The 144,179-nt window shown below is 38.4% G+C and overlaps 1 protein-coding gene across 1 annotated transcript; it reads right to left on the minus strand.

The window, feature by feature from the left end:
* Positions 1-103,577: 103,577 nt before the first annotated feature.
* Positions 103,578-104,981, minus strand: LOC149184262 (glucan endo-1,3-beta-glucosidase-like). The gene is made up of 2 exons (XM_089418873.1): positions 104,842-104,981; positions 103,578-104,709 (listed from the first exon to the last, which is right to left on the minus strand). The coding sequence occupies exons 1-2, from the start codon at positions 104,915-104,917 to the stop codon at positions 103,739-103,741; spliced, it is 1,047 nt and encodes a 348-aa protein (XP_089274999.1). The 5' UTR covers positions 104,918-104,981; the 3' UTR covers positions 103,578-103,738.
* Between the last annotated feature and the right edge of the window lie 39,198 nt (positions 104,982-144,179).

A 144,179-nucleotide genomic window follows, 5' to 3' on the forward strand; every position in this document is an offset into this window, starting at 1 on the left:
AGGATGATCAAGGTAATGAGTCACCCGTTTCATTCATCAATGTTGGTTTGCAAGGACCTGAGTTAAATTATCTCGCCATTGGTAAACAAGCTTATGCATTGTACAAGGAGATGAAACATTTTAGGCCATACCTTCTAAAAAATCATGTAATTCTCTTTGTGCCTGACCCAATGGCCATATTGGTGCATGTTCAACAATATGTAGGTGCATTAAGAGTTAACTAGATGAAAATATTGCAAGAATATGATCTTGAATTCAAGAAAGGTCACAAGATAAAAGGCCATGTTTTATGCCATCTTGCAGCAGAAGCAGTTAAATCAAAATAAGAGGAGTCTTATAGGTGGAAGCAGGAAATTGTGATGTACAATATCGAACAAGCTACCCCTACTAAAACACCCACCTCTTGGTAAGAATATGTTTTACAATATATTGAGCATGGTACCATTTTCTCACACTTGTCGGCACGACAAAATAGGGTTGTTCAACTTAAAGCTTTATAATATCAATTGGTACATGGAGTGTTGTTTAGGAAGCAACATATTGGGGTCGTACTCAAATTTCTAGCAGCACTTGATTCAGATAGAGTATTATGAGACCTCCACGATGAACAACTAGTGGACATTACCAAGGTGACACTATTGTGCACAAAGTCATGTGGGCCAGTTACCAGTGACCCACACCTTTCAAGCATGTTGATTCTTCTGCCCACAAGTGTCCAGTTTGTCATAAATGTTCTAGTTGTGATAGAAAGTTAGCTGCCCCATTGCATCCCATTGTTGTAGAATAGAAATTTCAACAATGAGGATTGGATACCATCAGTGAAATATTTCCACACTCATCGAAGCAAGACCAATATATTAAAATTTCTACAAACTATTTCACTCTGTGGACAGAAGCAGATCCTCTCAAACAAGTGAATAAATAGGAGGTCATCAATTTTCTCAAACAAAATATCATCACCAAATCCAACATTCCTACATCACTTGTTTTTTATTATAGCTCATTTCTCATGATTAAACTTTATTATTTTTCATTAGAGAATGGAATTGTATTGAAAAATTCATTTAACTATTGTCCATGGGGTAACGATATTGCTAAGTCAACCAACAAAAATATAATCCTCGTTATCAAGAAAATTGTTCTCTTTGAGCTTAAGGATTTGTAACTCTCTAAATTGCATAGAAGAGGAAGGAGTTTCTTCAATTAACTGAACTAGGGATAGAGAGGGAATAGATACATTTGTAGGTAGGAAAAATTCTTTCCCATAGACCAAATTAAAAGGAGAAGTGCGAATGGATGCCTTCTGAGTTATTCGATATGCCCATAGAGAAAATATTAAAGACTTATGCTAGTTCTTCCTATTTTGGTCAACAATTCATTTAATAATACTTTTGAGATTTTTGTTTGTAGATTTAGCTAACCCATTTCCCTGTGGATAATAGTTAGCAGAGTATTTAAGCTTAAAACCTCTTTTAAAAGAAAAAATTTGTCATAGCATTGCCTGAAAAATAAAATGCATTATCAAACATCATGGCAGATGGCAGAACAAAGCTGGTAATGATAAATTGATCAATGAATTCAATGATGTTTTCAAAATTGGCTACCTTGAGTGGAATTGCATCCACCCATTTTGTAAAGTAATCAGTTGCTGTAAGGATATGTTTATGATGTTTAGAAGAATGGGGAATGATCTCACCTATTATGTCCAATCCCCATTGCTCAAATGGTTGTTCAATATTGACTGGTTGTAATGGTAATGCAGGTATTCTTCGTCTCCCAATAGCTCTCTGACAAACTTTGCATCTCTTTATAAAACTGTGTGTATCCTTGAATAATTTTGGCGAGTAATAGCCAGCATGCAGGATTTTATGTGTGGTGGTATCTCCTCCAAAATGTCCACTAGCTGGTCCATCATGGAGTTCCTGCAACACCTTTTCTTCCTCAGGTTTTTCAAGACATCTAAATAAAACATAATCACAATTTATTCTAAAAAACACATCATTGATGATTTGATATTTTCTAGATTTTAGCCTTAAGGCCCTTCTCTTATTATAATTTAATTACGTTGGGGTATATCCATTTCTTAAGTAAAATATGATATCAACATAAATTGACTAAGTGTCATTAAGGCTTACCTCATAGACTTGTACATCATCACTTGAGTCTTGTAGTGTTGATAAATTAGACGCTCCTACTAACATCTTGCAAAAACCTTGACACTTTTCAATTTTTGCTGGTCGATTTCAATGTCATATTCTTGCAGATCTATCACCCAAATTTCTCTCTTCTCACCTACATCCCTTTGTATAAACATATTTCTCACTGTTGAGAATGACACTATTACTTTGGTGTGGGTTTTGAGGAGAAAAGGTCTGAAGTGTTAAAGAAAGAGATTGGGGCTTCAACTTTTTCTTCATTGACTTCTGTCAATATGGCTACATATGATTTCTCGAAAGTGAAAGTATAAAGAATGAAATGATTTGAAAAATTCCGAGTTGCTAAAGAGGGAGCATTAATTATTGCTTGTTTAATCAAATCAAAAGATTCATGTTCTATGTATCCCCTTTTAAAAAGATATTTTTTCTTTATCATAGATTGAAGAGGAAAAACAATTCATGAGAAGTCAAGGACAAATTTTTTAACAAAATTTATCTGACCTAGGAAAGATTGCATTGATTTTTTGTTATGAGGTAAAGGAATTTCGTATATTTCTCTTATTCTATCAAGGTCAATGTGAATCCCTACCTTGATTACAATGAATCCAATGAGTTTTCCTTCACTTAACATGAAGAAAGATTTCTTAGGATTAAGAGAAATTCCATACCTTTGACAACTCTCAAAGATTTGTTTTAAATCTCTTAGATGATTACTCCGCTTTTCGAAATATATAGTTATATTGTCTAAGTATATTACTACTGATTTGTTTACTAAACCTTTGAAGGTTATGTCCAAGACTCTTTGGAAAGTAGCACCAGCATTAATTAGTCCAAATGACATCTTCTGATAAGCATAAGTGCCCCATTTTGTCCTGAATGTAGTTTTCAGCAGGTCATCTAGATGTACTAGGATCTGATTATAACTTGAGAATCGATCCAAGAAATACAAAAGTTATGAGCCTACAACTGATTGCAATATCAGTTCCATAGGAGGCAATGGAAATTTCTCCTTTTGACATGCTTTGCTAAGATTTTGGAAGTCTATACATATTCGAATATCGTCATTCTTCTTTCTGACTGGGACAATATTGGAGACCCACCTGGAATGTCTGACAGGGAAAATAATCTTGTCTTTCAGCAGTTTGTTCAATTCAGACTTAATCTGATTTTCTAAATTAGGATGGATTTTTCTTAATTTCTACTGAATAAGTTTTTCTTCAGACGTCATGGGGATAGTGTGTTGAATAATAGAAGTGTCATACGTTTTAAGATCTTCATAGTTCCATGCGAAGACATTATTATATTTCTTCAACAAATGTATAAAGGTTGATTTCTCATCTGACATAAGTCTGAGGCCTAGATTAATATTTTAAGGTTTAAGGTCAGTTCCAAGGTTAATCAATTCAAAAGTCTAATGTTTTGCATTTCCAACTAACGTGCAACAGTCATAAAACAATATCATTACTAAGTTTTAATACTTCTGCATCATCAAACAATATGTGGTAGATGTCCCCAAACTCTACAAACCTCACACCATAATACCCTATCTTGCACCAATGGATTCATAACTCTCATAGGCATGTATGTTGTGACAGTTCGACACGTGTTCCTATCTTGTCCCTATTGTCTTCATATGGTGCTCTAGAATTCTTTGTGCTTCTCTTTGCCTTTTTCTAGGTTCTACAATTGTATTGTAAATTTTGCTAGCTATGACTACACTTGAGCCATTCTTTCGTTGCTTTCACTATCTGCAGGGGATGTCTCTAGCTTCATGGTAGTCTCGAGTGCTTTAGATTTCATAGAAATATCATGTTGAGTTAGTGGAATACATATATGTAGTAACAAACCTACAATAAACCATTCTTGATGTTGCACATTAGGAATTAGAAATGATAAACATGGTTAAGATAATAACCTCCATAAATCTCTATTGTGTGGTACTCTTTATATGAAAATAATAAGTCTTCCCACAAAGGACACATTTGTGAGGATAAAGTCATCCTCCATGTGGCCTTTATTTGTCAGCCCACTGCAGAGTCCAATGCTTCAACCCCACCCACCAAAATAGCTATTAGTATGTCCTTGTGTGAAAATTCCACCAAATGTCTATGTTGTGTTGAAGAATCTAGGACAAAGTAGTATAGTGTGATTCTTCGTTACTTGATAACAATTTGTGGATTATTTTTACTTTGCCTTACTAGATTCTTCTTCTTCTTCTTCTTCTTAGTGCATATGTGTGTACTTCATCAAACTGCTACCAAAACATAAAAACAGGAACACAAGATGTTGGCTCTCTGCCATAGCCAAAACCTCTTGCTATAGAGGAGAGACCTTTGAGGAGACCCTTTTCCTATGATGATTCCTTTCTTCTCTTCACCAATCAATGACCTTGTATGACTGTAATGGAAGGGCTATTATGACTATAGGGACAACCTCTTTACCTTTTCACATGTGATTGTTTTCTTTGTGATTTAGACCTCTTCCTTCTTCGCTTGAGAGGGCTCCTTCTATGCTTGAGTGAGGGGCCTTATAGGCTTACTTAGATTTCCTAACCAATTATGTTATGTGATTGTGATGATAGTGATGCAATGACCACAATAAGAGGCTCTGTTTCTCGCACATGTGACTATTTTCTACCCTAGAAAACAATCGTCCCAACTTTGGCTTAGACTCCTCCATGTACGCTGCACTAGAGGCTCCCTTTCTTGTCACTTGATCACCCTTTTTCTTCCTTGTTTTCTGTGCTAATTTCAGAGCTATGCATGTGTTCTATTTCAGTGATGTAATGACACTAATATATAGGTGTCTACTCCTTCAATTAGGCTGACTTGAGGCTGACTAGATAACTTGAGGCCAACTTGACTTTTATTCTTCAGATTTCTTCTTTTTAGGATGTTGTTGCTTGGAGGATGCTTGTGACTTTCCTTGGAGGATGCTTGTGACTTTCCTTGGAGGTATTCTCTTGACCATAATACATACAAATACATGGTGTAACATGCACTTAAGGCCTTGAAAATTTCATTTTGAATATTTGACTCACCTATAGTGCTTTAACTAATGCTAGACCTATTTCAATGAGAAAGAAACTCATTGACATATATTATAAAAATAATATTTATTTTCTTGAATAAGTAAAAATATCAAAAGTACATTTATGAAGACCAAGCCTACTTACATTTCCTTCAACACTCACTCTTATATAGGGATGTATTCATACAACATTGCACAGTGTTTGTCTATTATCAATATTTGAAGAATTCACATAAGAGAAACCAGATTTGTGATCCATTTTTTATAGCATCATATCCATCAGCATTGTCATAGTGCAAGGCCTTGACTAACAAGTCCATCTCTCTATGATACCATGAGCTACAATGATGTCGAGACTAATGATTTATAGACACCTTCATCATTGTCTCTAAAGGTACATACCCACCCGGGTGTTAACTGAGTATAACCTTCTAGGACTATTCTTATGTTGGGTTCCTAACCCTCAAAGAATATGAGTCCCATTTCCTACTCTTGTCTTTGATTCCATACACATCCTTAAAGTGTATCAGATGCCAGATGATTACCCAATCATCCCATTCTTTCTAGCCAACTGAAGACATGAATGTTGTGTCTATATTGTGTCTACATTTCCATTCATGGCCTTCATCTAGACATATGGTTGTTAGTCCCGATCTAGTGTATGACCCATGAGATGGAAAAGCACAAATATCACTCCTTTGTAATTAGGGGTGGTTTAGAAACTCCATCTTGTTTATGGATTTTTCAGATCTCCCTCTTGACTAGGGTCTCCTTCATTCATCAGAAACTCCTCCTTCGTGGTTCCTTCAACTGCTTGATCTCCTTCCTTTGTTCATGTCAAGAAGTCTTTGTTCGAACTTCTTCTAGGTAGCGCACAATCCATTGATCAATTTCCTTCCTGGTTTGTCATGTCATTGTTTCCTTCGTGGAATGTGACTTTCTTGTCATTCATAAGGTTTTCCTGTCATCTTGGCTATTCCTTTGTCATCTTGGCTACTCCTTTGTCATCTTGTCTGTGCTTCAAAATACTCTTTTCATGGATGCTTCGTTTTGCTTATTTACATGATTTGACCTAGTATCCCATCATGACTTCATCTTGATATTGCTTCAACTGTTCTTTTTATTTTCCTGGATGGTTTCTTAATCATGACATCTTCGTAGAGTAGAATCAGTTATCCTCATTTTTAATATCTCCATGGCCTTCATAGGTGTCAAGGGTCCTTTCTTTCTTTTTTAGAGTTGTCCAACCTTGTTTTGGGAGATATCTTCAAATTATTTCGTCAGATAGTGATTCTCGGTGATCATGTTGTTCTTCACATGCTTGATCTCTTTCTTCATTTGATTCTTTCTTAGCTAGATAGGTCAGCCAACTTATGCTTCTTGTGAGAGTATTTCTTCCTTTCTTTATTCTTGGACTTTTCAGCATTTCTTCTTGATTCTTAGCCATCAACATTATACTCCTTATGTGAGCATATCCTTTTATTTAGCTTCATTGCGTTGTAGTACATGCCTTCGAGCATGTCCTTGGTGAAAGAGATTCTTTCATACTTGAACATGTTATAGAACTATTCCAATGACTCAACAATATATAAATGATAAGATGACTAAACCTTGATGCATACATACCTCATCTTGATTCTCCTTTGATCATCTTTGCTTGATTTGGTTGTCCTTGGTGAGGCCCTTCTTTCTTCATCTTAGCTTGCTTTCATATCATCCTTTTCTTGAATCCCATGAATGGGATTCCCAATGATACATCTACTTTGGTTCATGAACCTTCTTTTGAACATTCCATCATAGGATCTTAAAGACCCTTGCCTTGCAAGTGTTTCCTTTCCTTTGATGATAGAGGTCTTCTAAGATTCTTAATCATGATCAATCTTGTTTTATCATGGATGAGATCCTATACTAGGTATGCTCCTTCTATATAAATATCTTGAGCTATATTTACCATGCTCCTATACTCTAGAATATCTTTTGACCCATGCATTTTTATTGTTATCATAAATACTACATGTGTGTGACTATCTAGAACTCTATGTACATCATGCTTATATATTCTATAGCATGTTTCTAACCATGTAATTTTATTATACTCCTACATGCTCCTATCCTACTCAAAATCTTGAAAGAAGAAAAGAGTTTGACCTAGTCATAGTATGGATTTGAAGGATTTTCCTTATTTTGCTTATTTTCTTCTTCTTTCACCTCTTGAGTCATGTGATCTTCTTCCATCTTTATTTTGTTGTTGTTGTCCTTCTTAAGCTTAGGACAATTCCTTTTGTATTGTCCATGTTATTGACATCTAAAACATTGAATTTTTGACATGTCTTTGTTGTTTTTTCTTCGTGGACAAAATTTGCCAAATTTACCCTTTCTCTTGGCCATGATAGAAAATTCTTGCTCATTTTATCCCACATCTTCTTTTTCTTTAAGTCTGGTTTCCTTTTTCCTACATAGAGACCAAATTTCACTCAGAGTGGTTTCTTCTTTCTTGGCGTATATGCTTGATGTAAAGTTGCCCCAATCCTCAGGTAGATAATTGAGTACTACAGTTGTCATCTCTCTATCAGACATGAATTCCCCAAGCTCTTGAATTTGATCTATAATCTCATAGATTTTCATGAAGTAGGGAACTATTCTTTCCTTTTTTATCTTCATTTTGTACAATTCAATCCTCAAATATATTACTTCTCTGGTTGTGGATACTGAGAATAGCTCTACTAGGTTATTATAAATTTCTTTTGATGTCTCAAATTTTGAGACATAGGGAATGTGAGAGTCTTTGATTAATTATATCAGAATCCTTTGAGCTCTTGTCTCATCATTTTTGTACTTGTATAAGGCTTGATTTTTTTCCTTAGCAGGGATAGTGATATTCCCTTTGACAAGTTTTAGGAGTTCATTCTCCTTGAGAAATAGATCAGTCCTCTTCTTCCATGCAACAAAGTTATTGGTACCTACCAATTTATTGCTTTCCTTGCAAAAAGAAATCGATGTATATTTAGAATAGGACATGTACTTACTTGATAGATTTTTTAGATGTGATGGATTTTCTTCCTCCTTGAGGGCTTGATGGCTTGCCTTCCTTGGATTTTGATGTTCTTCAAGTTGTCTTCTCCAGGTGGACTTGATTGATGATGAGATTTTCTTGAAGACTTGTAGCTTGATGTAGGTTCTCCCTCAACCTAATCTTATTTGTAGGTGCCTTTATGTAAGGCTCTTCTTCTAACTTTGTAGACCTCCTTGATGAATGATGGATTGTATACCCTTCGTGTACTTGAAGTGATTGAGATTTATAGGCCTGATGCTTCAACTTTGTAGATGCTTCTCCCTTGATGAGTATTCTTGAGATGCCCTTTTCTTGATGTGTCACCTTAGCTCTAATACCATGTTGAAGAATCTAGGGCAAAGTAGTGTAGTTTGATTCTTCGTTACTTGATAACAATTTGTGTAGTATTTTTACTTTTCCTTATTAGCTTATTATTCTTCTTCTACTTATAAGTTCATATGTGTGTACTTCATCAAACTTCTACCAAAACATGAAAACACGAACACAAGGTGTTGGCTCTCTGCCAGGGCCAAAACCTCTCTTCTCTTGAGAGGAAAACCCTTTAGTGAATTTCTCTTATTGAAGCATCTATTGATCAATGCCAAACCCTAGACCCTTGACTTGAATATTCTCCAAGTACAAGTCAAGCCCTTTCTCCTTTCTATTCTTTTTTCCCAGGAACAGAGGCTTCCTTCTTCTAGCACTTTGTTCCTTGGAAATTCGTCCTCCTTCTTCCGATAGTTCGTTCTTCTTTCAAATTGTTAGAAAGCTTTGCTACACATGCTCTAGATGAGATACCTTTGATGAGACACTTTTCCTATGATGATTCCTTTCTCCTCTTCACTAATCAATGAACTTGTATGACTATAATGGTAGGGATGTTATGACAGCAGGGACAACCTCTTTACCTTCACATCCATGACTATCTTCTTTGTGATTTAGACCTCTTCCTTCTTCGCTTGAGAGGGATCCTTCTACGCAGCCTTGAGTGAGAGGCCATATAGGCCTGCTTAGATTTCCCGACCAATGATGTTATGTGACTGTGATGATATTTCTACAATGACCATGGGAAGAGGCTTTGTTTCTCGCATGTGTGACTATTTGCTACCCTAGAAAATAATCCTCTCAACTTCAACATAGACTTCTCCTTATATGCTGCACTAGAGGCTCCCTTTCTTGTCACTTGACAACCAATTTTCCTCCTTAGTTTCTGTTCTAATTTGAAAGCTATGCATGCTTTCTATTTGAGTGGTGGAATGACCCTAATATATATGTGTCTTCTCCTTCTTTTAGGTTGACTTGGGGCTGACTAGATAACTTGAGGCCGACTTGAATTTTATGCTTCAGATTTCTTCTTTTTAAGATGTCATTGCTTGGATGATTCTTGTGACTTTTCTTGGAGGTATTCTCTTGGCCATAATACATACATCTACAAGGTGTAACATGCCACTAAGCCCTTCAACATTTCCTTTTGACTATTTGACTCTCCTATAGCACTCTAACTAGTCCTAGACCTATTTCAATGAGCAAGAAAATCATTGAAATATATTATAAAAATAATATTTCTTTTCTTGAATAAGTAAAAATATCAAAAATACATTTAGGAAGACCGAACCTAGTTACATTTCCTTCAACATGTTTCACGAGTGCATGGTTGATTGTGGCTATCACCATACGGGTCTTAATAATTATGTCTGTAACTAGAGGATGTTAGGAAGGCAGGTTAGGCCTTCATCTAGGTGGATGAGGACCTAGTGTAGGATTACAACTAGAATTTTTTCTATCATATGTAGACCCATGACCCACCCCTTAGTGTAGGTTTTAACCCCGTACATAAATTACCTGCATACGAATTATAAAACACAGAAAATAAACAATGCGAGAGCATAACACATAAAACACATATACACAACGATTTTCCCCTGGATCCAAAAACTCGGACTACCAACTTGATTTTTCATTATTTTCATTTCAATTTTACAATACATATTTATACATGCCGAAGCATCCAATACCATGGACCGAAAAACCATCGCGTCCAAAACCATGGACCGAAAACCATCGTGTCCAAAAACATGTGCAAAAATAATGCACAAAACCATAGGTGGGTCCGCCCAACCTAACATAGTGTCAAAACCAAAATTTTCCGGGGTGCTGCCCTGAACCCCATAAACTGGGGTTACCTACACCCCTAAAACCCCCCAATTAACTACGTGAGCTAGTTGTGGAAAGAATATAACACAACCGAACATTCTCACATTTTTTGTTTTCTTTCCATAGGGGGCCACATCAAAGATTAGTCATTTATCCAGCCCTACAACACCCATTGTTTCTCTACACCAAGAGAACTTCTCAGAGCTCACAGATTTTGTCAATGCATCTGTAGTATTCTTCAAAGTGTCCACCTTTACCAGCAACACCTTTTTTTCTTCTAATATATCACTCACAAAGTGATACAAAACATCAATGTGCTTTGTCTTTGAATGATATGCAAGGTTCTTTGCCAAGAAAATTGCACTTTGGCTGTCACAATCTATCCTTATATCTCCCTGTACTAACCCCATACTTGAACACAATCTCTGCAACCAAACTGCTTCCTTGCTTGCATGACTGGCTGCCATGTATTCTGCCTCTATAGTTTATACACTTGCCACTACAGATTGTTTCTTACTCATCCAACTAACTGCACCTCCAAATAGGTTAAACACATACCCACTTGTAGATCTTCTTGGATCCAGATCTCCAGCCCAGTGTGCATCCACAAAGCCATGAATATCCAACACTCTGTCCAATCCTGGTCTTCCTTGGTAGCAGAAACCATAATCACTAGTGCCACGCAAATACCTGAAAACCCACTTCACTGTTGTCCAGTTCTCCTTCCCTCGTTTTGACATAAACCTGCTCAATACTCCCACTGCATGTGCAATATCTAGTCTAGTATAGACCATTGCATACATCAGGCTATCGACTGCACTTGCATATGGAGCACATGACATGTCCTCTTCCTCTTCTTGTGTCTTGGGACACTGCTCAACAAATAACCTCACACCTACAGGAATAAGAACCTTCACTAGTTTACTATCCTACATACTAAACCTCTGTAGTATTGTTTCGACATACTTCCTCTAATTTAATGAGAGCTTCCTCTTTGCTTGATATCTTTTAATTTTCATGCCTAAAATATAGTTTACAGCACCAAGATCTTTCATGTCGAATTTGGAGGACAATTGGCTCTTCAAATCCTGGATAATTTCTTTGTCATTTCCAACCAGCAACATATCATCCACATACAAGACCAAATAAATAACATTGTCACCAATTAATTTAAAATACACACAGTGATCTACTTTGCTTATAGTGAAGCCAAGTAACCATATAAATGTATCAAATTTCTGATACCACATCCTTGGTGACTATTTTAACACATACAGAGACTTCTTTAACTTACATACCAGTTCTTTCTTACCCTTCACCGCAAAGCCTTTAGGTTGCTTCATGTAGATATCCTCTTCCAGATCCCCGTGAAGAAATGATGTCCTCACATCCATTTGTTCTACCTCAAAATCAAAAGCAGCAACAACAGATAAAAGTAATCTAATAGAAGTTACCTTGGCAACAGGAGAAGAAATATTACCAAAATCAATTCTCGGCACCTGGGAATAACTGTTTGCTACCAACCTAGCTTTGTATTTCTCCACTTTTCCTTCTGTATTTGTCTTCTTTTTTAACACCCATTTGATGCCAATGGGTTTCCTTCCAGCCAACAACTCCACCAGATCCCAAGCCTCATTTTTGTGCAAAGATGCCATTTCATCAACCATGGCCTCTTTCCAGAGTTTTCCATCCTCTGAATCCACTGCTTCCTTCACATTTCTGGGATCATCATCAGTAACAAACAAAGAAAAATTTGAACAGAAAGCAGATGGACTATACCTTTCTGGTTGCCTTCTTTCTCAAACTGATCTTCTCATAGCCGGAGTTTGTGGCTCTTCATCTTCTTATTCCTCCTCTGCTGTAGAGTCTGATTCTTCCTCCTTTAGCTCAAACTCTATCTTCTCAGGTTCCTTTGGTTGGATTTCATGTTTAATAACATCTTTTACCTCTCTGAACACCACATCTCGGTTGTACACATCCTACCTTGATACTGGGTTCCAAAGATTATAACCCTTTAAATCATCCTTATACCCAATAAAGATGCACTTTTCAGATTTACTATCCAACTTGGTTCGTTTCTCCTTTGGAACATGTACATATGAATCACATCCAAATACCCTTAGATGTGAAAGAGAGGTTTTCTTACCAATCCATACCTCTTGAGGAGTCTTATCCTCCAACGCTGATGAAGGTGACCTATTGACTAGGTAACATGCAATATCCACCGCCTCTGCCTAGAATTCCTGTCCTAACCTGGCACCATTGAGCATGATTCTTGCCCTTTCCATCAACATCTTGTTCATTCTTTCTACAACTCCATTTTGCAGAGGTGTATATGGAGTAGCCTTTTGCCGTGATATACCACAGTTCTTACAGAATTATTCAAATTCCTTGCTGCAAAACTCTCCACCATTATCTGTCCTCAACACCTTTATCTTCTTCTCTATCTAATTTTCCACGAGAGCCTTAAATTATTTAAACTTGTCAAAGACTTCAGATTTCTTCTTAAGGAAATATATCCATGTATTCCTTGAGAAGTCATCTATAAATGATACATAGTACACATACTTACTTAGTGATGGAACCTTCACAAGTCCAAACACATCACTGTGCACAAACTCTAATATCTGTTTCGCCCTCTTACTACTAGAGGGGAAACTCAACCAATTCTGCTTCCCATACACACAATTTTCACAGAAATCAAAATCCAGAGAGCTATTACTCATACCTTCTACCATACCTTTACCATGAAGTATTTGAAGGCCCTTCTCTCCAATATGTCTAAGCCTTTGAATCCACAGCATGCTCTTCTCTCTAAAGACCACTAGATTTTCTGCTCCACTTTCAGGAACCACAGAACTATTGCACCCATCAATAACAGTGCTACCTTGTAGCTTGTACAGAGTTCCAATTCGAACTCCTTGCATAAATACCAATGCTTCCTGAACCATTTTGTAGGTATCCTTCTCAAACACTATTTTTACACCTGCATCATCCAGCTTGCTTACAGAAATCAGGTTTTTGGCTAATGTAGGAACATGCAGAACACCCGGAAGTGTTCTAACCCTTCCACCTTGCAACTTCAAGTTTACTTTTCCACGACCAATGATTCTAGCCTTCCTATCACCCCCAAAGAAGACATCACCACCATCATATTTCTCATACTCGCAGAACCACTCTCTATGGGGAGTGAAGTGAAAGGATGCAGCTGAGTTAATCAACCATGCCTCATGATCTACATGTGTACTTGAAGAAGCCAAGTACACATCCCCACCTTCATCTGAGGTGGTTTTCGCCTCTGTAGAGGGAGCATCATCAGATCCCTTTCCTTTGTCAGGAGCTTTAGATTTACAGTCCCTTTTGTAGTGCCCTTCCTTTCCGCATTTCCAGCACACCACCTTTATATGTTTTCCTGGAGATTTAGATCTCCCTTTAGATTTAGATCTCCCACTCGATGACTTATTTTTGTTTCTGTTCTGGGACCGTCCTCATACAAACAAGGCATCACCATTCTGGCTCTCCATATTTTTCCGTCTCATCTCCTCCATCAGCAACGCTGAGACTATTTCATCAAACTGCAAGGTAGTTGCATTGCTACCTATTGCAATAACCAAACTATCCCACAAATCTGGTAGAGAACACAACAAACTGATGCACTTATCTTGATCTGAAATTTTAATATCAATAGATAATAACTGACTTACCACAGTATTAAATGCGTTCAGATGTTCTATCACTGAGTCTCCATCTTTCATCCTCAGGCTATATAGCTTTTTCTGCAGGAACAGTTTATTCACTAGAGACTTAGATTGGTACAAAGTCCCTAACTTGTCCCACAAAGCCTTCGACATAGCTTCCCCTTATACATTCAGCAATACTAAATCTGAGACACATAATCGTATTGTGCTCTTTGCCTTCCGATCCAACTTCTTCCATTCTTCATCGGACACTCCCGTTGGTTTAGTACTTGGATTTACCGTGATCCACTGATCTATATTCACCAATAGATCCTCCATCTTGAGTTTCCACAACTCAAAACTTTGACCATTAAATTTCTCGATCTCTATTTTTCCACTGCTCGCCATCTTCTTTCACCAATAGAATCGATCTCGCAGGTCTCCCACTGAACAGGGTCTACCATCGGCTCGAGCGAGAGCCCTCAACAACAAAGGCATCCCCTTGAAGCCAAAATAGGTCTGATACCAAATGTAGGTTTTAACCCCGTATAGAAATTACCTGCATACAAATTCTAAAACACAGAAAATAAACAATGTGAGAGCATAACACATAAAACACATATACATAGAGATTTTCCCCTGGATCCCAAAACCGGGACTACCAGCTTGATTTTCATTATTTTCCTTTCAATGTTACAATACATATTTATACATGCCGAAGTGTCCAATACCATGGACCGAAAAACCATCGCGTCCAAAAACATGTGCAAAAATCATGCACAGAATCATAGGTGGGTCCGCTCGGACCCCATAAAGTGGGGTTTACCTGCACCCCTCAAACCCCCCAGTTAACTACGTGAGCTAGTTGTGGAAAGAATATAACACAACCCAACACTTATAATTATCTCATGTCAAATTTGTTGACATGGATCCTGAGTTGAAACTCCACCCATACTATCCTGGAGAAATATTGAGGTACCTAGCTATTATTATAGGGATGTTTATCAACAACTATAAACCACTTATCCATCTAATTTTCTTTAAATGGTTGGTAGTTGTGTTAGTCCATAAAAATGCCTTTTTTCTTGCTAGTAAATGTTGGTTGTTTCTTAGGTCAACAAATAAAGACAAAAAATCATTTTTAGCAATGTTGAGGTCTCTGATTTGGCCTTTATTTAGACCAATTCTATAGTGTTTGTATACTTAGGTGTTGTAATCATAAATATAATCTAATTGGATTTGGGCATTGGAGATGGATGATACAATTATATTTAATGAACTTGCAAGAGACAATCATGATGTCTCTTTGGATTTCTATATATCTTATATCAATGACCTCAATGTAGTCAAGGATGCATCAATTTCACAAATTTGGATTTCTTGGTTTATGTTTCAAGTTTTTTGGTTCTAAATTTTGGGATAGCGATGTTTGGTTTGGGTTCTATTTAGGTTCCATATTAACCAATCTCCCTACAAATCAATACAATTATTATGTTTAGAGTATTATTTTGGCTACTTTTTCCAACTTTAAAACAAATCTTAAAAAAATATAAGCAAAAAAAATTAAGAAAAAAAAACATTTGAACGCTTACTTGGACTCCAAAGATGAGGTATGGTGTTTATTTGGTGCTCAAGGTTCTTTGAGAATCAATAAATTCTTCAATAACTCCAAAAAACACATTGTGTTGTCCCAATATTGTAAAACAATGGGGCCATATGTACATAAATAAAAAATATCACTAGAAACATGTGTGCATTCTTAAGAACACATCCATGTTCCTAGGGTGAATTCACATTCGTAAGGACATGTGCACATTATTAAGTTGTGACAAGTTAGCACCCTAGTTGGTGTCCTAATTGGAAACTCGGATCTTGTTGATCCTTGAAGCCCAAGACTACACATGCATTTGTGGGAACATGCACAAATTCTTGTGGGTGTGTGATCCCGAGGACCCTATTTCTACTTTTGAGGCCATCATGTTCTTGTGAGTTCCCATCGATAAGACAAGATATCTCACCAATTCCAACACAATAAATACCCACATTCAATCAAAATTCAAGGTATAGCTCAAACCAAGCCAACTTAGAGCTCAACATAATTGATTAATGTTCCTTAGGTTTCTTTATAAATGGGAATTCTCAACTTAAGTGAGCTACATTCACATTAGGAGCTAGTTTTAATGAAGCTGAAAAATATTATCTTCTAGGCTATAGGTGAACATTTTTGAATAAAAGTGTAGTGTTATGCTATCAATATTTTTTCTAAGATTTCCCATAACTGAAGCAATAGCATGTTTGAAATTTCCATTTAGAAATATTTTTATGATTGAACAGTTTTATGAACTTCCTAACTTGGAGAGAGCGCCAACCCGGGAAAATAGAAAAGACATTCCCAAAGGATTGGAGTGGGCTCACATTTCTTAATGCAATCCCCTTTTTTGTCCGCTTTAAAGGGCACCAAAAATTTTCTCGATGACCAATCAAATAAAAAAATTACTTTTTTTGTTTCGTTTCTTATGTGATTTTGTTTGCTTGTTCAATTGTTTATAAATTTTGTCTCTATCAATAACTTAAAAAATCCAATCAAACAAGGAAAAAGACATTTTCATAAAACAAAATAGGATGTAGCATATTAATTATGAAGTTATAAATTATAATTATTTTTTTACGAATTTTATCATTCCGTATAACTTTATATATACTTATTATATCCCTAATATTTACATTTAAATAAAATAATAAAAATATGGAAAGTTATAATAAAATAATTTCCTTATTGTTCCTGGGAGGGTCAAGTTATTACACATGCATTTGATAGTGAGCTGATTTTCAATTAATCAAGCTTTGACTAAAAATTTAAATGCCAATATCAGTTTGATTTTACAAAATGAAATTTCTTTATTTTAAAAATATTTATATTTTTTTATTTACAATTTAATTGATTAACTTTGTCTCGGTCTTATTATGCAATCATAACTGACGTAAAACCATTATTTCATTGGCACATTGAACCTATGTTTTTCAAAAGAATTTTCAAAATATGTACTGTGTGGAAGTCTAATACCAGGATTTCTTTATTAACTCTCTGACACAGATCGATTGTCACCAATTAGTATCATGTTAGTCGACCTAAGGCAGTGACTATTAGTATCAGTGCAAGTAAATTTATGGGAGAAAGTACCATATTCAAACCAAAATCTTGAACTCATTTTCTTTCTAAATGAAATTTTTTTCCTTCCATATTTTTATCACATGAATGAGACAACCATCTATTTAATGCACAATTTCGAATGGTGTTTATTCTTGTTAGATCACTATGATTAAACACATGAATTAAAATTATAGGAAGGATTAAACACATGAATTAAAATTATAGGAAAGATAACCAAGCTTAAGAATCAGATTTCGTAGCAACATCGTTTGATAATTCACTGCCCTCTGCAATCCATCTATAGAAATTTCCATGAATTTCTAACTTAGCTTCTACTCCTAGAAATGTACAATGCATGGCCATAAGCATGCTTGAAGGTTCATGGAAGTTGCACTAGATAAATTTATTCCACATATAGTTGTGAAAGTATCATGTGCTTGCAAATAGAAATACATGTTGACTAAATTACGATAAAGATGGGTTAAGTTATATAGGGATGAAACTCAATTTAATTCTAATCGTATTAACCACCCTCAAATATCATAAATAATTTGAAATTCTTATTTATAATATTATTACATCTTTTATATGATATTAAAATTAAATATTTATGTCTATATATTTAAATTTAATAAATATATAATAAAAATAAGTCCAAAAATAAAATGATCAAGTATGTATTTTATCAAATATAATTAAAAAAATATAACATTTAAATTTATATTAATTAATAAATATATAATAACAAAATCTAGGATTTCTATATATTAATCTATTTTAATAAAATTTAAATAAGAAAACAATTTTTCAATTAAGAATAATATTTAGAAATATCAAATATTCTCCTTTGTTACTCCTCAATACCTATATTGCAGCTATTTGGTGATCAATACTTCAGATTGACTTAGAGACTAGCACCAACACTGTTAAAAGGAAAAACGCACCTGCACATATTTTTTTTTGGGCTGCAATCTTATACAAGTGTCACCAATGCCAAGTTAACATTCTTCTCTATATGAGATTACAAGAAAGTGCAAGTGCACATTTTTCTACCTAAGTTGATACCTGATGATACCAAAGAAAAAATCCTATAGCGAGATTATAGCTACGTAACCCAAAGCCAAATCCCAGAACAAACGAGGAACCAAATATTTTAAATAACATGTAACTGGTCTATGTGTTGATATAGCTTTTTTATTCTTCTTTTCTTCTAAGGAGAACAAAAATAAGTTACCACGAACGAGGAACTGGATGTCTTAAATAACATGTAACTAGTCTATGTGTTGCTATAGCTTTTGTCTGCTTCTTTTCTTCTGAGACCAAAAAGAAGTTGCTTAAGCTTTTAGTTATAACAATAAGTGTGTAGTGTGATGTGACAACACACTTTCAAATTATTGATATCACTACTAATGTGAACTGCTGAAGTTGACTGCACAAGGAAAAGATCTACTCAAAGAACTACTCAAGGGGAAGCAAAAGGAAATATATTAAATATTTTAAAAGTTTAGTTAAATGTTTGAAATTTTTTATTTTAAAAATAAAAAACAAATTGAATACGTATTTTATCAAATATAATTAAAAAAACAAATAACATTTAAATTTATATTAATTATAAATATATAATAACAAAATCTAGGATTTCTATATATTAATCTATTATTTTAATAAAATCTAAATAAGAAAACAAATTTTCAATTAATAATAATATTTATAAATATCAAACCTTCTCTTTGTTTACCTCCTCAACACTTAGAATGCAACTATATGGTGATCATTACTTAAGATTGACCTAGAGACTAGCATCAACACCCTTAAATGGAACGATGTACCTGCACAGATTTTCTTTGTGGCCTACAATGTCATATAAGTGTCATCCATGTCATGTTAGCATTCTTTTCTATATGATATTATGAGAAAGTATAAGTGCACATTTTTCTACCTAAGTTGATACCGGATGATACCAAAGAAAAAATCTTATAAAAGGTATTATAGCTATGTAACCCAAAGCCAAATCCCAGAACGAACGAGGAACCAAATGTCTTAAATAACATATAAGTGTCATCCATGTCATGTTAGCATTCTTTTCTATATGATATTATGAGAAAGTATAAGTGCACATTTTTCTACCTAAGTTGATACTGGATGATACCAAAGAAAAAATCTTATAAAAGATATTATAGCTATGTAACCCAAAGCCAAATCCCAGAACGAACGAGGAACCAAATGTCTTAAATAACATGTAACTAGTGTATGTGTTGATATAGATTTTGTATTCTTCTTTTCTTCTAAGGAGAACAAAAATAAGCTACCATGAACTAGGAACCATATGTATTAAATAACATGTAACTATTTTAAGCTACTTAAGCCTTTCTTTATAAAAATAACTGTGTAGTTTGATGTGACAACACACTTTCGAATTATTGATATCACTGTTAATATGAACTGGTTAAGTTGATTGCGTAAGGAAAATATATACTCAAGGGGAAGCAAAAGGAAATATATTAAATATTTTAAAAGTTTACTTAAACGTTTGAAATTTTTTAATTTTTTATTTATAGGAAAAAAAATCCCTTTATAAACGATAAATATGTAGCATATTTATCATAAATATCTCACATCTGATGTCTATTTCTTTAGCAAACTTAAGAGGAGGACACATGGAGTCTTTCTGACATTGCACGCCACACAAACAAATCTACATTTAACGTTTGAGCAGGATTGTTATTTATAACCTATATGATTATTATTTATAACTTATTTTAGTGTCTTATGCATTGGATGGTTATCAACAACCTTTTTCAACATTTAGCAAAGAACCTGAGGTAGCGGATGACAACTAGAAAACGGCTGGTCGAATTGAATGTCTCAAGGCTCAGAATGGATTTCCTTTGGAGTCTTAAATCAAATCATCAAAAAAATAATATGGATTTCACATATTACTATATTGAGATCATCAAAGCCCAATAAAATAAAATAATAAGGTTACAAAGAGTTAAAACTGTAACATTTAAAATTTTTAAGATATAGAGTTTCATCAATTGGACCCCGCTTTTTCTATTACTAATAAATTAAAGAAACAAAACCATAAATGGGGAATTTAATTACTCATACATATTAACCCATAACAAAAATACCAACTCCAAATATTTTTCAAATTTAGCCTTCCGAAATATTTTCTTAATCCTCTGTAATTTAATGATTACAGTTTCATTCGGTCCATATATAATGTGTGGATATGAAAATTTTCAAAATTACTCATGTTATTTTTCATGTGGATATGTAAATTTTTAAAGTTAGTATTTTTTTTTGCACCAATAATTTGTATAATAAAGTACTAGTGTTTATATTATTATAATATGTGATTTGTGTTTAGATAATTAAGATTTAGAAATATATTATATTTAAACACTATTTTTATACAAAAAAATTATGTTTTTTATATATTATCACAATTTATGACACAATCATGCTACCACTTGTCATTGATATTGACAAGAGTACTTTTCTTCATCTTAATCGTGTATTTCATTGCATTCACTTATTCATTGCTCTTATCAATATTTACCTAGGCTCCAATCGTATTCAATACTAATTTTTTCCTCTCTCTCTCTCTCTCTATATATATATATATAGTAATTAAGTAATTAAACTAAACTAATAACAACCATAATATAAACATATAAATTTGATAATAATAATTTCCATAATAATTTTAAAGAAAACATATCTATAAAATTAAGGGTACAAGTTTTAACATCACATTAAAGTCATAAAAAATTGGAAAATAACAAACAAGAATTAATTGTTTATTCTCAATTTATTCATGATATATTTTTAAATTATTCGCATATAATAGCATTAATTCTCAACCAAAAAATCTAACTTGATGACAAGTTGAAGTGCTTCATAATTTAGCTTCGATCAAATCTCGTAAGATACCACTATGACTAAATGTTGAAATGTTTATTTCTTTATTATTCTAGCCTAATTTAACTATATTAAATCTAAGGAAAAATATTCATAGCTTTAGGAATTGTGCAATCAATATTATGACATCACACACACACACACAAACATCGAGTGCAAGAATATTTAACTATTTTTTAACTAAGCGAAAGGAACAAGCTACTATTTCCAAGGTTTCATTATGTAAGGTGGCCAAGGATTGAAATTCATGATAAACAAGAAGAGGAAAAAAAATCATCTTAAGAATTATTGTGGCCCAGTCCAAGATCCCTGAATGATATCCTCTTCATTCATGATAATTTATCACAACATGATTGAGATTTTAATGAGGATATTATTGTATTGAATTTAAGCCTTGAAAATAATATTTTATCATGGGTATCATCCTTAAAATGAGGGGAAGTTTTTTGCGAGTTTCAGTCAACATTATGATGCCTCCACATAGATGTTGTTGTTATTGGGAAATCTAGTGTCTATGCAGAGCTGCTAGTCCCAATAATACGGGTAGCTATCTTAGAAACAAACAAATTAAAGTCACTTGTTTTTCCTTTACGAGAGAGAGATGGGAAAGAAGCAGAGAGTACCAACCTCAGTCTTCCGCTTGGCTCCTTGGTTGTTCCCTTTCCCCTTTGACAGAATCTCGCCACTGCTTCCTTACTTGTCCAGCTTCAAAGAGCACCTATAGATTCACAACAGCATAATACCATCAAAGCATAGAGATTTTTCACTGTAAAAAATATAGGATCAGATATATATTGACCATACAAATGCATATAACAACACAATATTCAGAGATACACAAGAATATGGAGGAAAACTCAAATAGCTTTATTAGTAAAAGTCAAAGAATAGAGAATTACAACCACTTGGTCTGACCCAGTGCCATCCTCTAAGCTTGAAAGCCCTCTTCACCTCACGCAAAGCAAGATCACCCAATAATGTCTTCAAAGAGAAACGAGCAACACCTCTTTGAAAATTACCAAATTCCAACCTTTGGATCTCTTGGATGAGGGATCCATTTATAGATATTTGCAGGATGTTGAGTTAGCTTTTGGGATTTTGATTAGTGTCATCTCTCTGATAGTTCCTGGTTCCACATGGATATTTTAGATCTCTTACTCATCCCTGGGCGAACTCAGAGAGGCAAGTGTCAAATGATCAATTTCTAGAAGATTCTCTGGGTTTCCACCTAGCAAACTGCTTGTGCCATTTGTCTGCTCTCGATCATCGCACCCTATGAAAGGGCTTTCCAGTATGCATCACACTTTTTGCATGTGGCAGGTGAGATGCATCGCACCTTTAGCACCGGGCAGTCTATATGGTCCTAATTTGACCAGTTCTGAGTATATTTTCATGCAATACTTCTGGGAGGTGATGTGATCAGCTGACCTTGCTCCTTTAGGGTATGAATCAACACTTTTAGGGACTTAGAAGCCCTTGGTTTATGGACATATGTGATTGGGGTTGCAGTGCCCAAATATGTCTATAACAGTTGCCCCCTAAAGCATGAGGTCGTAAATCCTTTGATGTCGGGTGAAATGCTTTATAGTGAGGATCTGAGGTTTTTCGCACTCTTAGGTGACCTGTAATAAGATACAATACAATACATTATCTTCATAATATTTTCATGCTATGGCTGAGGCAGGCATTCCCATGCTCAACTTGATAAATTCATTTTCATGTACATAGGGTAGACAATCGTCTGTGTGTAGACTAATGATTCTGGTAGAGCCATCATCCCTTAGTTTGGATGATTATTTGTGCAACAATGATGTACATTTGATGTCTTTGTTTTCCTGAACATATCGCAGCCCGGATGGATGAAACTAGATCCGAGGTCTTCAAAACTCGTTCAATCTTCGCCCGAAGTACAAGTCGATCCATGTGAATAGGTGTCCTAATGTCGAACATGGAAAGACATCACCTGATTACCAGCCAATGATGTAAGTTGTTAACAAATGCGAGAGGAATCACCGATAATGATGATGACCCTCAAGGTATTGGAGTACAATTCACGTGGTGCAAATACATGAGTTGATGTTGAACACCATGCAAAATCTTTCGTTCGAAGGCCATTAGTGTAAACCTGTCGTCGAAAGTGAGAAACATGCCATTGAGGCATGCAAGCTTTAAAGTACTAGAAGGTTTGTCCCTGGGTCGGCTTCTTGGATAATGAGCTGATGTCGACAAGAAGTGACTCGTCATAGGAGAGCATTAATGGATCCCACATCTATGACATGGAACAGAGCAAATGATTTTGTAGAGGTGAAAACGATCTGATGATACAAGGTTCAGGGTGGTAGTCATGAAAGAATGAAGCATGAAGGTATTGTAGCAGACGAGACACAAGCTGGGTAGGTGAATTCTCTGAGCGACTTCTCTTGAACATATCGGCGACACTCAAATGGATTGGCAGCGTTAACCCCAAAAGTGGATGGTATGGTGGACCAATGGTGATATGACGGGTGAACGGAATAACCCAACCCGACTCAATCATGGTGATGGAGTGAAAGTGTCATGTTCAAGAGTGACCTGGTACCAATAAAGTTTCTTCAAGTTTTCTTCCCAATTTTCCCCAGTCATTTCTGATCAGTACCTATTTATTTTTGTCAAGCTTGAGGAGGATAACATATGCTTGTTCTATAATTTTCCCTTCGGGCAAACCCGTCGCTATGTTTTAACGAGCCTAGCGACAGTGAAACTCGTTCTTGTCTGAATGGACAAGTTTGTCGCTATTGTTTTAACGAGTTTAACGACAAGGATAACTCGGTTCTTTTCAATTTTAGAGAGTCTAAAAAGAGATTGAAAGAAGACTCCAATATTCCTTTTTCGTAACATAATCCCTTATGTCCGAAAAAGTATAAAACAATGCGAAAGGGATGACTTTTCAATAGTTTTAACGAGTCGAACAGGACAAACGCTCGATCTTTTTGTGTAAAAATCCCTCAGGTCCAAAAAGATTAAAATCTAGAGGAGGGATGGCACTTCTAATCACTTTAATGAGCTGGAGAGGCCAATTTCTCAGCAATCTTTTCATATTTTACGAGTCAGATGAAAAGAGCTTAAAGGAGACTCGTTTTTTGAGGAACGAGTGATGTTTTCAGATAGCAGTTGGTTCTAGGTAAGATTTGGAACTTTCCAATCACGGTAGTGTAAAAAGGTGGCTAATAGGATCACTCGTTGTATCTGTTCCTCAAAAGGGGTAAACAATCAAATGGAGGTGAATGATCAGCAACAACGGAGTGGAGGTGATGGTAAGAACACGACCAAGGCTCAAAAGCTAAAGATAATGCATTCACAATGGTTATTTACAGGAGGTGGGTTCATTTTTTAATGAGCTTAAACTCTAGTGGAACATATGCTCATTGCTAGGTTTAATTTTTAACAAGCTTGAACTTTGTGTAAAACTGCTCGTCTGAGTCGTATAATAAGGATGTCTCATCGATAGGTTCATTTTTTAGGGAGCTTCCACCATTTGAAATTATGCTCCGGCTCCTTTCATTATGTAAGCTAGGAACGACCAATCCTACAAGTTTAAAGGGTTAAGAACCTACAAACTAAGAAAATAAGTGGTCGCTTTTCACTTTCACGCAAAAACTTTGCATGCCCCTAGGTATAGCGAAGTAAAGTTTCCCTAGGTTACCCCTTAATTTGCAAAAAAAACACTTGTTTTATTGGGAAAGGCCTACCTTTCCAGGTTACCCTTCAATTTTCAGACAAAACATTTGTTCTATCGAGAAAGGCCTACCTTTTAACAGAGGTATATTATTCCGGTCTAATCCCATTTTCATAAACGGACGGGTGTGTCAGACCTGTCATATATCCTCTCTGGAAACCTACCCTATACCTGAAGTTTTCCTGCCGAAGCAGGCCAGGGTGCATGCCCCCTGGGTTTCAGTCACAACCACCGAATCACTCGCGCTCATCAGGTGGACGGACTAGAGATTGACGATATATTCCTTGTGCAAAAAGACTTGTTAGGGATGGCATTTGACTATTAGCTATGTGTGAACCGGGGAATGAAAGCTGATCTACGAGCTGGACCACTGTGCCTTCATGCGGAAAACACATTACTCGAAAGATTGAGGAGACGATGGCTCCCATGCTATAAATGTAGTCACGCCCAAGGAATAGATTGTAATATAAAGGTCCTTGGACTACCATTACATTCAGATAAATGGTTTTCCTTCCCAATGTTTTAGGCAAATTTGGAAGGATCGCTAATGGCCGACTGGTTCCTTTATCGAAGCCTGTCAGATATTGCATCTCAAGCAAAAGCGATGGCGAACCAAGCACTTTCCAAGCAATTGAGGAAAGGATACTCACAGAAGCCCCTTCATCTATAATGGTACCAATCATGACCATTTTGTAAGTTTGCACTATGATTCGAAATGGCACATTAGATGGTAAACGGGGTCTACCTAGTAGATTCCAATCGAAGGAAACGACTAGGTTGCTTGGAGGCAGGACCGAATAAACGGCCGGATACAACTTCGACAGATTTCCTTCCTGCGGTAAAGGAGTGGGAAGATTTCCTCCATGTTCATCAAAGTCTGTGTTTATGAAAAGAATTTGAATGGTGTCGTTCTCATTCTCTTCGGTGACTGTACCATCTGAAGGTAAACATTCTGAAGTCAAGATGGGGTCGAATGCCATCTCGACCTATTGACTTTGGTCTGATGTGGACTCAGAGGGTCTATCTTCAATTATAGGTGCTTCGACAGACTCCGATGGTGGGCCAGTCGAGTTTTCAACTAGCAACGGATACGGCAAGAGTTTCTTGTACCCAAGAGGGAGTCACTGTGGTGATACAGGACGATTATCCAAGACTCTTTTAGCTTCGTCCAGGAAGGGACAACGGTGGAGGGCATGATCGCCTTCACACAGTGTGCAAGGAAATTTAGATTTTCCTTTTTTTCCGATGACTTCGCTTTCACTAGTTGACGGTGTACTTTCAACATGATCGTCAAAGGTTGACGACACCAGATTGTGAAAACGGGGGATGCAAGGAAAATCTCGGTGATAGTGGTCTCCTTTCCAGATGACACATAGAGATTTAGGTTTGGAAGGTGCAGTGTGTGGATTTTCACCAAACGATGCATGGTTGCCCCTTTTTGCCATTGGCTCCTTCTTCTTCTTCTCAGTTACTTGGTTTTTGGTTTTACTATCTTTACCAAGCGAAGAGGAAGAAGGAGAGGGAGAGACAAATGAAGTAGAAGGTTGGGGGGAAACTCTGGTATCATCTAGTTGCTAATTCGATTGTTTAGGAATTACGGTGCTTTGAACGACAGAGGTCGAGAAAAACCATACCGGCAGGCCAATTTTCAGTCTTGGAAGGGACAATGTGGCCATATGAGGTGCACCAACATCTCCCCAAGAGGAGAAAGGACTAGGACTTCCCCCAAGGGGAAATCCTTGGTTGGTGGACTCCATTTTCTCAACCTAAGACCAACGAGGGAACAATGAAGTTATTCTGATTAAAATAAATTTTAGACGCTTTGACACAACTTGCTTTTTCAATTTTTAAGAGTTGATAAAAAGCTAAAGATGACTCTAGTCCCCTTTAATTTTTAATGAGCTTGAAGTGACAAGTGCTCAGATGGACCTTTTCCTTTAAGGAGTCTGAAAAGGAACGAAAGAGACTACTCTGGAAATCTAGACAGAGGGATTACCAAACCAATCGCAAAACTGCAGAATACTTTTTACGGTACAGTAGTCAATCTTCCTGAATGCTGTGTTCAGTGCATTGTGATCGATAAGGCGGCAGACACGGCTTCCTAAGGATAAAGGATATAGCCTATTGTGGTCTCCCAATATATACTCGACGGTACGTGGCAGCACAAGTCCGTACTGGCACTTATCGTCTCAAAGAGGAGGAATCACCCAACCTACGATGAAAGAGACATTTACCAGGCTTTACGATGCCGAAATACGTCTCTAGCCTAGACTTCTAGATGTTGTGTGTTAGGTTCCCAAGCGTTTTTATGTTCATTAAATTTATTTTACAATTGATCTTTCTTAAGAAAGTTGCCTTTTAGGTTCACCGTGTGATGTAGATATACAATTCCTAAAATGCAATCTAAGATGATAAACAGTTGTTTAATCTTCTTTTTGCAATGAAAATCCTAGCTACTAAGGAAAGAGAAATGAAATCTTTTCAACATAGAGCAGAGAGCACACACTAGGTGCATTGTCCTAAATCAAAATCAACAAGCAGTCTAAATGCAAATGCACGTGCATGTATTTTTTTTCCTCTTTCTTAATGTGTGAATGACAAAAAGAAAGCTAAATACAAATCTGAATTATCTCTTCTTTCAAAGTGACAGTACTAACGATTTTCTTTTCAAAAAACGAAAAAGAGACAAGACGACACTTTACGATTTTGAATTGAAAACTGCTTTTGACACTTGGAATACTTATAAATTCAAATCAAATACAAGAGTAACAGTGTAATCAACTATCAAAAAGAGAAGCATTCTTTTCCTTGACTGAAAACGACACTTGCGACACTTCCAGATCAAGAGATGACAGTTCAATCAAGCTACTATTTTGTAAAAGAGGACTGTAAATGGCGCACAATACATAAAAACATTCACAATTCTTTGTACAATAGATGTTGGATGATTCAAAGAAGGGGGTTTCAACAGTGGTCTACTGATCACAGACAGCAAAACTCCTGAATAAAATTGAAGAAAACGAAGAAAAAAGCAAAATCTGGAGGCAGATGTAGTCTTGTCTGATCATCGCACCTGTAACACAGGGAAACAGGGATGCATTCCACCTACTGCACACGGGAGGTGCGATGCATCCAGATTTCCTAAAGGAGAGGGTGTGATGGTCAGGGAACAAGACTTTAACTTGGTTTTTGATCACAGTTTACAGTTTAGTCCAGGGATTTAGGCCGAGAAAATGATAGTCAATAACTGCAAAGTATAGGGCTTATCTAATGAGGTTACTCAAGCTACCTATAGGGCACTTAGGATGTTTGCAAGTCAATTGTTCAGCTCATAAACAAACCCAGAGATTGATTGAAGCAGCGTTGATCTACTTTTCACTTGCATAGCAAATGCAGTTCGAAGGCTAGTTGGCTTAACCTCAGGCTCCGTCTGTGGTTTATGAATCAAACAAATAGAGACAAGTAATCAAACTAATCTCTCCCCAGTGGAGTCGCCATTTTCTTATCGGGAAATCTAGTGTCTATGCAGAGCTGCTAGTCCCACTAAGACGAGTAGCTATCTTATAAACAAACAGATTAAAGTCACTTGTTTTTCCTTTATGAGAGAGGGATGGGAAAGAAGCAGAGAGTACCAACCTCAGTCTTCCGCTTGGCTCTTTTCTTGTTCCCTTTCCCCTTTGACAGAATCTCGCCACTGCTTCCTTACTTGTCCAGCTTCAAAGAGCACCTGTAGATTCACAGTAGAATAATACCATCAAAGCATAGAGATATTTCACTGTAAACAATATAGGATCAGATATATATTGACCATACAAATGCATATAACAACACAATATTCAGAGATACACAAGAATATGGAGGAAAACTCAAATAGCTTTATTAGTAAAAGTCACAAAAGAGAGAATTACAACCACTTGGTCTGACCCAGTGCCATCCTCTAAGCTTGAAAGCCCTCTTCACCTCACATAAAGCAAGATCACCCAACAATGTCTTCAAAGAGAAACCAGTAGCACCTCTTTGCAAATTACCAAATTCCAACCTTTGGATCTCTTGGATGAGGGATCCATTTATAGATATTTGCAGGGGGTTGAGTCAGCTTCTGGGATTTTGATTAGCGTCATCGCTCCGATAGTTCCTCGTTCCACATGGAGATTTTAGATCTCTTACTCATCCCTGGGCGAACTCAGAGAGGCAAGTGTCAAATGAGCAGTTTCTAGAAGATTCTCTGGGTTTCCACCTAGCAAAGTGCTTGTGCCATTTGTCTGCTCTCGCTCATCGCACCCTATGAAAGGGCTTTCCAGTATGCATCACACTTTTTGCATGTGGCAAGCGAGATGCATCGCACCTTTAGCACTGGGCAGATTTGTATGGTCCTGCTTTGACCAGTTCTGAGTAGATGTTCATGGAAAACTTCTAGGAGGTGATGTAATCAGCTGACCTTGCTCCTTTAGGGTATGAAACAACACTTTTAGGGACTTAGAAGCCCTTGGTTTATGGACATATGTGATTGGGGTTGCAGTGCCCAAATATGTCTATAACAGTTGTATCCTCCCTACAAAGCACACCGATATTTTCGTGCAAAATATAGGTGTTTAGGTCAACTTTGCTTTTCCTCTAGAGCCTGTGCATATGAGATCTCAGCGGATTAGTATATTCATTTCATTTAACAACCATATAATCGAAGTTATGGAAATCATTCGAAGCCATTAAAGGCCATCTTACTTGGGAAGGTGAATTTTGTAAACAAGTGTGTAGTGTTAAATATTTCTTATTCTGCTTTAATGGCTACATAATCACATAATGAAGATGACTTAATATACAACTAGACTTAGTTTCCATGGACTGGTTGAATTTTGTTAGCATCATTCTAGGAAGTTTATCAAATAAAGTGCAACTTCCATGCACCCATTTTGGCGTAGCTAATTTATACCTTCTTATTTTAAACTTGGATGAGATTTCTCACTATCTAACATTGAAGAAAAATATGGCATAATCATTGAGTCGAGTCATGAGTCATAGAGCATAATTTTTTCATGACATGTGTCTACATTTGAACATGATTGATAGTCACAGAAATCTACCATGATATATTTTACAAAGTGAATCGACCATATATAGCATCTGTAGCATCTATGGCCCTTGTTCAAATGTGGGACTTGGTTCATACCTTTCAAATTTCAATAATTAAAACAAGAAGCAGGAAACACTATCTATGCGGCCTTGTTTCGTGATATAAAAACATATCATTACTACATATTTAATATCTCAATTGCAAAAGCCTTATTATATATTTAATATTTTCAATAAAATTACAATTCTGTGATAAAATTGATAATTATACCCATTTCCTTTTGATTCAGATCAAGGAAATTATATTACTTCATGAAACACAAAATTACAATATAGATTATATATATGTAATAAATATTTGAAAATACACAAAATTATAGTTTTATTTGACAATATTAAATATATAATAAATGTTTTTAAAATTGAGATAGTCTCTCCTAATCTGCTAATGGGGAAACTAAACTAGTAGCGTCGGGTCAAAACTTTTATATTTCCTTTACTATTCCTAATTTGTTCATCCGATAACATTAAACATAGATACAAAGCTATAAGAATAGAACTACATAGACTACTAGACATCGTCATGTTAAAAGGAAAAATATTGCTCAATTCCTGAGCTTTGAGTGCTCTCATGTCATTGGTGTGTGCATATGATCAGGGTTCCAAGGATCTCCACTAGTGTTGGATGATAAGGGGTCAATGACAAAAATGTTCTTGATCAACAAATTTACTTTCCCATTTATATCTTCCATTTTATCCAAAAAAAATTCCATGCAAATAATAATCTTCTACTATGTATCAGCTCAATTACTAAAAACCCTCTCCATGAGGGTTTTAACATGCCAGTAAAAGTTTAACACTAGTACAAAATGAGCGATTAGTAACTAAACAAATAAAAATGTTAGTCACACCAACTATTTCAAGTGAATTACTTCTAAAATTAAACAATTTTAAATGATCCAACTAATAACAACTAACATAAATGACTAATTTAGTCTAGGAATAAAATAAAGGACTAGATAATAAGTGACCCAACTAAAAACGACTAACTTAAATGACTAATTTAGTCCAGGACTAAAATATATGACTAGATAATAAGTGACAAAATTAAAAATTATTGACATAAATGACTACTATAGTTCAAGAATAAAAATATGACCAACTAATAATTACAACAAGTATATGATTTAGCCATTTATGTTAGTCTTTTTTAATTGTGTCACTCAGGAAATGGAACATTGCAATTTTGGTATTGAAGTGTTACATTTCACTAAATTTTAACACTGCAGATGAATTCCGAGATAAACGAGGTCTCTAAATCTGTATGCAGTGTTAAAATTTAGAGACAAATGGATGGCATCCACAATAAACATGTTAGTGTTGACTGACACACCTTACTCAACAGATTTGATCTAGCCATTTGATAATGTAAAACTAGCCAAATACCCATCAACATTAATAATAAATTGTTTAGCTAAACCTTATTTTCCCTGTGAAAATACTAAAGAGTTACTTTTCCACATCTGTGAATACATGTTAAAAAGAATTATAACCAACTTAATCACAAATTAATTATAAATTTATTGTTACATGTTACTCTTATTTGATATAAAAGTGCATGTTTAAAAATCTCTTCAATGAAATGAATGTTTGAAAATGTAATCATAAAGGAATTATGTAAATTATATTATTCACTTAAAATAAAGGTGAAAATATTCTAGAAAACATACAAGCATTATAAATCTTAAAAATATCTTAAAAGACGAATTAATCTATTTTTCCATTTTCTTATTTTACAAAAGAATATCTTTTTTCTTATTTTCCAAGAAAAATAAAAAAATTCTCTTCAAATTCACAACTTCATACCTATTTAAAAAGATAAAGACTCTTCAATATCTTAACACAAATCAAAGTGGTGGAGGGAAAAATCAAAGAAAAGCTTAAAAAAAGAGGAAGTATCTTACCATAAAAAAAATTCAAATGTATTTTTCTCTCACCCCATACAATTCAATTATTGGAAACCAACATCGAGTGGGAAATAAACCAAAGAGAGAGAGGGGGGGAGGGGGGGGGGGGGAGGGGAGGGGGGAATATATGCCATCAAAATTCCATGTGGTTTCACAAGTGTTCGAGGGGCTTTGGAGCCATTTTCTCTCAGTCTTTGGTTTCTAAACTAAAATGCCATTGAATTTGCTAGGGTTTTGGGGGATTTTGTTTCATGGTTGTCCTATAAGTTTAGTAGCGAAGTTTGGTAGCCATGACATCAATAATTTGGTGGCAATTTTGTAGAAAAACAATGGATTGGCGGATTTGTGCCTATCACTTCCTAAAGCTCTGGTGCAAGGGGTTTGAAGGGCTTAGCCTAACTTCTAGTACAGGGCATCAAAGAAGATTCTTTGATGAAATGTGAAAGGAAGATGTGGTGCCTGATTGGTTTACGATAGTGACTCTCATCCAAACTTGCACCCATTTAGGAGCTCTTCAATTGTTGGGTGTGAAGCCTTATTATCTTCTATATTCAAAGGTATTTCCACATTGGACCCCAGCTCAAAATGGGGCGGCAACGCCGCCCTTAAAATATTCGCTGCAGGGGGGCTCCAAGTGGGGGGCGTCTACGACCTTTGGGGAGCCCCCCCTGGTGGGGGGTTTCGGGGGCAGCGCCCCCGAACCTGAGAATAGATGTAAAATTTCCTTGTAAAAGTATAGTAATTTCTAGTCAATCTAGGTCGTTCATTGGGCGAAGATCTGACGATAGAAGTTATGTTTAATTTAGGGTTCTTTTCCCTAGAAGGCAACCCCTCATTATATATGAGGGAATTGTATTGCGTCTATGTAGATTTGTATTCTGAGTGAGAAAGAGAGAGGAGATTGAGAGCGAAGAGGGTGTTACAGCGGATCTCCTGTAGGTTGTATCTCTTCAATTTGCTGGATAATATAAAAGGAAGGATTGGTTGTTTCTCCATAGTGTAGCCCAAACTGGGTGAACCACGTATATCTGTGTCTCCCTTGTCTTATGCATTTTCTGTGTTTATAATTCTGCAATATTTTATGTGTTCTATTGCTCCGTAATATATAATTTTCTAACAATTAGTATCAAAGCCGAAGGTCTTTTTGTGGCTGACAAACTTGTAGGAGAGAAGGATTCCTGGTTCGACTAGGAGCAATGGCAGAAGATGGCAAGTTTAGGGTCGAAAAATTTAACGACCAAAACTTCTCACTGTGGAAGATGCAGATGGAAGATTATTTGTATCAAAAAGATCTATACCTACCATTGGGCGGAAAAACAAAGATGCCGATGGGTATGACAGATGAAGAATTGGACCTTCTTGATAGAAAGGCACTCGGAATTGTACAGTTGTGCCTAGCAGCATCGGTCGCCTTCAACATTTCGAAGGAAACAATGACACAGGGTTTGATTAAGGCATTGGAGAAACTATATGAAAAACCCTCATCCTCAAACAAGGTATTTCTTATGAAACGGTTATTTAATATGAAGATGTTGGAAGGTGGATCTGTTGCAGACCATTTAAATGATTTTAATACTATTACAAGTCAGTTATGTTCTGTAGGGGTAAACTTTGATGATGAAGTTAGAACTCTGTTATTCTTGTGCTCATTGCGAGAAAGTTGGAATGGTTTAGTAATGGCCATTAGTAACTCTGTTTCTGGATCTAGTACTTTAAATTTTGATGATGTTGTCGGTGCTATCCTTAGCGAGGAAATGCGATGGAAAAGCTCCGGTGAGACATCAGGTAATGCTTTGAGTGCAGAGTCTAGGGGAAGAAAAATGGAAAGAGGAAAGAGCTCAGGATATCACAATAAATCAAGGAAAGACAGATCCAAGTCCAGATTGGGGATAGTGTGCTGGAAATGCGGAAAGAAAGGACACCTAAAGAAAGACTGTAGATCTCGGAAGGAAAAAGAAGGAGATGCACAGCAAGAAAACAATCATGAAGCAAATGTGATAGGTGAGGTGTTACAAGATGCTTTGATTCTTTCTTTTGAAAATATTACTGATTCCTGGGTGGTAGATTCAGGGGCCTCATTCCATGCCACACCTGATAAGAAATACTTTCATGACTATGTTCAAGGAGATTTTGCATAAGTTCATTTGGGTGATGATAAACCTTGTAAAATTGTTGGAATGGGTAAGGTTCTTGTAAAACAGCAGAATGGAAACCAATGGCTACTAAAGGAGGTAAGGCATGTTCCATATCTAAAGAAAAATCTGGTTTCAAGAGGGCAGTTAGGTGGTGAAGGTTATGTGACAACTTTCATAGATAAAGCTTGGAAGGTCACCAAAGGAGCCCTGGTAATAGCAAAAGGCGAAAAGGTTGGTACATTGTATTTATGCAATGGTATTTCTAACTCTGTTAATGCTTTAACTTCCAAAGGAGCAAATGCAGCATTATGGCATCATAGGCTCGGACAAATGAGTGAAAAGGGGATGAAGATTCTTCTCTCAAGGAATTTGTTGCCGGGTTTGAAGAATGTTGATTTGGACTTCTGAGAGAATTGTATTTATGAAAAACAGAAGAGAGTCAGATTTCTCAGAGTTGGTAAATAAAAGAAGAGCAAAAAAATAGAGCTTGTGCATACAGATGTATGGGGACCTGATTAGGTATCATCTCTCGGTGGCTCTCCTTATTATGTTACTTTTATTAATGATGCAACTAGAAAAACTTGGATTTATTGTATAAAGAATAAATCTGATGTATTTGATACTTTCAAGAAATGGAAAGCTTTAGTTGAGTTTGAGACAGGAAAGAAATTGAAGTGTCTTAGATCAGACAATGAAGGTGAATATTGTAGCAAAGAGTTTGATAGGTACTGTTCAGAGCATGGAATTCACAGAGAGAAGACAGTTCCAAGAACACCACAAGAAAATGGTGTGTCAGAAAGGATGAATAGAACAATCATGGAGCATGCAAGGTGCATGAGATTGCATGTAGGATTGCCTTTACAGTTTTGGGCAGATGTTCTAGATACTATTGTTTATCTAATAAACAGAGGGCCTTCAAGTTCCTTGGATGGTGGTGTTCCAGAGGAAGCATGGACAGGTAAAAAGGTAAACTACTCCTTTTTAAAGCCTTTTGGTTGTGAGGCCTTTGTCCATATTGATAAAGAAAATAGAATAAAGCTTGAGGCAAAGTCAAAGAAATGTACCTTTATTGGATATGGTGTTAATGATTTTAGTTATTGCTTATATGATTACGAAAATCACAAAATCATTAGGAGAAGAGACGTAATATTCAATGAAAAGGTCTTGTATAAGAATCAGTTGCAGGAAAAGAAACAGGAAAAAGAAAACAAGGAATACGCAGTTCTTGATGAAATCAATGAAAAAGTAAAGGTGCCTGAAAATAATAATAATCAACAACCATAGCAACAACAACCACCATAATAGCAACAGGCACCCCAAACACTTGAAAGTGGTGTTATAAGATCTACCAGGATAAGTAGACCCCTTGAACCATACTCTCCTTCACTATATTATTCATTGTTGACTGATTCTGGTAAACCCGAATGTTATGAAGAAGCAATGAATGTCGAAAGCAGGAAGAAGTGGGAGGTAGCCATGGAAGATGAGATGGAATCCTTAATGCATAACCAAACTTGGGACTTAGTAAGGTTGCCTGTAGGAAAAACTACATTGAAGAATAAATGGGTTTACAAGCTGAAGGAAGAAGATGGAGGAAAACAAAGGTACAAAGCTAGACTTATGGTGAAGGGGTTTACACAGAAGAAAGGTATTGATTTTGATGAAATATTTTCTCATGTTGTTAAAATGACTTCAATCAGAACTATTTTAAGTCTAGTAGTAGTTGAAGATTTGCATCTTGAGCAGTTAGATGTAAAGACAACCTTTCTCCATGGGGATTTGGAGGAAGAGATATATATGCAACGGCCACAAGGATATGAAGTGAAAGGGAAGGAGAAACTAGTGTGCAGGTTGAAGAAGAGCTTGTATGGCTTAAAACAGGCTCCAAGGCAGTGGTATCTAAAATTTGACAAGTTTATGTCTAAACAAGGTTATACTAGATGTCACTCTGATCATTGTGTTTATCTAAAAAAGCAAAATGATGGAAGCTATATTATATTGTTATTGTATGTAGATGACATGCTTGTTGCAGGGTCTAACATCCAGGAAATAAATGTGCTCAAAAGAAAATTGGCAAATTCATTTGCAATGAAGGATTTGGGAGCTGCAAAACAAATCCTTGGTATGAGAATAACTAGAGATAGGAAAAATCGTAAACTAACATTCTCTCAGAATTCAGAATGAGTACATACAAAAGGTGTTGAAAATATTTAATATGCGCAATGCAAAACCAGTTATTACACCTTTTGCTAGCCATTTTAAACTTACTAAGGAAATGTGCCCAAAGACCGAAAGACATGGATTATATGTCTAAAGTTCCATATGCATCAGCAGTTGGAAGCTTAATGTATGCAATGGTCTGCACAAGGCCTGATATTGCACATGCAGTGGGAGTTGTAAGCAGGTACAGGAACAATCTAGGAAAGGAACATTGGATGGCAGTGAAATGGATTCTCAGATATTTGAAAGGTACCACAAATCAAGCATTATGCTTTGGTGGTTCAAACATTTCTTTACAATGATATGTTGATGCAGCTATGGTAGGTGACAGAGCTAACAGGAGGAGCACTACAGGATATGTATTTTCTGTTGGTGGAACAGCTGTCAGTTGGGTTTCAAAAATCCAAAGTGTTGTTGCACTTTCAACAATAGGAGCAGAGTATGTTGCTGCTACAGAGGCTAGTAAAGAAATGATTTGGTTACAAAGGTTATGGGTGAATTGGGTAAGGAGCATGACATGGGCACATTATACAGTGATAGCCAAAGTGCCATTCATCTTGCAAAGAACTCATCATTTCATTCCAGGACTAAACACATACAGCTCAAGTACCATTTCATACGATCAGTGTTGCAAGATGGAGAGTTGAAGTTGGAAAAGATACACACTAGCTAGAATCCTGCAGATATGCTAACAAAAGTTGTAACCAGGGAGAAACTGAGAATATGCTCAGTTTCAATTGGTCTTCAAGTATGATGAAGAAAATGAGAAACAACCAGGTTCAAAGAGGATTCATTGTCGAACAAATGAAGCAGTGGTGGAGTTGCTATAATCAGTCTCCAAGTGGGAGATTGTTGGGTGTGGAGCCTGATTATCTTCTGTATTCAAAGGTATTGCCACATTGGACCCCAGTTCAAAATGGGGCAGCAATGCCGCTCGTAAAATATTCGCTGCAGGGGGGGTCCAGGTGCGGGGCAACTGCGACCTTTGGGGAGCCCCCCCTGGTGGGGGGTTTCGGGGGCAATGCCCCCGAAGCTAAGAATAGATGTAAAATTTCCTTGTAAAAGTATAGTAATTTCTAGTCAATCTGGGTCATTCATTAGGCAGAGATTTGACGATAGAAGTTATGTTTAATTTAGGGTTTTTTCCCTAGAAGGCAACCCCTCACTATATATGAGGGAATTGTATTGCGTCTACGTAGATCTGTATTTTGAGTGAGAAACAGAGAGGAGATTGAGAGTGAAGAGTGTGTTACAGTGGATCTACTGTAGGTTGTATCTCTTTAGTTTGCTGGATAATATAAAAGGAAGGACTGGTTGTTTCTCCGTGGACGCAGCCCAAACTGGGTGAACCACATATATCTGTGTCTCTCTTGTTTTATGCATTTTCTGTGTTTATAATTCTGTAATATTTTATGTGTTCCATTGCTCCGTAATATATAATTTGCTAACATCAATAAGGCATGTGGATCCATGATTACATAACTAGAATTGGATTTGAATTAGATGTTTTTGTTGAAACTTCACTCACTCGTATGTATGCAAAGTGTAGGAGTATAGATATTGTGTTTTTTATTCTTGACGAAATGCTTGAAAGTGATGTGGTGTCATGGATTGCCATGATTACTGGATATGTGTTCAATGGAAATGAAAATGAATCTTTGAAGTTCCTTAGACAGACGAAACTGGCAAGCCACATTAAACTTGATTGTGTCACCATGGTGAACGAGCTCCCAGCTTGTGCCCAGTTAACAATTATTTAATGGGCTAAGTGGATCCATCGTTATAATATTAGAACATTATTTGTGTTTGATAATTTAGTGTGGAATGCTCACATAGATATGTATGTAAAATGTGGAAAAATAGAACTGGCATGCCACTTTTTTAATGAGATGTCTAAATGAGACATAGTTTCATGGAATTCAATAGTTGTTGGTTATGGTGAGCATGTCGTGGAATGTTCTTCCCAAATGCATCTAATAAGCATGAAGCCTAACCATATTATTTTTGTTGGTATTTTATATGCATGCAGTCATGCATGCCTTATAGATAAGGGTTGGCAATACTTTCATTGTATGGATCTAGATTACTCTATCATGCCTAGAGTAGAGCATTATGCATGCATGGTTGACCTTCTTGGTCGTGCTATATATCTGTACGAGGTAGAGGAATTCATCAAAAACATGACATTAATAGAACCCAGTGCTAGTGTGTGGGGAGCCTTGCTTGGTTCTTTTAAAGTTTACTGCAGTGTTCAATTAGGAGAACATGTGGTTGAATGCCTCCTTGAATTAGAGCATGAAAATGTTGGGTGTTATGTATTGATTTCAAACATCTATGACATGGCTGGGAATTGGTATGGTGTGGAAAAAGTGAGAAAAATAATGAAAGACCGAGGATTGAAAAAGATACCAGGATGCAGTTATGTTGAATTAAATAAAAAGGTACATTGTTTCCTTACAGGAGACAGATCACATGCTTAGACAAATGAAAGCTATGAAATGTTGGAGACTTTGGTTAGGAAGATGGAGGAAAGATATGTCAATAAAATAACCTTTATAATGTACAATGTTGAGTACGAAGTGAAGGAACACCTTTTGTGCAGTCACAGTGAAAAGTTAAGCATATATTTTTCTCTTATCAATACAAACCTTGGAAGCACTATACAGATAACAAAAAACCTTTGTGTTTGTGATGACTTTCACAATGAAACGAAGTTCATCTCCGAGATTGTGAAGAAATAAATTATTGTAAGGGATGCAAACCAATTTCATCATTTTAAGGATGGATATGTTCTTGTGGGGACTACTAGTAATGGCTATCTATACGAGCATTAGTCATGGACTTGTATGATTTCAAAATTCTAACATTTGTTTCCCACAATTTCTAGTAAGTACTAGGTATTACTTTTTCATTTCTAGCACAATGCTATGTACATTATGTAATTTGTGGTCAATAAAGAGATGGAGTAGTCACTTAATGAAGTATGACAGAGTTTAATAACTTAATGGAATGAGTATACTAGACAAATATTAGCTTAGCATAACAACATGAATCTTGATAGAATTAAGCACAAGCAATGAAGACACAAAGTAGATGGAGGCTAGCAAAAGAAACATGGTAAACACTTAGTCATCTAGATCTGCTAAAAAATACTTTTTTTCTAGCATTGTGAATCTGAACTAAATGCCTACACCTAGTTCTAAATAAGATATTACATCGAAAAAAAACATAGTGAACAAGCTGTTGCAAATGGGGATTACCATTCCCCCATTAATCTTCAATAGTCCTGACTAAACTAATTTCTTTCTAGTTTTCTAACAACCACCTAATGGGTGTTCAGTTCATTACTCTTCTCACTTTCTTTAATTTTTTTTCATAACTCAATCCTATTCCTGATTAGTGAGATTTTATGTCAATGCATCCAGCCTACTCTTGAAGTGTTGTATTTTCATAATGAATAATATATACAAATCATGAGTTGTCAAACCACATGACAAACCACTGGAGCTAGTAAAAAACTATGAGGTGCAAGGCCCTAGCTCCATTTTGACACCATTAGTGGAAATAAAAGTAGAGGAAGAGGAGGGAGAATAGGCCTCCTAATTTTCTTCATCAATCATTGTGAAGGGCTTGATGTAAATCTTAATGATGCCATTTGGAGAGTACCTATGGTTGAGGGGGTCTGGCTGTACAATCCTTGGAGGATTTGTGGAGCAAGAAGAGAAGGGAGAAGAGTGAGAAGACTTGTCTCTCCTAACATTAGGTTGAGGTGAAGAAACTCATGATGGTGATTTGTTGCTTGAGATGACTTAGGTGGTAATATGATGTAGTCAGCAGATATATTTTGATGTAGTCAGCAGATATATTTTGAGGTCTTGTAGAAGTCACATGTCTGTTAGCCATGTGAGAGGAAATTTTTTCATTTTGTCTCATAGCTATACCACCATCCAACTCATGGGTGGGGGGTGTGTAGTATCTCTACCAATGTAGATAGCATAAAAGAAAGGACTAATGAAGGAGAGGTATTTGACTTTGCAATTTATGATAATCTCTTACAAAATATGAAATTAAAAAGTTGTTTTTAGTAAACTAGATATGTTTTTAACTTTTTCATATACCTTTTTTAATTATTAAATGCTTATTTAAAAATTTGACTTGGCTTAAGATGGATGTTTTGAAGTTGCAATTTTTGACATTTCTCATCCTTAATAAAACTCTCAAATATGTTTTTCAATACATTTGACATAGTTTTTCTATATGCCTTTTTCAACGATCAAACATATATTCCAAAATTTGTGCTACCTTTATATATATATATTGAAGTTGCCCGTGACATCTCTAGCTCCATTTCTAGACCTCACCATCTCACTCACTCATTATTTTCTAGCATGCCATTATTATCATGTATCTTGCCATAAACTATCGAGTATTTTGTATTATACCATGGTCTCTTATATATGTGTCGCAACAACAATACCACTGGTTTCTTTCTCTCTATATGTTATTTTTTAGCACTTTTTTGGAGATGTGTTTGCACTCGCACATTGTAGTCATATTGACTCTACATTTCTTCACTCAACCCATTGACTTCTTTGGTCATCAGCTAGACATTAATAAATTTACTTCGTTACTTAATTACTTGGAATTATTCACATACTTCAACATTTCATGAAATATGTGCAATGATACAAAAAATTCTAAAGTCCTAAGATTTCTAGTTTTGTAATGTCAATTGATGCAAATGCAGGCTAGTTAAACGCACAAAAACACATAGTTAAGATTTCTAGCATCCACTGTCTTGAAGTTTCTAATTATTTCTTGTTTTTGTGTCCAACAACACCTCTAAATGAACAAGGTTGAGGCAGTAACAGTCTTATGACACACTTCAATGTCAATCCATGTTGCTGGAATCATAAATATCTTGTCAGGAAAAGTATTTTAACTCATCATGATCACAAGTTAAATATTGAAGGTCTCAAACTGGTGAAATAATCACCTATTAGAAGGGGGATAATTCTGCCAATTTCTACCTTCAAAGGCATCTCCATCAAATCTTGATTTCATCTCCAATAACAACTTTAAGACAAGTAACAATCTTACAACACCCTTAACTTAAATGCCAATATATGTGACTCAAAGTCATCTTTCTTGGTCATAAACAAGATCTTGAACTCATGAAATGGTGAGTATTGTTGGGTTCTCAAAGTTGAAAAAATGTCCTCTTAGAAGGGGGATGTTTCTTTAAATTCTATTCAAGGGATTTGATTTTTTTCAAATCTAGACATATTTTTCTGTTCCTCCTACTGAATCACTAGAGATTAAATATTGTAGGTTGAAAATTGCTTCTAACATCCCCAATACTCTAGAAATTTATTTTTCCAAGATAAAGTTTCCACTAATCTATCTACCTTACCTTTGTCTTCCTTGAGGACAAGGACATGACGGTTATCATTAAGGCACTTGATGGCCTGGAACTCCCGCAATGTTTGGGGTGTAGAGCAATAAACTCTATGTAGAAAAGGGTATCTTCAATGAGAATCTTGCGAGGAGTGAGAGTGAAGTTGAAGCCTTTTTCTAGGAGCTAGAGGGTATGGGGATCGATGATGAGTGAGGATATTCTCACCACATACAAAGGTCTAGAATTGGGGGAAGAGGAGACTAAGGGAATATAAGAGGGATTGGCCATTAATAAAGAATTATTAAAATTATTATTAATTGAACTAGAAAGATCTACATTAAGAGGAGACGAATTTTTAGAAATTAGATTGGCTAAATTACTAACTGACTTAAAATTGGAATTATTTGAGTTAGCATGATCCACATTAAAATTTAATTGATTTATAGAAGGATTATTGGTGAGATTAGGTCGATCTGCATTAATATGATTTGAATTAGAATTAGAGTTTGAAATTGAGATGTTGATAGTGAGACCCTGGGGGAAATCAGACCTGATAGAGAAGGATGAATTGGTGTGATACAAAATATAGTTCGAGTTAGTAATAAAGACGAAGGGATCAAGGGGGAAGACAAAAAAAAGTATATAGAAGTGTGGGGGTGTTTAGATACCCGAGAGTAAATTGAATTGGGCAACGCTAGATCAGAATAAGAGGGAGAGGGGTTAGGTAAAGAGCAGGTATGAGATGAAGAGTTAGGGTTGGCTTCCATGCCAATCATAAGAATGAAGGGAGAATAGGAACTAGAGGAAGATGCTTAATTTTCTTATTAGAATTGAATGGATCAGGAACATAATTAGGGAGAGTAGAATTTCACGAGGTGAGAGGGCTGACTTCTGAGTTGGTCGAGGAAGAGTCCTAAGAAGTCGAAATGGAGGTAGAAGTAATATATAGCAGATATGAATCGAGATGATAAGATGAAGAGCTTGGGGGGGCGTCGATTGGTAGAGATGGCAAGTTAGGGTTGGCTTCCGCGTCGATTGCAGGAATGAAGGGATAATAGGAACTGGAAGAAGACACATAATTTTTTTATTATATTAGAATCGAATGGATCATGAACATAATTAGGGAGAGATGCATCTCATAAGGTGACAGAGCTGACTATTGAGTTGCTCAAGGGAGAATCATGATAAGTTGAAATGGAGGCGAAAGTAATAAATAACAAATCTGAATCAAGAGGATCAGAAGGAGAGCTTGGGGGGATTCTATTGATAAGATGGAGATGAGGTTTGACTGGTTGATGCTAGAGACATGGTTCAGGTAGTCAACATATGAGGTAGCATGATGCTCTGATGGTTGATAGAGAGTCTCAAGTTGATTGCAAGGGTGATGAGTAGTTAAAACGGGTGAATGCTAGGAAGAGGGATAAGCGGGGATTAACTAACAGGTTGAAGAGGGTGACTCTGGCAGCAGGTTATTGAGCACTCTAGAGGTCTCAGGATGGCTATATAGTGGTGAGAGGAATGGAGGGCTCTGGGCACTGAAATCCAAAGACCATCAGAGGCAGAACATGAAGGGACCCTCTATCAACCTCTATCAAACCATGGAAGGTTATCGAGTTTGTTAAAAATGTGTTTAACCCTTCATACACATTGGGCAGACAAAGAACATCAATGGTTCTCGGTTTCTTGTTTTTGTAGGTGCTCTAGGTATTCCATTTTGCTGCTAATTGCTATTATTCATTTCAATTTATTTATTAAACTCATTTGTGGACATTAATATAATGTTATTTTATTTTGTTTCTTGCGAGACCTTGAAATAGTGATTTTTAATTGTGAAACATTTTTCTATTTAATAATTAACATCTTGAAATTGATAAACCTTAGAATATTTGCAACCCCTATAACAGAATGATTTTACATTGGTTATGTCTCATAAAAACGGCATTGTTTCAAAGCTTTACCCCACATCCTTTCTTTATGCAAGTTAGGAAATGACCAATCCTACGAGCTTAAGGGTTAGAGGTCCTACAAATTTAAAAAATAAATGGTCGCTCTTCGCTCCCATGCCAAAAGGTTTGCATGCCCCCAGGTATAGAGAAAAATTTCCAGGTTACCAAGAAAGTTTCATCCGCACCGCGGATAAAATTATTTCTCAGCGATGCCTATCGAAATAGGCAAAGGGAGGTGGTGTCACCCAGCATAACCTTTACAAAAGTATCTTATTCCAGTCTGTTCCCATTTTCCTACTAGGACAGGTTCGCCATATTGGTCATATATCCTTCGCGGAAATCAACCCTATACCCAAGGTTCTCCTGCTGAAGCAGACCAGGGTGCATGCCCCCTGGGTTTCAGTCATGTCCCCCGAATCACTCGCGCTCATCAGGCGGACGGACTGGGGGTTGATGAGACATTCCTTGCGTGAAAAGACCATTTATGGATGGTATATGACTATTTGCTATGCGTGAACCGGGGAATGAAAGTTGGTCTACGAGCTTGACCATTCTTCCTTCGTGCGGAAAACACATTACTCTAAAGAGTGAGGAGACAATCGCTCCCATGCAATAAATATAATCTCGTCCAAGGAGTAGATTATAATCCAAGAGTCCTTGGACTACCATTACGTTTATGTGAATGGTTTTCCCCCTCAATGTTATGAGCACATTGGGAAGGATCCCTAACGGTCGACTGGTTCCTTTGTCAAAGCCTGTTATATTTCTCATCTCAGGAAAAAGCGATGGCGAACCAAGCACTTTCCAAACAGTCAAGGAAAGGATACTCACAGAAGCCCCTTCATCTATGATGGTACTAGCCATGACCATTCTATACACTTGAGTAATGATTCGGAATGGTATACTAGCCGATAAGCGGGGTCTGCGTAGTAGATTCCAGTAAAAGGAAACAACTAGGTTGCTTAGAGGTGGGACCGAATAGACGGCCGGGTATGACTCTGACGAACTTCCTTCCTGTGGTAAAGGAATGGGTAGATTTCCCCCATGTTCATCGGAGTCTGTGTTTACGAAAAGAATTTGGACAGTGTCATCCTTATTCTCTTCGATTATTGTATCATCTAAAGATGGAACCTCTGAAGGCAAGACCGGGTCAACTGCCGCCTCGACCTTTTGACTTTCGTCTGGTGTGGATTCAGATGGTTCATCTTCAATGATAGGCGCTTCAGCCGACCACAAGGGCGTGTCAGCCGGATTCTCAACTAGTGACGGACTCGGCAGGAGTTTCTTATATCCAGGAGGAAGCCGTAACGGTGAAACCGGACGGTCGTCCAAAACTCTTTTAGCCTCATCTAAGAAGGGACAATGGTGGACGGCATGATCGCCTTCAGACAGTTTACAAGGAAATTTTCATTTTCCTTTTTGTCCAGGGGCTTCACTTTCACTAGTTGACGGTGTACTTTCAACATGATCACCAGAGGTTGATGACACCGGGTTGTGAAAACGAGGAGACTAGTCCCTTAAGATCCGAGGGATGCAAGGACAATCTCGATGATAGTGGTCTCCTTTGCAAATGACACATGGCGATTTAGGCCTAGTCAGTGCAATGTGTGGATTTTCACTAGACGATGCTTGGTTGCCCCTTTTCGCCTTTGGCTCCTTCTTCTTCTTCTCTTTCTTCTTCTTTTCCTTCTTCTTCTCACGTACTTGATTTTTGGCTTTACCAGCTTCATCAAGCGAAGAGGAAGGAGGAGAGGAAGAATTGGACGAAGTAGAGGGTTGGGGGGTAACTCTGGAATCGTTTAGTTGCTGACTTGATTGTTCAGGAATCGCTGTGTTCTAAATGACAGAGGTTGAGAAGAGCCATACGGGCAATCCGATTGTCAATCCTGGAAGCGACAATGTGGACATATGGGGCGCACCAACATCTCCCCAAGAGGAGAAGGGACTAGGATTTCCTCCAAGGGGAACTCCTTGGTTGGTGGACTCCATTTTCCTCAACCTAAGACCAACGTAGGAAAGGTGATGATTATTCCGTTTAAAATAAATTTTAGACGCTTTGACACAACTTGTTTTTTCAATTTTAAAGAGTCGAGAAAAAACAAAAGATGACTCTAGTCGCCTTCGATTTTTAATGAGCCTGAAGTGACAAGTGCTCAGATGGACCTTTTCTGTTAAGGAGTCTGAAAAGGAATGAAAGGGACTGCTCTGGAAATCTAGACAGAGGGATTACCAAACCAATCACAAAACTGCAGAATACTTTTTACGGTACGGCAGTCAATCTTCCCAAACTCTGTGTTCAGTGCATTGCTATCAATAGGGCGGCAGACACGACTTCCTATGGATAAAGGATTAAGCCTATTGTGGTCTCCCAAAATATACTCGATGGTATGTGGGAGCACAAGTCCATACTAGCACTTATCGTCTCAAAGTGGAAGAATCACCCAACCAATAGTGAAAGCAACAGTTACCAGGTTTTACGACGCCGGAATACGTCTCTAGCCTAGACTTCTAGATGTTGTGCGTTAGGTTCCAAAGTGTTTTTTGATTCATTAAATTTATTTTATAGTTGATCTTGCTTAAGAAATTTGCCTTTCAGGTTCACCGCGTGATGTAAATGTACAATTCCTAAAATGCAATCTAAGATGATAAACAGTTGTTTAATCTTCTTTTTAGCAGATGAAAATCCTAGATACTAAGGAAAGAGAGATGGCGTTCTTTCAGCAAAGAGCAAAGAGCACACACTATATGCATTGTCCTAAATCAAACCAACAAACAGTTTAAATGCAAATGCACATGCATGTATTTGTTTTCAGCCTTCTTAATATGTGAATGATAAAAAGAATGCTAATGCACAAATCTAAATTATTTTCAAAGCGACAATTACTAACAAGTTTCTTTTGAAAACAAAATGAGGACAATGACAACACTTTGCGATTTGGAATTGAAAACTTGCTTTCGACACTTAGAAAAACTACTAATTCAGACCAAATACAATAGTAACAAGATAATCAACTATCAAGAACAATCAGATTCTCTTCTATGATTGAAAATGACACTTGCGACACTTTCAAATCAAGAAACGACAGTACAATTATGCTACTTCTTTGTAAAGGAGAACTGGAAATGACTCAAAAAATACATAAAAACATTTACAGTTCTTTGCACAATGGAGGTGGAATATCAGCAAGGAAAGGGGGTTTAAACAGAGGTGTACTGACTATAGGCAGCAAAACCCCTAAATAGATTTGAAAAGAATGAGCACAGAAACCAAAAATTTAAGAACAAGGCCTTGTCTGATCAGTGCACCTGTAACACAGTGAAACTGAAATGCAGTGCACCTTCTACACTCGGGAAGTGCACTGCATTTGAAGTTCACATAACAGACAGTGCGCTGGACCAGAGACAAGACTTTGATTCGGTTTCGGGTCACAGTTTACAGTTCAGTTCAGGGATTTTGGCCGAGAAAGTGGTAATTAGTAAATCAATCACAGGGGTAGATCTAAGGAGGTTACTAGAGCCACCACAAGGGCAATTAGAGAGTTTGTAAATCAATTGTTTAATTCATAAACAAAACCCGGAGATTGACTGAAGCGACATTTATCTACTTTGCATTTGCATAGCAAATGCAGTTCGAAGGCTACCTGGCTCAACTTCAGGCTCCATCTATAAGTTTATAAAGTAAACAAATGTAGATAGACAAACAACCTAGTCGCTCCCAAGCGGAGTCGCCATTTTGTTACTAGGAATAGTGTCTATGCAGAACTGCTAATCCCACTAAGGCTAGTGGCTACCTTAGAAACAAACAAAGTAAAGACTACTTTCGTTTTCCTTTATGAGAAATACATGAGAGAAGAATAAAGGAGACCAACCTTTGTCTTGCACTTGGTTCCTTGCTCGATTCCTCTCTCTTCTGATAGTGCTTTGCTACTTGCTTCCTTGTATACCCAGCTTCACAGAGTACCTGTAGAATCAAAGCAGCAGAATACTATACGAGAACATGGAGCCTATTATCATAAACAATTTAGGATCAGATGTAAATTACCCATACAAATGCATAAAACATAAATCACACAAGAGTATGGAGGAAAGCTTGAATAGATTTATTGATAATCAAGAAAGAGCCAATAGAGTTACAACCAAATGTTCTGACCTAGTATCATCCTCTCAGCAAGAAGAAGCCCTTCTTCACCTCATGACAAGCTTAGATCACCCAACACTATGATATTGCACCAATAAACCAGCAGCACTTCCTCACAAGATACAAAATTCCAGCCTTTGGATCTCTGGGATGAGGGATCCATATATAGATATCTGTAAGGGAGATGAGTCAGCTTTTGAGAGTTGATTAGTGTCTTCTCTCTGATAGTTCTTGATTCCACTTGGAGATTGATGATCTCTTACTCATCCCTGGTCGAATTCAGAGAGGCAAGTGTCACAGGAGGAGTTTCTGGAAGATTCCATGCTCCTCCACCTCACGGATTGACCCTGCCATTTGCCCCTTCTCGCCCATTGCACCCTAATTAAAAGGCTTTTTGAAATGCATCGCACCTACTGTGTGTACTTAGGTGGGATGCAGCGCACTTTGCCTATGGAGCAGGTGAAATGGTCCAGTTTTGACCAGTTCTGAGTAGTTTTTCATGGATAACTTCTGGGAGAAGGTGTAATCAGTTGACCTTGTTCATTTAGGGGTTAGAACAACACTTTTAGGGATTTAAGAGCCCTTGGTTTATTGGCATTTATTGATTGGGGTTGCAGTGCCCAAAAATGTCTATAACAGACACGTCCTAGTTAGTTATTTTTAAATAGGAATTCATCTCATAGAGGGGTTTCTAGTGTATACTTAAGTTCTAGGTATTAGCTAGTTGCAATTCAATTAGAACTAACCATTTTCACTAAGGGGGTATAGGTTTGTAGATGGAATTTTGATGGTATCAAAGCCTGGTCATTGAAATGTTGTTAGTGGAGAAAATTTGTTTATTCTTTCTTAAAAAAAAAATTATGATGGATTTTCTTTTAAACTATATTTTGCATGTCAGTTTCATATTAATTTTGAATCATCATTTTAAAGGCAATGAATTCATCTTATATTCACACATAACTATGGATATAAATAAACTTTGATAAAGCTTAATATATTACATTAATATAACAGCCTACAAATAGATTTCTTGGAGGCCAAAATTTTTGAATTTTTATAGTAATGCAAGAGACCGCCTACAAAGGAGATTTTCGTAGGAGGAAACCCAACGTTCAATAGAGAGTTTGGTGTGTTACTAGGGGATGCAACGTAGGAAGGCAATGCACATAGATTGTCACAATGCTAAGTAGGAAAGGACACATGCGAAGCAGATGTTGGAAGTTAGGATTTGGGGACGTTTGGAAAAGGTTAGGGAAGTAGCCAAAGTGAAAGACTTAGAAGATATTTTCACAAGGTGATAGGTTGGAGGAGTGGGGGAAGAACCATTAGCACATATTCCAAGCCAAAATAATCCATAAGTTGGAGACCGTAGGATAGATGGAAAAGGGCAATCAAAAAATATCGATACCATTAGTTGATGTGGAGAACAACCAAGTTGTATGAGAATCACAATGAGGATGACCTATTAGGTGCCCATAATACTAGTGTAGCTCCCATATTATTATTGTTTTTCACCATAGAAACCCACTATTTCTATTATTGTGCCCTTACATTATTATTGTAATGGAGGCCCCAATTATATTTTGACCTCTTAGACTCTTATCTACCAAGGGGGTCTTTCCATTTAAATCATCCAAGAATTGTTTATTTATCTAATGTAAAGGGAGTTTTCCCCTCAAAGTGGCTTATTATCAAGGCATTGATCTATGTTTTCATATGTTTCTACATTAGTTTGATCTGGATATGTGACATTTGGTATCGAAGCTCTTGAGTCTAGGGTTTCGCTGCTTCAAACAAGTAATTGTGGCATTCTCTCTCTCTCTCTCTCTCTCTCTCTCTCTCTCTATATATATATATATATATCTATATATATATATATATATATATATATATATATATATAGATATCTATATATATCTATATATATGTATGTATGTATGTATGTATGTATGTATGTATGTATGTATTCATTCTCTACGAAGATTTAGAACATGAAAATGATACCGTATGAAGGTGAAATATTGATGGACAATTTAGTTACAAATTTTGACCTTGGTTTGCTACATTTATAGAGATATGGTCCAAGGATGTTAGGGATTTTGCATGTTCTAGAATTAAATCTAAAATATGTATCTTAGGAAAAATCATCATAACTTTATCTTTGGGCACCAGATTTGAATTCTATAAAAGGTGGCTGAAATTTCACAGGAATTTTTTTTCTATTACAAGTTTTAGGGTCAACAATGGGAACAATGACACACGGCATCGTGTATAAGTTAACTTTACTAAACTAACACATAATTAAGTCATCATGGGAGATTTGACATAACTTTACGTTGAAGAATCCAATCTTGGTCTGGCTTATGACGTTGGAAAGAAGACAAAGAGATCTACATTTAAACAAAATTTTAAACCTTGGGAGGTCAAAATCACAAAGACACAATAATTTCAAATTCAGTCATGTTAACAAGCTCAAAATCAAGCTCCTAAAAGGTGTATATTTTTAAATTTGCATAACTTTTGACTAAAAAAATAGTTTGAATTGATTATAAGGGCATAGTAAAGCATATATACCATTATTTGGATCCTAAATGCCTCCAAAATAAAAACATTCTACACCCATTAGGCCTTAGAAATCTTGTGACTATGACACATGAAGAGGAACAAATGCAACATGATATATTAAAATTATGGGACCAAGTGCAACGAATTTCGCTCTCACAAAGAGAGCACATAGATGAACTAAAAGTGATGATGAAGGGTTTAAAAGTAGAAATAAAAGGTGGCATAAATGGTTTAAGAGCATGCATGGAAGGTATGAAGAAGATTTTGTAATTTTTCTATAAGAAAGGCTTCTTGATGGTGACAACGTATTCCATGAAACTCCTGATTAAAAAAAAGTAACGTGAATCATGATTTTAGAGACTCCAATTTTGCGGTGAATACCAACCATATTCCAAATATTTATATGAGGAATTTGGAGGGAAAGGATTTGATAACGTGGATACTACAGATGCAGTAGTTCTTTGACCTACATGATGTGAAACAGACAAAAAAGAAACACATTACACCTTTATATTTTGAATCCGATTAGTTTGTGTGATATCGATGGATTTGTTCTCATAAATCACTTGTCACTTGGACAATTTTGATGGAGTAATTGATAGTACATTATGAGGATACAAATAGAAATGCCTTCTTTAGCCAACTCATAAATCTCAAACAAAAAGGTTTAGCTGGAGAGCACACTGAGGACTATGAAATATTGAATATCAAGGTAACTGATATTCTAAAGAATATGATTGATGTCTTCATAGTGAACTTAAAGGATAACATCCAACATGAAGTCCACCTTTGGGAACCTAAGTCATTAGAGAAAGCATTCAAGGTGGAAAGAAAAGTTGAAAGAAAAACTATAGTAACAAGGAGGTATACCACTCCCAACTATAAATATGGAAGTGTTGCTACTCCTAGCCTCCCACAAACTACAAGATTGACACCGAGAAAACTTAAGGAAAAAGGAGTAAAGGGTCTTTGTTACATTTGTGATAACAAATACACTAAAGGTCATAAGTGTGCTCAGAAGAAATTATTTTACATTGATTGTAAAGATGAGGAAGAAAAAGAACAAGAAACATCAAAAGAAGAAGATATGCACTAGGAACCAACCCTATGAGTTGAAAAAAGAAGAAATTAATATGATCATATCTTGTAATGCATTGGCAGGAATTACCAATCCTCAAAATCTCAAGATATAAGGATATATCGAGAAGAGAAAGGTAAAAGTGTTAATTGATTCAAGTAATACATGTTGGAAACAATGTAAAATACTTAGAAGGGGGTGAATTAGTATTAAAGCTAATTTCAAATTTTCTGCCAATCTATATTTTCATTCAAACTTGGCATTGATTATGTGAGAAACCTTTATCATAACATGTGCAGAAAATGAATAAATCAACACATAAACACAGACACCACAAGCCACATACGCATAAGACACCAAGGTTTTACACAGAAAACCACCAAACATTGTTTGTATTATAATGTAGAATATGAGTTCCTACTATTTTTACATTAATCTTTGTGAGCCACCACTCACATGAAGCACCAAATCACTTAGATTGTTTACTAGTACCCACTAGCATGAAGCAACAACTCCCTTCTTTTATAGACATTGTTGGGCACCAAATCGGGTTATCTTTTTGTTGCATTTCCATCACCCTTTCTAACCTTTTTGCATTTATTCACCTATGTTTACTATGCTAAATCTGTGGGGTAAGCAACCCTTTTCTGTCTATTGGAACATTTTATTAATGAAGTAAAGTCACAGGGTTTTGCCTATTCACAACACTAAAACATATTTTTGACCACAGCTTCTGGAGAACAAATACCAATCTCATAGTGTCCTACAGCAGATCTGCAATTCACAGCAACGACCAGGAAGCCTTGAAGCTGGAGTCGCAAATCCCCAAACCATTCTTGGACCACTTGTTGATCTTTTCTATCTGGTGTTGGTGTCATTCCAAACTAATGTACATTTCTAGGTATACGGTTACCAGGTTTTGGGGAAAGATGTTGTTCTCCCTCGCTGTGTATAAAAGACAGGTTATTCCTGTAATTGGGGGAATCCCCCTCGATATTGTAATAGCCCTCTCAAAATTAATAAAATATCGTCTCTTTTGCTGTTCCAATCTTCGCTGTGACTAATGTAGCTCGGATCAGAGAGCTGGGCCCACTCTCCTAATCAGGTGCTATGTATTTCTGTGTGTGTTGTTTATTATTTCCTAGTTGCTATTACAGGTTGCTAATTCCTATAATTGCTTGTCTTGAGTTCTGTAGCTAGTTTATTTTTACAACGATGTTTTGAATATTAATCATGAGCCCTTGGTCGGAACGGATGGTACTCTCGCCACTGCATATACCTTGTGTGTTTGCTTGAAAGGATACGCACCCGGATTGATAAATTAATGTAGGAAAAAGGGTGAATAGATTGTTAATACCTGGACCCCAACATTTTGGCACCCTTGCCAGGGAGGCTAACAAGGTGCAAGATATGATCCAAACCAACCAGAGGGTCAAACTCTCGTCCTAGGGAGAGAACGAGTTTTCTCACTCTACTCCAGGTCTTAAGCGTAGGTGTTCTTTCTGCTTGCTTTTTCTTTTATTTCTTTTTTTGATTGGGCCAACCTCTTGTCCTAGGGAGGGAGGAGTCTTTTGATTCCCTGCTCCAAGCCCTGAGTTAGATTTATTTCTTTCAAATCCTTGTGTGTTTTAATTTCGGGAAACCCTAGCTTTTACCCTGGGGAGGGAGGAGTCTTTTGACTCCCTGCTTCAGATCTGGAAGTAGTAGGTCTTCTTAGAGGTGTGTGTTTGTTCCTAGTTCTTGTCCTGGGGAGGGAGGAGTCCTTTGACACCCTGCTCTAGGCCCTGAACCCTAGATTCATTTTTTTTATCTCTCTCTTTTTGTAAGCTCTTTTCGTCTTAGGGAACGAATGGTCCTTTGACACCTTACTTCAAGACTAGAGTGTTGTAGGTTGATACCTAGACCTTCTGTCATATCAACATTTGTATTAACAAAGAACCAAATAAGAGGGGCAAAGGGAGAGCCCCAAAGAGGGGACGACCAGAATTGGGAAGAAAGACTTATCTCCAGCAAATTGTAGTGAAAGCTAAATCAGAAGCATCCTCTCGCGCAGCCGTGAGTCCAGGTGCATGGAGAGTAAAATCTTAGGGACAATCAGTAGACCAACCACCGCTGTCTACAACATTCTTTGGCGATTCGACACAGTAGGCCCCTCCAACAGTTGAGGAGGAATCTAGCAGTATACCTGACCAGGGGAACCTTACGCTGGTAATAGAAGGGGAAGAGGTTGCAAGCAGAACATCAACAAATGCAGGCCACTCCAGCAAGGGAAAGAAGGTCGTAGCCGAGGGATCAAGTCATCAGGACATAGGTGAAGGAAACGAAGGGGCACTTGCATCACCAAGGGACCGGGGAATTGCTATCAAAGCAACCCAAGCCTGAGTGGTAAGGAACCCTCGGCCATCTTCCACAAAACCTATTGAAATACCTAGTGGTTATTGGAGGATATTTGTGGCTCCTACAACCTCCACCATCGAGTTTTTGATCGGGGATCTGGGAGCTAGGGCGTCCACAAAGCCTGTCCCATTAGCAGCTTTACCAAGCTTTCATGTGCTTGTTTCAAAAGACCCCAACACGTTTTTATTCAAATTTGACATAGTGTGTCGGGGGTATGACTACATGACAGACGCCCAGAAGTTAAAATTTTTTCCTACTACATTAAAAGGGACTGCTCTACAATGGTTCATGGGCCTTGGAGGAAGCTCTATTTCCACATGGTATGATATGCAGACAGCTTTTCTAGAAAAATACCAGGATTACTGCAAATCCCAGAACATCAAGGAGGAACTTTTAAGTTCACACAGAAAGAAGACGAGAGCTTCGAAGACTATGTGGAACGATTTAAGTACACATTACAGAGGTCAGGTCACTCCGACCTAGATAAAAAGATTTTAAAGATTATCCTCCTCCAAGATTTTCGTGAGGACTCTTTGGAACTATTGAACGTCGTAGGAAAGGGAGACATCTCCAAGGAAAGCTTCGAAGTTATCTACGAACTATGTATTTAGTGCTTGATGGGGCTCACAAGAAATAGACAAGGTATTTGCTCAAAAAAAGTGTTTGGCGGGGGTGTTACGACGGCAAAAATTTGAAACCTACTAGACAACTTGAGAATGGATATCCTCAATACTCTGTCGGCACAAATGGATACACTACAAGTAAAATAGAAGGAGCTGGAATTGGATAGCACCATGGCTATATTCTACCTGAAGTGTGGAAAGAAGCACCCAGCGAGGGAATGTCCATTAAACTCCATAGAGGAATGTACAATCTGTGAATTAAATCATGCAACAAGCTGATGTCCTTCCTTGCTAGGCCTGAAAGCAGTATTTCAAGGGACAGGGGAAGACACGGAGCAATTGTACCTCATGGGGTCTAGAACGCCATGGCAACCTTGACCACCAATGGGAAATCAAGGTATGTACTCAGATCCATCTCAATATTTCAGTAATTTTAATATCAATCCTCAGTCCATGCCCTATCCTCCCATGTGGCCATAATACCAATTTCCACCTTGGCAGCAGTGGAACCCTCAAGCCGGTTAGAGCTCCCCATGGGCTCCAACTTGGCAAGGATCCTCTCCTAGGCAGTTTCCTTAGACAATGCTACAACAGCAACTCCAACTTCCCTCTAATTTTCCTCCTGGTAGTCAACCTACCCGTCCATGGCTTCCAATCCAACCTAAACCGAATCTTAATAAAAGGGAGCTCATCAAACTAACATTCTTAACCTACCTTCGTATAGCATTTCCACTGCAGAGTTGTATGAAATGAATTTGCGATCAGGGTGGATAGTCAATGTTCAACATCCTCCAGTCATCATTGAACAACTTGATAGTGAAGGTAAGGAATCATAATTAATTAATAAAGAGCCAAAACAAATTGATAGAAACTAGGCGCCTCCTGCAAAACAACATCAATCTGAACCACCTTATCCGGAGAGACTAACTTTGAGTAAATCAAGCCCTCAAGCTGAATTCGATTTATTAGGTGAATTACAGAACTTATTTGTCAAAATTCCCCTGTTACAAGCTATGAAGGATGTCCCGATATATGCAAAGACTCTTAGGGAATACTGTTCAAAGAAACCTGTAAAGAAATCTAAAGACCCCCTTACTATTCATGTCATGGGAAAATTGTCAGATTTTATGATGGGAAAGTCAATGCCTGTAAAGTATGGAGATCCAGGGAACCCAATTCTGACAGTACAAATTAATGGGGTAGAGATTCCAAATGTGCTGGTAGACCTGGGTGCTGCCATCAATGTTATCACCACTGAAACTATGCATACATTAGGTCTTCATAACTTGAAACATACACCTACAGTGTTAGAACTGGCAGATCGATCTACAGTAAAACCAGTAGGGAAGTTAGAAGATGTAACAATTTCAGTGGATTCATGGCACTATCCCATAGATTTCCTTGTCTTACATATGTAATCTTCATTTGCCGACCATCCTCTGATTTTAGGCAAACCATGGCTGGCTACTGCGGATGCTTACATCGGGTTTCGTTCAGGGCACATGGTTATTTCAAATGGGCACAACACTAAGAACTTAGTGTTATACCCACCTGTAGAACCAAACCCATCCATAAAACCAGTAGGTGGCAAGAAAATTTTATCTAGGAAAGAGCCTGAAACGGAAAATGAGGAATTGAGACTAGTCCTCAATATTGGACAGGCCCTTCAATTGAAAATGGAATCGGAAGATGATGTAATCACCTCCTTTATGGATGATCCTTGCTTCGTTTCAAAGCCAAATAAACAAATCCTAGAATCTATCCTAAGTTGTGAGACTCAAGAAACTATTGAAACAACAGAAGGATCAGAGGAGCTACCTATTGATGCACCCCATGGAAGTGTCCCAATGGAATTAGAACCAGGAAAAACCCTGAATATTAATCTAGACCTGTTAGAATCCTAGAAGAAGCAACTTGTAGATGTCCTTCAGAAACATAAAGAAGCCTTCGCCTGGGATTACTCAGACATGAAGGGGATTCCTGCTAATTTATGTACCCATCATATATATATTAAGGAAGATTGTCGTCTTGTAAGACAACCTCAGAGAAGAATGAACCTCGCATTGAAAAATGTTGTGAAAGAAAAACTTCAAAAATTACTGGACGTAGGTTTTATTTACCCCATTTCAGATAGCCAATGGGTTTCTCCATTAGTAATGGTCCCTAAGAAAAATGGTAAATGGTGGATATGCATGGATTATAGAGAATCAAATAAGGAAACACAGAAATATCATTTTCCTTTGTCGTTTATTGACCAAGTTTTGGACACATTGGCCGGCAAAAAGTTCTTCTCCTTCTTAGATGGATTTAGTGGGTATAACCAGATCCAGATAGCTCCTGAAGATCAATACAAAACCACTTTCACATGCCCCTAGGGAACATTCGCATACCGGGTCCTTCCTTTTGGCTTGTGTAATGCACCTGCAACGTTCCAGAGGGCAATTTTAGGGATCTTCTCTGATTTGGTGGATGATAGTGTTGAAATTTACATGGATGACTTTACTCCATATGGGGATTCATTTGTAGAAGGGCTGGAAAAATTAGAGAAATTTCTTGAAAGGTGTATACAGCCGGGTGTCTCTTTGAGTACGGTAAAATGGCATATGATGATGGAGGAGGGAGTTTTTTTGGGACATTTGCTCTCGGCTGAAGGAATCCGAATGGACCCAGTCAAGATAAAGGTAATTCTGCACTTCTCGACACCCAAAAATCCCACGTGGGTACGCAGCTTTATTGGTTGTGCTTTTTATTATAGGCATTTTATAGAAAATTTTTCTAAAGTAGCACATCCACTTTTTCAATTGCTAACAAAAGATTCAGATTTTGTGTGGATAGGTGACTGTTGCAACCTTTATGAAAATCAAGGAATTGATCTGTAGCACTCTGGTCCTTAGAGGGCCAGACTGGGCATTACCTGTCCATACTCACACGGATGCTTCCCAAACAGCGATTGGTGCAGTATTAGGACAACAAGAGGACAGGGTACCGTATGTAGTTTACTATGTTAGTAAGAATTTGGCTCCTGTTGAATTAAATTACACAATGACTGAGAAAGAGTTCCTTGCTGTCATCTATGCCATCAACAAATTCTGGCACTACACTACCGGGTATCCTACCTTTGTACATACTGATCATGCAACTATCAGGTATTTAATGAATAAACCTGTTACCCCTGGTCACATTACAAGATGGCTTTTAACACTACAGGAATTTGACATTATTATAGTAGATAAACTAGGGAAGGACAATGCAGTTGCAGATTTCCTGTCTATGATAGAAAATGATGGTAAGGATACACTAATTGAAGATAATTTTCCAGATGAACATCTTCTTGTAGTTTCTGCTAACACTCCATGGTATGCAGATATTGCTAATTATCTTGCTACAGGGAAGGTGCCTCGTCATCTGTCATATAAGGAGCAAAGTAATATTATTCATCAGAGTACCCGATATTCATGGATGGCAGGATATCTCTTTCATACAGGGGTTGACCAATAGATTCGGCGTTGTGTGGCAGAAGATGATATCTATGAGATATTAAACGCTGCACATGGTGAACCTTGTGAAGGACATTTTGTAGATAAAAGAACAGGTCACAAAGTGCTACAAATGGGATATTACTGGCCTTCCATCTTTCGGGATGCTCGGGATTATGTCTGAAGGTGTGATAGTTGCCAAAGGATGGGACAACTTGGGAAAGCAGACGAAATGCCTCTACAGCCCCAGATAGTCCTTGAACCATTCGAGAAATGGGGCATCGATTTTGTTGGACCCTTCAACCCGCCTTCTCATCAGAAATCTTACATATTTGTCTGCACCGATTATGTGACTAAATGGGTGGAAACCAGATCAGTCACAAGACAAACAGAGCAAGTAGTGGTAGACTTTATTTTTGAGGAAATCTTTGCTCGATACGGTACTCCAAGGGAAATTGTGTCGAACGGAGGATCACAATTCACATCTCACATGATAGGGAAGATAATGCAGAAATATGGGGTCAAACATAGAGTAACAACCCGCTATCACCCCCAGGCGAACGGACAAGTAGAAAGAACAAACAAGATATTGGAAAATATCTTGACAAAAACAGTAGCAAGTCATCGCCGAGACTAGGCACAGAAACTTCCAGAAGCTTTATGGGCGTATAGAACAACATGGCGGAATACAACCAGGTTTTCTCCATTTGAATTAGTCTATGGGAAATCCCCCTTGTTTCTTGTAGAATTTGAGATCAGTACACTCAAAATAGCTCTAGAAGTAGGCCTAGACCTATCAGAAGCACAGAAACACTTACTGGAGCAGCTGAGCGAGTTGGACGAGATTCGATCAGTAGCTGTCTAGAAGACTATTGCTGTTCAACAAAAGAGAATGAAATGGCATGATAAATTTATCAAAAGTAAGGTGTTTCATGTGGAGGATTGGACATTACTTTATGACTCCCGATTTAAATATTTCAAGGGAAAGCTTCGCATTCGTTGGATGGGACCATATGAAATGGATGCAGTGTTTGACAATGAAATGGTTAGATTAATCATACTTCATTTTTAGTAAATGGACACCGTCTAAAGCTATACCACCATCCAGCCTCTAGAGATGCCTTTGTTAAACATCTTTCTTATTCATATGATTTAATGGCTGTTGGAATAAAGGACACTCTCACTGTGCTTTGGAATATATATATATATATATATATATATATATATATATCACTTACTTGTTTGTATTTTGCAGGAATGACAAAGGAATATGGCCAGGAGAAATGTAACACTCGGCGCTATTACTCCACCAGTGCTACTATTAAGCTGTTGTTGTTACTCCACTAGTGTGTGCTGTTACTCCACTGATGTTGTTACTCCACTAGTGCTGTTACTCCACTGGTGTTGTTACTCCGTAACTACTATTACTCTGTAATTGCTGTTACTCCGCTGGTGTTGTTACTCCACAACTGTTGTTACTTTGCCAGTGCTGTTACTCCACAACTGCTGTTACTCCGCCAGTGCTGTTACTCCGCAACTGATGTTACTCCGCTGGTGTTGTTACTCCGTAGCTGTTGTTACTCCGCCGGTGCTGTTACTCCACTGGTGTTGTTACTCCGCAACTGCTGTTACTCCACCGGTGCTGTTAATCCGTAACTGTTGTTACTCCGCCGGTGCTGTTACTCTGTAACTGTCGTTACTCCCCTAGTGTTGTTACTCCGTAACTGTCGTTACTCCACTGTTGTTGTTACTCCCCATTGCTGTTACTCCCTGCTACTGTCACTCCGTGTTGTTGTTACTCCGTCAGAAATTTTTCTGTTACTCCACCGCAAGGTAGGTCCCCAGGTATGTCTCCACTGAATTTTACAGATTTAATTAAAATATTCCAAAAAAACATCAATACGTGTCGCAACCATCCATAATTAAGTTGTGGGGTGGGGGGGGGGAACCGTCATAATAAATGACAATGTACCACGAAAAAGCATTCATGTCACGCGATCCTCAACAAACGAAATTTAATGATTACGGTACTTTGTAATCATGACCTTGATGCATTGGAATGCGTATTCAAATGCGCAGAGTCATAACTAGTCACTTCCCCAATACACTACATTAAACCACTGAAATATCCAACCGTACTGCCATAACCCACCATAATTCTCTGAGATTTCTCAAACATACCAGTATTGTTCCATCTATTTTCCCCAAAGAGACCATGACATTATCATAGTTGCCAATGGTTTGGGTCCCTGTCATTTTCCCCTACCAGCCAACTGCATTCGTCATGCTGATCTCACCTCTACAACGATGGGTGGATGGTCTATGCGGCATGAGCAAGAAGATACAACGAGAGTTCGGAACAGTCAGGAGGTATGCCAGGTCTTTGGAAACATAGGATGGAATGTCTACTTCAACAAGTTGAGGGGTTTGAATGAGGAAATTATGGTAGAATTTGCACTCAACCTGGGAGAAGAAAGCTCTCAAGTCTGCGGGACGGAAGTCCCTGTTACAGAGGAAGCCATTGGAGAAGTTAGCAGGCTCCCTTAAAATGGACAACGATGGTTCTTAAGAAGTACTTCCCTCCCGAAGTTTCCTGAAGCCTTTTTGCAGGCAAGAGAAAACATTACACAAAAGGGTCGATGATATGATCAGCACTCGCTACCGCATCCATGGGGAGGGGTAGCAGAGTTTGTCATAAAATATGTAACTTGTGAGGGGATATACTCCACTATATTCAAATATCATCTCTGAATATTAACTCACCTCCGATTTCCCCAAGCAAAGGCCTTTTCACTAAATATGCCTTATTTCTTACTGAGAAGTCTTCAGCTGATGGCACATTCGGCTCAAAGGTCACAATAGGTGTTGGCGATCATTACCCACCATGGGCTGATCCAGCTGTTGGTGATGAATGCCATCAGACGAATCCCGATTCCGTGGGAACTGTTTCGGGATTCCATAGAGGAAGAGATAGCAGCCACTGTGGCCGCTAGGGAAGATGAACCAAAAGCCATGGAGGAAGAAAATGTAGGAGAAGATGATTATGTTGACCAGGAGGAGCCAGAAGAGATGGAGATGGAAGTTGAAGAATTTGAAGAAGAGGCTACTCCCCAAGAGCAAGCTGAAATTGTGGAACCAATGGAAGATGCAGGAGTCAACATAGAAAGGCCCACTAGTACCACGGCCGAGGCTGATCCACAAGAACCAGCCTCGACTGTGGAGCTAGCAGAACAAATTGATAGCATGACAACCATAGAGGCAGCACCACAACAAGTAAGGATGGGAGAATCAGTTGATATTGTGACCGAAGGGACCCCACAAGGACACCCTACCACCGTGGAGCCGACGGAGGAGGACAACCTGAACGAAGAAGAAGTCGTGACCACCCCGACCATAGAACCAATGGAAGAGGAGGAACTAGGACAAAAAGAGTTCAGGGCTGGGAAAACCATGGAACCTGTGGAGGAAGCTATGGGAGAACTAGGGCTTGAGGCTGGCACTGCTCCACAAGAACCAGCGTCAACCTCAGGACCAAACACCGAAGATCCCTACCAGTTATCCTTTTTCTCTTCTATTCCAAGAGGAGCAAGGGTATCTCCTACCCCTCAGTTCACAGAAGAAGATCTCGTCGTGCCTCTTGCTTTGAATTTATCACAAAGACTACAACCGAGTGGGATAGATGCTGCCCAAGTAATGAGCACTTTGTAACCTAAAAGGAGAGAAGAGGTAGAGGTCCCTAAGGGAGGGGAACCGGGAGGGGTTCTAGTAGACACATTAACAAGAGAGCACCTCACAAGGGTACCACCAATCGTGGTGAGCACACAATAAGGGGAAGTTGTCGTTGGCGAAGAGGAGGGACCAAGCGATGTGGTCCCGACAAATGAGCCAATGGTAAAACTAGGTGAGAAGGCTATGAAGCAGGATATAATCGAAGAAGAACGGACAGTGCAGGAAAACTCGACAGTCGGCATGGCAGAAGTTGTACCGGGGGATTTACCTCCAGCTGCCAAAACTAAGGAATTTTTGGTTAAGAAAGAATGGGTGGAGCTGTGTGAACAGCGAAGACTCCTTGTCAAGCAAAAATACCAACTGCAATTTAAAGAAACAATGCGGCTTAAGATGGAGGTCAGGAAACTAAGGAAGCAGGTACACAAATTGCAGAAGAAGATGAAGAAATACAAGCGGAAGTCCAAAAAATCCAAGGCCACGGTAGTAGAAGCAGAGACTTACGTGGACCAGATAGCCACAACTTCTACTGCCACTCAAACAGACCCAGTCGAGCGATTTTTTGAAGACCATGAGTATGCCTTAACAGCCGAAGTGCAGATTTGGAAATCTACTACATCTCAGTATCAAACTGAGGTCAAAAGAACTCAGGAACGAGCCTCCATAGTCGTTTTTGAATATGTGGAGTGCATAGATGTCATGAAATTGAGGCATGCCAACTAGTAGCTCAAGATGGAGTAGTTGGAAAACCAAGTGGTAGAGTTGAAAACTGATAAGGAACAAATGTTTAACTTGGCACAAGAGGTGATAGCATGTCATCCCCCTGCTTCTTGTTATTCTTTATTCTTGCACGAATATTTTCTATTATTCTGCATGGAGAGAATCAGGAATGAGATTAGTTATGAAATAGAGGATGGTGTACAATTCCTCCGCATCTTGAGGAGCCATGACGTGTCAACTCAGCATTTTATGTGTGAGTTTTACCTGCATAGGCATCTACTATGCATGGACAGAGAATTTAACCTGGTGCCATATGTGGGGAACATTCATTTAAGGGCTCTCACCTCTTACACTCTTAATCAAATCAGCTGGAAGAAGGCCTTTAATACATTTGAGTCCAACCAGGTTACAAAGTCATTTATAGTAAGAGGAGAACATGAAAGGTCAATCACCATGTTCACTAAACACAACACCTTTTTGGGAATTGAAGGGAACAAAGAAAGAATGCTTAGGACAAAAAAATGGTGCCTTGATCTTTGTGTCAGGCAATTAGTCACATTTCAAGATGAGGCCCTTGATTGCTGTCAGAAAAGGTGGATGATGTCACCTATAGCTGTCTAGAACAGCAAACATTTTGGGGCACCAAATTTTTCATGAGCGCTCCCCATAGTGCCCATATTTGTGGCATGTGTCCAAACATGCGGGGTTCGGTGGATGGGGATCCAGTTTCAGTTCCCCACTATCTGGTTGCCAGTAGAAAATTACACCCCATCGTATAATGTTCCGGGAGATTGGTGGAAGGAAGTCCTCCTCTCAGATGATTTTAAAGTTCCAAGGATAAAGATGGGCGAAGAATATGATCTCGCCCAGCTCCAGGAGGGCAATAGTCTACAAAACCCAGATCTGCGGAAGTGGCAAACTGCATGAGGGCATGCAGAAGGCTAGTTGGGGGGAGATGTTGGGCACCAAATCAGGATATCTTTCTGTTGCATTTCCATCACCCTTTTTGACCTTTTTGCATTTATTCAACTATGTTTACTATACTAAATCCACGCGGTAAGCAACCCTTTTCTGTCTATTGGAATATTTTATTATTGAATTAAAGTCACGGGGTTTTTCCTATTCGCAACGCTAAAACTATGTTTGACCACAGCTTATAGAGAACAGATACCAATATCGTAGCGTCCCGCAAGAGATCTGTAATTCACAGCAATGACCAAGAAGCCATGTAGCTGGAGTCGCAGATCCCTGAACCATTCTTGGACCACTTGTTGATCTTGTCTATCTAGTGTTGGTGCTGTTCCAAACTCATGTACATTTTTGGGTATACGGTTACCAGGTTTTGGGGAAAGATGTTTTTCTCCTTCGTTGTGTATAAAAGACAAGTTATTCCTGTAATTGGGGGACTCCCCATCGATATTGTAATAGCCCTCTACAATTTAATAAAATATCATCTCTTTCGTTGTTCCAATCTTCATTGTCACTAACACAGCCCTAATCAGAGAGCTGGGCCCACTCTCCTGATCAGGTGTTGCGTATTTCTGTGTGTGTTGTTTATTATTTCCTAGTTGTTGTTACAGCTTGTTAATTCCTGTAATTGCTTGTCTTGAGATCTGTAGCTAGTTTTGTTTTACAGTGATGATTTGAATATTAATCACGATCCCTTGGTCGAAACGGATGGTACTCTCGCCCCTGCATATACCTTGTGCGTTGCCTTGAAAGGATACACACCCAGATTGATAAATTAATGTAGGAAAAATGGTGAATAGATTGTTCACACCTGGACCCCAACAGACACCTGATCAACTTATCATGCACCAACTTCATGGATTTATGTAAGAACTAACTAGCAGGAGGCACTGACCTCCAAGCTCTCCTTAGTTACCAACTAGATGGAAGCACCAAATCCTTGTTTGTAGGTTCCAACCCAATCTCAATAAGGAAATCAATACACACTCTAAATGGTAGCCACTCTGCATATTTTTGGTTTTGTGTTCATCCCTTGGCCCTTTGTTCTCATCATCTTTTAGCGCTCTGTTCTACTCAACAACCTTCATAGAATTCTACCCTATATACTTGGCCTTCTACGCCTGATACACATATGGAAGCACTCATCCCACAATCGTCATTACTTCAACAGCATAGTCAAAAACCTTTTCTCTATTCTCGACCCTCAATTTGTTAGCATTTTTCTCTCGGCCTTGTCTTTTGCATAACCACTCTCAGTAGTGCACTCACTCATCTCTTCACATAGTTTCCTCCAACAATGTTGCAATCCCCACAATCAAACTTAGCATTTCTAAATTTTGTTCCTCTACAACATAGAGAGAAATTTAGTCCATGTTGTCATCTACACTTCCCTAGAGCAATTACTTCAACATGTCTTCCCATTTTTCTATTACATCCCAATATTTAGCCACTGTAACTAAATTAAATCTAAGAATGGTCATTTGAGTGTTTCTCATACTGAAAATTAAGTCTCAGTCAAATTGTGGACTCAAAGAGCTCTTCCATTAAATTATGTTTGTACACACAACATTGCTCTCCTTTGTTTCTCTTTAAGGCACATACTATTAGAGGAGAATAGTACAACACAACATCAAAGTCCATAAATTAATGGTATGATATCCGACAACTAAAAGTTGTTCTACTGTACATTTACTATGATCATGGATGGCACACCATACTGACGAAAAACCCTCCATTCCAATTTTAATTCCTCTTAGCATGAGGGGAAATTAGGTATGGTGAATTCTTCTTGAACCAGGCCCATTAAGAAATTCTACAAATTGTGGAACTTGTTGCCTTGATCTAGAGCTCTTAGAATTTTCCACTCACTCCATTAGAAATTCAAAATGCTGACTCATTCTATGCTTCGTTATCAATAAGTGTGGTGAAATTTGATAGATGGCACATGCTAGCCTCCTATACCAATAGGTTTTCATTTCTCATGATTGACAGTGGAAGTGCCAAAAATGTTCACCTTCCATGCTACTAAGGTTCCATTTTTGTGAAAGAAGCAGACAGTTAAAAAATGTAAAGAGGGTATGCCTTAAAAGAATAATCAAAAGGCAAGAAAATGAATTGGTCAAAGAAAAAATAAAGGAAATGAACCCCAAATAAAGACCATGAATGTGGCTAATCCAAAATGCCACTGCTACTTTGTTGGGTGGTCCAACAGCTCAATCTGGGCCTCACCATGTTTTAAATTGCATGTTGTAGACTAGAAAGGAAGTACCTGCTCAAACAGTTCAAGCTTGACAGATGACTAGGTAGATAGAGAAAGGAAGGAGCCCAACTACTTAATCTGGGTCCTTTGAAGTCATAAGGGTAGACTTAGATAGGAAGATAGCAAAAAAGAAAAGAGAATTATCAGGGTTTGCAAGGCTAAGTGCACCCATCCAAAGGAAGAAAAAATGTTAGGCATATTAGGCAGGGTAGGCAGTTGAAGGTTGCAGAATACAAGATCTAAGCATATGACATGAGAAAAATCACTTATGATGTCACCAGCAGGAGAAAGGAAAGAGCAATGGCCTATTTGGCAAGCTACCAAACCATCACTAACTTCCCTCATCCCCTTCAAAAGTTTCTTACTAACATCCCCTTGAGCACTGCAGGATCTGCCTGATCAGTCCTCCTTACATTTCTCATTTGTAAAAATTTCATGTCAGAAGTGACTTCTCTCTTTGAAAAGAAGCCACATTTCTTGTGTAAAATCTTTCTTCATTCCCATCTGCTTCTAAAACTAAGTTTACTCATTAAAATTAGCTCTTTAACCCTCTCTCACATCCCTAATTCATATTAATTTCTAATTTTACTATATAAATCCCTAAGTGCTACCCCTCCCCCTACTATTATAGCATTGTATGCAAAACAACCCAGAAAATGTATAAATATCCCCTCCCTTTAGCATTATAGCTAATTAGCACTTGTATGGGAGACATTAGTCCATCAGGGACTCTAGTCAACCCTTTCTTGGGAATTACTCTAACCCCTGGTTAGGCTAATAGCCCACACTAAACCCTCTCATACCCCATTTTCCGAAAAATACATATGCAAACCCTTTCCCCCCGCTCAAAACTAAGGTTAACTATTTGATTAACCTCGACATATTAACCTATATGTGTTTAAAACCTATTAAACCCCCATAGCCAAAGTTCTATCGACCCGGCATATTAAATATTATTTAATTGACTGGCGGTCCCCACCCAAACTTGCACGTTGGGTCGGGGCGCCCGCCAGCCGCCGATCTCCTGCTGCCCCCGATCCAAAGGTGGGCGGTCATTTTTTAGTTTTCAACTTGTCATGCTTTAGCGTCCCGAGAGCGGGTGGTTTTTCTCCCGTATGCTGGACGCGTGGCGGCCCTCGGGGTTGTTCGGAGCCCCCCTCCCCTTTACCGCCTTCTCCGAATAGCAGTGCGGGGAAACCGGAAACCTCCCTCCCGCAACCCGCCTCCCTTGTCACGTCACTCCCGCATCATCATGATGTCGTACCCAGAGCCCCCGCTACCGCGCCACGTCGCCCTCCACATCATCTCGTCGCCCCCGCGCCCCTCCACCGTGTCCCGCCACGCTGGCCTCCAACTCAGCACCCACGTCATCATCCGTACCCGGGCCCGCCATGACGTCATGCTGACGTCATCGGCGGAAAAGCGCCAAAAGCCCATATTTGCCAAATTTGCCGTTATAAACGCACATTTGAACCATTTTATGTCATTTTCACCGGAAAGAAGACAGAGTTGTTTTACTCCTACACTCCAAAAATTGCCTCCACACCGCGAATTCAAAGTTTGGGACGTCGCCACTCATCAATTCAACTGTGTTTTTCATCCATTGCTCAACCCGGCAACTCTCGGTGCTATTTATCCAGGTATTTGCCAAAATTTACCCATTTTCCCGTGTTCTTGCCATTTTTCTGCAAAATTCTCCACTAAATACCTGGTAAATCCTAAATTAAAGACTGTCATTCAGTTAATGCTGGACCAAAACAACCTACATTGTCCCCTTGTTCAAAATTCACTGTTGAAAAACCATTCTCGGCCTTAATTTGCAAATTGACCCTCCAATTGCCCGGCATTGTTCCCTTTTGCCGGGTACATGATTGAAGAGCTGCATTTTACCAACTTATAGTCCTGCCCTCCCTCTGCAATTCATCCTCATTATTCATAATCCTTGTGAATTTACCAGAGCAGAACAGAGGCAAGTCTGCTTAATCTACCTACTCCTCTTTGAAGACATATCTGGCATCACCTGCATTCAACCTGCCACCTGACTTCTGAAAAGATTTACAAGCTATTACAGTTACATTGTTACATTCAGAAACTGCATTGCAAAGATAACACTTGAGGACTATACAATGGCTGCACCTGCACCCACAGCTCTCAGTGTTGCCCCCATGAATCCACCCAACAAAGAGCTTGAGGCCCTGCCTCTTGCTGACAGAGATTACCTCATCCAAGACCTGGTGGGTGACAGGAACCATTTACAGACCTTCCGGGAATTGAGGGATAACTATTTGAACAACAATGACACATATGGGATATGGGAATCTAATCTGCCTTATTACTTTCTCCCATCTGTTAACATTTTTCCAGAAATTATCCGCTTATGTGCTGAGAATTATGATCCAAATCATAGAGCTGTCAAGTCTCCATCTGGGAGCATACTCTTCCACATCAATGCTGAATCCATCAACCAGATGCTCAACTTCAAACAAACTCAGCTGCTGTATCCCTTCTCCATGAACTATCTACTGGATACAGGTGCCAAGCTTTCCACTGCTGACATTCAGAAGATCACCAAGACATTTATGAGAGCTGACTGCCAGCCCGCTAGGCCACCTCCTTTCTTGCATGTCCATTTTACTGATGTAGGCAAACTTCTAGTTGACATGATTTCTTATGTGTTGGGCTATAAAACCAGTGAGCATGTTGATGAGACAGTGCTGGTGTTATTAGCTGCTTACAACCCAGGCCAACCTCCTACCTACAAGTATAACTTTGCTAAATTCATAGCCAACAAAATACATGACCAACTCTTCGAAGTGGACAGGGAGGGTATATTCAAATATTCATCATATATCTACCACTTGTTCATGTATTATCAATCCGAGGCCTTTCAATGCCCTATCAAGAAGCTGGATTCCAAGGGAGAAAGAAGGTCTGTCATCTTCTGGTCATCAATTTTCCACCAAGTCCAAGATTCACCATATTCATACTGTGAATTTATTGACCAATTTGTCTACCCGGTCTCTTGCCTATTGATGAGGACCCCTCCTCCTAGACTGTCATTTGAAATCTAGAAAACTCTGCAGCTATCCAAAAATTATAAAATAGGTGATTGGTACCTATACCAAGATCATACAGTCATCAGAATTTATGGCTGTGAGCTCTGTCCATATAGGCTCCCAAAATATGTACCAATGAGACCGTTTTCCTTAGAGTACTATAGGCAGCTTATTCATTTTGACCTCACCCACTTTCATAGTGCCAAGAAGAAAGCCCACCTCAAGTTCAAGCACCACCTGGGCCCCTTCATCATGAACAAAAAAGAGGGATGGCAAGAGGCTAAGCAAATCCTCAAAGATAAATACTAGCTATCAAAAAGCTTCCGGTGGGTCCCTTATGACCCCGAAGGCTTCATGTGTGCTAGAAGGGTCAAGTATAGGCTGCTAGGCTATGAGCACTGTAAATTTCCACATATTGAGCAGTATGCCAATCAGCAAGAATGGTTGCAAGACACATTAATTGAGAAACTAACTGAAGAAGAAATAATGCAAAGAAATGTCAAGGATTTGGAAAAAACTCTTGACTTAGATTCTGTGCAGCAGGTAGTTTTCAAGCAGCCACATCCGGTTGGAGAAGGGACCTCAACTACTACAACTGCACCAGCCACCCAGGCGCCATCTACAGCAGCATCAGGCACAGATAAGGGCAAAGGAATAATGGGTGCTGAAGAAGAGATAGTAAAAGAAAAGCCTGCCTCCTCAATTGGGCAGCAACAAGAGCAAACCCCTCCGCCACAAACAGAACCACCAGCAGTGCCTGCATTGCAGACCCCTGCACATGAGGAAAGGGGCAAGAAGTGAGACAGAGAAGAGTCCACTCCTGTTAGTGGATCCTCCCAGCAACCTGAGGCCAAGAGGCAAAAGGTTGACTCCCCAGTCATAGAAGAAATAAGTGAAGAAGTTATTGAGAGTCCAAGGAAGGAAGGAGGAGACAGCCAGCAAACGGCTACAAGCTCTTTTCAGCAAGAGCAACGATTACAGCTTGGTATGGAGGTGTCCTCCTCCACTCAGCAGAGTAAGAAGCCTTCAAGCACCAAGGCTTCCTTCAAAGAGATAAAGGCACAAAATGAGCTGTTGAGAATAGAGGTGTACAAACAATTTCTCAAAGCAACACCAGCTAAGCAAGAGAGATTAATGTCAGTATATGACATACAAGAGGAAAAAATAGTCCTCAGCCACATCAAACCCAAGGTATCGCGGCCTCACTCAGCTGCAGATTTTGTAAAAACAAAGCTGGAGGTCATGGCAAAGGACATTCACCCCATGGACCAGATAGAGCTGCACAAACAAACGGGGGAAATGGTCTATGCCACCTTGGTAGACAGGGCCACAATGGCCCATGAATTAAAGGAGTCACTAAAGAACACCAACATTCAGTTAGATTTCGACAGAATGTCCTCCACGGCCAAGGACAACAGGATTAAAACACTGGAGGACATCATCATAGACCTAGGACATGATCCTAAGGACCCAAAGGGTGTGAGGGCCCTCATGAAAAAGAAGGAAGATGATATTGCTGCATTGAAGAAAACGCTGAAACTGCTTCCCACTGAGCACCCCCAAACAACAGAACTGCAAAAGTAAAAGTAGTCTGATGAACAACACGATTTAATAATGCAGCTGAATCAAAAAGTTATTGATCTAGAGAAGGAGCTAGAAGAGGCACTGCAAGACAAACAGGGAGAATCAACCTCCCAACCTCCTCAAACTACCTCAACCACTGCCACCACTATAGAGGCAGCAGTAGCCCTTGTAACAACTACAGCAACAACAGAAGCAGCAACAACAACAACAGCTCCTGACTCCAGCTTAAACATGGATGAATTGACAAAGGCTATCAAAGAGCTGGAACTTCAGGCAACCGAGATCAAGCAGGCCAAAGAAAAATTGGCAGAACTATAGGCCAAATATGACAAATCAAAGATGACTGTAGCAGAGAAGTCTAGAGAAATTAATGCCCTCAAAGACAAAATAAAGGCCTTGGAAAAAGAGCTCAAACTGGAAAATACTCTGGCAGAAATAAAGAGAATTTTGTGGGCCCAGATTGACTACTCCCTTACTAGACAATGGAAGTCAATCAAGACAGTGCATGAACAAATGGAATTGATTGGCCAAGCACAAATTGAGATCCAAAAAGCTAGGACGGTACTAGGGAACAGGCCTAAGCAGGCCAATAGAATGATAGATTTTCTCAACAATCAGACTAAGGAGGAGCTGGCAGCCCTGAACATCGTTAATAGAACAGATGTTGTCCTTACAGCTAAAAAAGTGCTCACTCTCAGGAATTTTGTACAAACTATAGAGAGGAAATGCCATGAAATACAGGCTGAGGTGGATGAATACAAGCTCAAAATGGGAGCACTGCAACAAAAGGGATTGCCCAGCCTACTAACCAGCACAGGAAGACTGCTCCCTCGTGAGCAATATGCTACCAGGATGACAAATTTTATTGAAAATCAGATCACTGCATCTGCCAGTACTTCTGAGGAAACAGAGCCTCCAACAGGGCAGGGCATCTATGGCAAGCTTGAAAATCTATTTTTTATTGAACATGAAATCAATCACTTATTTGAAGTTCCTCCAAATTTTTATAGATATATAGAGGCAGATGAAACCTTGGTAAAAATTCGAAGACACCAACTGCCCAAAGAGGATTGGTGGCAGGCAATGCTACAAATTTTGCCTCAGTAATCTCAGCTGCTCGGCCCTAGTCAGCTTCCACTCAGCCAAAAGAAAAAAGTAGAATCTGGGCAGTATACAAGGCAGCCGAAAAGGGTGACTCAGCATAAAGACAGCGACAGCAAGCCAAAACATAGGAAATGCGCAAATTTTGGGCAGCACAGCTTCAGCCGACTCCATCGGTCACAAAGTCAACATTCTCTGACCATTTTGGACAGCTAATACACTTAGAAGTTACTACAACATTTATTTTCTCAGCTACAACGCTCCAGGAGTTGGCACAATATTAATGAGCCATTAACTCACTAGCTAGATATTTTCTGATGTAAATTTTGTATATATACCTCCCCTGGCAACGTATTAGGGGTTGGTGATTTTCACTCTGAGGCAAATGTATTGTATATTTTCAGATAATCTAATGCAAAAGGCTGGAAAAGCTCAGTGTTTCTTGGATGCTTGATGTCTCAATGATGCTCTGCGTGCTGTTGCAGAATTCCTGTGCTGTCTAATGGAACAATAAGTCTTCTTAATCTATGTTTTATATTCCTATGCTTGTTTGAATCATATGCATGTTTCACCAATCTAATAACAGAGAAAAAGAATAGTACAGGATATGTTTGTTTACACCCTGTATTCAATCTCTGTTGTTGAAATGTTTTCTTCAGAATTAATCATGAACATGAATTCTTAATTGCTCATGTTTGTATCAATTCTATATATATGAATGTTATGCAGGAATTCTTCAGTGCTCCTAAGTAATATTCCCACTGTTCTCCATATCAGCTTACTGAAAGATCCTTAGTTGCCTTTCATGCCCTGATTACATCACACCCAATTACAGATTTTAAAAAATTGTTCCTTAGACACTTATTTGGCTCTGTAGCATCACTGTTGTATCAACGCAGACATATCAAGCAATTAAACATCACTGACTCCATGCCCAATGGCCTAGAACACCCTAATAAACATATATCTATCTTTATTGAAATCATCATCCAGCAAAATTCAAAACAAAACCTTGAACATCATAACTAGCCTAAAATAGTATACAAACAAAGTTAAATCATAAAGAGGGAGCCCTCTCTGGTCATAGGTAGGCTAGAACCTGTGACCCAAAGATTGGTTAGTGGTTACCTCGGCCGTATTCCCTTGGGAGTCAAAGGGAACAACCTGAGTGTTAACAGCACACATGCCAAAATTTGAGCATTTATACCAATGTTTTTGACTCATCCATGCCTCATATGTACACATCCCCTTTGAAACATGCCCTTTGTAATGGGCCCATAATGCTTTTTTCATTAAAAAAACCCAAAGGCCCTTGGTCACATTAACATGCAAGACCACCACAAAACAGATCATGGGTGTCTCTTTGAATTACAGCCCTAAGGGCTTAATCAAAATGCATTAAACCTTACGCACCCAAGGTCACATAGTTCCCACCAAACCAAGTTCTCGCCTAATCTATAGCCCTTGGCCTTTCCTCCAAGATTCCATGTCAAGGTGGGGTCTACTTGCTACAGCTACTAGCAAATCAAATAACAGTTGAGATTTCCTAATAATGCCAACTCATGTTCCTACATGTCGTGCCACTCCATCATCCCCACCCTTACTCCTTTGCATCGTTTATTTCCTTATAGGGTGGTGTCTTTAGGATGACGTGTCCTAGCCTCATTTTCAATGTCTTTGGCTCTGTTTTCAGCTACCACCTTGTCCTTGCATTTAATCAGCCCAAAGATACCTCTCTACACTCTTTCAAAATATTTCAAGGTAAAGCCTCGAAGATGATGTGTCCTAGTGGGTCCTAAGCCACATGCTTGAACCAAACAACTCTCTGTTGGGATAACATGTAACTACCATCGTGTCCCAACACTTAGTCAACCCAAAGACTCCACTTATGCACCTTTCTAAACCTTCTAGGGTAGACCTTCCGGGATATCGTCATGCTCACGGTACCATTTCCATGTGGGACCTCACGATTGGTCCACGCCTTGCACATTTTTAACCCAATGGGTACCCAAAAAGGCCAAATTTGCATGCCACATGCACCCCTTGTACCAACGTCATGTTGACATCATTTTCCACAATTCTTTCCATCCCACCACTGTAATCCAATCAAATTGTGTCATATGTATCATTCTCATTCATCCATTTTGTCCTGGGTATGGAGATAGAGGGAGTGTGAGCCTTTGTTATGTGAGGATATCGTTTGTTAAATTTGAAGGATCCCAAACCATTTCTACTATTGCTTTGATTGTCACATATTCTTGGCTTCCTTTATATTAGGCCAAGGTTTCCACTCTTCCACATCCGCCTAGGCTTCCATCATCCCAGAGCCTCACCTTTGCATGCACTTTGAACTATCAGGGGTAAACCCATTGGGATTAGTTGTGAAGTAGGACCTTCCACTATCCAATCAACATGCTTCCTCTTGCCAACACCTTCCCGGGTTTCTGTCATCTTAGGTGCAACACTCGCATGCACCTTCAAATCCTTCAAGGGTACTCCCTATGGGATGAGTTATCATAGTGGTACCTCTTCTAATTAATGAAAACACTTGTCGTCACTTCGTTGTTAGGCCATGTTCACTCGGTACTTTGGTTTAGCAACTTCACTATCAATTCTTCCAAGTTTGTAAACAATGCCAAACTAACTTTCTCCAAATTGGTCCTCCACCACCATTAACTCTACAACTTTGAATTTGGATCACCTAAGTTTGACTGTCATTAACACTTGATCTAGGAAGCCATTTGTGGATTTCAAAATATTGTTGGAAGGCTCTTTCTGAGCACTATCCAACTATGCCACTTCCATGAGCCTTTGAGCTAAAATATTGACGCAAAAACTCCTTCGAAGCCTGGGACTCCCCCTAAGCTTGACACACCATGCACATCAATGCTAGTCTAGATGCCATCATTGTTAGCCTGGTGGACATCAATGCCAACATGCTAGATGACACCAACCCTCTTGACAACGACAATTGTCTAACAATACCCATAATTTTATTCATTTTAAGATAGACAAGGATTTTAATTCTTTTCTATATCCAACATCAAAGTGTTAAGTGATGGTTTCCAATGGAGGAACTACAACTTGCCTAGGGAAGTATAATATCAATCTAACTATTGGGGAATTTGTATTGAATAACCTAATGAATAGTGGTGTTAATGTTGTGTTAAATTAATTAACAGAGCAATCAAACACATAAAATATTGTGGAAACACAAACATGGAAAAACATAAAACAAGAGAGACACAAATGTAAATGATTCACCCAATTTTGGCTAAATCCATGGAGAAAAAACCAGTCCTTCCTTTTATATTATCCAACAAACTGACAAGATACAACATAGAGCAAATCCACTATAACTTCCTCGTTCCTCTCACACAGTCTTCTCTCTTTTCTATCGCACAAATACACAACTGCAATATTATTCCCTCATATAGACTGAGGGTTTCCTTCTATAAAAAAAAAAAAAAAATCCCTAAATTAACATAACATCAACTATTAGATCTTTTTACTAATGAACGACCCAAATTAATTATGAAATTACAATATTTTACAAGGCGATTTTTATCTAAAATTTTCCTTTGGTGGCACTTCCTTTGAACTCCCGCCAAGGAGGGGGATAAATTGTTGTCCTCGCCCCATCTAGACCCCTCTAGTGGCACTATTGGGGGGGGGGGGAGTTCCCCCCCTCCCCCGCCCCCAGCATGCCCCCATTAGTGACTGGGATCCAACAATAGCTGAAACAAAACCTCTGAATCAAAAAGATAATCAAGCTCCATACCCAACAATCTCCCAGTTGGAGACTAATTATATCAACACCATCATTGCTTCAATGCTTCCACTTGGACTTGGTTGTTTCTCATCTTTATTGTCACACTTAAAGACTGTAAAAATCCCTCCCACATTTACCTAGTTTCACCGACCTACCAAGGTAAACATGAGATGAGAGTTACTATGACATGGCTTACCCTCCTAGATCCAAATAAGGAAGTGAGGTAGACTAATGACCACAAGCTGATAACTCACCACATTCCATAGGGGCTATAGGATACTCAAATGCTGAATAACCAACCCAGGTGCCCAAACCCTAAGCTAGACTCCTTTCTCTCTATCATGGGCCCGCAACCGCACCCACAACAAGGCCTCCATGTGGTTGGAAGCCTCCAAATGCATGCACAACACTGCATCCATGTGATTGTAGCCCAATTTCTCCATTTCTAAGCATGCAATCCTTGTATCAATGCCACCTTTTGACGCCTGACTCCATACCACTACCCAAAATTTTGTAAGACTTTCTAGAATCATATATAACATGGAAAGAAAGCTAAACATTCAATCTCAAATCAAAACTTGACCTAGACTTCCTTGAACATAAAAAACATTTCATCAAACAAATGGAAAGCATGTAAGCTACAGGCCATGAATGCATATTTGATCTTAAAATTCTGAGATTCATCTGAGAATCATCAAGAAGGCCGTATGCCCTCTCCACATACACTAGTAGAAAATGATGAAATTAGTGACTAGGTGACTAAAACATTTAGCCACCCCATCTTTTCCAAGTGAAATACTACAAAAAATGAACAATCTTAAGTTACTCAACTAAAAATAACTAATTTAGTCTTGGGTTAAAATATATGACTAGCTAATACATAATAAAACAAAAAATGATTAATGTGAATGATTAATTTAGTCTAGGAATAAAAATATCACTACCTAACAAGTACTACAATGATACAAATAAATTGTTTGTGGTAGTCATGCTAATTGTTTCACCTTAAAAATCTAAACTTACAAGTGATAGGGGATTCAAAGGTTGCTATAGATAGGTTGAAAGGTTATACTTCCTTAAAAAATTCTCTATTGGATCAACAGATGATTAGAGTTATGGAGTTTATTAGAATATTTAGGGCTATATCCTTTGATTGCATTAGTAGGGAATTAAATTCACAACGTTTGTCAAGTGTGCATGAACATAACATCCTTGTGAACCCTCGACATTAACAACAACCTCACACTTCCAAACATATTTTGGAAATATTGATGGACAAATACAACAATGCCAACATCTAACCAAAACCCACATAATGAAGAGAAAACATTAATAAAAACATGTATAATCCTCAATCCTTAGTTCTAAAGATTAAGAAACCCATGCAAATGCTCAAACCAACCAAGTAAAATATAAGTTATGGAGTGTTAATTTGGTAAATATGAATGAGAAGGGAAAAATATTAGCAAATAATGGGCTCCAACTTCACTCTCACCCTCCCACTTAGCACCAAGCATGAAAATTGTTCCAAAGCATCTACAATACTAACGAGTAAGAGAAAAGTTGAATAATGCAAATAATAATAGTTACAAATACCAAGTGAGATCCATCCAATTGTCAACCACAATGGTGATGATTTCAACATCAGCAATAAAAAATCACAAAATAAGCAAGATCCAACCACTTATAGAGTGCAATCAAGAGAATTACAACATCATCTCGCCAATGGAGAACCTCCAAAATGTTCATTTCTAGGGAGAAGGAGCTCAAGTATTTGGCGCCAATCTCGTTAAATTCAAAGTACATTTCAATAAAAGGTTGAATTTGAGCATTGTAATTTTTTCCAATTAATCATTCAAGGCCCTACATTCTCCCTCAACCTTGATTTAGAATGGCAATGCGAGTCATTCACCCTTGGTTTTGATGATGATGAAGGCGAATATGAAAAACCAACTACTTATAACCACAATCATGAAATCAAATGCCAACAAGATATCATCGACATATCAGAATCGATCCTCGAACCTTTGGGCTTTGAATGACGGGGATCAGGTCAAGAAACTCAACTTTTTCCTAGATCATGATGACAAAGATCCATAATGTTGCAATGAAGAGTCGCTTTCAAGAATCAAGATACTAAGGCAACGCCCCCTTATGAATTATCATAAGATCCCCACTGCTAAATCCTATTATCAACATTTAGGTCAAGGGAATGAACTCAACAAACCCCTAATTGATTTTGATGATATTGAATATTTTTCCACTGATGATGAGTTTTTAAGAGGTTAGTTGAAATTAAACCTCAAGCAAGAGAATTTTTTTTTTTCAATGACTATCAAATTCTACCTTGACCTCTAATCTTATCACCAATAATGAAACCCATAAAGGAGCACATGATGCACAAAGAGATGAATGTAACACATGAAGCATGTGTTGTTCAAAGTCTCATTTGTTTTTAGCCGTTTTGAGGCACTAAAAGACGTTTTTAGGGAACACAAAGAGACCAGAAAAGTCTGAAGCTAATGTAATGGTTTGTTTTGGGCCTCCTCTTTGTGATGTTTGAAATGAGGTATTATGATAGACAAACGAAGATCGTATGCCAAAGTTATGACCCTGGGAAGTTGATGTACCAGTTTACCCAAATGGGGCCCATAATTTTGGTGCTTCAACTCCTATGGTTAGTTTTTTGGATGTTTAGGGTTTTCCATTGTTTCTCAATAATAAATAAGCCTTTGAGCCTCATTGTAACAAATTTCAAAGGCATGTAGCCACCACATCTCTTCTCAAAGATAAGCAACCATTGTCCAAGCTAGTCTTTTTTCATTTCTATATGTAAGAATATTTCATTTCTTTATGTGTATATATGTATATCTATATTTTGTTGCGCTTGCATAAGTCTAAATAAGTCCCAAATATCGTGGGTAGAAAGCATTTGTTCTCCACACACGCTACATCTGAACAACACAGTCCATTATGTGCAAATGACTTTCAAGATTTCATTGTATGCACTTTCGCATCCCGCAAAATCTATTATAATAAACTAATATTAAAATGCATCATAATTAAAATACCCCTCTGCACTTTCCTCATTCTGCACAAATTCTACACATGCATTTTTTCTCTGCATAACATTAACACATGCACAACCATCTCTGCACAACAACTTCCGCACTCAATAATGCCCTCAATCCTTGACATTTGAAACTGATATTAATTCATGATTATACATTATAAAATACATCCCTAAATAACAATTAAAAAAGAGATTTTCATATTTATTATCCTAGCAAACTTTGTACAAAACTTTCACATAACATCTGTACTTGCAGAACCACCTCCGCACAACTTCGTCCACACAGTTACTTCCACACACAATAATGCCTTTTGATTAGTCATTGACATTCAAAACTCTGCATGTAATACCTCCGAGCATCTATCTTCACAGAGCTACTTCTCTAGTTGGAAAAAAAGATCCTAAATAATAATTAAAAAAGGAAAATCCTAACCTTCAACTATATGAATTCTCGCATCGTTGAATAGAGCATTAACATTATAGTGTCCTACAACCACATCAACAGCTAGCTTCACACAACCACCTTCGTAAAACTACTTTTGTAGTAACGAAAACAAATCCTAAATAATAACTAAAAAAGACAAAGCCTTCCACACATTTGTTTTACCATACAACACTTTTTATTCACACAAATTGAAAAAATAGTTAGTTAGCACCCCCGTCTACACAAAATACCTTGGTTCTCCAACACATAATTTCGTTCTCCACACAGTAAATGTTCTACACAATGAAACCACACCAATTACCGCATCGTTCATCAATATTACACCAGTCACTATGCAAAGGACCCCAGCTCTACCGTACATACTTTTTCCTTCACACAAGGAAACTTATATTAATTAATAGTTATATGTTATGAAATACATCCTTAAATAAGAGTTAAAAAAGGGATTTGTATATTTTTTATCCTAGCAAACTTTGCACAAAATCCTCGCATAACATTTACACATGCACAACCACCTGCACACAACTTCATCCACACATCTACTTCCACACTCAATAAAACCCTTTGATATGTCATTGACATTCAAAACACTGCACACTATACATCTGAGCAGTGAGCTTCGCACAACCACCTTCACACAGCTACTTTCTTAGTTTCAAAAAACATTCCTAAATAATAATTAAAAAAGATAAAGATTTCCACACTTTCTTTTTAATGCACAACGCTTTTTATTCACATAGATTGAAAGCAAAGTTTATTTATTAGCCCAATTTATGCAAAAGACCCTCGTTCTCCCACACATACTCCACCCTTCGCACAGTACACATTTCACATAATGACACCACTATGCAAAGGACCCAAAATGTACTACACGTACATTGTAATCCACACAAGGAAGCATAATAATATTAATTTGACATTTGTTCAACCCCCATACCCGCGCCCTATGAAAACAACCTACAGCTGCATGAATTCTCGCATCATTGAATAGAGCATTAACATAATACTGTCTTGCAACCGCATCAACAACTAGCTTCGAAAAACCACCCTCGTACAACTAACGTAGAAGCGAAAAAAATTCATAAATAATAACTGAGAAAGATAAAGTCTTATACATATTCGTTTTACCACACAACACTTTTTCTTCACACATATTGAAAACATAGTTTACTTAGCACTCTTGTCTATGTAAAAGAGCTTGAATCTCCCGCACATACTATATTCTCTACAGAGTAAACTTTCCGCACAACAAAATAATACCAAACCACATCATTCATCAGTGTCATAGCACTCAGTATGGAAAGGACCCCATCTATCCCGCACATACTCTATCCTTCGTACGTTGAAACATAATTATATTAACTCACGTCGAATTGTAGAGGATTTTTTATCCACGTCAAATAGTATCCTCTATAGAGAATGCCATTAATAATAGATAGAAGTAGTAAAGTGCATAAGGACATATAGAGTAGTCTAAAGACCCCACAAATTTGCAGAAAATAGTGGAAATTCTGGCGTGATTTTTGCTAAAATCCAGATTTTTTTTGGGAAATCTGAGTTATAGTTATTAAGATTCAATGATCGAGGAGGATCTTATGTCAGTTCAGTTCGAAAAGTTAGTCAGTGCATATTCAGTTTCATCAGTTTTGCCATTGTTGTCCAAAGAGGAAATCCTTTGGTTAATCATGGTGCAGTTTGTTTTCATGGTGGCTTGAAATCCTAAGTGGTGAGATGGTGAAAATGTGTGTGTAAATTCATTACATGGTGTAATTGTAAAGACCTATCACTAAATCTAAGGTTTAAATCCTAAGTGGCTAAGTCCTAAGACCTAGCACAAATACTATGAATGGTGTCAAACCATATTGTAAACTCTCTCAGACTATGTAATAAAACATAATATAAAACAATTCAGTTAACCGCATGGGGAGACCAGACCACAGCGGAACTGTCATACATGTGAACAGTTAGGATAAACAACATAGTTTGAGAGTCGACCACCGGAAGACCACAACCTCGCAAATAAGGAGACCGTCGGGCAGAGGAAATAGTCAGTATCACCACATAGTTTGGAGCTGACCATCGGAAGACCGCCACCATCGAGTGTAAAGCTATCACATGGACAGTTGACCGCCAGCATGCCGGAACCGCCGGGACTGACTGCCTAGGTGGCAGCTAGCGCTTAGACTGCTAGTCACATGACTTCATTCAAGACTTCTCTGTGCTGGTTGTAGACTACTAGGGATATTTATAACATAAGGTTCCTTTTGGGTTTTAATTTTTTTTTGGTGCGATTGTAATACAACCACCATGCACCTTATCCCTAAGGTGTCACTATGTGACAAGACCGAGACCATCACATTGAATCCAAGGAAACCACTTACCATGTTTGGCCCAAGAGGTTCGACCTAAACCTAGCTTGTGCACTATAAATCCACCTTTGATCATGATGAAATGCATTAGAATGATTTTGAAGATTTTGCACTCATATTCTAAGAGACAGGAAATTTTGTTTTCAGTGTTTCTTGGCCATTTGGAGGTGGAATTGGGAACCGAGATAGGTGTTGGAAAGCTAGGAGAAAGATATTTCTATTGACTAAGACCAGAGGTGAATGCAAGCACGTTCAGTCTGGTGCTTTTATATGTAAAGACTTCCTTGGATCAATCCTTAATAAAATAGATGCCCATCTTGAAAGCGGACCTGGAGACATAGTCCAACAGGGACGAAATCCGTAATCAATGTTTGTTGTCTTCTATCTCTATTCTTTGTCACAGTTTCATGTTCAATTATGCTTCTTAAGTTCTTGATTAAGTCATAAATCAATTGCTTTCCTTCAGTCTTCCACATTAAGTGATCATGTTAACTTTCAGTTCATTATTGGCGAATATTCAATTCTACTTCAATTTAGTTTATGATACATTTCAGATCATATAATTTGGTATTAGAGCATGTTGTGTTTTGTATAATTTTTGCCAGTGAATGTTAACTAGGTCCAGGTCACGACAGGGAAAAGGAACACTTGAGGAGTTTGATCCAAAAATTGGAAAGCGAAAATTCACTCATTGATCGACAATGATAGGATCCATTGCAAGTGAAACTCCTGAAGGGAAGGTCATGGATCAGGAATAGTTTCAAAAAATGTTTTTGAACATGCAGTAGATGTTGGGAGAACTCTACAAATATAAGAAGGTGAGAGATGCAACTTCTTCTTCAAAGATATCGAATAAGGAAAAGGGAAAAGGAAAGGCTGATAAACCTCCTTCTCCTCCATCATCTCCATCATCATCATCATCATCTTCTTCTTCTTCTAGTTTTGACTCTGAAACAAAAAAGAAACTTGAGAAATCATCTCTTTTGAAACTTGATGTTAAATTTGAACTACCTATTTATGATGGTGAAATGAATCCTGAAAAGCTAGATAACTAGATTAAGTAGTTATAAGTGTATTGTAGAATTCAAGACATTTATGATGAAAAAAAAATTCAGTTAGTTACACTTAGAATGGTCTCGTGGGAAATTAGAACTCAAATAGATGAAAAGCAGAAAGGTAAAGTCATCTATTCATGGTCTAAGTTCTTAAAATCTCTAAGAAAACAATTATATCCTTTGGGATACATGCAACAAGCTGTTATTGATTGGTAGCATTTGAGGCAAGGTAAAGGGCAGAATGTTCAAGAGTTTACTCAGGAGTTCAGGAAGAAATATTTGGCACTTGGTATTCCATTGGATACACGTGAAATTTTATTAAAGTACATTGACAATTTACATTCATATTTACAACATACATTATTGATGTTTAATCTTGATGACTTTGATGAGGTGTGTGTTCAAGCCATACATATTGAATCAGGTGGCAGACTGTTCAAGTTTTCATCGAAAGCATCCAAACAGTTGGAAATCAAGGAGTCCAAAGAGAGCAAGAGAAAGAGTAACTTGAAGGGAAAGAGATCAACGACAGATCAAAAGGAAAGTGAAAGACCTACTTGTATTCACTGCCAGAATATCAGGCATGATGAAGCCAAATGTTGGAAACTTCACCCAGAACTCAAACCAAAGAAATTCCAGAAGAAGAAAGGTGAAAAGGAGGCTAATACAACAATCCAACAAGATTTGGGCTCCAACTTAGGCGATGAAAGGAAAATAACCGCAATGGTTTCGACAGGTAAAACTTCTGACATTGGTTCCTGTTCTAGTACTTCTGCATCTTATTCAAACATAAATCATCTGAATGAGGATAAAAGAGTCGAATTATTTCATATAAGGATAACTTCTAAGCACAAAAAAATAGATAAATTGTTTGACATTGGATCACATGAAAATTTAATATCTGAAGATTTACTTAGGAAATTAGGTTTGGAGACACAGAATCATCCAAGACCATGCCCATTAGGCTGGCTAAATAAAGAGACTCAGATTAATGTCACAAAGTAGTGTCGATTAAAATTTTCCATCACAACCAATTACATTGATGAAGTGGATTTAGATGTGATTCGAGTAGACATATGTGGAGTAGTTCTAGGGAGTCCTTATCTCTATGATCGTGATGTTGTGTTTATAGGAAAGAACATAAATATCATCTTAAGAAATATGGAATTGAATACATTTTTAGGGAACATAAACTCAAAACACACAAGGATTTAGTTACTGTTAATCAGAGGAAGCGATTAACAAGTTCAAGTAAGACATATGTACTCATGGTTATAAAAGAACAACATAAGGATCAACATGATGCTTTTTCAGGTTGTGAATCTCAGGTTAAAGTGGTAGAGTCTTTTCAAAGTCTATTTAAAGATCCAAAACATCTTCCTCCTAAATGGGAATTACAACATGAGATACAATTGATGTCTGATGCCCCTCTTCCTAATGTCGGAATGTATCACATGTCAGTTATAGAGAACGAGGAAATAAAGAAAGAAATCCAAGAGTTGATTGAGAAAGGTTTCATTCAACCCAGTTCACCTCCATGTGGCTCACCCATAATCTTGGTTCCTAAGAAAGATGGGACATGAAGAATGTGTGTCGACTTTAGGTCCTTAAACAAAATCACAATAAAAAATAGGTATCCTCTTCCCAGGATAGATGATTTACTTGATAAGATGAAAAATGTTGTCTATTTCAATAAGTTGGATTTGTATAGTGGGTATCATCAAATTCCCATTGCTGAAAATGACATATGGAAAATTGCATTCAAAATTAGGCAGGGACTATTTGAATGGTTAGTAATGAATTTTGGTTTGTGTAATGTTCCAACGACTTTCACGCGGCTTATGAATGATGTACCTCACCCATACATTGATAAATTTTTCATAATCTAGATGATATCCAGATTTTCAGTTCCAGTATGGAAGAGCATGTTAGGCATGCTAAACAGGTTTTCGAAGTGTTGCACAAGGAAAAATCATACCTTAAACTTTCCAAATCTAAGTTTGGGATAACTTCATTGAATTATCTTAGTTACATATTTGGAGGTGGAAATTTGAAAATAGATCCAGCTAAAATCGATGTGATTGTTAAGTGGGCAAGACCATAGAATGTGACAAATGTTAAGATTTTTCTAGGTGCAGTTCAATATTGGAGATAATTTATTGCTCAGTTTTCTTTGATTTCATCACTGTTACATGCTTTAACAGGTTCTAAATTTTCCTTTCAGTGGGGAGGAAAAGAACAAAAATATTTTGATAGTCTTAAGAATAAAATTGTCACAACACCAATCTTAGCTTTACCAAATCTTGAACAACCATTCGAAATTGAAACAGATGTTAGTGGTTATGAAATGGGTGCACTCTTAATTCAAAAAGGGAAACCAATTTGTTTTCATTCCGAAACTTTTTCTAAGGCAGTTATAAATTATCCGACATATGGTAAATAACTATTTTCTTTGGTTGAAAGTGTAAAGAAATAGAAACACTATTTAATGGGTAAGTAAACAATGATTCACACAGATCATCAGCCGCTTCAGTACCTTCAGTCTTAGACTAAGTTGCAACAATCTCGTCATTACACATGGATGGGATTTCTTCAGCAATTTCACTTAGTAATTAAGTACAAGAAAGGTGTAACAAACAAAGTAGTTGATATGTTGTCTAGACCATCCTTGAATGCTTTAATAGTGTTGCAGAATAGTTCTTTGCAACATGAAAGTTATATATAACAATATACTATAGATGTTGATTTCAAAGATATTTATGAATCACTAACTCATGGAATTCAAGTGGAAGAAGTCAATTTTCATGTTCATGACAGGTTGTTATATCATCTGGGTAAGTTGTGCATACCACAGACAGAAAGGGCACATGTTATTCGGGAAGCACATTCTTCTCGCATTTCAGGACATTTTGGAGTAAGCAAGACAATGACACAAATTCAAAGGTATTGTTACTAGCCTCACATGTAGGAAATAGTTGTTAAGTACATTAAAGGATGTGTGATGTGTTCGACAAACAAGCCAAGAAATTGAAAGATCATTTTGTACATGCCACTTCCATTTCCTTTGCAACCATGGGACAACATTTCCATGGAATTTGTTCCAGGACTTCCTATGTCCAAGAGAGGGCATTATTACATGTATGTTGTGGTTGATAGATTCAGCAAGATGTGCATTCTTGTTCCATTGAAAAAGAAAGTAACAACTAAACAAATTCCAGAAATGTTCTTTGAGCAGGTATGGGTTCATTTTGGGTTACCTACTTCCATTATTTCTGATCAAGACACTCATTTTGCAGGAGAGTTTTGGTCCACTTTGTGGGGACTCATGGACGTTGTTTTCGGGAAAACTAGTGTCTTTTCGAACGACTAGCCCTCTAGGTTTGGCAGCTACCCTAGAAACAACAGTTTAAAGCAATTCATGATTCCTTCTATGTATAATAGATAAGAGAAAGACAATGGAACCAACTTGGAACTTCCGCTTAATCCCTTGTTTGATCTCTCTCCCCCTTGACAGAGCTTGCAACTCCTCCCCGTACTTATCCCGCATGGAGAGTACCTGTAGAAACACATTAACAAAGAACTATCAAAGCATCTTGATCTATTGTAACATAAACACTACAAAATTAGATATATAATGAACATACAATAACATTCACAAATGATAACATTCACAATTGCACAATCATATGGAAGAAAACTTGAAGAACTTTATTAAATAGAAGGGAGAATTACAACCTAGTTGTCTGATCTATCATCATCCTCCCACCATCAATCCCTCTTCACCTCATGAAATAGCAAGATCACACCAACAATACAATACTCTTTTCTTCAAATACAAACTATCAACACTTCCTTGCAATTCACAATATTCCACCCTCTAGATCTCTTAGATGAGGGATCCATTTATAGATGTGTACAAGGGTGTGAGTCATCTCTGGGATTTTGATTATTGTCATTCCACTTGTTACAATTGGTTCCACTTGGAGATTTCTTGGATCTCTTACTCATCCCTGGGCGAATTCAGAGAGGTAAGTGTCACAGGAGAAGTTTCTAGAAGATTCCATGAGAAACCACCTAGCAAACTGTCTCGGACGTTTGTCTATCCTCGCCCATCACACCCTATAGAAGGCCCAAACAATATGCATCGCACCTGGCCAGTGTAATACTCAGTATGCATCACAACTTGCCAGTGGAGCAGTCAGTATGATTCAGTTTAGGCCATTTCTCAATGTTTTCTCAGGTGGAAATTTTGGAGAATGATGTGATCAGATGACCATGTTCTTTTAAGGTATGAAACAACTCTTTTAGGGGTTGATGAGCCCTAGTTTATTGACATATAAGATTGGGGTTGAAGTGCCCAAATATGTCTATAACAGTTGCCCCCTAAAGCATGAAGTCGTAAATCTTGATGTCGGGTGAAATGCTTTATCATGAGGATCTGAGGTTTCGAACTGGAAGGTGACCTGCATAAGTTACAATACAATACATCATCATAATATAATTTTTCATGATCTAGCTAAGGCGGGCATTCCCATGCTTAGCTTTATAAATTCATTTCATGTACATAGATCAGATAGTCGTCTGCAGATGCAGACTGGTGATTCTTCAGATGTAGAGTCATCATCCTTGGTTCAGATGACCATCTTTGCAGTGTCTTTGTACATTTGATGTTTTTATATCCCTGAATATATCGCAGCTCGGATGGATGAAACTAGATCCGGGGTCTTCAAACTCATTCAATCTTTGCCCGATGTACAAGTCAATCCATGTGAAGAGATGTTCTGAAGTCGAACATGGAAAGACATTGCCTGATTACCATCCAATAATGTGAGCTATTAATGGATGCAAGAGGAATCACCGTTAATGATAATGACCCTCAAGGTACTACAGTACAATTCACGTGGTGTGAATATATGATCTGATGTCGAACACCACGTAAAATCTTTCAGTCGAAGGCCATTGATGTCAACCTACCACCGAAAGTGAGAAACTTGCCATTGAGGCATGCAAGCTTCAAAGTAGTGAAAGGGGTGTTTCTAAGTCAACTTCTTGGATAATGAGTTGATGTCGACAAGAAGTGACTCATCATAGGAGGGCCTTGATGTATCCCACATCTACGACATGAAACGAAGCAAATGATTTCTAGAGGTGAAAATGATTTGACGACACAAGGTTCAGGAATGGCGGGCATGAAAAATGAAGGTTGAAGGTATTGCAGTGGATGAGGTATTAACTGGATTGTGGTTTCTCAACTGAATGAATTCTCTTGAACATGTCAGTGACACTGAGATGGATCGGTAACATTAACCCCAAAAGATGGATGGTGTGGAAGACCAATGGTGAGATGACCGGCGAATGGAATAACCCAACCCAACTCAATAATGGTGATGGACTGAAAGTGTCATGTTCAAGAGTGACCTGCTACCATAAATTTCTTCAAGTTTTTTCCTTTTTTCCCCAGTCACTGCTAACCATTACCTCTTTATTTTTGTCAAGCTTGAGGAGGATAACATATGCTTGTTCTATAATTTTCCCTTTGGGCAAACCTGTCGCTATGTTTTAACGAGTCTAACGACAGTGAAACTCGGTCTTGTCTAGAGTGGACAATTTTGTGGCTATTGTTTTATCGAGTTTAACGACAAGGATAACTCTGTCCTTTTCATGTTTAGAGAGTTTGAAAAAGGACGAAAAGGAAACTCCAGCAGCGCTTTTTTCGTAAAATAATCCCTTAGGTCCGAAAAAAATTAAAATAATAAAAAAGGGATGACTTTTCTGATCACTTTAACGAGCTGAAAAAGACAAGCGCTCAAACGTTTTCATGAGATAATCCCTCGGGTTCAAAAAAGATTAAAATATACAAGAGGGATGACACTTCCAATCACTTTAACGAGCTGGAAAGGTCAATTTCTCAATAATCTTTTCATATTTAACGAGTCTGAAAAGGGTTTAAAGGAGACTCAATTTTGTGGAACGAGTGGTGTCTAGGATAGCAACTGGTTCTGGGTAAGCTTGGAACTTCTCTAAACATGGTGATTTCTGTGAAGAGGTTGGCTAATAAGACCACTCGTCACAACTATTCCTCAAAAGGGGTAAACAACCAAGAGGAAGTGTATGATCGGCCAAAAGAATGGAGGTGATGAGAGGTACACAACCAAGGTTCAAAAGGTTGATAGCTTGGCAATCATGAAGGTTAATTACTCAAAGGTGGGTTCATTTTTAACGAGCTTGAACCTTGGGGGAACTATGCTAGGTTTTAGTTTTCTTTACGCAAGCTAGAAATGAAAAAACTAAAAAGCTAGAAAAGACAGAACTAAAAAGCTAGAAACGACAAAACTAAAAATTGAAAATGAAAATTGAAAATGGGAAAAAAGGTTTGCATGCCCCCAGCATGATGAAAAGGAACGTTTCCTGTAACCATATGGAAACTATTGTAGTTAGGAAGGATGGTTTCATCCAGAAGACAAAACACTTCCTTGGCTTCGTCCGCAAAATAGACAAAGGTGAATGGTGTGTCAGACCAATCACATAACCTACAAGGAAACTTATCTTTTCAACTAGGTTCATCCATAGAATAGACAAGGGTGCATGCCCCTTAAGCTTCGTTACATTCACCAGACTATTCATGGCAATCAGGTGGATGGAATGAAGGTTCAAGATGTATCGCTAATGTAAAAGGACCATTTAGGGATGATGATTGACTTGGAGCTATGCTTGGACCGGGAAATGAAAGCTGGTCAACGGTGACAATTTTGCCTTCATGTGGGAAACACATCACTCGGAAGAGTGTTGAAACAATAGCTTCCATGTTATAAACATAGTCACGTCCAAGGAGTATATTGTAATCTAACGGTCCTGGGACTACCATCATGTTCAGATGAACAGTTTTCCTTCCCAAAGTGATCGGTAACTTAGGAAGGATCCCTAATGGTCGATTGGTTCCTTTGTTAAAGCCTAACAGATTTTGCGTAACAGGCATAAGTGATGGCGAACCAAGCACTTTCCAAGCAGTTGAGGAAAGGATACTCACTGATGCACCCTCATCTATGATAGTGCCAGACATGATCATTTCGTAAACTTGTACTATGATCCGGAAAGGTACATAAGAAGGAAGGTGAGATCTTGCTAGTCGGTTCCAATTAAAGGAGGTGACTAGACTACTTGGAGGGGGTACCGAATAAATGGGTGAATTAACCCCTTGAGTTATGAGAGCTGGGGGATTTTCTTCCTATTGTGAAGGAATGGGCGTATTGCCCCCAAGTTCGTCGGACTTTGAAGTAACAAAGAGAATTTGAATGATATCATTCTCACTCTCTTTGGGAAGGTTATGATTTTCTGAAGGTAAAATTGGGTCAATTGTCACCTCGACCGGTTGACTTTGGTCAGGTATAGACTCATGAGATTCACTTTCAGAGAGAGTGATTTCGATCGACAGTTGATTTAAGTCAGTCGGTTTTTCAACTAGTAAAGGACTTGGGGAGAGTTTCCTGTAGCCAGATGGAAGTCACTGCGGTGATGCAGGACGGTTATCCAACACTCTTTTGGCTTCATCCAAAAAGGGACAAAGGTGAAGGGTATGGTTCCCTTCACATAACTTACATGGAACTCTAACCTTTCTCGTCTGTCCATGAACTTTACTATCACTAGTCGAAGGTGTGTTATCAACATGATCTCTAGAAGTTGATGACACAGGATGTTGTGAACGGGGAGACCATTCTCTCAAGATCTGAGGAAAGCAAGGACAATCTCGAGAAAAATGGTCACCTGCACAAACTACGCATGGAAATTTGGCTTTGGAAAGTCTAATGTGCGGATTTTCACCAGATGAAGCATGGTTGCCCCCTTGCTGAATTGGTTTCTTCTTCTTCTCCTTCCCTTTCTTCTTCTTCTCAGCCACCTGGTTACTAGCATCACTACTTTCACCAAGCAAAGAGGAAGAAGGGGAGGGAGAAACAAATGAAGAAGAAGGTGGAGGGTCAACTTCAGTATCAACTAAAGGTTGATTTGATTGTGGAGGAATCACGGCATTTTGAACCACATAGGTTGAGAACAGCCATACTGGTAGGCAAATGGTAATTCCTGGAAGGGACAATGTAGCCATATACGGAGCACCAATATTTCCCCAAGAAGAAAAAGGACTAGGATTCCCTTCAAAAGGGATTCCTTGATTGGTGGATCCCAAATTTGTCTCCATATATCTCACCCTGAGATCGACTTAGGAATAGGGATGTTATTCCGAATTCAATTAATTTTAAAGACACTTTGACACAACTTTGCTTTTTCAGTTTTTAAGAGTCAAGAAAAAGCTAAAGATGACTCTAGTCTCCTTCGGTTTTTAATGAGCCTGAAGTGACAAGTGCTCAGATGGACCTTTTCTTTTAAAGAGTCAAAAAGGAACGAAAGTGACTACTCTGGAAAATATAGACAGAGGGATTACCAAACCAATCGCAAAACTGCAATATACACCTTGCTAATAAATTAAAGAGAAATTACCAAGGACTTATGTAGGGCAGTCAATCTTCCCGAATGCTGTGTTCAGTGCATTGCAATCAATAAGGCGGCAGACTTGACTTCCTATGGATAAAGGGTATAATCCTATTGTGGTCTCCCAACATATACGCGACGGTACGGGGAGCACAAGTCCGTGCTAGCACTTGTCGTATCAAGGAGGAGGAATCATCCAACCTTCAATGAAAACAATAGTTACTAGTTTTTACGACGCCGGAACACATCTCTAGCCTAGACCTCTAGATGTGTTGCGTTAGTTCCAAAGCATTGTTAGGTTCATTGAAATTTATTTTAGAGTTGATCTTGTTTAAAGTTTTCCTTCAATGGTTCACCATGTGATTTTGATTTGAAATTCCTAAAATGCAATCTACAATGATAAACAATCTTTGTTTATTTTGAGAAATGAAAATCCTAGCAACTAGGGAAAGAAGATTACAATTCTTTCAAACAAAGAGCAAATAGCACACACTAGTGCATTTTCCTAAATCATTTCTCACACACAAACTAAATGCAAACGCAAATGAATATATTTGTTTTTCATTCTCCTTAATGTAAAAATTCCAAGAAGGAAAATTGAATGCAGCAAAGATCTGAAATATTTCTTTCAAAACGACATTGTCGACAATTTCTTCTTCAAAAGAGAAAGGAAGACTAAACGACACTTTTCAATTTTGAATAAAAAAATTCTTTCTTCACTTCGAATATCAACAAATCAAACCAAATACATGACGAAAAGTTCAATCGACTATCCAGGGAAGGAAGAATCCACGACACTTCTTTTTTCGACACAAAACGATAGTTACGACACTTTTGTACCAAAGCGACAGATCGATTTAAGAAACTTTTCAACAAAGGATTATAAATGATGGACAAATACATAAAAACATTTACTAATCCTAATCTAATGGAGGCTAATCTATGTGATGCAAGGAGGTTTCAGTAATGAGGCATTGTTCATAAGCAGCAAAACAACTAAACAAAACTGAAAACAAGGACAAAAACCCTCAATTTCTAGAATGGAAATAGGTTCAGTTAGTCATCGCACCTGGGCTTCACAGAAATAGGGATGCATCGCACTTTACACACTTGGGAGGTGCGATGCATACTGGGTTACAGTGACAGACAGTGCGATGGGCCAGGGAGTGCAACTGAAGTGGGTTTTGGCTTAGATGTGCATCTGTTTTTAGCGAGTTAAACTGAGCTATGATCGACAGTAAAGAGAAAAGTACAGAGGAATGAATTGAGAGGTCAGTGAGCTACCAAAAGGGGATCTAGAATGCTTGTAAGTCAAATTTTTAATTCATAAACTAAACCAGAGGTTCACTGAAGCAGCATTCATCTACTATGCAATTGCAGAGCAAGAGCAGTTCAAAGGCTACTTGGCTAACTTCAGGCTCTGTCTATAGTTTATGAAACAAACAATAATAGCAAACAAACATCTATTCGCTCCCCAGTGGAGTCGCCATTTTGTTTCTAGGAAAACTAGTGTCTTTTCAAACGACTAGCCCTCTAGGTTTGGCAGCTACCCTAGAAACAACAGTTTAACACAATTCACGATTCCTTCTATGTATAATAGATAAGAGAAAGATAATGGAACCAACCTGGAACTTCCGCTTAATCCCTTGTTTGATCTCTTTCCCCCTTGACAGAGCTTGCAACTCCTCCCCGTACTTATCCCGCTTGGAAAGTACTTGTAGAAACACAGTAACAAAGAACCGTCAAATCATCTTGATCTATTATAACATAAACACTAAAAAATCAGATATATAATGAACATACAATAGCATTCACAAATGATAACATTCACAATTGCACAATCATATGGAAGAAAACTTGAAGAACTTTATTAAATAGAAGGGAGAATTACAACCCAGTTTTCTGATCCAGCATCATCCTCCCACCATCAATCCCTCTTCACCTCATGAAACAGCAAGATCACACCAACAATATAATGCTCTGTTCTTCAAATACAAACTATCAACACTTCCTTGCAATTCACAATATTCTAGCCTCTGGATCTCTTAGATGAGGTATCCGTTTATAGATGTGTGCAAGGGTGTGAGTCACCTCTGGGGTTTTGATTAGTGTCATTCCACTTGTTACATTTGGTTCCACTTCGAGATTTCTTGGATCTCTTATTCATCCCTGGGCAAATTCAGAGAGGCAAGTGTCATAGGAGAAGTTTCTAGAAGATTCCATGAGCAACCACCTAGCAAAATATCTCGGGCATTTGTCCATCCTCACCCATCGCACCCTATAGAAGGCCCAAATAGTATGCATCGCACTTGGACAATGTAATACTCAGTATGCATCACACCTTTCCAGTGGAGCGGTTAGTATGGTTCAGTTTAGGCCATTTCTAGATGTTTTCTCAGGTGGAACATTTGGGGAATGATGTAATCAGATGACCATGTTCTTTTAGGGTATGAAACAAATCTTTTAAGGTTTGATGAGCCCTAGTTTACTGACATATAAGATTTGGGTTGAGGTGCCCAAATATGCCTATAACAGACACAAAGCTGAAGAAGAGCACAACATTTCATCCACAGACCGACGGACAAACAGAAGTGGTGAACAAGATAGTGATACATATTCTCCGAGGTTACTGCAGCAAACATCCTAAGTTGTGGGATGAATCTTTACCTTATGTGCAAGATGGTTACAATCGAGCCTTACATTATTTGACTAATCGATCGCCATTTGAAACATGTTTTGGGTATCTACCAAAGTCATCGATGGATTTCATGTTCGGTGAAGAAGATAAAGTAAATGGAGATGATGATTCAATGAAAGCAGTTAAGTTCATTCAACTGATACAATAGATACATGAAGCAGTGCATGATCAGTTAGAGAAGAGGTAGGCCAAGTGCAAAATGCGCCATGACAAGCATCAAGTCGATCATCATTTTTAGTGTGGTTGTATCTTCCGGATTCATCGCATCTGTTGTTTTAGTGCATCGACGTTTCGAACCAGCCTCTGTGGTTCATCATCAGGATGAGAATTATTTGAAGAAGTCAGAGATGGGAGGTGGTGAATAAATATGTGAAGATAAGGGAAGGCGCAGGACCGACAAGATCCAGATAAGAGGAGGGTTTATTAATTGGATTTAGGATGAATTTTTAATTAATAATTTAATTTAATTAATTTAATTTAATTTAATTTATTATATTTATTATCTTTAGACATAATTTGTTATATTGATTTATTATATTTATGATATGTATATTTGTTATATTGATTTATTATATTTATGATATATATATTTGATTTAATATATATTATGATTTGATTTAATATATTGATTTTAATATATATTATGATTTGTTTTATTATATTGTGATATATATATTAATTTATTATATTTATGATATATGTATTTTGTTTTAATATATATTATGATTTGATTTAATATATATTGATTTTTGATATATATTATGATTTATTTTATTATATTGTGATATATATATATTGATTTAATATGAATTATGTATTATGTTTATTACTTTGATATTAATGTATTAAGATATGTGTATATTAATTTATTATATTATGATATATATGTATATTTTGATTTAATATATATTATGCTTTGATTTAATATTTGATTTAATATATATTATGTTTTGTTTTATTATATTGTGATATATGTTTATTGATTTAATATGTTTTATGATTTTGTTATAATTACAAGTGCATTGTTTTGAATATGAATGCTTCGTATATTTCTTTATATATCTATTTATATGTATCTTGGTTGATTTAATATATTTTGATATATATTGGTTGATATGATATATTGTGATATATATTTATTGCTTCAATATGTATTATGATATTACTTTTATACCTATATATGTATATTGATTGATATTAATGTATTAAGATTTGTATATATTGATTTATTATATTATGATGTATATGTATATTTTGATTTAATATATATTATGTTTTGATTTAATATTTGATTTAATATATATTATGTTTTGTTTTATTATATTGTGATATATATTTATTGATTTAATATGTATTATGATTTTGTTATAATTACAAGTGCATTGTTTTGAATATGAATGCTTAGTATATTTCTTTATATACCTATTTCTATGTATGTTGGTTGATTTAATATATTTTGATGTATATTGGTTGATATGATATATTGTGATATATATTTATTGTTTTAATATGTATTATGATATTGTTATAATTACAAGTGCATTGTTTTTTAATATGAATGCTTAGTATATTCCTTTATATATCTATTTATATGTATGTTGGTTGATTTAATATATTAGGATATATATGTATATTAATTTAATATGTTATAATTTATATATATATATATATATATATATTTAATGTATATAGAATTTTATTATGGAATTAAATTAATTGGATAAGGTGAAGGGTGTATTGCATTATGAGGGTGAGGGAAATTGATCAGACAAAGGGATGAGAGGGGAAAAAAGGAAACGGGTGACTAGGAAGTGGCGGGATCTTCTATTATTGTGGGAATCCAGTTATCGCTTATCTTCCAGCCGTCATCGCGATTCAGGTTATCTGGGTGTTTTCTTATTTCAATTGCTTCTCTGAATTTCCTATGGTGGTAATGTTCAACTTTGGCCATGACACAGGAGTCTTCGATGCATATGTGGTGATTGGTTTTGCTTGAGTGTTCAACTAAGGCTGAGGTTTTGGAGCGGTTGTGGTTAATGTCCGCAGCATGTTCTTGTATCCTTGTTAATATAGATCGGCCGGTTTCACCGATGTATGACTTTCCGCATGAACAAGGGACCAAGTAGACCCCTTTGTGGTGCTTAGGGTCAATAGGATCTTTCATTGATTTAAGGCATCTAATAATTGTTTTCAAAGGTTTGAATGTGGTTTTTATTTTATTCTTTCTTAAGATGTGAGCAATTTTATCAGTGGTGCCTAGAATGTAAGGGAGGTGAACAGTACTAGCATAATCATCCCTATGATGCTTGTTCATGGGATTTTTAATCTTTTTGAAGGCCTTGATTCCTTGGTGTCTCTTGTATCCATTCTTTTTGAAGACTTCCAAGAGGTGGTTCTTTTCTTGTTCAAAATTATCATGATCTGAGATACGAATTGCTCTTGTTGCTAAGGTGTTTAGTAGCCCAAGTTTCTGAGCTAGATGATGGTGAGAGTTAGCATGTAGGTAGTGTTCGATGTGAGCTTTTTTGCGATAGACCTAGTGAGAAATAGTGTCGTCTTGGTTCCTTTTGATGAGGATGTCAAGAAAGGGAAGACAACCATTTTCTTCCACTTCCATGGTGAATTTGATGGAGTCTGACTGGCTGTTAAGGTGTTCAAGGAATTCGTTTAGTTTTTCTTTTCCATGAGGCCAAATGACATAAGTGTCATCAACAAATCTTTTCCACAATTTGGGTTTTAGGGGAGCCGACTCAATGGCCTTAGTTTCAAAATGTTCCATGAATAAATTGGCAATGATGGGAGATAGGGGGGATCCCATGGCTACACCACATGTTTGTTCATAAATCTCATCTTTGAAGCTAAAAAAGGTGGATTTTAAACAGACTTCAACCAATTTAGCTGTGCTGGGGTCAGTGATTTTGTGTACCACCTCCATGGCTTCGTTTATAGGAATGTTGGTATAAAGGGCTTTTACATCAAAGCTTACTAGGATGTCGTCTTGGTCTAGCTTTATGGGTTTGATTTCCTTAATGAAGTGGTAGGAATCTTTGACAAAGGAGCTGGTATTTCCTACCAAGGGTTTAAGCTTTTTAGCCAGATGCTTTGCCAGGTGGTAAGTGGGGCCACCAATAGTGTTGACAATTGGTCTAATGGGTATACCTTCTTTGTGAATTTTTGGGGCACCATAAATTCTAGGAGTGTAGGGGTTGGTTTCAATAAGATTCTTTATGTTGTGTTCATTGCTTGCTTTCACCAAGTTATTGACATTCCTGGAAATCTTCTTTATGGGATTTTTAGGCATCATTTTTAGGTCGGCGATTAGGTATGGTTGTATATCAGTAAAGACAGGTTGAAATGTGAAGGTAAGAAACTAAAACCCATTAGGTATGGTCTTTTCAAGATTGTGGAAAATATTGGAAATAATCAATTTTGGTTAGATTTACCTCCTTACATGCGTATTTATTCAATTGTAAATGTGGAAAATCTGAAGTTGTATGAACCTCCGATGATCATGGATCCAGAGGAATATACACAGGTTCCGACTGTTGAAGATTTGGCACCTGAATATATGAATGAGTTGCATGAAGATATTATCTTGGAAAGGAAGGTTCAATCTTCAAGGTGTGGAGATGTTGAATATCTTCGAGTGGGACTCAAGGGCATGAATTCAAGAAAGGCGAGGTGGATGGAGATCGGAAGAGTGAGGGAGTTGTACCCTAACCTGATATCTTCTTAAATAAAATTTTTGTGGTCCAAAAGCTTTCAAGTGGAGAGGATTGATCTAGGAGGACCTTATGTCAGTTCAGTTCGACAAGGAAGTCAGCGCATCTTCAGTTTCATCATTTTTGCCAGTATTGTCCAAAGAGGAAATCCTCGGGTTAATCATGGTGCAGTTTGTCTTCATGGCGTCTTGAAATCCTAAGTGGTGAGATGGTGAAAATGTGTGTGTAAATTCATGACATGGTGTAATTGTAAACACTTACACTAAATCTAAGGTTTAAATCCTAAGTGGCTAAGTCTTAAGACCTAATGCAAATACTATGAATGGTGTCAAACCATATTGTAAACCCTCCCAGACTATGTAAGAAAACATAATATAAAACATTTCAATTAACCTTGCGGGGAGACTAGACAACAACGGAACCGTCAGGCATGTGAACAGTCAAGATAAGCTGTGTAGTCTAAGAGCCGACCACCAGAAGATGGCAACCGCGCGGGTAAAGAGACCGTCAGGCGGAGACTTCATGGAACAGTGAGTATCACCACACAGTTTCGAGCTGACCGTCGAAAAATCACAACTGTCTAGTGTAAAGTTGTCACATGGATAGTTGACCGCTAGCGTGTTGGAACTATTGGGACCGACCACCTAGGTGGAAGCCAGCAGTTAGACCACCAGTCACATGACCTCAGTCAAGCCTTCTCCGCACCAGTTGCAAACCGCGAGGGCTATTTATAACCTTATGTTCATTTTGGGTTTTAATTTGTTTTCATGAGCAGTTGTAGTACAACCACCATGCACCTTATCCACAAGGTCTCACTATGTGACAAGACTGAGACCATCACATTGAATGCAAGGAAACTACTTATAATGTTCGGCCCAAGAGGTTTGACCTAAACCTGGCCTGCATACTATAAATCCACCTTTGCTCGTGATGAAAGACATTAGAGTGATTTTGAAGAATTTGCACTGAGATTCTGAGAGAGAGAGGCAATTTTTCTTTCAGTGTTTCTTGGTCGTCCGGAGGGAGAATTTGGAACTGAGACAGGCGTTCGAAAGCTAGGAGAGAGAAATTTATGTTGAGTGAGACCAGAGGTGCGTACGAGCACCTTTAGTCTAGTTTTTCTTCTGTGTGAAGACTTCCTTGGATCAATCCTTAATAAAACAGACACCCATCTTGAAAGCGCACCCAAAGACATAGTCCAACAAGGATCAACTTCGTAATCAATGTTTGATGTCTTCTATCTCTCTTCTTTGCTGCAATTTCATGTTTATTGATGCTTCCTAAGTTATTGATTAAGTCATAAACCAATTTCTTTCCTTCAGTCTTCAACATTAAGCTATCAAGTTAACAATCAATTCACTGTTTGCAAATGTTCAATTCTACTTCAATTTAGTTTATGATCCATTTCAGATCATTCAATATTTTAGGTGTCTAAGGGGTCTTTTATGGTGTTGAATCCATTTCCACCATCAAAAAAATGATCCAATCACTCCTATGATTAGATTTTTTGAAAAGAAAATTGTTAGATTCCTACGGAAAATAATTTTTCGGGTGAATTTGTGGCCTTGGTAGACAACACACATGCCAACACGTATTTAGCTAGTGTCTACGATGAATGGACTTGAAAACAGGTCCCATTGCTTTATAAAACCAAACTATATTTGATTTATGAATAACCTAGCACAATTAGTCCTCAAAAGTTGACACACATTTACAATGCAGTGCAAACCTTATTCCACGCATATGCATTTAATTTTAAACTTTTTGATTTTTTCAAATTTGAAAATAATTTAATTATTGAAATTTAAAAATCCTAAAACTATATATAATAGCCACAAAATAGAAAAGTTACTTTATATGATGAATCAACTTGACAATTTTGCCCACTACCTTGTAAAACTGAACCAAATTTGATTTATAAATGACTTGACACACTCATTTGTCACAATATTGTAGAGAAAAACTTGCAGAGTATTGTAGAGTAAAGCAAATCTTACAAAATATTGTAGAGTATTATAGAACAAAGCTTGATGAACCAAAAGCTTGTAGTATTGCCAAAAGTGAACAAGAAAATTGATTTATAAGCCTACAGTATTGTACAACATTTGCATCTCTACATTACTGCATTCATCCAAGCTCACTTTTGTAGATACTAGTTTATGTAAGGCAACAAAATCTCGAAAAACACTCTAAGGTCTTAAACGTAAGTTGCAAAGAGAAAATGCTACACAACCCACTTTTTATTCTATCAATATAAATAGCATTTTTTCCCTCAAGATAATAGCTATTTCAAATATTTGCAATATTATTTCTCTAGAAATCACCACCTACTACTATTTTACGTTTCAAAGACGCTACAAAGATAAAACTACCATCCATATTTTTTATCGCCTCGATGTCTGTCCTCTGTTTAATAGAAAATAGAGTTGCAAATAAATACAAGTCATCTCAGAATTCAATTCACCAACTAAAAGTGCTCAAGCATTCAAAAAACCACATAAGCACGAAAACGTCAAATCTAGAAACATTATTTTCGTGGACTTTGAACATAATAGACATGTGTATATGTGAAACCACAAAGAAAGTGAATCTATGGGAAAAATGCCTCTTACGCATAACCACATACAAACTCAACAACGTCTTTTTATCAGTCATTGACATTTGAAACTAATATTACTAAACGTGGGTCCCAAATATCGTGCGTAGCAAGCATTTGTTCTTTGCATACACTATATCTGAACGACATAGTCCATTATGTGCAAAAGGATTTCAAGCTTTCATTATATGCATTTCTGCATGGCGCAAAATCTATTAGTAACAAAACTAATATTAGAATGCATAACAATTAGAAGATCCCTCTACACTTTCCTAATTCCGCACAAATTCTACACCTGTTTTTTCTCCACATAACCTTTACACATGCACAACCATCTCCACACAACAACTTTCACACTCAATAATTCCCCCAGTCCTTGACATTTGAAACTCATATTAATTCATGATTATTCATTATAAAATACCTTCGTAAACAATAATTAAAAGAAGAGATTTTCATACTCATTATCGTAGCAAGATTTGAACAAAACATGCACATAACATTTGCACATGCGCAATCACCTATGCACAAATTCGTCCACACATCTACTTCCGCAATCAATAATGCCTTTTTATCAGTCATTGACATTCGAAACTTTTGCACACAATACCTCTGAGCAGCTAGCTTCGCAGAGCTACTTCTGTAGTTGAAAAAACCACTCCTACATAATAATTAAAAAATGATAAAGCCTAACCTGCAACCGTATGAATTCTTGCATAATTGAATACAACATTAACATAATAGTGTCTTGCAACCGCATCAACAACTAGCGTTGCACAACCACCTTCGTAAAGCTACTTTTGTAGTAGAAAAAAATTCCTATATAACGACCAAAAAAGGCAAAGCCTTCCACAGATTCGTTTTACCGCACAACACTTTTCCTTCACACAAATTGAAAAAATAGTTATTTAGCACCCCCTTCTACACAAAAAACCCGGGTTCTCCAACACATACTCTGTTCTCCATAGAGTAAATGTTCAGCACAATGAAATCGTACCAATTAGCGCATCGTTCATCATTATCACAACACTCACTATGCAAAGGACCCTAGCTCTACCGCACATACTTTGTCCTCCGCACAAGGAAACTAATATTATTTAATGATTATACCTTACGAAATGCATCCTTAAATAAGAATTAAAGAAGGGATTTGTATATTTATTATCATAGCAAACTTTGCACAAAACTCTCACTTAACATTCACACATGCATAGCCACCTCCACACAACTACTTCCGCACTCAATTACACGCTTTGATCAATCATTCACATTCAAAACCCCGCACATGATACCTCCTAGTATCTATCTTCGCACAACTACTTCCTTAGTTTCAAAAAACATTCTTAAATAATAATTAGAAAAGATAAAGCCTTCCGCACTTTCTTTTTAATGCACAACACTTTTTCTTCACGCAAATTGAAAAAACAATTTACTTAGCACCCCCATTTACTCAAAAGACCCTATTTCTCATGCACATACTCCGTCCTCTACACAATAAACATTCCATAGAATGACCCGAACACTCACTATGCAAAGGACCCTAACTTTCCTACACATACACTGTCCTCTACACTAGGAAACATCATAATATTAATTTGACATTTGTTCAGCCCCCCCACCTGCACCCTATGCAGACAACCTGCAACCGCATAATTCTTGCATCACTGAATAGAGCATTAACATAATAGTGTCCTGCAACCGCATCAATAGCTAGCTTTGCACAACCACCCTCGTACAACTACTTACGTAGTAGCAAAAAACATTCTTAAATGATAACTAAGAAAAGCAAAGCCTTCTACATATTGATTGTACCGCACAACACCTTTTCTTCACACAGATTGAAAGCATAGTTTATTTCTCTCGTTTACATAGAAGACCCTGAATCTCCCACACATACTATGTCCTCTACAGAGTAAACTTTCTCCACAATGAAACCATACTAATTACCACATTGTTTTTCAATTTAATAGCACTCAGTATGGAAAGGACCTCAACTTTCCCACACATACTCAACCCTCCGCACGAGGAAACATAATAATATTATTTCGACATTTGTTCGGCCCACCTGCACCGCCTCCCCCCTTCCCCCCTTAGAGGCCTATGAAAACAACGTGTAACCTCATCGTTGAGCAGAGTGTTAACATAACAGTGACAGTGTCAAGGCACACACCAACGCAATGGCCACTCACAAAATTACTTTTGTTGAGAGTTGTTTCGGTAAAAATCAAATTAGAAACAATTTATCGACACGTTTCAAACGATCTAGTGTGGTTCATCTTGTATAAGATGAACCACCCTAGATGGTTTTAAATGTGATGCCAAATTGTTTCTAATGTGATTTTTACGGAAAAAACTCTCAACAAAATTATTTTAATTTTAATTTTAAAATGAAATTCAAGCATTGGAAAAAACGAAAAATAAAACGTCATACATTAGTAGAATTATGTACCATCAAAACTTCCTCAACCAATCGAAAATTAGAAATAACATTTATTCAAAATTTGAAAATTATTTTTAAATTAATACAAAAATAAAAATATTAAGCATTTTCCCAAAACTTTAATTAAAACTGCAAAACCACGGCTAAATAATACATAGTCAATGCAACTTAACTATTAAAAAAATGCTATAGTCCCTCCCAAAATAAAAACTAATAAAATGTTAAGTTACTATTTTAAAATATATATAACAACTTTTTATTAAATAAAATTCTCTCGTTTTTTCTGGTGGAAAAAACTAATTACTAATTATTCTAGAAACAAAAAAAATGTTATTCATTAGATTTGAGATTTGCTTTTTTGAAGAATTAATAATTTTAAAACTCTATGTATTAAAAAGATATACGGATGTCAAAGTCCTCCTAATATAAACCATTTAAATAAATTTCTATGGCAATTAAGGAGAAATTGCAAATAAGAAGAAAAGGGTCGGATAATGAAAGGCTTGATTTCAACGGCAGAAGGTGACAATACACCTGATCAAGATGATCTCGGCTTGGCGTTTAGAGGACCCCATTTCTATCACATGAAGAACCGATAGGCCGGGTAGGACGCCTTGCCGTATGGGGCGAGAAGCAGCCGTTAGGAATAAACTGATTGATTGGCGAACTGGAGATATGTGATATGTCAGATACAGGTGCAATCCTTTTTCTCGAGAATTAAGGAATTTGTTTTTTATTTATATTTTTATTTAATTTGTTTAATTAAGAAGATTTATTGAAATCACAAATTTGAATTTTTTATATCAAAATATCTTAAATTTTTTAGTGTGTTAAATTATATATAAAATTAAAAAACTAATTTAAATAAAACAAATCAAAATTTAATTATAATTCTTTTTACTAAATTCCAAACAAATATTTATCATATATTATCAAAATAAATTACTTAAAAATATTATTTTTATTCATGAAAACAACAACATTAGCGGGTCTCTATTGAACACCAATTTCTACACTAAAAAATGCACATGTCTACAATAGACTTAGAAACCCGAAGGCACACAATTTATTAGTCATCAATAATGCTTTGAATGCGAAAACACTACCCGACTGTACAGACGAGCGCATGCATCCAACGTGTCCATTCATTTTAAATATAGAACTCTGTAAATTCAAAGAACCTGCAGAGGCATATGGTTTGGACACCTACATAGGCGTAGAATGGGTACTAATGAACGCAGTTAGTCTAAATTTCGAAACCATGTTTTGTTTTGCATTAATTGAAATTATAAGTTTGATGATTAAATTTTTGATAATCTAAATGTTTAAAATTTTTTAGAATGCTAAATTTATATATTAAAAAGACAAATTTAAACCATATAAATCAAAATTTTATCACAATTTTATTTTACCACAAATTTTTTTTTCCCTTACTGCAAAAATTTTCATGAACTCTTCTTTTACATGATTTTGTGATTTTTAGCTTGCCACGGTAGCTTCAAAGAAAATTCGATATAGCTATTTGTTTTGGTTAAAATTCAGGGAAGTCTGCCTGCATGCTTATAATTGGCGAACTACACGGGTTGTTTCTCAACTCTCAACGTCACTTTTGAAAACAAATGTAAAGACTTTCAGTTTCCAAAACGATATTAAACTCAACTTCTTTGACATTTTATTGTTCACAAATTATTTTAGAAGTAATGACCATACACTTGCAGATTACATATAGCACTGCATGAAGATAAGGGCTTGTCTGCATCGACTCGGGTCACATGTGATGTGGATTCCAACACAACTCATGGTGAGAAGTTGACAGAGTATACAGGCTGTTTAGTAGTAGGGTTGAATAGTCCAAAGTGTTTCTCTGTCTCGTCGCCTTGCTTCAAATCCTCGTTGAAAAGCGCGAAAACATATGTGTCGATGCTCATTCCTGGCCTCTTTGGTGTTCCTGCATTCGATAATACATGTTTAATAAGATTATTGTTATAGGTCTGAGCATTCTCAATGGTGGCCGCATCCGCGCCAGCAGAAGGCCATCCACTTTCGGCAATGACGATCGGGATGTTGGGATACCCCGAGGCTTCCATGGCCGACAAAAGAGTATCAACCATGGCATCGAACAGGTTGCTGTAGCTGTGATCTCTGTCTGTCACCGGCGTAGCAGTGGGCTGAAAGAGAGCGTAGTCCAGATGAATCTGGCTTGGGTTGCCGATGTAGCTGAAGTATGGATAGACATCCGCCATGAAGGGACCGCCGTTCTGTGACAGAAAATTGAGTATTTGGCTCATCGTGTCCTTCACAGCATCTACGAAGGTTCCGTTAGACGGCGGGTAGCCGCTGCTAACATCCGTCCTGTGGGTGGTAGAGACCTTGATGCTATTCTGCAGATTAGCGTTCTGGATCGCAGTTTGAATGTTGTTCATGGCCGGAACAAGATAGGGTACGTACTGAACGTTGTCCGAGGTTATCAAAACCTCGTTTCCCACTGCAATGTATTTGACATTGGTGGCGGGATAGAAGGGCACAATGTTCTCGTTAACCCAACCGTTTGCCGACTCTTGGCTGGAAGATATGGCCTGCAGGTCGCCGTTAGCGACACCCACTATTACATCGATACCAGAATTCGCCAAAGCTTTCAGTACAACTTTGTTTTCCTGGTAAATTCTCGTTTTCCCAATGTTGTTGGACTTCATCAAAGTTACCACCTCGTCTGCAGATGGAAGATTGTCTGCGTCCATGCCATAGTCCACTCCTATTTTATCACCATCTGCACACCGAATTCAATTAAATCAGTTTAATAGAGCGACAACGTTGAACTTAAATCTTTGAATAACAATCCTATTGTATGAAGCATGTATCAAAGTAGGAAGGAAAAGAATGCAATATCATGTTAATTTACCTGCGAGAATTAAACAACAGAAGATGGCCACACATCCAATCAGGAAGATCCTAGATTGGTCTTTAAAGGCTGCCATTTTTATCACAGGAAATCAGAGGATTGATAAATAGCATGCGAGGGCGTTGTATTTATAAGGAGCTCGATTGGCCTGCGCATGGATTGAATCGATAGGCCAAGAATCATGCCGTGCCGTATCGGACTAGCTCTGTCTCGTTTGCACTGACAATTTTGTTCCGGTACGTCACGTTATATCTAAAGTTGTACAATAGGGAGAGCTGGGGGCACATTTATTTATTCGTCGTGAAATGAAATGTCATTGGTCGTTTCTGCTCATTTTTCTTCATCAATTTGTCGCTGCCCAAGAGTTGAACAGCCGCCATCGATTATAACAGCCAAAGTCTTAAAGTACTCTTGACGTTCAAGTCTAACGTCTAACATCGATTATAACAGGCAAAGTCTTGAAATAGTACTGTCAGTCACTGGTTTTTCGGTAAGAGTGGGGATTGAATTTCTACTCGGTTCACTTTTTTGGTTTTTTAAATTTTGGTTCCGAAAGATTTTCTAGTTTAACATTTCCTCTTTTCTTGGGTCAAGTCGTGAGGTCCCTCTTATATGAGAGCCCTCTTTTTCCTCGTGTTTCATAAATTGCACACAATTCCATTTCATTTATTTTTTTATACATGAATGGCACAAAATTCCACTTAATTTCTGGAAAGATTTTCCGTGATTTTCGGCGATGGAAATATTTTTGCCTTCCGTGTTCCCATTTAAAAGATTTTTGCGATACGCCTAGCTCTATATAACAAGGGCCGATGTATCCACTATCGGAGGGCTCAGGGCACATTTTTCTTTCTCTATTTTCCCATGTAAAGTGTTCAAAATGGGTGTTGGTTCTATTAATGGGTGAATTAAATTGTCATGTAATTTCTCAATGATATTTTTGGTATACTATCTTCTTACATATAGAATTTTTAGTGTGATCAATGTTTTATTGTATTTCCATATTGATCTCAATTTTGTTTATAACTCTTCATCATTTTTTATCGTATTCAATTAATTTCCAATCAAATAACATAAATATTACATTTATATAACTTGGGAAACAATGATAAATATATTCACAACTTCATTAACATTTTTATTAATATATATTTATTTCGATATAAAAAATTGCTATATATTTCATATTTAATAATAATAATAATGAAAACTAAAAATATGAATCTTTCACAGACATTAATATATATTAATGGTGTAGTCTAACTTATAGACTAAAAAATCTTTTTCACAGGAATTCAACAATGCAATTTCAAGCTAAAATGTGATTTTTTGTTGTTCAAAATACATTTTTGAATACATAGATTCAACACCCCCAAACACTTAAATTCTACATATTAAACAACTTAGGCACTTTAATTATATAGATTAAACTCACGTTTTTAAATCTCTGTTAGATTTTGGTTAAAATTAACCATAAAAATATCATATTAGAAAAGCTCTTTCATCTATAAATTAAACTATGCTTATTTTAATTAGTAAAATTAATATTTACAGAATTTTTTTAATTAACATAAAATCAATTCCATCTTTTATTATTAAAATCATTACATTAGTTCTAATATAAATACAATTAAAAAAAATATTAAAAAAACCATAATATTTTAAATAAAATAATTTAAAAATACCATAATATTTTACCTAACAAATTTTATATTATTTATTTAATGTATATTAAATAATCATAAATAAAAATTATATATCAAAGACCATAAGAGGTATCCCACTCACCTGGTTCACAACGTAAACATTTAAATGCGATACTTGTATTTGTTTACCCAAATTTTTGATTCATTTTATATTTTATCCAGTTATGGTTTAAATAACATGTGATAGATTACGAACAAAGGTGATATTTTACTTGTCACTGGCAAATTTGGAAGGGAAGTTTTGATATAAATTTTAACGAAGGTGATATTTTACTTGTCACTGGCAAATTTGGAAGGGAAGTTTTGATATAAATTTTAATAAAAAAATTTCAGGGTGTTTTAATGTTTTTTTATTTATTTAAAAATGATTATTTAAAAATGATTAAAATATGTAATAAATAAATTGAGTGATGTTATTAAAAAAATTATTGGTAACAAAGTTGTTTGGTTGGTATTGATGTCAATTTTTATATGTGTTTTGGCATGGTTTATTGGTGTATCATGATCATAAGTGTGTTGCTATTATTGTAAGATGGCTAGAACTATATATTCTAGTGTGATGATGATGTTTTATTGAGGATATGTTACAGATTTAGGTGAAGATTCTTGAGAAAATAAAATCACGGGCAATTGCAAGGGCTTTTCCCATGGTATTTAGTGTGAGGGCTTATTTGATGTGGTCATCAAAAGAAGTGTGTAATTAATGATTTATATAGTGTATCTCGATGAGGGAGAAATTAGCATAAATATGATATGCCATTGTTAGAGTTTAGTTGAGCTATAGTGCATAATGAAATTGTTTGTATATTTGTAATAGTGAGCAGCACTTAGAGAGGTTGAGATTGTGTTGGAAAAAAAGTTTACTTATTTGTGTGTTGCAAACTTCATTCGTTTGCTTTGGGTTCTAGCCTAAAATGAATAAAAACGTAGCCCTGAGCATTTGAAAAAGATGGTACCTCCGACAAATGGTGGCATGCCAAGATAGGAGTGGCTAGCACATGACTTTTACACTATGGGAAGATTTCAGTACAAAATTACTTAATAAACTTGCTTCTATGTTCGTTCTATTTAACTGGAGCCTGGCACGCGGTGCACAATTGGAAAGCAGAAAGAAGTGAAACGAACTAGTAAAGCTCTTCGTCGGAATGTGGGTAAAGGGTAGATAGGCGGTGGCGATGGTGATTGTGATGGCTTAATAAACTTGCTTCTCCTGTTCGTTCTATTTAATCATTATCAGCCGGATTATAATTTAATGTTCAATAACAATTATTAGGAGCTCTAACATAATTTAATGATCAATAATCCGGCCGTATAGATTTAACTTTTATCGAATATTTTATAATAAGAAATTATATATTTAATTTTACAATATTTTAAAATTTTAAATGTAAATTAAAATTTATATTAAAAGTATTTATTTTAATTTTATCTTTGTTGTGATTTCGTTTTTCTTATACTTATATATATATATATATATATATATATAAATATTGATTTACTTAAAAGTATTATAAAATATAGTTATGAGTGGTTGACATCACAACAAAAATATAATAAAAATATTTCATTTTTATTTTTATTAATAAAATATTTCTATATTCATTTGAAATAAGATAATTTTGTTTAAATTTTTAAAATTATTTTAAGATAATTAAAACAAAAATATTGATATTATTTATATTTTCATATTTAAATGGAAAACATAACTAAATCATTTGAATATCCATAATAAATATTTTATTTTATTATTAATTTTAGAATATATATATATTTGAAAATACTTTCATCTCACTTATCTTGGAATAAAAACCACTTTAAGCCCTTTTCACGGAATAAAAACCACTTTAAGCCCTTTTCACGTCCATTAGACAGACATGTTTATGAGGAAATTATAAAAAGACCATTAACATAAAAATTCAAGAAGCTCAAATATTTTCAATTGATATTAAAATAATTCAAATATCTCATGATATCTTAAATCATGAGGTGTATAATTAATTTAGCTTAATTTTATAAATTTCTTAGGTTTAGGAATGTAGGCAAAGTTTCGGTTCTTTGTTTTTCAATTTGAAAAAGAATGGATAAGTATTTTATTTTATTATTAAGTTTAGAATATATATATATAAAATTAAGTTTGGGTATGTTTTAAAATTGTACAATTGATTATAGGTGACGTGGTTTTTTTTGAATAATAGTGATGGGTAAGCTTGCATTTGAGATTAACAGTTAACTATGGTTAATCTTATTATAATTTGATTTCCCACTTGCAAAAAATATGTGTATGTGAGTGTACATGCTAAAAACAATAAATATTTTGTTGTGAAAAGTCAAGAAGTAATTGAAAATAAAAAGATTAAACTCCTTTGTAATAATATTAATAAGAGGGAGATGTGTAATTCATTCCATTTTTACTATATAATTAACATGTAACATTTAAAAAATATTAGTAGTAATTGAAAATTTCAATTTGCACCATAAATAAAATAATGTAAAATTAAGTAATATTGAGATGCATTTAAAAATATATTATAGTAATAACAAAAAAATTCTTTACAACGTAATTCATAAATAAAATATCCCATGTTAATTAAGTTATTTCAATGTCAACAATTTACATATAATATATGGTTTCAAATAATAATAGTAATAATATAAAGCAGTTAAAAGCATAAATTCTTATTGTTATAGTATTTCAAGTATCATTATTTTGCATTTTAGCCTTTTTTAAAGCATTGATTTTGAATCTACCAAATATTTCTTGGAATTGTGTTGTCTACACAATCTAAGTATCCAAGGGATTTTTAAGAAGTTGAATACATTATATATAGAAAGAGTGTCATCTTAACCATGATTAATGCGTCTCCAGAGGGCATAAATCTTTAAAGGTGCAGTTTTTTAAGTTTTGCATTGTAAAAAGGGTTGAGATGTCTCAATGCTTACTAGATATTTGTGATTTGAACTCTCTAAATTAATTATTTAAAGAAAACATATAAAATGATTTATAATTTTTTTAGATGTGAAATTAATCGTTCATATAATATTGTAAATAATTTTATTTATAAATTAAAAATCTTTATAATAAGATGGGGTGAATCTTTTCAATTAAATCTTTTGGTATATCTATATATATATATATATATATATATATATATATATATATATATATATATAATAAATCAAAATTTTAAGTTATTTATTTTTTATGGTTTTTTAATAAAATAAATGTTTTGATGTCTATTATAGATATTCTTATAAATATTTCTTCACGATTGACATTTTTGCCAATCAAGTAATTTTTTTTGTTGTTGAATTTCTCTTTAAAATTATTCTTTATACATTTAATATTTTTAATATTTATCTTTGGTAACATTCAATATTTATCTTTTCCTGTCATTTCAATAATATATTAGGTACTTCTGTTTTTTTTTTTCTAATTGTCTTTTAAAAAAGTCACCAAACAAGTTTTGTCACATCTATTAATTGCAAATCAACTAAAATTTCATTAAACGATTATGAATGGCATAGAAAATCTATTAATTCAAAAATTAAAATTTCATTAAACGATTATGAATTGCATAGGAAATCTATTAATTCAAAAATAACATCAAACCTTACTGTATGTAGTTCAATCAATCACCGTAAATTATTAGATATCCGATAGCCACAAAAATGAGAGAATTCCTTCCAGAGATTTGTTTTTGCCCATTCCTATGTCGCACCTCTCTAGCTATTCTTGAAATTTCACCTAGATACACACTTCTTCAACTGCATTTTTGGTTAATATTTGATATTTCAATTATTTTTCCACTGCATTTTTGGTTAATATTTGATCTTTTATAATTGAAGAATTTTGTTAAATAGGCTTTGAGCATTTAGGAATTTTATAATGTCCCTTCACTTTCGAAAGAGTAAGATAAATACAATTAATTAAAGTGACTAAACTTATTATTATGAATTGTAATTTCAAATTATATAATATTCATTATTTTTATTTAATTCAATTTTTGATATATTAATTATTACAATGATAAAAATAGTAAAAGAGAGTAAGAAAATAACCGTAATTATCACATAGCATATATATAAGACTATTTATACGGCTATTTCTTGGGTTTCTATTATGTGAAGAAATTTATGTTAAGAAATTTGCAAAATGAATGAGATTTGTCTTTAATTTACTTACAAATAATGAAGCTTTTAAATGTATATGCAAAGAGTTTAATTAGATGTGTTGTGCTGGTTTATATTAATATATAGAAATAGATTACACTTAAATTGAACAGTTATATAGTTTTCCATAAAATTTGAACGTATAATTAGTTATAGGAAAATCAATTTTTTTATTATTACTGGTTGAAAAAACTAATTATTAATTATTAAAAGTGGAGTAAGTATTATTTATTAGATATCATGAGAAATTAGTCAGTTACGACTACCTCTCATGGAAATGGTCATACGTTTGAATGACTTACTTAACGCAGTTGAATCCCAAAAATGATATCTAATATAATGCACTGCGTAATCCCCCATACTTAAGTATTATTTATATTTATATTTATATATAGAAGAAATAGTTTTTGCCTACTTACTTTTGGCGATACAATTTCAAGTATGATTATAGAGTTCAGGCTTCTCTGATCCATATCAAGATTGTGAGAGATTTTTCAACGAAAATCACATGGAGTATCATGACGCGTTTCGAACCAACTAGTGTGGTTCATCGCTTGACGATGAACCACACTAGTTGGTTCAAAACGCGTCGACAAATGATACTCCATGTGATTTTCGCGGAAAAATCTCTCAGAATCTTCAAGTAAGATTGTGAAATTTTGATGTTTAAAATATATTTTTGAATGCATAAATAAATTCAACACACGGAAAACCCTAGAACAATGAATTTTTCTAAACTCAAGTTTTTTAAAATCTTTGTCTTATTTTGATTGAAATTAACCAAAAAAAATACCCTAAAAAACTATTTCTTAAATTAAACTACACCAACTTTAAATATATTCATTAAATTAACGAACATTTTAAAAAATTAATTGAATGTCATTAATTACACATAGTTAAAAAAAGTGAAATGCTAATACACTAATTATATTATCAATCAAATTTATCATTTCAATAAAATATGTGTGAACAACTTATATTCATCCCATTTTATCATAAAGATGATAGCTATATTTAAAAAGATATATATAAAACTATAAAATAATATTTTAAATCATAAAATATTATATTATGATAAAATTTATTTTAATAAAAACCTTATAATGTCTTTAAATGTTTTTTTGTTAAATAACTAAATTCTAAATAAATTAAAATTAAATTAATAACAACTTCAAATTCAACTAAAATTATTATAACTTTCATATTATTTAAACTAATATTGTTATCAACATCAAAATGACAAAAGATTAAAATATTATTGGTACTTTATCAAAGGGTGTTGAAAGGCATCAAAGCATTTTTGGTAAGATTGGTGAATATCACATCAATAATTTATTGATGATATTATGTTTTCGGTGAACTTGTGCTTTAGGAAATAAGATTCCTTGATATTTTTTTGAGAATTTTAGGAGGCATCATGCACCTAAATCAACGAGGACAAATATAATATTTTCTTCTTTAATACTTGGCACCATGTGCAACTTCAACTGGCTCAATCGCTTGGACTTCAGGATGCAACCTTCCGGCCAAATACCTACGCATTCGTCCAATCTTGCGATCTTTCAAATCAGCTAAATTGATAAAGATTCTAGATCAAATTAATAAATGACTCAACAATTGGGCTTTCTACTCATTGAACCTGACAGGTAGAGTCACTCTATTTAAGTTTGTCCTTCAAGCCCTTTTGATGTTTCAACTTTTAGTTATTCTTGCATCATAAGTGGTGTTCAAGGATATTGTTGCTAGCTTTAGCCACTTTTTCTGGCAAGGGACAAAAAAGTGAGAAGAAATGGGCATTGGTGGCATGGGAAAACTTTTTCTTCCAAAGATATGAGGAGGGCTAGGTTTGAGAGATCCAAAAACCCTTAACATACCTCTATGAGAAAAGCTTTGGTAGAGGTGGATCCAGGTAGGTTTAGAGGTTCACAACCTAAGAAGCTTAGATGATGAACCTTTCCTTCTAGATCATGCATTTGGAATTTTTCATAGGAGAATAAATATCTTGTCTAGAATCACATGTTCTAGGAAATCCAAAATTGTTGGCCTACATAGTCTTGGAGCAAATGTGGCAACAATCTCCCCAATCAGACAAAAAATATGATCTTTGCCCTCGAATAATTTAGCGTACTTTTGGGAATATCTAAGCATAGGTCTAGATGGTGCGAATGGAAAGCAAGTGATCATTGGTCGAATGGTCCATAATTGTCAGCCTCGATAATATTAGATGTAGATCTAAGGGAGAGAAGGATCCAAATATACCATGACTCGGATAAACTAAGGTGGGGCTATCGACCAAGAAGAATTTTTATGCTTAAAGAGGCTTACCATCTCTACATGGGGCATTCAGATAGAGACGTAAATCATCTATGGTAGAAAATATGGACAAGTAAGTTATGGTCAAACATGGCTCACTTTCTATGGTTGATAGGACACGAAAATATCTTAACATGGGATCACATAAGAAGGAAAGGATTATATCGAACCTCCCTATACCCACTCTCTAAGGATCATGAAGAATTCATTGAGCATATCCTCAACTTTTATGTGTTTACTATTTCCTTGTGGGACAAGGTCCTAATGAATTTTTTCCAATTAGATTGTTTGCCAAGCATTTTGGGAGAGATCTTGGTGGTTTGGAAAACTACTCTATTTAAGAACCTAGTGGTAAACAAAGCATGGAATCTAATGTTGGGACTCCTTCTTTGGAACATATGGAAAGAACACAATAGAAGCATCTTCAGGGACCAGAGGACTTCTAGGGATTTTGTTTATACTATCATGAGGAGGAATACAAAGGAAACCATCAATGCAAAACTATGGAGTGCAGAAGATTGGGAGACTAATCAAGTATATATTTGTGTTTAAAAGAGTTGGATATATCTGAGGAAATGGTTAAGACATCCAAAGTTCCTCGACAACAAAACTACAAATTATCTACTCATGGCTTTGCCCTTCCACCTAATGGACTTACCAAATTGAACTTTGACAGGGCCTCTTAAGGGAACCCAGGTCCAAAAAGATTTGGGGAAATATTCAGGGACTACAAAGGAGAGCTACTTAGACATTATAGAGGATTTTGTGGTACCGACACTAACAACATAGTGGAATTTACAGCTTTGGAACACAGATTGATTATTTCCCAAGAGGTAGGGTATAACAAAATTCAAATGGGTGGTGACTCTTTGATTGTAGTTATGGTGGAAAGGAGAATTCTATATGCAGCCTTGGTAATGAAAGGGATCAACAGTTGGTGCTTATATCTCCTAGTGTCTTCCATTCAAATATTTATTTTATTAATACTAGTTATTATCACCTTGCATTCACCACACACAAGTAATGGGGATGCAGATCTCTTGAAAAATTGTGGTAGTTGAGAACCATTGTTGGACTTCTCTTCAATGTCACCCTTACCATCCATATTTAGTTAGCAGGAGCATATGGAAGGAATTTTATTGTCATAAAAAGAAGCTCCGATGGGGGTGGGAACCTCGAGAAACGTGGGAGTATAAGAAATGGCCGACCACCCTGGTGACCACCATGACATTTAAACCATGTGCTTTGTGGCATAAATTCTGCATTTAGGAGTGTGTGGAGATTTGTTGTAGCAGCTACAACCAACCTCCAATATTTTTGCTCGCATGCAAATTTTGAAGCCTACCGTGGATCCTATGATCGATCGTTCATTGGTCACTTTTTAGTAAGCTGATGATCTCAAGCCCCTTCCTTGATCTTAAGAGTTGTTCATGTTCTCATCCTTATGTAGCAGGTGTCATCTTTAGGCATGGGGATTATTATTTTTCATGAAAAGGGAAGTTGTTCTACTTCAAGGGAAAATATTTGTGCGTATGAGTTATTCTCATTACATAGACATGTTTCACACTCACTTCATGCACTCTTGTCACGAAGGTTGTTGTATCAAGCAAAGTATGTTTTATTTGTTATGTATGGTCTATGTTATATGACTAAGTGCTCAAGTGTGTGATCATAACTAAATTATATCATTGTTCACATCATTTCCACTGATCTAACACATAGCCAGATTCTGGAGTTTCCCTGCCAACCTAGCCTCATCCGGCTTTCCGAAATTGCACATTTCGCTTCTGCAACCCTCGATTTTTTTCCCTTTTCCTGTTAGAACTGCGCAATGCACACAGACCCCAACCTCCCTTAGCATCCAAAACCACGCAGTGGTTTCCTCTAGTGTCCTTCCCTCAGCCGAAACCCACTATATCCAAAAACGGCATAGTATTTTCCCTCAGCTGCCCAGTCTGCCTTGCATCCAGAAACTGTGCAGAGATGTCCTACCAGGATATCATCCCAACAGCAATCATTGCCCCCTAAAATTGCACAGATGTATCTATCAGTGATCACAGGGAAGGATGACATGCTAGACGACTCTCAAGGAGTTCAGGAGAGGGACCAAGGAACCTAGGTTATGATAAAAGATAAGGGCCCAATGAAAACTCCATGGAATCCATAACCCTCTAGAGGGTAAGTATGGTAAGAAAAGCTCATATTTTGAAATATATCTCTTAGTTTAGTTTGAAGTAATTATACCATTATGTCTTCAATTGCATGCATCAAAGTCATTCCATGTGTTTCCTCTATGTGTCTTGCCCCCTGTCGCTTGTTGGTCCAGTAGTCATCTTTTAGCATATTGATTGGTTTGTCACACTTGCAATATTATTATGGTGATTTTGAAGGTTTGTATTTATTTCCATGAGTTTTCTTCACTCTGTGAACATCGGTCGCACTCAAACACAAAGTTACAATCACAATTGCGCAAGTGTCGTCACGGTCGTTCAAAGGTCTATCTCAAGTGTTGCACTTGTAGCTCTTAACCTTAAGATAGTATGAGTGAGCACATGTTTTGTCTTGTTAGTCTGTGTTGTCTTTTCGTCAAAATATGCTAAGTGTATGATCACATTTTCAGTTTGCAAAAATTCACTTGCTTTCGACATTGAACGATTTTCCTGAAAATTTGCTCGATCAGACAACCTACTTCAGCCGGACCTCGACTGAGCTGCACTGCGTAATCTCAATGCTCATTGATCCTGCTTTGCAACCTAGAACTGCGTAGTGCATGAGGTTTTCCTCCCGATCAATTGTACTACACAATCCTAGAATTGAGCAGCATTTCTACCTCCTAGAACTGCACAAAAGTTTTCTCCAAGCATGATCCAAACTGTGCTTCTTGCAAGATCAGTTGTGAAGCCTCTCTCTAGACTATTGGAAACCTACACTCCACTGGGACTTGGGTTACTGCACAGACATGCCAAACTAATTCCCGTGCTGCCCACCTCGCACTTCCTTAAGAAACTACATAGAAATGATCAGCAAGGCCTCTGCTGCATTACTCTACACTATCTCCAGAAATTGCGCAGTCTTGTCTGTCAGGTCCTCTGTTGGATTTCTCTACACTGTCTCAGGAAACTGCATAGAATTCCCACCTGGTCTCCGTGTTGCCTGTCTTGCCGTCCTCTTGAAAACTACACAACAATTCGCATGCACTCTGTCATGTCTTCCTCCCAGGAACTGCACAGAACTGACTAATAGTCCCTATGGAGGCCTATTTTGTTTTCCCTTCAAAAATTGTGCAGAAATGACCAAAAACCTGTCTTTGTCCTCTCCTTGGAAACTGCGCAAAACTGCCCAAGAGTCCCTCTGCAGCCCCGCTATATCCTCCTTTTGGAAAATGGTAGAGGTTGTTCCTTTCAAGGTCTCGTCTCGCAGTCGACATTGGTGACTCTCACTACCTTATTTTGCCTCTAAGTGATCACTACGTAGTTTTTCTTGACAGTGCAGACCAAACTCCAGAATTCCTCATGGCAGCTTGAGTTGTGCTCTACGCAGTTTCATTTTCATGTCCTCCCTCCTGGTCACCTCGAACACGAAAAATAATGCATCATTCTAGAATAGGAGATTTTTAGATTTGATGTCATTCCGTCATGAGTGAATCACAAGAACATATACATTGATGTAACATGGCGAGATGATGAATGAGATGAAGAAGGAGTGCATGCTAGAAGACTTTCTTGTAGCTAGATGGATGCACAAAGCACATCAAGTAGTAAGTGAAAGGAGTACATGCATGGAACCATCTTGCAAAGATCAAGGCCATGGGATACCCCGCAACACCAAGATATGCATAGGTGAAGAAAAAACACATCTAAGAACAGATCTTTCACTCAACAGTGAAGCAGCTTGACATGGACACCATAGTCAACCAGTACATGTCAGTAGTGTCATCTTGAGTTGTGTGATGAGTTGTCTTGACCACTTCATTACTATGAGTTGTATCTATTGTAATAAAATGTAATTTAAAGTGAAATTCCAAGTGTCATTAGTGGAATACAAACAATCATATGTAATGTAAGGAGTTATATGTAATGAAGTTGAAGAGTCACGAGGGTAGTCTAAGAGTCAAAGGGGAATTTCAAGGGTCTGCCCACCCCTTGCTTTATATAGAACCTCATAACTCATAGAGCAGTCTTTTGGGAGCCAAGACTTTGCTAGGAATTACTTAGAGAGGGCTTGGAGAGTATTGTGATCATCCTTGGCTTCTCCACATTGTAGAGCGAGTACATCTCTTTGGAGGAGCAGGCGGGGTTGACAGTAATCTTACACTATTGGGGCTAGTGGCTGTCAATGGTGTATGTATGGATGGAAATTTCACTTTATATAATATAACAAAGCCAACACGTCTTCATGCATATGTTGCTATTGTAGTTCGACTATTCTGGTTACTCTAGCAATGTATGTTGTTTAAGTTATGCATTTATGTATGAACTATTTTGTATACGATTGTATGAATCTTATGGAATTCGTGTTGTTTGTTTAACCCCTCACTTTGGATTGTGGACTATTCTGATTTCCATCTTCTGATGCCATTCATCTCGTGTGTTCCTTTCAGACCGCGTACTATTATAGGCTTCTAAGGGACACACTTCCTTTTCCCCTCTGTGTGTTATACCCCCCATGCATCTCCCTTGACTCGCTACAAGGTCACACACTTGCTTATGAGAAAGATATCACATGTACCTTTGTGCGTTATCGCAGTCAAGGCATTGCTTTACTACCCACTGCTGGGACTCCTACTCCAAACGGGCTGAGGTCTAGTTGGGACTTCTTACCGGGGAGATCCCCTAACATGTTGGCGCATCCAACACTGTCAACATTTTTTGTGCTAGAAAGAGGGCCAAATGAAAAGATGAGTCCTCAATGTCATTTTTTAATATCTTCACATCTTTCATGGTTTATGCTACAGTTTATCCTTCGACATGTCTTTTTTATGGAAATGATTTTGAAGTATCGGAGGATCTCTAGAATGATTAATCACCTAACACATATGATGATGAAGGCAAAGCAACCTGGCTTAGACACAAAGCTGCCTTTGTAGCCTTTTGTGTAAGGCATGAAATCCATGAAGACTACATTTTTTTCTTGGTGTTCGCATTCATGCTTTGAGGGAATCCATTTCAATAGTGTGTCACATTGTCCGCAGCATCCATTCACTCTCTTAATCAGTTGGTTGGAGAGTTGGATCGTGCTTTCCATCATTATGATTGTAAAGAACTGAATAAAAAAATTATGGAATTACGGAAACTACCTTGATGAATCCGTTGAACAATTTCACAAACACTACCATAATCTCACATTTCGAATTCCTAAAGATGAAATTGGTTGGAAATTTCTCAACGAGAGATTTTAGTGTCTTCTTCACATATCTGAGAATATGCATATCTTAGAATCATTTTAACCCCTCCCATCATACCTCGGTGCTAGAGCTTCCAAATCTAAGATGGACAAGGTTGCTGTCACAAGTGACCGTGCGTCCTCTTATCACCAAGCAGCTTTAGCTCTGCAGTCTGACTTGGGAGAGGGTACACACACATCTATTAAACTATCACATCCTCCCACCCCGCCTGCTCTAGATATATACGCAGCTTTGGCTTGCAAGCCTGATGGTTGTCACGTGAACTTATTCTCCGAGCCTCCATCTTCTAGTGAGTTTCTTTCTCTCATTCCGGACTCCACATATTGTGTTCACGAGGGTCAAGTTATCGATAGAGTTGATGTTGTACAATCAACCTACACTATGATTTATGATGAGTGTGTGCGGGAATCTGAAGAAGAACCTGCGGTGAAGAATGAATCCCTTCCATCTTCCCCTCATCCAATCTATCGTGACATCTTTTCTGATTATCCCAGTATTGATTTTCCTTGTGAATAATCATAGCCGATGTTTTTACTTTCGATCATTAACAAGACACACAGGAAGTCAGTCTGTCATCACATTGTGAAGAGGACATGTCTCTCTCTGAAAATTCATTCAATCTTTCATCTGTCATTTCTGGAAACGTAGAGGATGAACATCCTTGTTTCTCATCAACCCCTCTACATGATTCGTTAGATCAAGGATGTCGATGAACATCTCAAATTTTCTAATCATGGTCGTCCCGATCTCTTTAATTCTTTATTCGATCACAGTGTTGATTCACTCGCTCTTGATCTTTCTAAGCCACTGGTATTTGATGATCTACCTGCTGATGAAGTAGAAAATCCTCAAGCTATCGAGGCACTTCAGCTTGCACTGATGATTATTTCAGGCCCTCACTGTCCTAAGGTTAGTTCCAATTCTGATCAGAAATATGTTGAAACACCCTAGGCTCCTCATCACTCTCCTATTTCCATTGAAGATAAATCTAGTTCACAGATTTCACTCCCTCCACCAACATCCCATGATCTTATTTCCCATTCATTGGAGGAATCATACACAACGAGCCTTCTTGATAAGTGAAAGTTGTCTTTTTTTTCCATTTTTTCTCCTTTGTCACGATCAAAAGAGTGTACGTGATCATCATCTACACACAGTGTGTTGCAACACCATGATATGTCTGCAGGATGTTTGTCTTGTGTGTTTACTTTTTTCTTTTCCATGGACACTTTTAAACTTCGAGCGTGTTGGTCGACACTATATTATCTTTTTTTTTCTAGTTTACATGCTTATCTTTATCATTAATCGTGCCTTCACCAACATGGGTCAACCAAGGCGCTAGTGGCTACATTAGAAATACCATTTCACGTGAGTAGGCCCATGCACTGTTTAGTGTAGGAGTAGGAGTACTATGTGCTTTCTTTCTTTTCTTTTCTTTCTTGGTTTCTTTGTTTTTCTTGCATGTTTTTCCTTGGTGCTTATTTTTCTTTCTTTTTACTTATGCCCTTTGCTTTATTGTTAGCTTTCTTGTTTGCACCCATAGAATAGCTTCACATGAAACCGTGTTTGGCTCTTGAGACAAGCCGGGAAAATATAAAAGGACTTGTATAGCTATCAACATTTTGTTATCTATTGTCCTCTCTCTTTATGAAGAACTTGATATCTTCAGTCAATGATACCATGATGGAAAATATGTTATGTTCAGAGTGAGTCTTGGTCAAAACAAAATGCTTGCACTTTTAACTAGTATCGCCTACTCTAATAAGGTTTTTTGGGTTAACCCTTGTCAACTCAGTGAAGTAGAGTAAGGTGGGGGGGGAACCTTAAAAAGTATGTCAGAGGTATATATAACATACTTCTCTGAAGGGAAAACCCCTTCTGCTCTCAATAAGTTGAGATCCTTCTTCCGCCTTCGAAATAAATAAGTTTTTATGCACAATGATTTGGAAAAAAAAATTGAAAAATAAACAAGGCGAAAGAAGAGAAAGGCTTCCTACACAGATAGGTGATGCAAGTAACTCTGCCAGGGTACTAACGAGGCTCACTGGTAGCAGAGCGATGCTTGTGTTCCTGTACAACTCCGCCGAGGTACTGTCCATACCTACTGGATGAAACTAAAACTCTAACAATGATATTACTTGTGCACTAATATACCCCTCATCCCCAATAAAAAACTCAGTTGACTTGGCTTGGTATGTGTTCTGGTTGATCAAGAGAATGGCAGGGACTACATCTTTCACTCAAGCTAGTGAGGAAGCCATGACTGTTGTTGGGAAAAGTATCCATTCGGAATGCCCCTATCCCACTCTAAGGTGTGATAGTGCCTTAGCAACAAACAAGGAAACTTATTTGAGTATTTCTTCTTTATGAAATGTAAATGAGGAGAAAGGATGTGACTAACCTGTGTCTTCCGCTAGTTTGTTGATCCAATCACTCCTCTCTTCAGTGGCTCTCAGCTCCTTGCTCCTTCACCGGCCCAGCTTCACCGAATTCCTACAAGATCACAAGAGAGAGAAACTACACGGAGATATAGATATACATTCATAAAAAGCTCAAGATCAGATTAAGCTAAACATGTAAGCATAACAAAACATCATTGGTACATAGCATGTAGGAGAAACTCAAATAGTTTATTGATAGAATAAGAAAGTCCAAGAGGAGATACAACCAAGTGATTTCCGATCCAGCATCTACCTCCCAGTAAAGGAATCCCTTCCTCTCCTCCAACAAAGCATAAATCACCCAATGTACTAATCTCACTCTCAAACCAACAACAATTCTCTGCAAAGTACAAAATTCTAGCCTCCTGAACCTCTGGGTGAGAGATCCATATATAGATGTAAGCAGAGAGGATGAGTCAGCTTATGTTTTGACTTGTGGCTTCTCTCTGTCAGTTCTTGCTTCCACTTGGAGGTTGAGAACCTCTTACTCATCACTAGTCGAATTCATTGAGGCAAGTGTCATTGGAGAAGATTCTGGAAGCTTCCATGGTCTTTCCACCTCGTTGAATGAACTTGCCATTTGTCATTTCCCGATCAGCGCACCCTGGTAGTGCTTCCACCTGCGTTGCAACGCACCTAGCCAGTGTAGCCTCTACATTTCAACGCAGGCAGCTAGTGGAGCCTCTGAATTGATCCTGATTTGACTAGTTTTGGGCAGTTTCTGGTGGAGAACTTCTGGGAGAAGCTGTCATTTGTTGACCTTGTTCCTTTAGGGGTAGGAACAACTCTTTTAAGGACTTTGGATCCCTTGGATTATGGACATTTCATGCTCAATGCTGTAAGGCACAAAAATGTCTATAACAGTTGCCCCCTAAAGTATGAGGCCATTTATCGGGTGAAATGCTTTATTAGGAGGATCCGAAGTTCTTTCAATGCTAGGAGGAGACCTGTAATAAGATACAATACAATACATTATTTTTCATACTGTTTTCATGACCTAGCTGAGGTGGGCATTCCCATGCTCAGCTTTATAAATTCATTTTCCTGTACATAGAATAGACAATCGTCTGATGGTAGACTGATGATTTTGAGGAAATCATCATCCTTTTGGTAGGATGATTATCTGCTGCAATGCTGTACATGTCAATGTCTTTATTTTTCCTGAATATATATCGTAGCCCGGATGGATGAAACTAGATCTGGGGTCTTCAATCTCGTCCGATCTTCACTCTAAGTACAAGTCGATCCATGTGAGAAATGTTCTGAAGTCGAACATGGAAAGACATCGCTTGATTACCGGTCAATGATGTAAACCGTTAACAAGCGCGAGAGGAATCACCGATAATGATAATGACCCTCAAGGTACTGCAGTACAATTCACGTGGTGTGAATAAAGGACTTGGCGTCGAACACCACGCAAAATCTTTCGGTCGAAGGTCATTGATGTATACCTGTCGCCGGAAGTGAGAAACTTGCCATTGAGGCATGCAAGCTTCAAAGTACTGAAGGGGGTGTTCCTAGATCAACTTCTTGGATAATGAGCTGATGTCGACAAGAAGCGATCCGTCAAAGGAGGGCATTGATGTATCCCACATCAGTGACACGGAACGGAGAAAATGATTTTGATGGAGGTGAAAACGATCTGATGATATATGGTTGGTGGGCTCCAGTATTGTAGCAATACTGCTACAACTCCTGGAGCTTCCTTCTCTAATTTTATCAACCCGGTAGTTCGTAACAAACTTGGAAGGGACGGTGTTGTATGCACAAGTACTAGCTCTTGTCGCAGCTGTCACTTGGTCAGCTGGCACAAGTCCGCTAGGGCTCAAGCCAACTTCTACATGTTCTCAGAAGAAGCTTTCTAAATGATGAATGAAGGCTATCTCAAAGGAAATTAACCTATTTTGCAAGAATGAACTGAAAGCCAACCAAAAATGGAAACCCTAGTAAACCCTAATCTGACTATCTTAATCCTTATAATGCAATGATGGGAATGCAACTCCTAACAATGATGCCATTACTTCTAGTGAGATGAGATGCATGAATTTAAACTACTTCCATTGAAGAGAACACGTTTTTGTATTTTTGCTCAAGTGGGTGGAGTTATTATGATTGTGCTTCTTACTGGATCTTGACTGTGCAGGGGTAGTTCAAGGCGAGGAAGGCTTGGGAAAGGTCAGGAGGACTCTGCGAGGTTCCACGGGATCCCTAACATCATTCCACAGAAGTTCACAACGTTCATTTGCTTGGCAACCGTGTTTGTAGGCTTCTACAGGATGTCTGCAGGGGATCCTACAGGAAGCTCGATATTTCTACAGGAAGTCTGCTAACTTCTACAGGATGTTTTGCAATCGGAGTTTAGGGCGATGGAGGAGTGAAGGAGCTGTATGGGTGGATAGGTAAGATGAAAGGGGAGCTTGAGATGGCTCAGGGACAGAGATATGAGATGGGGAGAGAGTGGATAGAGCTGGTTGGTCGATAGAAGGGTAGAGGCAATGGAAGGCCGAAAAGATTGAGCAACGTGGACAGTAGAAGGGTTGGAAGGAAAATGAGCTGGACAGAGGATGAGTAGGTGGATTAGGCACGGTTTAGAAGGATAAGAACACGATGAAGTGGTGCTGCGCAGTGTAAATGAAACAAATCACCCTTATCTTGCATGTAAACGAAATTTCACCAACCTATTCTAACTGTTTTATTAGGAATCAAAGAACAGCAATGTAAGTTGAAGGGAAACCGTGCATGATGCTGAACCAAAGAGTCATTACTCAAGATATAATCGTACGGACAATTCTTCAACCGAAAACATTACATCAATACTTGCATGCATATGTTAAAACAGTGTTTTTGGCAGTTGGCATGGTCTACACTTCCGGTCCCCAAACAGAGGTGAAAGTGAGCATGCATTCAACCCTTTTTTGAACTCAACGTAACTTCAATCTCCCTACGCTAATTCTGAACTACTGAAACAACTGCATTCATGAAACTAACCTACATAACCAAACCGAAACAGTCAACTCAACAAACTGTGTTTTCCAAGTGCATGTAAAGGAAAGAAATGCAATGATAAAAGAAAAACAAGTAACAATACAAAGAAAAGGAGGTCTATTGCTCTCAGGTTGGGCCCTAACCTGAATAGCTCCTATAAGAACTCAGAATTGAATCCAAATCTGCCTGCCTTTTATTAAAAGATCATAACCATGAGTCTCACAACATGCCAAAATTGGCTTACAAAGAGCAAAAACAGAGCTACAGCTCGTGATTCAAAGTCTACAACAAAGGTTCAAGAGTCCTTATTGAAGGCTACAGCCTCAATATTTATACATGATGAGGGCCAAGCTGGCCTCCTCAATTAGTGGGGCTTGGCTGTCCAACTAAAAGTAAACTGTTGTTCCTGTAGAATCCGTTGGCTGCCTTCTAGCTCGATGGTGATAGCTGTTGGAGCTCGGAGTTGGGGTGGAGATCACGAGGAAGGTCATTCAAGGTTGTGGACAACCTCCCTATAAACCCGCAATGCCACCTTGGTTGTCTCCTTGTCTCCATCTGCGTGGTCTTTGCTCCATTTAATGTCAAAAAACCTGAAATCATCATGTATTAGCCACATAGGCATAATGACTACCCTTCTTCCTACAAATAACACGAATATACTAAGAAATGATGCATAAGTGATAAAAAATGAAGGGTTGAGCAAGGTAAGTAGGCCAAATGAGCCCAAATTGTTACCAAAAATTGGGGCTCATCATCACCCCCCAGCTAAAATATTTGCTCATCCTTGAGCAACTAGTCCAACTCTTCATCCTTCATTGCCTTTACTGCTACCCTTACATCCCAAGCCTTTGTAGTAGTGTCCTCCTTGCTGATATGAAACCCAGCCCTTCTGTTTACCTCTTCCCACTGTTCATTATCATCTGTCTCTGTGCTGCCTTCCATCAATCTTAGCAGCAGTGGTGGGCTGAGTTTAAGGCCAATCCAGCCGGCCTGGAGGTTTTGCATGGATTTCTTATAGAGGGCTACCCATACCAGAGCTTCCCTCATCCGAGTTGGGGTATGGTACTCTCGGATTTTCAGACTGTGTGCCAATGTATTCCATCTGCGTGTGCATGCTTGGACAGCGTTGCCTCCTAACAGTCTCTCCATGTCCTCAAAATGAGCTATGGCTTGGGCCTGTTGATCCATATATCTTAATGAAGCTTGAGGGTCAGTGGACAAATGTTGGTGTGCCGAGATTAGTGCAACTGGATCCCCCGGTTCTGGTCTGATGAGCAATGGCTCGCTCAGCTCTCGGTTCATGATTGCTTTGGCTTCTGCTGCTCTTTTGTCCTCATGGTTCAGCCATGAGGCAAATGCTATTAATTGCATATCTCCCAAGGCCGTATTGGGATCCCATGAAACTACATTAGGCAGGGCCAGATTATGGAGGTAGAACTCCGCTAATTTGGCCCTATCCTCTTATGAGCTAGTACTGCAAACTTCAGTGAATTGCTGCGGGTCTTGGAGCTGAGAGATACCTCTTTGCGCCAAGGTATTGATTTGGAATTGCAACCATTGGTCTTTCAAGTACAAGCCATAGGATTTGGCTGGCTGTCTGCATTGGATAGCATCCATGGCCCAGCTGGCCATGCAGGCCAATTGTGCTTCTTTCTGCTGCAGCTGTTCTCTGAGAGCTTGCACCTCAATTTGTGCTTGCTGTGCTGCTTCCTGTAGAAGTGTGGTTGGCTCCCCAAGATCAGTGTTCAGTTTCTTTTTGCCTTGCTGTTCCTCTGTGGTGTCCTTAGAGGATGTACCTGTCCCTGCCCTCAGCTCCTGTAGCTGCAATCTCAGCTTCTGGTTTTCTTCCTGTAGGAACACGCGTTGGCAATTTGCCACGTGTTTGGCCATGGACAATTCACTTTTGGCCTCCTTGAGCTGCTCCTGTAAGGGACCTATGTCCGCCACACCCTTTGACTTGGCTATTTTCATCCACGCGTGTGTACGGACTCTTTCTTCCTCTAACGCAAAAAACAGTGGCACAGTAAATTTCTGCGGTATAATCTTGCCAGCCTCTCAAAAGTTGTAATATGAACTCAGCCTTGGGTGAGGGCTGGGCTCTGGTATATGCTCTTTCTCCACTTCCTTTGGTGGCTCTACTTCACCCTCCCTTGGTGGTGATAAGGGTGCTTCTCCTTCCATTCTCTCAGTTTCTTTAAGCCTGGCTAAGGTTTCCTGTAGAGCATCTTCAGCATCCTGTAGCTGAGCTTTCTCAGTCAATTGGTCTAACTTTCCTTGCCACGTAGTTTTCTTCGAGCTTCCCCTCTCATAGGTGACTGATATCCTTGAGGGGGACCTTTCCTTTGGCGAAGTAGGGGCATCTTCAATGATGATCGGGCTGCTGGACGGAGGCTGTGGCTTGCCCGTCTTTATTCTCACACTTCTTCGAGCTTTAAAATATAGAGGGGTCTCCCTCTTTCTCTTCTCCTTTGGCTTAGGAGGTGTGCTGAGGGCGGCCAGCACAGCTACTGCCTCCCTTTCACAAATGTCAGCTTTCTTCTCCTTGGGTTTCACTTTTTCGGGGCTTCCTGTAGAAGACCCTGTTTTAGTCAATTTCAGGCTTCCTGTAGAAGACCCTTTTTCAGTTAATTTCGGGCTTCCTGTAGAAGCCGGTTTCGGCTTTCTTGTAGAAACAGGTGTCACCGCCTTGGTTTGCTTTGCTGCGTGAGTTTTGCTTTTTGACTTGGTTGCGGTCGCTGTCGAGGCACTCTTGCTGATGTGGACCTTCTCAGCCTTGTCCACTCTGCCTTGCAACCTTTTCTCTCTTGCTGTCAAGATGGGTGTGTCATCTTTCTCCTTGTCACCCTTTTTCTCTTGTTTCTTCTCTTGCTTTTTCTTCTGCTCTATGATCGAGGTCTTTTGGCCTTTTTCTTTCTTCACTGCGGGCACTGACTCTTTCTCCTCACTGCTAGATGAACCGAGCTCTTCGGTCAGCATCTTTATATCCCCATCCTTTGTCAAATTTCTGAAGGCTTCCCATGAGAGAGGAACCTTGTATGTGTGGAGCGCATCCTCCACGAGGAGTTTGATCAGTCCATGGTGGGCTACCTGGTCTGGTGTGCCTTCTTTCAACTTAGTTGCACACTCAATCAGAGACTGTAGTAGAAAGTAGGGGAGACTGAGCTTGTTTTCTACAGGTAGATCCATCTGGTGCCGTAATTCAATGAGTAACCAAAAATGATACCCGTATACAATGCTAAAAGGGCCTTCGCAGGTGATGTACTTCATAATTTGCAGGCTAACTTCATTCCACGGTGGCAGTAAACGGGTTCTACGAACCCCATTTTTGTCTTCTCAGAATTCCTCCTCTGGTGGAAAGAATTCTTTCTTAGCTTGTTGGCCCAATTTCCTTTCTTCTTTATCCCATGGTAATCCCATTGGGAGCTCCGTAACTCGGCTGATGAATTGTGGGATGAGTTTGAGGCTTAAACCCCTGAAGTTAACGATGGCCAACGTTTTAGATTTCGGCCTCAGAGCTTGCAAAAACTCTTCTGCCACTTCGTCGTCATAGCCCTGCAATTTGTCACAGAAGGATATCCATTGTGCTCGTGTGAAGAGCTCCACCACCTCAGGATTTTCTCTTAACTTCGTTGAATCAGTGGGTTCCCTTCTGATGAACCCACCCAGCATGGTGAAAAACTGCTGCGTTAGCTGGAGGTGGCAAATGCGGAAGAAATTTGGTCTACTGGGACAGAGCGTAGGATTACGCCTCTGTCATGCACATAATTCACAAAGCTTATCCCCTGAGAACTTTTAACACAGCTAACTACACTGACATCCTGTAGGACGACAGTTCATGCATGACAGACAACATTTGCAACAATTTTCTACGACCAGATTGTAGACGATGATTCTGCCACCCTCAAAAACCAATTGCATGGAGAGTTCAGGCTTACCTTTTTAATCCGCCACCTTTTGACGTGAGGAACCCGACTTCCTGTAGAAATAGCTTTCCTGTAGGAGCAGCGCGCGATTTCTGGGGGATACTGCAGTGGGTCTGCGCTCTTGGTGTTGCTTCACAGGCGTTCTGATGGCCAAAGACTCGGAGTATCAAGCTGCAGAGGGATCTGGATGATCACTCGAGTCTCAAACGGTGAATGATAAATGCATGGGGTGGCAATCTAGCTGATTAGATTTGAATCGGCAGAATCCATGGCGCGGGGGTGAGCTGTCCCTGCCGGACCGTTGGACGACGTCATCCCATCATTTGCCTGCGAGTTCCCTTACTGCCGCATCATTCCCCGCAGATCCGCCGCCGTCTCTTCTGTTAAACTCGTTTTTTTCGACGGGATTGCTCTCACGTGTGTACTGCCCATTTCTTTTGCCACGACCGCCACCCAAACATACGAATAGACCATTAACTGATCGACGTGGCCAGTCGAATGGCCATACAACCGCTCAACCCATTCACTTCACACTTGCAAACATTTTCAAAGTAAAATTCATGCAATTCGACGGAAGAAAGGGTCGAGACACTTACCTGTGTGGCCGCAACGCGATTTTTCGGTTCTTGGACGATGATGAGTGGATTTATTTGCTGCTGGTGGATTTGCACAGGCCCGGAGGTTCATATTCACAGGCCGCTGACGATGGATTTGATGCTTCAGCTGCATGCGCCCGCGTTTTCATTGTATATGGCAAGCGCTGTGACTGGTGTGCACTCTAGCGGGCTTAACTGTTACGGGACTCCTGCAGGATGTCCTGTAACAGTTTTTTCCTCCTCGGGTGCATGCTGCATGACGAAGGCAATGGCCCCACGATCACGCTCACAGAGCTCATGGATGGCTGGGATGGATATGGTATGACATCTCAGCATTTTTTTCATCTCAAAAATTGCTTTTCTCTTGATAACTCAATGATCTGCTTTGATGGTGCAGGTAACTTCGTTGCATGTCGACAGGGATGGTAGAAAGAGGTGACAGCAGTGTATAAGGGTGACAACAGTAGCTTGCATGCGTCCAAACCGATCATTGGTTGTTAGATCTCCTCATAAAATGAATTCTGGGCCGTCCCGACCTTCTACAGGAAGTTTCCTGTAGAAATACAGAACTTCCTGTAGAAAGTTTGCATTTCCTGTAGAAAGTCTACACCTTCCTGTAGAAAGTCTGCATCTTCCTGTAGAAGACTCAAGCCGTGATGAAATTGTGCACATACCTTGGAGAAAATGAGTATTCTTGGAGGAGGTGTTGGTGAGGTCTCCTGGCAGCATGATAAGGATCTTTGGATTTGCGTTAAAAGACCTCCTCTCCTTCATAGAACACCTGCAACCTGCATGCATTTTCACATTATAAACTTGCTATCCCTATCTTTTTGCTTATTGTCTTCTTTTCTCTTTTCTCTTTTCTTTTTTCTCTTTTTTTTTTTTTTTTTTTCGAAAAATAGCAGGGGCGCCTCAATGAGGTTTTCACCCTTTCCATCTGCCTTAAGCGCCTCAGAGAGGTTTTCACTCAAGGATCTTTTTCAAATCTCTTTTTTTTTGAAAGACAATAGGGGCGCCTCAATGAGGTTTTCTCCCCTACCACCTGCCTTGGGAGCCTCAGAAAGGTTTTCACCCAAAATCTTTATTATTTATTATATATATATATATATATATATATTAGATCTTTCAGGGTATGCCCAAAGCAGAGGCAAAACCCTTCTCTATGACCAACACTGATTTCTCCATAGTTTTGATGAACTCTTGTCTTGAGAGAGGTTTCCTGTAGATCTTCAATCGATGCCCATTGACAAGCATGGGGATGGCTTCCTCATCAATGGTTCGAATAAGAACAGATCCATTGTCATGGCTTTTTTCCACTGCATATGGTCCTAGCCATCTGGTTCTCAGCTTCCCCTTGAAATCTTTGTACCTGGAGTCATACAACAAGGCCCAATCTCCCGGCTGGAATTGCTTGTCATGGAGGTGTTGGTCATGCCACACCTTTCTCTGAAGTTGAACCACTTCTGTGTGAAGGAGGGCCTGCATCCGGTGCTCGTCCAGTCCATTCAGCTGCAATAACCTTTCTTGTTGTGCATGGCTGAGATCTACGTCCAGCTGAGCTGCCATCCTCAAAGTGTTGTATTCAAATTCAATGGACAGCAAAGCTTTCTTCCCATAGACCAGCTCATAAGGTGTGAAGCCGGTGGTGGTCTTCCAGGTGGTGTTGTAAGCCCATGTGGCCTCAACCAGGCGATCTGCCCAATCTTTCCTACTGCTGCTCACCACCTTAGTCAAAATCCCTTCCAATGCTCTGTTGGTGACTTCCACTTGCCCATTTGCCTGTGGATGATAGGGGGTGGAAGTCCTATGCTTGATTTTGTGGTGAGCTAGCAGGTCTTCAATCAAGTTGGATGTGAACTGGCTCCCTTGATCGGTGACCAGCTCTCTTGGGTAGCCAAATTTGTAGAAGATGTTTTCTCTTAAGAACTCAGCCACCTTTTCTTCTGTTGCTGCCTTGATTGCTTTAGTCTCTTCCCACTTTGTCAGGTAGTCAGTGCACACAATGATGTAAGACCTTTGCCCCGAAGGAGGGTTGATTGGACCCACAAAATCCATACCCCACTTCTCAAATGGCTCAAGAGTCACTTGAGGTTGGAGAGGAATCTCATCCCTTGGAGTCAGTTTCCCCATTCATTGGCATCGGTCAGATTGGCTGATATATCTTCTGACATCTTGATGAAGTGTGGGCCAATAGTAGCCTGCCTGCAGGATTTTGAAGGCAGTCCTCTTTGCTGCAAAATGTCCTCCACAAGGCCCATCATGACAGGTGAGGAGGATATCAAAGACTTCCTCCTCCCTTACACAACGCCTTAAGATCTGATCAGGGCCAAGCTTGAACAGATTGCCCCTGATCCAAGTAAATGAGGCACTTTTTCTGATGATTCTGCTCTTCTCTCTTGAAGATAGGTGCGGAGGGAACTATGCTGAAGCAAGGTAGTTTGCTATATCAGCAAACCATGGAGAGAGTACTGAGATAGCAAACAGATGTTCATCGGGCATCTGGTCATCCACTGTTCCATCCTCATCTGCAAACAAATCCAATCTAGATAAAAAAAGTCAGCAACAACATTTTCTTTACCTGGTTTGTCAACAATGGTCAAATCAAACTGCTGCAACAAAAGTAACCATCTAATAATACGAGCATTCACATCTGGTTTATTCATTAAATATCTAATTGCAGCATGATCCGTATGTACAAAGGTTTGATAGCCAGTAATATAATGTCGGAACTTGCTCAGTGCATGGACCACAGCCAAGAATTCTTTCTCGGTTACAGTGTAATTCAGTTCGGCTTTGGACAAGTTTTTGCTAACAAAGTAAATGGCATATGGAAGTTTTTGTTCAACTTGTCCTAAAGCTGCCCCTATGGCTTTGTTTGAGGCATCAGTGTGGATGTGGAAAGGTAGGGCCCAGTTTGGACCTCTCAAGATTGGGGCTGACACCAACTTGTCCTTTAATTCATTCAAAGCCCTCTGACAATCGTCAGTCCATTTAAACTCCACATCTTTTGCCAACAGGCCAAACAATGGCGAGGCTAGCTTGCTGAAGTCTTTAATGAATCTCCAGTAATACCCTGCTAACCCTAAGAAACTCCGGACATCCCTTACCTTTTGGGGAGGTGGAACCTTCTTGATGAGAGCAATTTTGTTAGGATCCACTTGTAACCCTTGGCAAGAAATGGTATGGCCTAGCACGGTCCCTTCAGTCATCAGGAATTCACATTTTTCAGGACTAAGGGACAGGTTCATCTCAATGTATTTGGTTAGGACCTTTCCCAGATTGGACAATGCTTCCTGGAAGTTGGACCCATAAGGAGTGAAGTCATCCATATAGATTTCCACCGCATCATGGACCAGCTCCGAGAAGATGCTCAAGACAGCTCTCTGGAAGGTAGCAGGAGCATTGCATAGCCAAAAGGGAAGAACTCGGTAGGCAAAGGTACCCCAAGGACAAGTGAAGGTGGTCTTATCTTGGTCTTCCGGGCTGATTTGGATTTGGTTGTACCCGCTAAACCCATCCAGGAAAGAGAAGAACTTCTTTCCTGCCAGTCCTTCCAACACTTGATCTATGAAAGGTAGAGGGAAATGGTCTTTCTTGGTAGCTTTGTTCAGTTCTCGGTAGTCCACACAGATTCTCCACTTCCCATTTTTCTTGGGAACCAACACCAGAGGGGACACCCATTCACTATCTGAGATGGGGTAAATGAATCTGGCATCCAACAGTTTTTGCAATTCTTCCTTGACAATGTCCTTAAGGGCTGGATTCATTCTCCTCTGAGGTTGCCTAACCGGTTTACAACCCTCTTTGATGTATATGTGATGGGTACAGACCAAGGGATGGACTCCTTTCATCTCCTTATAGCTCCAAGCAAAAGCATCTAGGTGACTGGCCAACAGGCTACACAGCTCCTTTTCCTGGGAAGGAGATAGGGAGGAGCTGATCTTTAACATTCTCTCAGGGCCGAACTCCACATTCTTGACTCTGGGAGTGACAGGGTTGGTGGCACAAAGGTCCACTAAGGTGCTGGCTTGGGCGTCCTCAACCAATTTCTCTAAGGATAGTGCACTGGAAGGTGGATTCTGGATCAAAGTCTCAATCAAGTCATCCTCGGTTGGGGGGTCTCTTCTAGTGGTATCTAGGGTGCACAAAGGTGTTGAGCACACCTCATCCTCTTCTCCTTCCTCCAACCACAGTGGTAAGTCATGCTCTAAGGAGGGTTGGGCAGGAGGGTATAGGACTAGCTGCTTGGACATAGGACCATTTTTGATGGTCATGTTTCCTGCACGGAAACTTATGTAAGCATCTGCAGTGGCTAACCAAGGCCTTCCCAAAATAAGAGGATATCCAGTAAGCTTTGCCTTGGGTTGCAGAACCAAGAAATCTGCAGGGTATTCCGAAGAGTCGACAGAGACCAAGACATCCTCCACAATCCCTTCGGGAGTCACGGTGGAGCGATCTGCTAGTTGCAGGACTGTCGAGGTCTTCCTCAAGGAACCCTGAAGATTGAGTTTGAGCATGGTATCCCTGGTCATCACATTAATGGCAGCCCCCAAATCAATCAAGGTGTGAGGTATGATGGTGCAATTGATGTGGACATCTACTACAGGACTCCCAGGATCTAGGTACTTTGGGCAGATGACTTGTCCTAACATAAGGTCAGGCAGTTGTCCTAAGACATTGATGGTTGAAGCATCTCTCTTTCGCCTGCCTGGGTGTTTAAAACACTTTTCCTTAACCAGTTTGTTGTATATTGGCACATCCTTGATGGCTTGGAGAAGTGGTATTTTCACACACAACTGCTTGAGCTCTCCCAGAAGCTCATCCTCTTCTGGGTTGGGTTGTGTGGTGGCTGTTAGTCTCTCAGGAAAGGGTGGAATAGCCTTTGGTTCACTTTCCTGTTTGTCCTCCTCGTCCTCTGGGGGAGGGGGTTGGCGATCCGGAAGAGTCTTTCCAGATCGAAGATTAATCTCCTGGATCTCCACAGCATAGGTAGGGCATGATGTTTCCCCAGTGTATACCTGCTGGGCCTGTCTATTGTTGGGGTTCGGGTTCGGTTGAGCAGGCATTTGAGGTTGCCTTGGAGGAGCAGGAGGTAATGGTTGAGGTTGAACTGGTGGTGGAGGCAAAATGGTGGGAGGAGTGTTGTACTGGGGCCTCCACCCCGACTGAGGTGCATTCCACTGAGGCTGTGGCTGGGCATGTGAATGATATGAATGAGTAGTGGGTTGAGTAGGGTACTGAGGTGGATAAGACCATGGAGGAGGCATAGACCAGGAAGGATGAGCAGGGGGACCCCAGGAAGGCATAGGAGTCGATTGGTTGGGGCTGTAATAAGCTTGAGGTGCCCCTTGCATCCCCTGCTGGTAAGGTCTAGGTCCTTGTGGCCTCCTTTGGTTGAGGAAATAGAGAGGTTCCGTGGGAGCTTCTGTCCCTTGGTACATAGCTTTAAGTCCAGGTAAGGTTGGGCATTGATTTGTGGGATGGCCCTCCTCACAAACGAAGCACACTTCGACCGAATGCAATGGGCATTCGTTCTTAGGGTGTCTCCTTGTACATCTAGGGCAGAAGATAGCCAAGGCCCTCTCAGCTTCTTCCTTCTTCTACTGGATCCTGAATGTGTCCAGTTGCATGGCAATGGTCTGTCTCACCTCACTCTTAAGATCTTCCAATTGATTTGCAAACTCATGCTTGGAGAAAGGAATACCAGCTGAGAGAAGATTTCCTCTACCTCGTTTCCGCGCTGCCCTAGAGTGGTTTTTGAACACAGTCTCCATGTCCTCATAAGGCAGCTAGTAAATATCTCCCCCAGCTAACATGTGAAGGGTATCTAAAAGGTCTTCAGGGACTCCTCGGAGCAGGACCAACTTGAGGGATTCAGGGTCAAGTGTGCACCTGGCCCGCTTATAGCTAAGTTGGAACCTTTCCTCATAATCCTCTAAGGACTCATCATTTCCCATGGTCATCCGAAAGATTTCTCCCTTGGTTTCCTTGGACCTACAGTAGTCCCGGTACTTGGTATTGAAAGCTTGCTGCATCTGAGCCCAAGTGGTGATACTATTCCCAGGTAAGCCCATGAACCAGTGTAATGCTGCATCCTTAAGAGTTGAAGGGAAGAGTTTCAGCTTCTGCTCATCTTCAGTATAGTCATAGGTTCTACAAAGGACAGCAAACTCAAACAGGAAGGTATCAGGATCTTCAGTAGTCAGTCCATGGAAGTGAGGTAGAGCGGAGGGGCTAATGTTTTTCATTTTCATGTCTCCTTTGGTTTCTCGGATGGGGAAGGCACCTTCTATTCTCTCATCTTCTCCTCTATTATCAGCCATAGCTTCAGATGGGATGGTATCTAATTCTTCTTCTGCTATAGGATCTTCGTATATCTCAGGAAGTTCACCTATAGGTTCTTCTGGATCACTGTCACCGAAGAAGAGAGAAGGGTGACTCAGTGATGTGGTGGGGGTGTTGGGTAGGAATTTGCCTGTTTTATCTCGATTCCTACGAGGCATGAAATGGAAAGACTTTTTGATTGCTCTTGCTTTTTTTCTTTGGTACCTGCAAAACTGAAACAGATTGATCTACAACTAACTATCTTGCTGAAATAAAAATGCAGAATTGAAATGAAAGCAGGAAAGGACTAATCTACTTTGCTCAAATGGAATTGCAGGAATGGAAAGGCTAGTCTACGCTTGCAGAATTGAAATTGCGGAATTGAAATGATAATCTATGAAAGCAGGAAATGTCTATGCTACTTTTGCAGAATGGAAATGAAATAAACTACTTGGCAGAAGGCGAGAGTAGGAAAATAGAAGAAAAGCAAAAATTACTAATACTCTGACGCTTCCCCGGCAACGGCGCCAAAAAGATGGTGGGCTCCAGTATTGTAGCAATACTGCTACAACTCCTGGAGCTTCCTTCTCTAATTTTATCAACCCGGTAGTTCGTAACAAACTTGGAAGCGACGGTGCTGTATGCACAAGTACTAGCTCTTGTCGCAGCTGTCACTTGGTCAGCTGGCACAAGTCCGCTAGGGCTCAAGCCAACTTCTATATGTTCTCAGAAGAAGCTTTCTAAATGATGAACGAAGGCTATCTCAAAGGAAATTAACCTATTTTGCAAGAATGAACTGAAAGCCAACCAAACATGGAAACCCTAGTAAACCCTAATCTGACTATCTTAATCCTTATAATGCAATGATGGGAATGCAACTACTAACAATGATGACATTACTTCTAGTGAGATGAGATGCATGAATTTAAACTACTTCCATTGAAGAGAACACGTTTTTGTATTTTTGCTCAAGTGGGTGGAGTTATTATGATTGTGCTTCTTACTGGGTCTTGACTGTGCAGGGGTAGTTCAAGGGGAGGAAGGCTTGGGAAAGGTCAGGAGGACTCTGAGAGGTTCCAAGGGATCCCTAACATCATTCCACAGAAGTTCACAACGTTCAGGTGCTTGGCAACCGTGTTTGCAGGCTTCTACAGGATGTCTGCAGGGGATCCTACAGGAAGCTCGGGATTTCTACAGGAAGTCTGCTAACTTCTACAGGATGTTCTGCAGTCGGAGTTTAGGGTGATGGAGGAGTGAAGGAGCTGTATGGGTAGATAGGTAAGATGAAAGGGGAGCTTGAGATGGCTCAGGGACAAAGATATGAGATGGGGAGAGAGTGGATAGAGCTGGTTGGTCGATAGAAGGGTAGAGGCAATGGAAGGCCCAAAAGATTGAGCAACGTGGACAGTAGAAGGGTTGGAAGGAAAATGAGCTGAACAGAGGATGAGTAGGTGGCTTAGGCACGGTTTAGAAGGATAAGAACACGATGAAGTGGTGCTGCGCAGTGTAAATGAAACAAATCACCCTTATCTTGCATGTAAATGAAAGTTCACCAACCTATTCTAACTGTTTTATTAGGAATCAAAGAACAACAATGTAAGTTGAAGGGAAACTGTGCATGATGCTGAACCAAAGATTCATTACTCAAGATATAATCGTATGGACAATTCTTCAACCGAAAACATTACATCAATACTTGCATGCATATGTTAAAACAGTGTTTTTGGCAGTTGGCACGGTCTACACTTCCGGTCCCCAAACAGAGGTGAAAGTGAGCATGCATTCAACCTTTTTTGAACTCAATGTAACTTCAATCTCCCTACGCTAATTCTGAACTACTGAAACAACTGCATTCATGAAACTAACCTACATAACCAAACCGAAACAGTCAACTCAGCAAACTGTGTTTTCCAAGTGCATGTAAAGGAAAGAAATGCAATGATAAAAGAAAGACAAGTAACAATACAAAGAAAAGGAGGTCTATTGCTCTCAGGTTGGGCCCTAACCTGAGAGCTATAGCTCCTCTAAGAACTCAGAATTGAATCCAAATCTGCCTGCCTTTTATTAAAAGATCATAATCATGAGTCTCACAACATGCCAAAATTGGCTTACAAAGAGCAAAAACAGAGCTACAGCTCGTGATTCAAAATCTACAACAAAGGTTCAAGAGTCCTTATCGAAGGCTACAGCCTCAATATTTATACATGATGAGGGCCAAGCTGGCCTCCTCAATTAGTGGGGCTTGGCTGTCCAACTAAAAGTAAACTGCTGTTCCTGTAGAATCCGTTGGCTGCCTTCTAGCTCGGTGGTGATAGCTGTTGGAGCTCGGAGTTGGGGTGGAGATCACGAGGAAGGTCATTCAAGGCTGTGGAAAACCTCCCTATAAACCCGCAATGCCACCTTGGCTGTCTCCTTGTCTCCATCTGCGTGGTCTTTGCTCCATTTAATGTCAAAAAACCTGAAATCATCATGTATTAGCCACATAGGCATAATGACTGCCCTTCTTCCTACAAATAACACGAATATACTAAGAAATGATGCATAAGTGATAAAAAATGAAGGGTTGAGCAAGGTAAGTAGGCCAAATGAGCCCAAATTGTTACCAAAAATTGGGGCTCATCATCACCCCCCAGCTAAAATATTTGCTCATCCTTGAGCAACTAGTCCAACTCTTCATCCTTCATTGCCTTTACTGCTACCCTTACATCCCAAGCCTCTGTAGTAGTGTCCTCCTTGCTGATATGAAACCCAGCCCTTCTGTTTACCTCTTCCCACTGTTCATTATCATCTGTCTCTGTGCTGCCTTCCATCAATCCTAGCAGCAGTGGTGGGCTGAGTTTAAGGCCAATCCAGCTGGCCTGGAGGTTTTGCATGGATTTCTTATAGAGGGCTACCCGTACCAGAGCTTCCCTCATCCGAGTTGGGGTATGGTACTCTCGGATTTTCAGACTGTGTGCCAATGTATTCCATCTGCGTGTGCATGCTTGGACAGCGTTGTCTCCTAACAGTCTCTCCATGTCCTCAAAATGAGCTATGGCTTGGGCCTGTTGATCCATATATCTTAATGAAGCTTGAGGGTCAGTGGACAAATGTTGGTGTGCCGAGATTAGTGCAACTGGATCCCCCAGTTCTGGTCTGATGAGCAATGGCTCGTTCAGCTCTCGGTTCATGATTGCTTTGGCTTCTGCTGCTCTTTTGTCCTCATGGTTCAGCCATGAGGCAAATGCCATTAATTGCATATCTCCCAAGGCCGTATTGGGATCCCATGAAACTACATTAGGCAGGGCCAGATTATGGAGGTAGAACTCCGCTAATTTGGCCCTATCCTCTGATGAGCTAGTACTGCAAACTTCAGTGAATTGCTGCGGGTCTTGGAGCTGAGAGATACCTCTTTGCGCCAAGGTATTGATTTGGAATTGCAGCCATTGGTCTTTCAAGTACAAGCCATAGGATTTGGCTGGCTGTCTGCATTGGATAGCATCCATGGCCCAACTGGCCATGCAGGCCAATTGTGCTTCTTTCTGCTGCAGCTGTTCTCTGAGAGCTTGCACCTCAATTTGTGCTTGCTGTTCTGCTTCCTGTAGAAGTGTGGTTGGCTCCCCAAGACCGGTGTTCAGTTCCTTTTTGCCTTGCTGTTCCTCTGTGGTGTCCTTGGAGGATGTACCTGTCCCTGCCCTCAGCTCCTGTAGCTGCAATCTCAGCTTCTGGTTTTCTTCCTGTAGGAACACGCGTTGGCAATTTGCCACGTGTTTGGCCATGGAAAATTCACTTCTGGCCTCCTTGAGCTGCTCCTGTAAGGGACCTATGTCCGCCACACCCTTTGACTTGGCTATTTTCATCCACGTGTGTGTACGGACTCTTTCTTCCTCTAACGCAAAAAACAGTGGCACAGTAAATTTCTGAGGTATAATCTTGCCAGCCTCTAAAAAGTTGTAATATGAACTCAGACTTGGCTGAGGGCTGGGCTCTGGTATATGCTCTTTCTCCACTTCCTTTGGTGGCTCTACTTCACCCTCCCTTGGTGGTGATAAGGGTGCTTCTCCTTCCATTCTCTCAGTTTCTTTAAGCCTGGCTAAGGTTTCCTGTAGAGCATCTTCAGCATCCTGTAGCCGAGCTTTTTCAGTCAATTGGTCTAACTTTCCTTGCCACGTAGTTTTCTTCGGGCTTCCCCTCTCATAGGTGACTGATATCCTCGAGGGGGACCTTTCCTTGGGCGAAGTAGGGGCATCTTCAATGATGATCGGGCTGCTGGACGGAGGCTGTGGCTTGCCCGTCTTTATTCTCACACTTCTTCGAGCTTTAAAATATAGAGGGGTCTCCCTCTTTCTCTTCTCCTTTGGCTTAGGAGGTGTGCTGAGGGCGGCCAGCACAGCTGCTGCCTCCCTTTCACGAATGTCAGCTTTCTTCTCCTTGGGTTTCACTTTTTCGGGGCTTCCTGTAGAAGACCCTGTTTTAGTCAATTTCGGGCTTCCTGTAGAAGACCCTTTTTCAGTTAATTTCGGGCTTCCTGTAGAAGCCGGTTTCGGCTTTCCTGTAGAAACAGGTGTCACCGCCTTGGTTTGCTTTGCTGCATGAGTTTTGCTTTTTGACTTGGTTGCGGTCGCTGTCGAGGCACTCTTGCTGATGTGGACCTTCTCAGCCTTGTCCACTCTGCCTTGCAACCTTTCTCTCTTGCTGTCAAGATGGGTGTGTCATCTTTCTCCTTGTCACCCTTTTTCTCTTGTTTCTTCTCTTGCTTTTTCTTCTGCTCTGTGGTCGGGGTCTTTTGGCCTTTTTCTTTCTTCACTGCGGGCACTGACTCTTTCTCCTCACTGCTAGATGAACCGAGCTCTTCGGTCAGCATCTTTATATCCCCATCCTTTGTCAAATTTCTGAAGGCTTCCCATGAGAGAGGAACCTTGTATGTGTGGAGCGCATCCTCCACGAGGAGTTTGATCAGTCCATGGTGGGCTACCTGGTCTGGTGTGCCTTCTTTCAACTTGGTTGCACACTCAATCAGAGACTGTAGTAGAAAGTAGGGGAGACTGAGCTTGTTTTCTACAGGTAGATCCATCTGGTGCCGTAATTCAGTGAGTAACCGAAAATGATACCCGTATACAATGCTAAAACGGCCTTCGCAGGTGATGTACTTCATAATTTGCAGGCTAACTTCATTCCACGGTGGCAGTAAACTGGTTCTACGAACCCCATTTTTGTCTTCTGAGAATTCCTCCTCTGGTGGAAAGAATTCTTTCTTAGCTTGTTGGCCCAATTTCCTTTCTTCTTTATCCCATGGTAATCCCATTGGGAGCTCCGTAACTCGGCTGATGAATTGTGGGGTGAGTTTGAGGCTTAAACCCCTGAAGTTAACGGTGGCCAACGTTTTAGATTTCGGCCTCAGAGCTTGCAAAAACTCTTCTGCCACTTCGTCGTCATAGCCCTGCAATTTGTCACAGAAGGATATCCATTGTGCTCGTGTGAAGAGCTCCACCACCTCAGGATTTTCTCTTAACTTCGTTGAATCAGTGGGTTCCCTTCTGATGAACCCACCCGGCATGGTGAAAAACTGCTGCGTTAGCTGGAGGTGGCAAATGCGGAAGAAATTTGGTCTACTGGGACAGAGCGTAGGATTACGCCTCTGTCATGCACATAATTCACAAAGCTTATCCCCTGAGAACCTTTAACACAGCTAATTACACTGACATCCTGTAGGACGACAGTTCATGCACGGCAGACAACATTTGCAACAATTTTCTACGACCAGACTGTAGACGACGATTCTGCCACCCTCAAAAACCAATTGCATGGAGAGTTCAGGCTTACCTTTTTAATCCGCCACCTTTTGACGTGAGGAACCCGACTTCCTGTAGAAACAACTTTCCTGTAGGAGCAGCGCGCGATTTCTGGGGGATACTGCAGTGGGTCTGCGCTCTTGGTGTTGCTTCACAGGCGTTCTGATGGCCAAAGACTCGGAGTATCGAGCTGCAGAGGGATCCGGATGATCACTCGAGTCTCAAACGGTGAATGATAAATGCATGGGGTGGCAATCTAGCCGATTAGATTTGAATCGGCGGAATCCGTGGCGCGGGGGTGAGCTGTCCCTGCCGGACCGTTGGACGACGTCATCCCATCATTTGCCTGCGAGTTCCCTTACTGCCGCATCATTCCCCGCAGATCCGCCGCCGTCTCTTCTGTTAAACTCGTTTTTTTCGACGGGATTGCTCTCACGTGTGTACTGCCCGTTTCTTTTGCCACGACCGCCACCCAAACATACGACTAGACCATTAACTGATCGACGTGGCCAGTCGAATGGCCATACAACCGCTCAACCCATTCACTTCACACTTGCAAACATTTTCAAAGTAAAATTCATGCAATTCGACGGAAGAAAGGGTCGAGACACTTACCTGTGCGGCCGCAACGCGATTTTTCGGTTCTTGGACGATGATGAGTGGATTTATTTGCTGCTGGTGGATTTGCACAGGCCCGGAGGTTCATATTCACAGGCCGCTGACGATGGATTTGATGCTTCGGCTGCATGCGCCCGCGTTTTCATTGTATATGGCAAGCGCTGTGAATGGTGTGCACTCTAGCGGGCTTAACTGTTACGGGACTCCTGCAGGATGTCCTGTAACAGTTTTTTCCTCCTCGGGTGCATGCTGCACGACGAAGGCAATGGCCCCACGATCACGCTCACAGAGCTCATGGATGGCTGGGATGGATATGGTATGACATCTCAGCGTTTTTTTCATCTCAAAAATTGCTTTTCTCTTGATAACTCAATGATCTGCTTTGATGGTGCAGGTAACTTCATTGCATGTCGACAGGGATGGTAGAAAGAGGTGACAGCAGTGTATAAGGGTGACAACAGTAGCTTGCATGCGTCCAAACCGATCCTTGGTCGTTAGATCTCCTCATAAAATGAATTCTGGGCCGTCCCGAACTTCTACAGGAAGTTTCCTGTAGAAATACAGAACTTCCTGTAGAAAGTTTGCGTTTCCTGTAGAAAGTCTGCACCTTCCTGTAGAAAGTCTGCATCTTCCTGTAGAAGACTCAAGCCGTGATGAAATTGTGCACATACCTTGGAGAAAATGAGTATTCTTGGAGGAGGTGTTGGTGAGGTCTCCTGGCAGCATGATAAGGATCTTTGGCTTTGCGTTAAAAGACCTCCTCTCCTTCATAGAACACCTGCAACCTGCATGCATTTTCACATTATAAACTTGCTGTCCCTATCTTTTTGCTTATTGTCTTCTTTTCTCTTTTCTCTTTTCTTTTTTTTTTTTTTTTTTTTTTTTTGAAAAATAGCAGGGGCGCCTCAATGAGGTTTTCACCCTTGCCATCTGCCTTAAGCGCCTCAGAGAGGTTTTCACTCAAGGATCTTTTTTAAATCTCTTTTTTTTTGAAAGACAATAGGGGCGCCTCAATGAGGTTTTCACCCCTACCACCTGCCTTGGGAGCCTCAGAAAGGTTTTCACCCAAGGATCTTTATTATTTATTATATTTTTTTTTTTTTAGATCTTTCAGGGTATGCCCAAAGCAGAGGCAGAACCCTTCTCTATGACCAACACTGATTTCTCCATAGTTTTGATGAACTCTTGTCTTGAGAGAGGTTTCCTGTAGATCTTCAATCGATGCCCATTGACAAGCATGGGGATGGCTTCCTCATCAATGGTTCGAATAAGAACAGATCCATTGTCATGGCATTTTTCCACTGCATATGGTCCTAGCCATCTGGTTCTCAGCTTCCCCTTGAAATCTTTGTACCTGGAGTCATACAACAAGGCCCAATCTCCCGGCTGGAATTGCTTGTCATGGAGGTGTTGGTCATGCCACACCTTTCTCTGAAGTTGAACCACTTCTGAGTGAAGGAGGGCCTGCATCCGGTGCTCGTCCAGTCCATTCAGCTGCAATAACCTTTCTTGTTGTGCATGGCTGAGATCTAGGTCCAGCTGAGCTGCCATCCTCAAAGTGTTGTATTCAAATTCAATGGACAGCAAAGCTTTCTTCCCATAGACCAGCTCATAAGGTGTGAAGCCGGTGGTGGTCTTCCAGGTGGTGTTGTAAGCCCATGTGGCCTCAACCAGGCGATCTGCCCAATCTTTCCTACTGCTGCTCACCACCTTAGTCAAAATCCCTTCCAATGCTCTGTTGGTGACTTCCACTTGCCCATTTGCCTGTGGATGATAGGGGGTGGAAGTCCTATGCTTGATTTTGTGGTGAGCTAGCAGGTCTTCAATCAAGTTGGATGTGAACTGGCTCCCTTGATCGGTGACCAGCTCTCTTGGGTAGCCAAATTTGTAGAAGATGTTTTCTCTTAAGAACTCAGCCACCTTTTCTTCTGTTGCTGCCTTGATTGCTTTAGTCTCTGCCCACTTTGTCAGGTAGTCAGTGCACACAATGATGTAAGACCTTTGCCTCGAAGGAGGGTTGATTGGACCCACAAAATCCATACCCCACTTCTCAAATGGCTCAAGAGTCACTTGAGGTTGGAGAGGCATCTCATCCCTTGGAGTCGGTTTCCCCATTCTTTGGCATCGGTCACATTGGCTGATATATCTTCTGACATCTTGATGAAGTGTGGGCCAATAGTAGCCTGCCTGCAGGATTTTGAAGGCAGTCCTCTTTGCTGCAAAATGTCCTCCACAAGGCCCATCATGACAGGTGAGGAGGATATCAAAGACTTCCTCCTCCCTTACACAACGCCTTAAGATCTGATCAGGGCCAAGCTTGAACAGATTGCCCCCGATCCAAGTAAATGAGGCACTTTTTCTGATGATTCTGCTCTTCTCTCTTGAAGATAGGTGCGGAGGGAACTGTGCTGAAACAAGGTAGTTTGCTATATCAGCAAACCATGGAGAGAGTACTGAGATAGCAAACAGATGTTCATCGGGCATCTGGTCATCCACTGTTCCATCCTCATCTGCAGACAAATCCAATCTAGATAAAAAGTCAGCAACAACATTTTCTTTACCTGGTTTGTCAACAATGGTCAAATCAAACTGCTGCAACAAAAGTAACCATCTAATAATACGAGCATTCACATCTGGTTTATTCATTAAATATCTAATTGCAGCATGATCCGTATGTACAAAGGTTTGATAGCCAGTAATATAATGTCGGAACTTGTTCAGTGCATGGACCACAGCCAAGAATTCTTTCTCGGTTACAGTGTAATTCAGTTCGGCTTTGGACAAGTTTTTGCTAACAAAGTAAATGGCATATGGAAGTTTTTGTTCAACTTGTCCTAAAGCTGCCCCTATGGCTTTGTTTGAGGCATCAGTGTGGATGTGGAAAGGTAGGGCCCAGTTTGGACCTCTCAAGATTGGGGCTGACACCAACTTGTCCTTTAATTCATTCAAAGCCCTCTGACAATCGTCAGTCCATTTAAACTCCACATCTTTTGCCAACAGGCCAAACAATGGCGAGGCTAGCTTGCTGAAGTCTTTAATGAATCTTCGGTAATACCCTGCTAATCCTAAGAAACTCCGGACATCCCT

Source organism: Pinus tabuliformis, chromosome 3_2, assembly GCF_031772625.1.
Source record: "Pinus tabuliformis cultivar Carrire ecotype Pingquan chromosome 3_2, CPIR1, whole genome shotgun sequence".
NCBI lineage: Eukaryota > Viridiplantae > Streptophyta > Pinopsida > Pinales > Pinaceae > Pinus > Pinus tabuliformis.

Coding starts and splice junctions, on each gene's coding strand:
- LOC149184262 (XM_089418873.1), bottom strand. CDS start 104,917: ATGGCAGCCTTTAAAGACCAATCTAGGATCTTCCTGATTGGATGTGTG. Junction 104,710..104,841: donor CTGTTGTTTAATTCTCGCAG/GTAAATTAACAT, acceptor TTCGGTGTGCAG/ATGGTGATAAAATAGGAGTG.